At 43.9% G+C, this 144,179-nt stretch overlaps 5 protein-coding genes across 13 annotated transcripts; 3 read left to right on the top strand and 2 right to left on the bottom strand.

Annotated features, from left to right (window-relative positions):
- Positions 1-1,168: 1,168 nt before the first annotated feature.
- LOC109873083 (forkhead box protein B2-like) lies at positions 1,169-2,163 on the top strand. The gene has a single exon (XM_020464607.2). The coding sequence runs from the start codon at positions 1,190-1,192 to the stop codon at positions 2,129-2,131; it is 942 nt and encodes a 313-aa protein (XP_020320196.1). The 5' UTR covers positions 1,169-1,189; the 3' UTR covers positions 2,132-2,163.
- A 15,687-nt stretch (positions 2,164-17,850) lies between these two features.
- LOC109873065 (C2 calcium-dependent domain-containing protein 4C) lies at positions 17,851-19,128 on the top strand. The gene has a single exon (XM_020464585.1). The coding sequence runs from the start codon at positions 17,851-17,853 to the stop codon at positions 19,126-19,128; it is 1,278 nt and encodes a 425-aa protein (XP_020320174.1).
- Positions 19,129-27,748: 8,620 nt separating this feature from the next.
- On the top strand, positions 27,749-101,469 carry LOC109876601 (vacuolar protein sorting-associated protein 13A). 7 transcript variants are annotated; one of them, XM_031818317.1, is made up of 70 exons: positions 27,749-27,994; positions 31,057-31,100; positions 31,206-31,248; positions 31,402-31,497; positions 31,606-31,707; positions 31,948-32,057; positions 32,195-32,254; positions 32,569-32,628; positions 32,745-32,825; positions 32,941-32,998; positions 33,217-33,344; positions 33,660-33,766; positions 34,000-34,171; positions 34,704-34,766; positions 35,038-35,170; positions 37,775-37,869; positions 37,992-38,134; positions 38,600-38,801; positions 38,977-39,091; positions 39,402-39,538; positions 40,119-40,251; positions 40,417-40,534; positions 40,923-41,067; positions 41,801-41,885; positions 42,021-42,199; positions 42,332-42,488; positions 43,153-43,232; positions 43,399-43,458; positions 43,594-43,801; positions 44,164-44,280; positions 49,910-50,013; positions 50,321-50,488; positions 50,774-51,081; positions 52,948-53,095; positions 53,234-53,408; positions 53,495-53,619; positions 54,003-54,172; positions 54,707-54,951; positions 55,124-55,443; positions 55,594-55,956; positions 57,260-57,361; positions 58,540-58,692; positions 58,946-59,207; positions 59,447-59,607; positions 59,771-59,874; positions 64,459-64,753; positions 66,707-67,141; positions 67,302-67,406; positions 67,616-67,762; positions 68,024-68,155; positions 68,332-68,465; positions 69,089-69,166; positions 69,924-70,050; positions 79,141-79,370; positions 79,506-79,659; positions 79,834-79,980; positions 80,173-80,254; positions 80,425-80,494; positions 80,693-80,807; positions 84,981-85,094; positions 85,293-85,438; positions 88,160-88,241; positions 88,430-88,543; positions 88,707-88,782; positions 89,347-89,510; positions 90,164-90,448; positions 96,557-96,642; positions 96,736-96,859; positions 97,160-97,234; positions 97,368-98,610. In XM_031818317.1, the coding sequence occupies exons 1-70, from the start codon at positions 27,895-27,897 to the stop codon at positions 97,416-97,418; spliced, it is 9,807 nt and encodes a 3,268-aa protein (XP_031674177.1). In that variant the 5' UTR covers positions 27,749-27,894; the 3' UTR covers positions 97,419-98,610. The 7 variants fall into 7 exon arrangements, 3 of the variants coding, with proteins under 3 accessions (XP_031674177.1, XP_020324596.2, XP_031674184.1); XR_004208225.1 differs by having other exon boundaries at positions 53,234-53,384; positions 96,736-97,234; positions 97,368-101,469; XR_004208224.1 differs by having other exon boundaries at positions 54,009-54,172; positions 96,736-97,234; positions 97,368-101,469.
- LOC109876583 (guanine nucleotide-binding protein subunit alpha-14-like) lies at positions 101,360-118,402 on the bottom strand. 2 transcript variants are annotated; one of them, XM_020468990.2, is made up of 7 exons: positions 118,148-118,402; positions 106,066-106,250; positions 105,730-105,884; positions 105,128-105,256; positions 104,883-105,009; positions 104,315-104,468; positions 101,360-104,057 (listed from the first exon to the last, which is right to left on the bottom strand). In XM_020468990.2, the coding sequence occupies exons 1-7, from the start codon at positions 118,269-118,271 to the stop codon at positions 103,870-103,872; spliced, it is 1,062 nt and encodes a 353-aa protein (XP_020324579.1). In that variant the 5' UTR covers positions 118,272-118,402; the 3' UTR covers positions 101,360-103,869. The 2 variants fall into 2 exon arrangements, with proteins under 2 accessions (XP_020324579.1, XP_020324586.1); XM_020468997.2 differs by lacking the exon at positions 118,148-118,402 and adding an exon at positions 117,471-118,050 and having other exon boundaries at positions 101,464-104,057.
- A 4,660-nt stretch (positions 118,403-123,062) lies between these two features.
- On the bottom strand, positions 123,063-137,908 carry LOC109876572 (guanine nucleotide-binding protein G(q) subunit alpha). 2 transcript variants are annotated; one of them, XM_020468981.2, is made up of 7 exons: positions 136,987-137,908; positions 132,289-132,473; positions 130,933-131,087; positions 130,525-130,653; positions 129,260-129,389; positions 127,706-127,859; positions 123,063-127,566 (listed from the first exon to the last, which is right to left on the bottom strand). In XM_020468981.2, exons 1-7 carry the CDS (start codon positions 137,120-137,122, stop codon positions 127,376-127,378), a joined length of 1,080 nt encoding a protein of 359 aa, XP_020324570.1. In that variant the 5' UTR covers positions 137,123-137,908; the 3' UTR covers positions 123,063-127,375. The 2 variants fall into 2 exon arrangements, with proteins under 2 accessions (XP_020324570.1, XP_031674170.1); XM_031818310.1 differs by lacking the exon at positions 136,987-137,908 and adding an exon at positions 136,483-136,588 and having other exon boundaries at positions 126,270-127,566.
- Between the last annotated feature and the right edge of the window lie 6,271 nt (positions 137,909-144,179).

Genomic DNA, 144,179 nt, shown 5'->3' with positions numbered 1-144,179 from the left:
ATAGACAATAGCAACATAGAACAGGCAAGACATAGCAACATAGGACAAGCAAGACATAGCATACAGACAGAGCAACATAGGACAAGCAAGACGTATCATACAGACAGAGCAACATAGAACAAAAAGCAGCAAGACAAAATTCATAAAAGCAACAAAGTGTTTCCACACCTCACAAGCTACAGACAACAGACAACATGGAAAGCGGCAACACACAGCTAGGGACCATGTTCACAAATCTGATTAGGCCTATCGGGGACTAAAATGTACAAAAATGGTGAAAGATAAATTACATTACAACTTATTCTAATAAAGACGTAGGCTGTAGGGCTATTCAACAATTTTAAAAAGTGTAAGAACATTTTGGTCTGTTTTTTAATAATCTTTTAATAATCTCTTTATGGTAATCATAATATTAACTTTAGTATTATTAGATTATAGGCTACTATGATGGGCTTTTATTTGCCTCATCACTAATACTATTATATCCACCCTTTTCCTCTCAGAGCGCGCGAGTTTCCTGATTGGCACCAGCTAAGGGCGCGCGGATGTGTTTAGATTCTCCCTTCCCCTCTCCTGTAATCCTCATCATCCATCCCTCCCCTTCCCCCGCGACGGGTCCGTAAGTGCCTGAATGCCATGTGATAATAGAGCGAGACCTGCAGGGGTCTCTGCGCCGCTCCAGCCTTACAAAACCGGCAAGGGGTGGCCAGAAGAGCGCACACGAAGAGCATTAGGCCCAAAGCGAGGAGCATCACCAACCCCTTGCCCTGTACTGTCGCAGAGACTGCAAAAGAGACGGACTTTATTTGATGTGTTGTAGTTTTACGCGCGAGATAAACGTGTAGGCTAAATTAGTGTGCGCCTGTGGAAGAAAAAAAACACGATTCTTCAAGGAAACCTTTTGGTGCTTTTTGTGATCCGCATCTTTGGGGAATTCATCTGGAGAAAACATGACCAGAGTCTGTGTCTGTGTCTGCCTGACTGACTCACTTATGATCTTCCATGTACACCAATAAAAGAAGAACAACATGCCAGGAGATCAATGATTTTGGAGTCTCCAAACTGTGGAAAACTCTGACTCGCGCCAAGTCACTCATACTGACCAAAGACTTGCAACAACATTCAGGCGCCCTTAACAAACAATATACAGCATATGCTATTGATACATCATAAATAAGTAACCAAAAGCATGCCTCGTCCGGGGAAGAACTCGTACAGCGAGCAGAAGCCGCCTTACTCTTATATCTCTCTGACAGCCATGGCTATCCAGAACTCCACCGAGAAGATGCTCCCACTGAGCGACATCTACAAGTTCATCATGGACCGATTCCCTTACTACCGGGAGAACACACAGCGGTGGCAGAACTCTCTGCGACACAACTTGTCCTTTAACGACTGCTTCATCAAAATCCCCCGGCGGCCCGAACAGCCGGGGAAGGGCAGCTTTTGGGCCCTGCACCCAGATTGTGGAGACATGTTCGAAAACGGCAGCTTTCTACGCAGGAGGAAGCGCTTCAAACTGCTGCGCGCTGAGCACATGGCCTGCAAGAGCTCCCCAATGATGCACTATTTCCACCACCAGGGCAAGCTGAGTGGAGGGCATCATGAGCACCAAGGCCCCGCCGCGGCAGTGGGAAGGCTCCCCCACTTCCAGAGCTACGGCAGCATCAACAGCGGACAGTCCGGCGGCTTCAAGCACCCGTTCGCCATTGAGAACATCATAGGTCGGGACTACAAGGGCGTGATGACAAGCGGGCTGCCCATCACTTCGGTAATGCAGCACCTGGGCTACCCTGCGCCCGCGCAGCTCAGCAGTGTGGTCAACTCAATGTGGCCGCACGTCGGCATGCTGTCAGATTCCATGAGCGCCATGCCCCTACCAGTCTCATCAGAGTACGCTCCCTTTGGCGTGTTCATGAAGGATCTCTACCACCACGCGAGCGGACAGACGCTACCCACCATGCCCGTGCCCATCAAACCGACCCCGTCTATGGGTCCGATGCCCGGTCTTTCGGGCCTTCCGCCCGGCCCATCGCATCTCTGCTCCCCTTCATCCTTGCTGGAGAAGAATGGTTCCGATCCTTTGGAGGGCATGGGCAATCCGATACACCCGGTTCTCCTGCTGCCTTAACCGGATAAAACGTCAAAAACTCGATTCTGTATCGACGAGGGAACAAACAACATAAGGGGCAAGAGCAGTATCTAAAATGTTAATCATTTAGCCTATAGTTGCCTAAAAGTTGAGCAGGTATGGTGACCTGTGAAGGAATTCAGACTGTAGGCCTATCATTCTAGTGATGAGTTGGCTACCACGCATTTCAGCATAATTTGTTCTTAATCCATTAGCACATTGTGAAGGCATTTGCCACATTAAAAGTGGCACTGAAATACAATCAGGAATTGACCCAAAGAGAGTTTTGATTTAATAATCATAATTAATTCAATAAAAATATAGAGGAAGATCAAAACTTGCTGCCTCAGTTTTTACATGTTTGAGTGGATAATATAAATTGTTTTAAAGTTTTTGTTCATTAGATTTAATTGAATAATTAAATGTGTAGTTTAATAATAACACAATGTATATGAACTGTTGTTATTAGCACGTAAGATAAATGTTATAACTGTAAAATAACATTATTTATCTTAAGAGATTTATAAAGAACTTTAAACGAAATACATAATCTGTCATAAATTATTGTGTTAAGTTTTAATTGGAATGATTTCTTTGAATTATCGAGACGGTTTTTTTCTGATGTTGTTTGCTAGTTTTCATTTAGTGCGTGACACCTCGTACGAAAGTCATGAGAGCAAGTTCAATTATTTTGCACCTTATTAGGCCTATAGGCCTACACACGATATTTCAGGTTTCAATTTATGCGGTTACATTCAAGCTTATTCAAACTCATTCACACTCTTGAAAATGTTGTAATACAAACATGAAGGCAAATGTTTGCTTTGAGGGGGTTCGTGATATTCACAGAGCTCGTCACGGAGCTGAAAAGTAGTTTATGCCTTTTATGGTTATTGTTAGGTTTGAAACATCTACACATTATCACACACATGGGCGAGGCCAATAAAGCGCCAAAAAAACGTTCTGACTCGCGCGTAACCTAACCCAAATGAAACCGTTTATTAACGAGTGATTTCACAGTTTTTGTATACAAGCCAACGTCCCACATATTGAATTATATTGAAACATCCTGTTAGGCTATGCTAACATCAAGTATAATTTCCCGAATATTGTTGTAACATGTAGCATATAGGCCTATAATTGGAAGCTCTAAACGTTAATTATCAAATGAATAGGTTATTAAATCTGTCAATCAAATTCAGTTTTTGCAAGAACTCAAGAGGTAGCACTGTGTGTGCATGTGTGCCTATGAGTGTGTGTGCCACAAAAGATGGATGGGGGGTGGGGGGTATTATATATCTCCATAACTTCAAAAGCGGGCATTAGATGAAGTTTTCTTTTGTTTTTCTCTTTTCAACATAATCCCACCTTTGAAGTCCAGGGAGCAGGTCCCCTCCAGAACACAAAGGGCTTGGTACTGCCCACTGACAGTGACTTACTTTCAGGCTGTCTTCCTGTTTAGCATGCCAAAGGCAACCATAACCCATGCCATTGTCACACCAGCCTCTGAACAAATAATTGAGATGCACAAGTGGAGGAAAGACGTGGGAGCTAGGATTGAAATTGGTCTGTGTCATTATTAACGAGGTCTCTGTCACACAAACACACACGCATGCACACACACTCTTTTCTTTCAAATTATATTTTTTATAATGAATCTCTTTCTCTCTCAAGTCATATCAAATCAAGAGACAAAAGACACAGAGGTATGAATCTGAATAGGGCTGAAAGTGAGATTATGATCATTTGTTTCCAAAAGGCAAAAACTTTATTATATCTTATAAAAACTGTTAGCATGAATTAAATTGTATGACATGAATATGAATCTAACTTTTGTTCTGTGAAAATCTGTTAATCATGAATAATATGACTGTTAAGATGAATAAAATATGAGGTCAGGGGGTCGTTGCTGCGCGACCCTCCCAAGAATAATGCTCCAGTCTTGAATAGGAGATGAGACATTAACCATAATTACCCAGACTCCATCGGGCCAGGGTGACAAATTCTACATGCGTTTTTTTAATGACCAACAAGAACAGGCCATCATAATGAGCAGCTTAATTCATTAATGCTCTCATTCATCCACACACGCACACACACACGCACACACACACAAAGCAGAGCAGAGCAGAGATATGATATTCTCTGAAACGGATCGTACATTTTAGTATAATGGGTAACATTGCATGAGAGAAATTGAGTCAATTGGTAAAAACATATAATTGCATTGATAGATTAATTATTTAATCCGGTAGAATTTAGGGTGAACAATGATATTTCTCTGTGCCACTGCTGCAGTTATCTATAGTCAAGTTAAACCATCAGTGCGGACATAAACAAACAGGTCTACTCATCCACACAGGCTAAACTATAGAGAACAGGGGTGTGTTTGAGATTGACTACATTGCAGTTGGGGATTGCAGACTACCAAAAAAACACAATGAGCCGTCATCACTAATGGTGAGGTGATTTGTAGATCATCAGTTAGTCTCCCTTCGCCAACTGCAATGTAGTTATTCTCAAGCATGCACAAAGACCCTTGGACTGCAGCAGTGCATTTTTTCTCCCTCTCTGCACAAAGTCGTGGATTTAGAAGACGGGAGACAGTAGAGAACGAGACCCCACACAAGGGCACAAGGGCTTCACTATGTAGCAGTACTAATGAAATTATAATATTCTTAAGAGGTTTCTTTTTCAACTAGAATCTTCAGTGCCAGAAGAAGTGTGAGCTCGGAGATACATCTCAGGACCTTGAAAGAGCAACTCCACTGTGCAACTGAGAAACTTTACACACTCGATCCACAACATTAGAATATATCAAAATGCTGACATTTAACCATTGTAATTATATGTCACCTACAGTATGCTGACGTGCTACTTACTATACATGTCACTCCTGCAAGCCTGAGGGCTAGCACACTACCACCTGTGCCATAAAGGTCCACACATCTCTTGCCAGAGGCTGTAGAAGTACAACCACACACAAGGGGGCTACTCTTTTGTTGACCAGGTAGTAGTAGTACTATGCACTCCAATAGCCTACATCTGTACACAGCTGTCTTCAAAGCCAGCCTCACAGACTGCCTGAAAGAATTATCTTCATCGTGCTAACGTATGTGATTCACTGCTAGCGGATGCTGGGAGAATGGACCACAGCTGCTGCCACTCGGTAATGGCCGACTCACCGTCTGTACCACACCAGCCTCTTGACGGTGGGGATGGTTGGCACGTGTCTGCTGCCCGTGGAGCCAGCCAAGCCTGACCAATGAACAGCTCACCTAGGCAGCATTAACCATCGGCCCAGGCGACAGAGAGAAGCTGTCAGCGCTAGCGCTATAAATGGCAGGTCACCTAGAGAGGACCACAGATTACAATAACTCTCTCTATTCATTGTCTCTCACTCTTTGCCCCGCCTCTTCTCTTTCTCCAACCCTTTCATTCTCCCTCTCCGTTACATCCACCCCTCTTTCCTCTTGCTCTCAATCCCTTTCTCTCTTATGTTCTCTCTCACTCTCTATGATTGAGGGTGATTCAGTGCTCAGAGGGTCTAGCTGCCCTCCTGGCTGAAGTAAGCAATCTCCGTTGAACAAGGTCCTCTGATGCAGCTCATCCAATCTCCATTCTGCTGTCTGCTTTAATGGTTCACACTATTTTACCTGATTAGACATTATTACTCTTTATTATGGATTGCAAAAAGAGGTTAGGGGGCAGTCTTGTTGGCTTCTGTCCCAAACTTTCTCCTCTTTAAATCTTTTCTCCTCTTACATCTCTCATTTTCTCACATGGAGACACAGTCCAGTCGGAGAAGAGGTCCCAGAAACTTTCCAACCTTTTGAGGAGGTTAAGGTGGGAGGGGATAAGCGCTCATATTCTTATTTATGGCCTCAACAATAGAAACGGAGGGTAAAGTACTCAAAAAATACTGAAAGGACAAAGTCAATATTTGTATTTTCTCTGTATGAACGATTATAGTTTGAACAGTTACATTTAAATCTGCTGCTGCCTACTAGACTTTCACACATGGGTTGTATACATTAGACAAAACAGAAAAAAGAAGAAAAAAACAGCCTGAAAACGTGAGGGATATTCTGTGCTCGTTTTTGTTATCCTTTACAAAACATTTTGCTACGGTGTGCCCTAATGAATATGACCATGACCTGATTGGGCTCTACACTGTTCCAGCTATTTACCTTCCCATCCCCATGTCATTACCCACCTCAGGGGATATTAAGGATCTATAGTTGGATGTCTGACCATCGGACTGAACCACAGCCCTCTTTGTCCAGTAAGAGAGTAGAGGCAACAGGACTCTCCCTGCCTAAGGCCACAGATATGGAGTTACCTGGCCTGCGGGTAAGGAGGAAAGAGAGAAACAGAGAAGAATCAGTATGTATATTTCTATGATGTCGGTTTTAGATGTTTATATACAGGGGCGTCATGCACCCCAAAAATCTGAGGGGGCACAAATTAGGTGAGGATCGCTTTTTCTGCATTCTGCTTAATTCTATGTAAAAAAATAAGTATATTTTTACTGCATATCTATGTATCCCTCTGACTGGTGGTTATTTATTTATATACGTTTACCCCCTTTATACATGTTTACCCCATCTTGTCTCATCGCTGCAACTCCCCAACAAGCTCGGGAGGCAAAGGTCGAGAAATGCATCCTCCGAAACGTTACCCTCCAAGCTTCTTAACTCCCACCAGCACCAATGTATTGGAGGCAATACCATTCAACTGACGACCAAGGTCAGCCGGCAGGTGACCGGCCCGCCACAAGGAGTCATTAGATTGTGATGAGCCAAGTAAAGCCCCCCTGGCCAAACCCTCCCCTAACCCAGATGACGCTGTGCCAATTGTGCGCCGCCCTAATGGGACTCCCTATCACGGCCGGTTTTGATATAGCCTGGGACCGAACCCAGGTCTGTAGTGACGCCTCTAGCACTGTGATGCAGTGCCTTAGACCGCTGCACCACTTGGGAGGCCCTGGTGGGTATTTTTTTTAAAGAAACTAGATATGCTTCTCTGCAAAAATCTTGGTAAAAGATTGAAATGAATGTGAGTCTTATTCAGAAAATTTGGTAGTTGTTGCTTTTCTAATGTATACCAACCTTGCCAGCTGGCATGCCAGCAGAGATAGTTAGACAAGCTAGCTTCTTGGAAGATAGTTATGAGATTGGGAGCCTATCTGGGCTAGCTAAAGCCAACTTGCCAGGTGGCTAGTAGTAGGATAACAGAGAATAATAATAATAATAATATACAGAACCAGTCAAAAGTTTGGACACACCTGTCACGTCTCTCGTCAGAAGGCATGGACCAAAGTGCAGCGTGGTAAGGGTTCATGATACATTTATTACTCAAAACACTCAAACAAAATAACAAAGAGTGAAAACCGAAACAGTCCTTTCAGGTGCAGACACTAAACAGAAAATAACTACCCACAAAACCCAAACAGAAAAGGACAACTGATATATATATATATTTTACATTTATTTAACTAGGCAAATCAGTTAAGAATAAATTCTTATTTTCAATGACAGCCTAGGAACTATGCGTTAACTGCCTGTTCAGGGGCAGAACGACAGATTTGTACCCTGTCAGCACGGGGACTTGAACTTGCAACCTTTTGCTTACTAGTCAACGCTCTAACCACTAGGCTACCCTGCCTCCCCATATATGATCCCTAATAAGAGACAAAGATAGACAGCTGCCTCTGATTGGGAACCACACCAACATAGAATTAAAGAAAGTCGATTGCCCACCCTAGTCACACCTTGGCCTAACCAAGATAGAGAATAAAAGCCTCTCTATGGCCAGGGCGTGACAGTAAACCCCCCCCCAAAGGTGCGGACTCCGGCCGCAAAACCTGACTCTAAAGGGGAGGGTCCGGGTGGGCATATCTTCACGGCGGCGGCTCCGGTGCGGGATGTAGACCCCCTCCGCCCGCAGATCCCTCCGCTTTGGTGGCGGCCCTATTGCATGGACCTTCACTGGAGGAACCGGGCCGCAGATCATCACCGGAGAAAACAGACCACCGATCATCGCCGGAGGCTGTTCCGGACTGGGAACAGTCGCTGGAGACTCCGGACTGGGAACCGTCGCTGCAGGCTCCGGACTGGGGCCTGTCGCTGGAGGCTCCGGACTGGGGACCGTCTCTGGAGGCTCCGGACTGGGAACCGTCGCTGCAGGCTCCTTGCCATGGATCGTCACTACAGGCTCCATGCCATGGATCATCACTGGAGGCTCCGGAACCATGGATCATCACTGGAGGCTTCGTGCCATGGATTATCACTGGAGGCTTCGTGCCATGGATCATCACTACAGGCTCCGGGCCATGGATCATCACTGGAGGCTTTGTGACATGGATCATCACTACAGGCTCCGGGCCATGGATCATCACTGGAGGCTTCGTGCCATGGATCATCACTGGAGGCTCCGGGCCATGGATTATCACTGGAGGCTTCGTGCCATGGATCATCACTACAGGTTTCGTGCCATGGATCATCACTGGAGGCTTCGGACCATGGATCATCACTGGAAGCTTCTTATGTGGAGCCGGAACAGGTCTCACTGGACTGAGGAGACGTACTGGAAGCCTGGTGCGTGGAGCTGCCACAGGGTATACCAGGCTGGGGAGACATACTGGAGGCCTGGTACGTGGAACTGGAACAGGTCTCACTGGACTGGGAGATGCACTGGAAGCCTGGTGCGTGGAGCAGGCTCCGGATACACTGGGCCGTGGAGGCGCACTGGAGATCTCAAGCGCAGAGCTGGCACAACCCATCCTGGCTGGATGGTTACTTTCGCCCGGAAAATGCGGGGCGCTAGCACAGGACACACTGGGCTGTGCAGACGCACCGGTGACACAGTGCGCAGAGCCGGCGTAGGATATCCTGGGCCGAAGAGATGCACTGGAGGCCAGGAGTGCTGAGCCGGCACCATTCGTCCTGGCTGGATGCCCACTGTAGCCCGGACAATGCGAGCTGTGACTGCGCACTGGAGACATGGCGCATCACCGCATAACACGGTGCCCGACCAGTCACACGCATGGGGAGTTGGCTCAGGTCTAAACCCTGACTCCGCCAATCTCCCCGTGTGCCCCCGCCCCAATATTTTGGGTGTGCTGCCTCTCAGGCTTCCGTGCTAGCCGTGACCCTTTGTAAAATTGCTCCCTCCTTGTGGACACCCCTTCAAATGAGTGGATTTGGCAATTTCAGCCACACCTTTGCTGACAGGAGTATAACATTGAGCACACAGCCATGCAATCTTCATAGACAAACATTGGAAGTAGAATGGCCTTACTTAAGAGCTCAGTGACTTTCCACATGCCACAGTCATTTGTAAATGATGTCTAGGTGTTGGCGCGTGCCTCTGGCTATCTGGAAGAAGAAAAAAAACAAGTAAATGATTCCTGCTGATTTGTTTTATATAAGGATTTTGAAATGATTTAAACGTTTACTTTTGATCCTTAAGTATATTTAAAAACAAACAAGTTTTACTCAAATAGTATTTTACTGGGTGACTTTCAGATTTACTGAGTATGAAAATTGGGTACTTTTTCCATCCCTGCTTATATGTGTATTAAAGTACTAAAAAGTGAAGTATTTGGTCCCACATTCATAGCACACAATGACTACAATGACTACATCAAGCTTGTGACTCAACACATTTGTTGGATGCATTTGCTGTATGTTTAGAAGTGTTGAGAAACATATTCGATACGTATTCGTATTTACAATAAAAGTGATTCCAAAATGCTATGAATATGGGACCAAATTCTTCATTTTTGACTACTTTAATACATATATAAGTGAATTTGTCCCAATGAATTTGTCCCTTTCCTGTAATGTCTGAACGGTTCACCTGATATGAATGAAAATACCCTAAAATTAAAGCTGACAGTCTATACTTTAACATCATAGTCATTTGTTAATTTCAAAAGAAGATAAAATACTTTACTGTCCCAATAATTACGGAGGGCACTGTATATTAACAGGACAAATCTAAAGGGGGCACGTGCTCCTGTGCCCCCTATGGGCATGATGCCTCTGTTTATATAGTATGTTATGTGTGCCTGTGCGATATGAATGTGTGATGTGCATAGGAACATGTCTCTGTGTGTAGTTATGGGTATGGGAGAGAGACGCACAAAAGGAAAGAGAAAGAAGGAAGAATCTGCATGTGTTTGTACTGTAGGGCAGTAAAGGGCCGTGAGACCTGGGTTTGAACCACAATGGATAAGTATGACCTGGGTTTGAACCACAATGGATAAGTATGACCTGGGTTTGAACCACAATGGATAAGTATGGCATAACTTGAGCAGATATAATTCCGACGCTCACATCAATCACATGAGCCCTGAGGGTGTGTGTGTGTGTGTGTGTGTGTGTGCGTGCGTGTGTATGTTCGTATGTGAAGTATATGTGAATGTATGTTAGAAGATACAGGTACTCACATTACAGGTAGGTGTAGATTTCTTAATCACAAGGAGGACAATCTGTCTTCTGCAACCAACAGTTTGACATTGACATAGACATTAGGGTGCTTGCTTTCACATTACACTGTGAGTACACTTCCTATAACACAGGGCCCGTAATCATAAAGTGTCTTGGAGTAGGAGTGCTGTTCTAGGATCAGTTTTGTCTTCAAGAATATAATCAATCGACAGCAGGGACCTGGTCTTAGATCAACCCTCCTACTGTTGGAAGATTTATGAATATGGACCCAGGTTCTAGCTACTACACACTGTTCTCTCTCTCTCTCTCTCTCTCTCTCTCTCCTTAGTGTTAATTGAGGCTGTGGCAGTGGTGAAAGGAAAGGTCCTCCACTGACTCCCTGATCATTTATCTCTCCATTAGAGGAAGCACTTGGGTTTTTATTGGCACAATAAAATATATCTTAACTCCCACAAAAAGTCACCTGACCCCTGAGATCGTGGGGGCCCCGACTCCCTCTGCATATTCATCATCTCACTCGGAGCGCGAGGGGACACGGGCATGTTGTTCCTCCCAATCACTTAATTAATGTTGTCTTTAATTAGGCAAAAAAGGGGCAACTAATCGCACAGACAAAGACCCTGGCGCGTAGTGTGTGTGTGTGTGCATGCGGGTGCGTGCGTGCGTGTGTGTGTGCGTGTGTGTCAAGGCATGTTCTCTCTCCGAGCTCCCGAGTGAAGCAGCGGTCTAAGGCACTGCATCTCAATGCTAGAAGCGTCACAACAGACACCCTGGTTCGATTCCAGGCTGTATCACAACTGGCTGTGATTTGGAATCCTATAGGCTGGTGCACAATTGGCCCAGTGTTGTCTGGGTTTGGCCGGTGTAGGCCGTTATTGTAAATAAGAATGTGTTCTTAACTGACTTGCCTAGTTTTATATATATATATATATATGTGTGTGTATTTTAAACTCTGTAATTGTGTCACTTTGTTATTTATTGTCTGACTGTTAATTTTACAACATAATAAACGTGACAAATTGTTGCCGTGCTATAATAGACTCATGGAAAGAATCAAAAACCATCCATTGAAAGATACTTAAGATACGAGACACTGTGGATTTCTTCTTTGATATTTATCCATTGAAAAAATAAATGTTCAAAACCCCCAAATAAAGCCCTATACAAACATGTTGGAAGAAAAATCTTAGTAAAATCACCCTGGATCTAGCCATATTGGCATCCAAGGTTAAATTCAGTCTGCTTGCACCCTCTAGTGGCCATTAGGATTCATGTTTTCATAGACAAAACCTTTCAAATCAAATGCTGCATTTAAATTTTTTTTACCTTTATTTAACTAGACAAGTCAGTTAAGAACAAATTCTTATTTACAATGACAACATACCAGGGAACAGTGAGTTAACTACCTTGTTCAAGGGCAGAACAACAGAACAACAGATTTTTACCTTGTCAGCGTAGGGATTTGATCCAGCAACCTTACTCTCTTAATGTTCTAACCACTGGGCTCTACCTGCCACCCTAAATGTAGAACAGGTGTAGGCCTTACAGTGAAATGCTTACCTACAAGCCCATAACCAACAGGTGTAGGCCTTACAGTGAAATGCTTACCTACAAGCCCTTAACCAACAGGTGTAGGCCTTACAGTGAAATGCTTACCTACAAGCCCTTAACCAACAATACAGTTTTAAGAAAAAAAAGAAAAAAAAGAAAATAAATAAAAGTCACAAATAATTCAAGAGCAGGAGTAAAATAACAATGTGGAGGCTATATACAGGGGGAACCCGTACAGAGTCAATGTGGAGGCTATATACAGGGGGAACCCGTACAGAGTCAATGTGGAGGCTATATACAGGGGGAACCCGTACAGAGTCAATGTGGAGGCTATATACAGGGGGAACCCGTACAGAGTCAATGTGGAGGCTATATACAGGGGGAACCCGTACAGAGTCAATGTGGAGGCTATATACAGGGGGAACCCGTACAGAGTCAATGTGGAGGCTATATACAGGGGGAACCCGTACAGAGTCAATGTGGAGGCTATATACAGGGGGAACCCGTACAGAGTCAATGTGGAGGCTATATACAGGGGGAACCCGTACAGAGTCAATGTGGAGGCTATATACAGGGGGAACCCGTACAGAGTCAATGTGGAGGCTATATACAGGGGGAACCCGTACAGAGTCAATGTGGAGGCTATATACAGGGGGAACCCGTACAGAGTCAATGTGGAGGCTATATACAGGGGGAACCCGTACAGAGTCAATGTGGAGGCTATATACAGGGGGAACCCGTACAGAGTCAATGTGGAGGCTATATACAGGGGGAACCCGTACAGAGTCAATGTGGAGGCTATATACAGGGGGAACCCGTACAGAGTCAATGTGGAGGCTATATACAGGGGGAACCCGTACAGAGTCAATGTTGAGGCTATATACAGGGGGAACCCGTACAGAGTCAATGTGGAGGCTATATACAGGGGGAACCCGTACAGAGTCAATGTGCGGGGGCACCGGTTAGTCAAGGTAATTGAGGTAATATGTAGATGTAGGTAGAGTTATTAAAGTGACTATACATAGATAATTAACAGAGTAGCAGCAGTGTAAAGGGGGGGGGGCAATGCAAATAGTCTGGGTAGCCATTTGATTAGATGTTCAGGAGTCTTATGGCTTAGTTTTGCTTTGTTTATTAATTTGACCATTTAAAAAAACAAGCACACATACAACTTCAAAAAGCCAATACATGCACATGAATAAAATCATTGAGGATAACACACAATAAAGTCTGGGACTTATTTCCATTGTGGTCCTCTTGAGACAAGATGGCTAGACAAGATCCAACACAGTATGGCAGTGATATAATAAAACATAAACAGAGAAGAACATCTATCTCATCATTCCAGTTACATCATAGTCATATGGTCACAGAAGACAATAAACATATTTTACTTTATTGTTTAAAGCTGCCCAGAGAGGACATTGTTTTTATGGGCAGATGCAACACATTCCATTCTGAGGCTCCAGTATACAAGAAAGTACCTTTCCCAGTATTACTCCTGAACCTGTATAAGCATACATTAGCAACACCTGATCTGGTGCTGTGATTGTGTGCATCCCTAACACAAGAAAAATAATCAGTTAGATATCTGGGCGCAGGACCATAAATACTCCTGTCAACCAAACCTAGTCTAATCTGGGACACCCCAGCCTCAACAAGCAGCCAGTTTAGTTCCTGAAAGCAGCTCCTGCCTATGTAAGTACCTGGACTCACCTTCAATACTACCCTGATCAGCTTATTCTGGGCTATCTGGAGCTTCCCCTTCATAAATTTAGATAAGCCCCCAAACCAGGAAGTACTAGCATAGTCAAAATGGCATTGAATGAGGGCAGTAGCTAGCACTTTCATGGAGTCCTTTTCAAACAGCTTGGACTTTCTAGCCAGAAACTTAGTCCTGGCATTAACTTTCCCTTCCACTTTATTGGCCATGCTCACACCTCCCAAGCTTCCATCAAGGTTACATCCCAAGTAGCTAACAGAGGTTTTAGTAGTCAGCATCTCGCCCCCTAATTCCACACTGATTTCAGAGGACCTACTCAATTTAGGTCTGGATCCAAAAATAATTGCTTCAGTTTTCCCTAAGTGCAGAGATAGCTTATTATCTCCAAGCCATTTGCTAATGTTAGTTTTGTGCTAAGTATGCTCTCCAACAAAGTTTAACTTTTGTGAGACACCAGAAGTGGAGAGTCATCCGCATAAAGAAAAAGACGGTAAGAACAAGCATCTTTCATATCGTTAATATAAAATAAAAACAGGAGAGGCCCAAGCACGCTCCCCTGCGGAACGCCACAACTCATTGGTTTTGCCCGAGACAGTGAACCATTAACCTCTACTACTTTCTCACTTCCTGATATATAGGACTTTACCCAGCCTAGAGGGATACTGCTTAACCCTAGTGCCTCCAGTTTGGAGATGAGGAGATAGTGTTTAACTGTATCAAAGGCCTTCTGTAGGTCAAGCAGTACCATTCCACATAGATTTCCCTCATCAATCTCTTTCCTGATGAAGTCAGTCAAGTAAAGTCAACATGAATCAGTGGAGTATGTTTTTCTAAAACCCGACTGAAAATCATACATTAGACCCTGTTTGTTAACATATTCATAAATTTGCTCATGTACAATTCTCTCCAGGATCTTTGATATTACACAGAGGATAAATACAGGATTATAATTCCCAGGGTCAGACTTTATCCCTTTCTTATACAGAGGTATAATTTTAGCTTGTTTCATGTCCCTGGGAAAGGTACCTTGTTCAAGAGAGAGATTAACAATATGCGTAATACAAGGGCCAATTTGCTTTGTGGCTTTGGAGCATTTAAGCTCTGCCAGCATACTGACTATTTTGGCTGTTGCTAGCTTTGCAAAAGAAAAAGAGTAGAAGGTGTTTAGAAGCCTCTTGGACCTAGACTTGGCGCTCCGGTACCGCTTGTCGTGTGGTAGCAGAGAGAACAGTCTATGACTAGGGTGGCTGGAGTCTTTGACAATATTTAAGGCCTTCCTCTGACACCGCCTGGGATGGAGGTCCTGGATGGCAGGAAGCTTGGCCCCAGTGACGTACTAGCCTCTGTAGTGCCTTGTGGTCGGAGGCCGAGCAGTTACCATGCCATGCAGTGATACAACCAGTGAGGATGCTCTCAATGGTGCAGCTGTAGAACCTTTTGAGGATGTGAGGACCTATGCCAAATCTTGTCAGTCTCTTGAAGGGGAATAGGTTTTGTTTTGCCCTCTTCACGACTGTCTTGGTGTGCTTGGACCATGTTAGTTTGTTGGTGATGTGGACACCAAGGAACTTGAAACTCTTAATCTGCTCCACTACAGCCCCGTCGATGAGAATGGGGGCGTGCTTGGGCCTCCTTTTCCTGTAGTCCACAATCATCTCCTTTGTCTTGATCACATTGAGGGAGAGGTTGTTGTCCTGGCACCACACGGCCAGGTCTCTGACCTCCTCCCTATAGGCTGTCTCATCGTTGTCAATGATCACTGTTGTGTCATCGGCAAACTTAATGATGGTGTTGGAGTCGTGTCTGGCCATGCAGTCATGAGTGAACAGGGAGTACAGGAGGGGACTGAGCATGCACCCCTGAGGGGCCTCTGTGTTGAGTTTCAGCGTGGCAGATATGTTGTTACCTACCCTTACCACCTGGGGGCGGCCCATCAGGAAGTCCAGAATCCAGTTGCAGAGGGTGGTGTTTAGTCCCAGGGTCTTGGCTTCATAATGAGCTTTGAGGGCACTATGGTGTTGAACGCTGAGCTGTAGTTCCAATCCCAAAGCAACCTCTAAAACCCTACCTACCAGAGGGCTATCACTTTTGTACTGCTGTCATTAGGCTGCACTGTAAATAAAACCTATATTTGCACCACATATTTAATATCTGGTTTATTCTGTGTGCTCAAACACTCCTAATTAGACAGTGGGATCCTACTATATCTTAAAAGACTGGAAAGGAAGGCTATAACGAAGGCTATACAAGGAGTAAAGCCCACTAGGACTATTCATATACAGCCACAGTATACAAGGAGTAAAGCCCACTAGGACTATGCATATACAGCCACAGTATACAAGGAGTAAAGCCCACTAGGACTATGCATATAAAGCCACAGTATACAAGGAGTAAAGCCCACTAGGACTATGCATATACAGCCACAGTATACAAGGAGTAAAGCCCACTAGGACTATTCATATACAGCTGCAGTATACAAGGAGACAAGCCAACTAGGGCTATTCATATGCAGCCGCAGTATACAAGGAGACAAGCCCACTAGGACTATTCATATGCAGCTGCAGTATACAAGGAGTAAAGCCCACTAGGACTATGCATATACAGCCACAGTATACAAGGAGTAAAGCCCACTAGGACTATGCATATACAGCCACAGTATACAAGGAGACAAGCCCACTAGGACTATTCATATGCAGCTGCAGTATACAAGGAGTAAAGCCCACTAGGACTATTCATATGCAGCTGCAGTATACAAGGAGTAAAGCCCACTAGGACTATTCATATGTAGCCACAGTATACAAGACAAGCCCACTAGGACTATTCATATGTAGCCACAGTATACAAGAAGACAAGCCCACTAGGACTATACATATGCAGCCGCAGTATCAAGCCTGCCTGACACAGAGGACATGAGAGCTACTAGCCTATATATCACTAGGTGTCACTATTTGAACGACCTGATATTACAATGGGCCAGGGCTGCCTTTCTCCCTCTACAGGACAGTATGTACAGAGGCTACAGTGGGGGCAGAGGGGCGGAGGGTCAGCAGAGGGGCGGCAGAAGTCGGAGGGAGGTACGGGGTGTACTGAGTGTTAAGGTCAGTCTTTGAGGTGGTGTGTGTGTAGGCCAGGTTAGCTGCTGTCTTTGAAGGTCTTTGATGTAGACGTCAGTTAGAGAGAAGAGTACAGTGACAGTGATGCTACTTTTAGAGAGGTTTGAAACTATGTAATATGGCACACATTACACATTCCATTGCCTTGGTCAAATCAATCCCATAGCTATGGTCACATCCTGCAGTCCCCTCTTTATCTCACCACCACAGAAGTCTATTTGACCTTTTGGAGGTCTTTTCTGTTTTTTTCTTGATTGCTTGAATACTGTCAATACAACTGTGTGTGTGTGTCTATGTGTGTGTGCAAATCGTTTCCTGGCTGCGGGTGCAGCAGACTAGTGACGCAGAGAGTGACATTAGCCTTTAAAAACACCTCTCCTCTGCCTCTCTATCACTCATACACACACTCCCATTCATGGAACACAGCACGGAACACTCCCTCCTAGAATGCTTCTAACGGATTCCTACCCAAAATCTCACCCAATTAAAAAACAGTTAGCACTGTGTGGCCACTAACTTCCAGGAACTGTTGGCTTCAGTTGTGGCTGTTTCTTCCAGGTGTAGATCAGTTGTTTGTTGAAAAAGTGCATACCAGTCATTTACAAATCTTTGGACTACACAGGTGAGAAAACATTCATTGTACTGTAAACTCTCTTGATGTCAGAAGTGAATTCTTGCAATGAAACTTGTGTTATTATAGATAGGCTACACTACACATACCGTGCTATACATGATTTTAGCTTGAGTCGATACACTACATCATGACTTTAGATTTGAGAATGTTCATGAGAATAGTATTCCGATACCCATTTTGTTTTAACAGGGATAACTAACCAGGACAGCTTGGTCAAGAGTGAACACCTGCTAGCCAGCAGAATGTGGTTCCTGGGAAAGATCCGAGAGAGCATGGAGAACATTCCCCTAGAGCTTGGACGCTACGTGGGAAAGAGTGAGGAGGAGGATCTCTCAGCCAAGGCCAGTCTCTCCAACAAGTTGCACAGTAACATTCTGACTCCGGACAAAATCCCGGAGTTCTGCTTGCCCCCTCGGCTGTGCAGGAGCCTAGCGGCAGCTGAACCCCACACTGTGAGTCAGAGGCTCACCAGTCGAGACTGTGGTGCTGTTGATTTCTCTGTGACTCCGCAAATTAAACAGATTGAGGAAATGAAGTTGACAAAAGTCAGTGGGGTGGCCTGGAGGGGTAAGAAGCCACTGCCATTCTCCGCAGAGGGCTACGGTTTGGCAGGGTTGTATGAGAGTCCAAACACACGGAGGAAAGAGTCGCTGTTTCACTCCAAGAGCACTGGCTACACACTGGACAGGACCCTACCCAGGCCCACCACAAGGGTGGCGATAGAGCGAAACCAGTGTAAAGCACCCCCCATCCAATTGGGGCTTGAACTAGGGCTCTCCTATAAGAGCCTGTCGGAGTCAGGCAGCACAGAAAGTGATACGCCCTCCTCAAATGACTCCTCCCCTCTGGGCTCTCCCCTGCTCAGCCGCTCTTGCTCTGGCCTCTCACTCTCTATCATCGGGTTAACCGAGGGTCACCCAGGTCTGCAGTCTGCCTTCAGTGGTACTTTGGGACTGGAAGGAGCCCCCTCATGCTCTGCGGTTAACCCCAGAGGACGGAGGGGGGCGATCTCACCCATTCCCTCCACCTCCCTTATCGAGCCCTGTTTCAGTCCTCCCTTTGTTGTCAACTCCCTGGTGCCCCCTGTCCTGTTCCCGCTGGATGTGCTCCACTGCCAGGAGCGGATGCAGAGAGAACATGTCCTCCCACTGCCGGAGGGCCGCGGCAGAGTCCGCCTCTCGGCCGAGCACACATTGTCGCCCTCTCTTCTGTCCATGGTAGTGCGAGTGAGGGTGGTGTCCGTGGAGGGTCTGAGGGATGAAGGGGACCCCAGAGCCCTCCACTGCTGCCTCAGCCTGAGCTTAAGCCCGGGGAAGCTCCAGAGACAGGACAGCGCCACAATCAGGAACTGCAGGAGCCCCGTGTTCAATGAGGACTTTTTCTTCACTGAGCTGAGCCTGGACAGCCTGGGTGGCTTGCGGCTCCAACTGAAGGTGTTAGACAAGGCCTCCGGGCTCAGACGGGGCACGGTGCTCGGGATCATCATAACTGAACCCTTGGCCCAGCTACTGCCCCTGTGACCAGGGAGGAAATCTCTTCTGCTTCAGCCAACCTCTCTATGTGTTATTGTTATGCCCATGGCCAGGACTTTTTCCTGACCATGTCACCTGACCAGGGAAAACACCTAGTACTTGTTGTGGTTATATAGTGTACATAGCCTAATAATCTCCAACCCCTCTGCTCTAGCAGAATTAGCTTTAGCTACCAGGCCAGTAAGTCCTATCCAGGTCCCTAGCCATGCATAAATATTATTAATTGTGGGAAATGCGCTCTTCAAATGACATTTGATGATTATTATTATTATTATAATGCCTTCTGTCTTGTTGTTCCGGTATGCTTCACTTCTGTGAATAGTGAGAGCTATGTGAATCTTTAGAGACATAGTATTTGGATTTGCCAAGCAAATGTTGTCTGCAAAAGTGTGCAAAGCAAATCGTGACAGATCATAGAATGTTTTATGGAGCATTTGACTGTTGTTCTGTAGTTCACTGCACCATTAGGCTCCGAATCGCTCAAAGGCATCACTTTCCACATTCTTACAATGTGTACATTGTGTGTGCATTTAAAACTTTTCAAACTTGTTGGAAGGGCTTGACAGTCTGACAGATAGTCATTGACCAGGCAGACAGAGGGCTGGGATGTTATCTTCTACTTTGTGAACCAAACCGTTTATAAATAAATAAACATATAATAATACTGGAACTGTGCCATTCATTGACAGCAAAATAAGGCTGTCTCCCTTTTTTCACATTTTGTTACGTTTGGTCCAATGACATCAGTCTCTCCATCAATTTAGTGTTCTATTGGAGAAAAAATACAAAAGAAAAAGAGCATATCAGACTAGGAAAAGAATATGAAAATGTGAAAACAAAAGTGTGTTGTACTTTATAAGATGGCGCCGACAGAGATGGTCGCCTCGCTTCAGGTCCTTAGGAAACTATGCAGTAATTTGTTTTTTAAAATGTATTATTTCTTACATTGTTAGTCCAGAAATCTCAAGTGTTATTACATACAGCCGGGAAGAACTACTGGATATAAAAGCGATGTCAACATACCAACATTACGACCAGGAATACGTCTTTCTTGAAGCGGATCCTTGGTTTGGACCTCCACTGATCTAATCCCAGAGGCCGACCTAAAACAACGCGGTCGCCGCAGGAGAGGCAGACGGAGCAGCCTACTGGTCAGACTTAGAAGTCGAGCACACCATCCACAGCTTCAGAACATATTACTCGCCAATGTCCAATCTCTATCCAACGCTGGTCTGACCAATCGGATTCCACGCTTCAAGATTGCTTCGATCACATGGACTGGGATATGTTCCGGGTAGCCTCAGACAATAACATTGACGTACGTATACGCTGACTCGATGAGCGAGTTTATTAGCAAGTGCATCGGAGATGTTGTACCCAATGTGACTATTAAAACCTTCCGTAACCAGAAACCATGGATTGATGGCAGCATTTGCGCAAAACTTAAAGCACGAACCAATGCTTTTAATCATGGCAAGGTGACTGGAAACATGACCAAATACAAACAATGTAGTTATTCCCTCCGCAAGACAATTAAACAAGCGAAGCGTCAGTATAGAAATAAGAGTCGAGTCGTAATTCAACGGCTCAAACACGAGACATATGTGGCAGTCGATCATGGATTACAAAATGAAAAACAACCCCGTCGCGGACATCAACGTCTTACTCCCAGACAAATTAAACAACTTCTTAGCTCGCTTTGAGGACAATACAGTGCCACAGACACGGCCCGCTACCAGTGCCTGTGGGCTCTCCTTCTCTGTGACCAACGTGAGTAAAACATTTAAACGTGTTAACCCTCGCAAGGCTGCCGGCCCAGATGGCATCCCTAGCCGCTTCCTCAGAGCATGCGCAGACCAGCTGGCTGGTGTGTTTACGAACATATTCAATCAATCACCTATCCCAGTCTGCTGTCCCCACATGCTTCAAGATGGCCACCATTGTTCCTGTTCCCAAGAAACCTAAGGTAACTGAACTAAATGACTATCGCCCCTTAGCACTCACTTCTGTCATCATGAAGTGCTTTGTGAGACTAGTCAAGGATCATATCACGTCCACTCTACCTGATACCCTAGACCCACACCAATTTTGCAGTGTGATGACGCAATCGCCATCACACTGCACACTACTCTATCCCATCTGGACAAGAGGAATACCTATGTGAGAATGCTGTTCATTGACTACAGCTCAGCATTTAACACCATAATACCCTCCACCCTGCCCTATGCAACTGGTTCCTGGACATTCTGACAGACCGCCCCCAGGTGGTGAAGGTAGGAAACAACATCTCCACTGACCCTCAACACTGGGGTCCCACAAGGGTGCGTTCTCGGCCCTCTCATATACTCCCCGTTCACCCATGACTGCGTGGCCATGCATGCCTCCAACTCAATAATCAAGTATACAGACGACACTACAGTGGTAGGCTTGATTACCAACAATGACGAGACGGCCTACAGGGAGGAGGTGAGGGCCCTCGGAGTTTGGTGTCAGGAAAATAACATCTCACTCAACTTCAACAAAACAAAGAAGATGATCGTGACATGGGCACTGGGAAAGCCGGCTGGCGGTAAACTCCCCACGAACCGGCAGGGGCGTGGAGCCTGGTGTGCTGGCTGAGGCATGAATGCCTGTCGATCCCGCTGCGGCGTGAAAGCCCGATGATCCGGCGGAGCATGATGTGGGATGGGAACCTGCTGAGCCAACCGAGGCAAGGAATCCTCTCTAGCTAGCTAGGACGTGGAATCCCGACAAGCTGGCTTAGGCACGCCCGGTTCCATTGGCAGCAGTATCCAAGCCCGACGTCACCAACAAAACAAGAAAACTCATGGGCCGGCTGGGAGAACAAGACCTGACGATCCGGTTGAGGCCCAACGTGGGATGGGCGCCTTCTGAGCCAAGGAAACCTCTCGAGCCAGCTAGGGCGTGGAAGCCCGACGGTCTGGCTAGGCAGCCCCGGTTCTATTGGTGTCGACCCAAGACCGACGTCACCACCAACCGGAATGCCAGTACTCCCCGATGCTTCATGTGATGGCTGCTGCATTCTGTAAGGACCGACGCTGGACAGGAGAAGCAGGTACGGGGAGTCAGACATTTATTTGGGAACAGACATAGAACAAGACAGGAACAGCGTCAGCACACGGGTAACATGGACATATGACAAACAATGCAGCAGCGGGGAACAGAGCGGAGAACTGACAAATATAGGGGAGGTAATAAACAGGTGATTGAGTGAGTCCAGGTTAGTCCAAAATCGAGGAAGCGTGTGACGAAGGAAGGCAGGTGTGCGTAAATGATGGTGACAGGAGTACGTAATGCAGGGCAGCCTGGCGCCCTCGAACCCCAGGGGGGGAAGAGCGGGAGCAGGCGTGACAGGCCATCAGACTGTTAAACAGCCATTCACTAACAAAGAGAGGCTGCTGCCAACATACAGACACAAATCTCGGGCCACTTTAAGAAATTTATTTAATAAAGGTATCACTAGTCACTTTAAATAACGCCACTTTAATAATGTTTACATATCCGACATTACTCATCTCATATGCATATACTATATTCTATACCATCTACTGCATCTTGCCTATGCCGCACGGCCATTGCTCATCCATATATTTACAGTGGGACAAAAAAGTATTTAGTCAGCCACCAATTATGCAAGTTCTCCCAGTTAAAAAGATGAGAGAGGCCTGTAACTTACATCATAGGTACACTTCAACTATGACAGACAAAATGAGGAAAAAAAATCCAGAAAATTACATTGTAGGATTTTTTATGAATTTATTTGCAAATTATGGTGGAAAATAAGTATGCCATAGACCACTGCGCCACTCGGGAGGCCCCCGAGGCACATAAATAGGGAAAATGGTCAAATATAGAAATAACAAGCAATGCTTATTAAGGTTTAAAGGTTTAAATGTGCTTGTTTGAACCATGTTAACAGTAACAAAGAAACTTGAATATACAAACACTCATTCAGATAAACCAGAGAAGAAGAGGCTAAGCGAGAGGGATAACTGGGTCAAAAATCTGTCTTCTGCAGCAGATGGTGTTTTTCCACTCACCAAGTGAGGAGATTTGTATGCTTATTTTGGCGTATTTGCTATGTGTGGCTCATTTAGTATATATCGAATAGAAGTTTCGTAACGCCTTAGGTTGTTACAAGTGTACTGATATAAGTAGGACACTTGACATCCCCGGCAACTTTGAGAGAAAAAAAACCTTTCAATCAGATAAAAACCTTGTGACCCATTCAAAAGTGTCATACAAGCATGAAGATGTCATGCACCAGGGCAGGGTTGCCAGGATTTGCTAAAATTTCCAGACAATGACCACTCAAAACCCGCCCAAAAGAACTGAAACCTATGCCAAATTGATACAAATATCACAGCAAGAGGAGTTTCCATATTTATACAATAAACTATAATTTTATCGAGCCAATTAAAAAGGAATATCGTAGTAACTTCTTACGACGTTATAAGCAAAATGCGGTTTTCCTCAAAATAATAATTATTGCGAGCTATGACATGATGTAATAAAGGAATTTGAATATGTCGCAAGATAAAATATAATTTGCCCTTGATAAACTTGCCATATAATTTTCCATCAATGGATCTCATTTGACTGCTATGATTAAGCAATAAGGCACAAGGGGGTATGGTATATGGCCAATATACCACGGCTAAGGGCTGCTCTTAAGTATGACGCAACACGGAGTGCCTGGATACAGCTGTTATATTGGCTGTTTATTGGTATATTGGCCATATATCAAAAACACCCAGAGTGCCTTATTGCTTTTATAAACTGGTTACCAACGTAATTAGAACAGTAAAAAAATGTAATGTCATACCCATGGTATATGGTGTGATATACCACGGCTTTCAGCCAATCAGCATTCAGGGCTCGAACCTCGTTTATAATTGAGCAATAAGGCCCAAGGAGGTGTGGTATATGGCTAATATACCACGGCTAAGGGCTGTTCTTATGCACAATGCAACACAGAGTGCCTGGACATAGCCCTTAGCCATGGTATATTGGCCATATATCAGAAACCACCCGAGGTAACCTGGCTACAGGTTATCTACAGGTCTCTGCTAGGTAGAGCCCCGCCCTATCTCAGCTCCCTGGTCACCATAGCAGCACCCACTCGTAGCACACGCTCCAGCAGGTATATCTCACTGGTCACCCCCAAAGCCAACTCCATACTGTATTTATTTATTTATTTTGCTCCTTTTGCACCACAGTATCTCTACTTGCACATCCATCATTTGCACATCTACCATTCCAGTGTTTAATTGCCATATTGTAATTACTTCGCCACCATGGCCTATTTATTGCCTTAACTCCCTTATTTGCACTCACTGTATATAGACTTTGTTTTCTTTTTGTTCTACTGTATTATTGAATGTATGTTTTGTTCATTCCATGTGTAACTCTGTGTTGTTGTATGTGTCGAACTGCTATGCTTTATCTTGGCCAGGTCGCAGTTGCAAATGAGAACTTGTTCTCAACTAGCTCACCTGGTTAAATAAAGGTGAGAAAAAAATGCTATTATAAACAAAATCGTTAAGAATAATATAAAACCAGTCTGCACACCACCAAGGTGAATTGGTTTAGTCTTGACTCTTGGTTGACAGTATTGGGGGATGGGTAATGTATTGACGCTCGAGAGCCAAATCAACACAAATTTGTTTCTATTTGTCTTTGTTACTTCTTTTTGAGTCTTATTTTGGTATATATTTTTATATTTACATAGTTTTAAATGTTCTGATTATTTATTTGTGTTGTTCCAAATGTCTGAATATAGTTTTTATAGTTTTTTTTGTTGGCGGGGCACTGAAGGGAGCCATACAAGCTAGAACTGCTACTGCTTTGACTACATTATTTCTTGATGTGCATCCGTTCTAGGCTGCGTTTCAAACTAAAAGTAGACAGCCGTCGGCCATAAACTATCAGCCCTTGAATGTTTTACGTTGTCACATCCGAGTGTACGTTAAATCTCCGAGTGATGATTGGAGACGTCCTTGGTTGAAATCTTGAAGTTGAGCTTAAAAACAACCATCCTAAAGTTATTAATGTACCTAGTAAGCTAAAGTATTTAGCTAGCACTCCTGTAAGGTAGCTAGCTACAGTTACCCATAGCTGGCTAGCTAGTTTTATAGTTTGGTAATTTATTCCAATACATTTCAGAATTGCAAAAAATATATTTTTGAATCTAGCAACGTTTTATAGGCTCCTCACTACGAGACTAAGCCAATTTGCCAACGCTAAAATCAATGTATATATATATATGTTAGAAAAAAGTATGAAGCTATATTGCAAGCTAGCTTCATACTTTTTTCTAACATGCCGAAAATGCAGCCTTGTTTATTGAATTGGACACTTCGCGGCCACCAGAGTTTGACATGTGACTATAGTTTGCATTGAATTGTGGGTCATATTAACCCGTTGAGGGGGTAAAATAATGTGTTTGGAATGCAGCCCTAGTGTATTCATATGTTTTACGAAAATAAAATGGTTTGGAAATAGGTGTCTCCATAACGACCATCTAAATGTATTTATTATTATTTTTATTTATTGCAGAAAAAACAGTATACAAACGACAATCTAAATAGCCTATGTACAACTGGTAAAAAGTTGTCAGGACGTGCGCTGCTCCCTCTTCTCTCGCTCAAATGACTCAGCCAATAGCTGTAGTGCTCTCTCAACACACACCCCTCCGTCCCTCCCCAACACTCACTCCCTCAGCAACAACCTGCCTCTGCCAGACAGTAAGCAACAGGTCACAGTGAATATATATAAATATATATTTGGTAAGAGAAATGCCATGGCGGCCGTAGTGCAATTTACTAATAGCCCAAAAAACGTAACCAATACATTTTCACGAGCGACATCGTCTTCAAAGTAGCCCAATTCGCGAGAAAACAGCAAATGTGCAACACTGCTTGAGAGGAACCAATGGGATAATCGAGGTGGGGCACATGCAGGAATGCCCAAACACAGGAACGCCCCAAATTGCGGGCTGCAGTTGCACATTATTGGCCTTTTATTGTCTAATGCCATAGACTATGGCGACTCCTATTGTTGGAGTCGAAAGTAGTCAACTCCTGTGGTTAGAGTTGAAAGAGGCGACTCTTGCTCGACTCGAAAACACGCTGAAACGGATGCGGACACTCCACCTCATTACAGTCCTACTAGGAAGACTACATGTGCGTTCTAGAGGACTGACATGAGCATGCCCATTTAGTCATCAATTTAGCCTATAAAAGGCCTATTTTGTTTGAATATAGAAGGTAATGTGTAGGAACTAGAATATTGCAGTAATGTTTATGCTGAGTGCAGCCTTGACGGATCACATGGGATGATGCTGGTACTGTGTTGATACACCTATTATTTGCCATGTTATAGCGCTATTCGGACGGGTATTACTAGATAATTAATATTTTATATAATTGACAGATATTTCATGTTTGGCTGCCAAATGTATAGACGTCCCCGTATTATTTAAATTGATAAAGTGTGATCAAAATCGTTATTTTAGTGATCCATGGTAGACGTACTTCCTAATAACAATGCCCCCCCATCCTGCTGATTTGAGCTGCTGAACCATATTTGCACTTGAGATGCGTTTAAGTGAATTTACCATTTCCAAAAAGTTTAGCGGGGATGTCCTGCTTTGACAGAGCTCTCCAAACCCTGTTCACTACCTACCATCCATCACTCCAACCTTAATCTAGGGCATCTGATTCAATAATTAGCTGGTTGATCAAATTAATCTGGTTGGAGCGAAAACCTAGTTATATTACTGAATGCATTCAACTGAAATGTGTCTCCGCAATTAACCCACCCCCTCTGAATCAGAGAGGTGCGGGGCTGCCATAATCGAGATCCACGTCTACGGCACTCGGGCAACAGTGGGTTAACTGCCTTGCTAAGGGGCAGAACGACATATTTTTACCTTGTCAGCTCGGGGATTCGATCCAACAACCTTTCGGTTACTGGCCCAATGATCTAGGCTACCTGCCGCCCACAGGACATCAACAGCCAGCCAGGGTTTCGTTAAATAATCTATAAGCACAATACGTTTTATTGCACATTTAGGCCTAATTAAACATGCATTTGGCTATGTTTAATTTCAATTCACTGGCACTATGACGAATAGTTTAATCATACTCATTGGGAGCTTAATATATACTTTAAAATAATTTAGGTGAATTTACAACATACTGCGAGATACAGATGACCAAAATATAGTTTAAGCGCCTATTCCGACAGTCTGTCTGCTTGACCCCATCCTCTCTCTCCCTCGCCTGCTCTTCCATTTTAATATACACCATTGCGATAGCCAACGCTATACATTTTGATTACCGATGCACGGTTCTGACTTTCTGCCTGATGGTCGACATGTCTATGCCTGGCTGTGCCTCTGCCGTCTCTCCCTTCGATGTGTATTGCACCACCATAGCTGTGAAAGATGCGAGAGTTTGTTCTCGAAGTAGGCGACGTCAAATAGTTTCCTCCGTTGCAAAAATACTGAACCTTAGGAGTCTATTCATAGTGGAATCGAAGCTTGACAACTAGAAATCGGAGTCGACTGGCAAGGAATCGATTATTTTGGAATCGACTCCCCACCACTACTCTACTGACGCAACCAAATGCTTGAGAAACAGGACTAGGCGCGACAGGTAGCTAGCTAGTCAAGAGAAACTTAATGTAAACAACTTAACATGGTGACCGAGAGGTGAACGACATAGCAACATGGTATTCGAAAGCGTGGTGGTAGATGTCCTAAACAGGTTTCTGGGGGACTACGTTGTGAACCTTGACACCTCACAACTCAAGCTCGGGATTTGGGGAGGTAAAGTTACTTTGACGATTAAGTGTTATGGTTTGCAAGACAACGGGCACAATATTTTCACGGCACTTAAATACGAAGTGATTTTGGATAGCCCTGGTCCATTTCCTAACCTGCTACGAAAAAGTCACTTCGGTAACGTTACTAGTATCGAAGTGCCGTGAAAAGAGTGTTTCCCAGAGTAAGACATGGCTGGTTTGCTGAGGGAAAGTATTGCTACTATGCTTGCTTGTTAAGGTTTTGTTGGCAACTGGCTAGCTATTATGGAGTTTTATTTGCTAACTAGGTAGCTACGTTTGCTAGCCTACATCAGTCAACTAGCCCAGGTAGCCATCTTCACAGGTTTGCTCGCAAGCCCTACCCCCAAAAAGCCAACGTTTTTTGTTTGGCTGGAGTCCAAGTGTGGTCACGCCCGTTTCTTATTATTTGTCTTCTTCTATGGTATAATGGCGTTCGCAACAATTAGAAGTGCATTCCGCCATTTACTGTGCGGGTGGATTTTGTGGCATTTATAGCCACAGTGATTAATTGTACAGCACAAGTGTCTAAGATGTCCAAGAAGCTGGATATCATATCTGCAGCCGAGAAGTTTTGGGGCTCCAAAAAGGAAAACATTCGAGTAAAAATAAATAGACAAACTATAAACACATTTTTAATTTATTTTTAATTTTTTATATCTACCTGCTTTTCTGTAAAAACCTCATTCTAATCAGGTCCTAATACAGGCTCAGAAGCCTCCTGTAAGGGCTGGACATTTCCTAGGACCATAGTCCTTGTACTGCTTCTGCCGTGAAGTCTTGGAGCCCCAAAACTTCTCGGCTGCAGATATGATATCCAGCTTCTTGGACATCTTAGACACTTGTGCTGTACAATTAATCACTGTGGCTATAAATGCCACAAAATCCACCTTCACAGTGAGTGTAACCAGATCACTTGATTGACTTCAAACACAAGCAACTGGTTTCAATTCATCCACCACCATATTTTCAACACTGTTGCCTCTTTCCCCTTCAACTCTCTTCACGGGCCTCCACATAGGAGAATCGTTACGCAGCCCTGATCTTTGACACCTCGACCTCATTCACCCTAACAGGGCACTCAAGGCAGTTCAGAGTATGATCCCCACCACAGTTGCAACATTTTCCATTCACAGATTATTCAATATCATACTTCTCCCGTCTGCAAACATTTGACACGTGGCCAATTTTGCATATTTTTTTATATTGATTTTTATCAGCTCTTCAACCAAAACCTAATATTATCTGAGTTTTTTTTTTTTTACTAGGCAAGTCAGTTAAGAACAAATTCTTATTTTCAATGACGGCCTAGTGGGTTAACTGCCTGTTCAGGGGCAGAATGACAGATTTGTACCTTGTCAGCTCGGGGATTTGAACTTGCAACCTTTCGGTTACTAGTCCACTGCTCTAACCACTAGGCTACCCTGCTGCCCCAGTGAACAAGTAACACAACAATTACATACTTATTTAATTTATTTCATAAACAACGTTATGCAACACCCAATGATGCTCTGTAAAAAATGTATTGCCCCCCTAATGTATTGCCTAGTGGTTAGAGCGTTGGACTAGTAACCGGAAGGTAGCAAGTTCAAATCCCTGAGCTGACAAGGTACAAATCTGTCGTTCTGCCCCTGAGCAGGCAGTTAACCCACTGTTCCTAGGCCGTCATTGAAAATAAGAATTTGTTCTTAACTGACTTGCCTAGTAAAATAAAGGTTAAAAAATAATCATAAATAAATAACCGGTGCCACCTTTAGCTGCAATGACTCCAACCAAACACTTCCTGTAGTTGTTGGTCAGTCTCTATTGTCGCTGTGGAGGAATTTTGGCTCACTCTTCCATGCAGGACTGCTTTAACTCAGTGACATTTGTGGGTTTTCATGCATGAACTGCACATTTCAAGTCCTGCCACAACATATCAATTGGGATTAGATCTGGACTTTGACTAGGCCATTCCAAAATGTAAAATTTGTTGCTTTTAAGCCATTTTTATGTAGACTTGATTGTGTGTTTTGGATCATTGTCTTGCTGCATGACCCAGCTGTGCTTCAGCTGTGCTTCAACGGATGGCCTGACATTCTCCTGTAGAATTCTCTGATACAGAGAAGAATTCATGGTTCCTTCTTTTAAGGCAAGTGGTCCAGGTCCTAAGGCAGCAAAGCATCCCCAAACCATCACACTACCACCACCATGCTTTAGCATTGGTATGAGGTTCTTACTGTGGAAGGCAGCTTTTGGTTTTCGCCAGGCATGTCATCCAAAAGTTATACTTTTGAATCATCTGTCCATAGAACATTCTTCCAAGAGTCTTGATAATCATCCAGGTGCTTCCAGATGTTTTTGGCAAACTTGAGTCAACTTTTTGTACATCACATCATGGGTCCCATTATGCCTGGCGAAAACCAAACAAAGCATTCCACAGTAAGAGCCTCATACCAACGGTCAAGCATATCAGAGAATTCTACAGGAGATTGTCAGATCATCCGTCTGTGAGCTGAAGCTGAAGTGCAGCTGGGTCATGCAGCAAGACAATGATCCAAAACACGCAATCAAGTCAACATGAAAATGTCTAAAAAGCAAAACATTTGACATTTTGGAATGGCCTAGTCAATTTTGGAATGGTCTAATCCCAATTGAGATGATGTGGCAGGACTTGAAATGAGCAGTTCATGCTTGAAAACCCATAAATGTTGCATTTCTGCATGACGAGTGGGCCAAAATTCCTCCACTGCGATGTGAGAGACTGATCAACAACTACAGGAAGCATTTGGTTGCAGTCATTGCACCTAAAAGTTGCACAACCAGAAAGATATGATACTTGGAGTTGTAAGTCCAAAGCCTGACACCTTGCCAACAGACAGAGCACATGATAACATAAGGTGCCGCTTGCCAATATTTGTATAGTGAAATGAGGCAAACTTATTTGTCAGCTTAGGCTCAGCCCTATATGTTTCCAACCTCATGGTACTATGTATCTATTAGCGCTGTATATTCATGTAACAGTGCTTCTTGAGTCTTTTTAAACCAATATGCTTTTTTCCCCCCTAGGTGATGCTGTGCTCAGAAATCTTGAAATAAAGGAAAATGCCTTGGTAGGTTTAACATGAATGGCTAGGCCTACTGCTAAACGTATCAGTTGTTAATTATGTAGGTACATTGACATTATATTGTGCTGAATATTTTTGTTCTTGTTTCAGAGTCAACTTGACATTCCTTTTAAAGTAAGAGCCGGACATATAGGTAAGTTTTGTACGATGACTCTCAACCCAACACCTACCGTAACCCTATGACAATTACAATAGTGCCTCCCTCCTACTCCCTCTTTCTCACTCTTCAACCTCTTTCTATTTGTTCTCTCCCTCTGCTGTGTGTTTGTGTGTGTGGTTCTGTCAGGACGTTTGGAGCTGAAGATTCCATGGAAGAATCTGTACACCCAGTCAGTGGAAGCTACACTGGATGGAGTTTACCTGCTCATCGTGCCCACAGCCAGTGAGAACCTGACCGTATCACCGATATGCATGAACCCTAGCTGTAGTTTGTGTGTGGCATGTGTCTTTGCTTTTGTTAATGGGTAGCCTGTGTCTTTGCATGTTTCAGGTATAAAGTATGATGCAGAGAAGGAGGAGAAACAGCTCCAGGAGGCTCGTCAGAGGGAGCTGCAGAGGATCGAAGAGACCAAACAGAAAGCAGCGGAACAAGGTCAGAGTTCATGTGTCTGTCTGTTTTTGGCAGTTAGTTACAATATTATACGTTTTGAGTCTTTGTAAGTTATGTATAGCTTCAAAATGTTTAAAACCGTCATGTGCATCTCAGACTGTCAGTCAGTGTTTACATTTCCCCAGATGCACCCCTTGGCGGGGCTGCCTTTGGGTTAAAACACAGACTCAGGACTGTGACTTTAATGCATGTGTTCTTATATCATGTTCATTGGTGTCACAGAAAACCCAGCACTTGAGAAACAAGACACCTTTGTGGAGAAACTGGTGACACAGGTGATCAAGAACCTTCAGGTGAAGATCTCCAACATCCACATCCGCTATGAGGATGACGTGAGTATTCTGCCTAGTGTACTACAGTAGTACTACACTAGTTCTACAGTACTAGAACTATGTATATTACTACTGTGTTGCATTACTGTAAGTTTCTTTCTTTCTCCTCTCATCTCTTTCTCTCTTCTCTTTCTCAGGTCACCAATCCCAAATGCCCATTATCATTTGGAATGTCTCTACAGAACCTCAGCCTTCAGGTAATGTGTGTGTCGCCTTCTCATGAAATCTGTCATTCATTGTGGATGATGTACAATCTAAATTGCAGCGGTTCGATTTAGTTAACGTCTGGATGTGGGATATGTGATGTTGCCGTGGTTAAAGGGATAGTTCACCCAAATGACAATATGTGATATTGGTTTCCTTTACCCTGTAAGCAGTCTATGGACAAGGTATGACAGCAATCCATGCTTTGGTTTTGTTATGGTTGTGGTCAGAGTTATGGTCTATTTGTGGTCTGATGTTGAAACAGGATCACGTAACTTCTCAACCCCAAAACTGTGTTACCCCACAGACCGCAGATGAGAACTGGAAACCTTGTCTTCTGAATGAGAAAGCCAAGCTGTTTTTCAAGGTAGAGTATTCTTTACAGCAATGGTTATTCTGTAGATTAGTTTTACATACATTATGACACTATTATACTGTCAACAGCATTCTAAGCTGTTTTCTGTTGTGCTTTTTCCTCCTCAGCTTGTCCAGTTGGACAATCTCTTTGCCTACTGGAATGTGAACTCAATGCTGTACTCCAATCACATGCCAGACGAGGCCCTGGTGAGTGACCGTGTCATCATTCAGCACCGTTGCTGAGCGGTGAGTCTCTTAAGTGAGAGTGATGTCTATCTATGATGTCTAATTAAGTGTCTCTTCCTGCCTGTCGTTTCCACAGCGATGCCTCCAGAACAGCATGGATATCTACAGTTCCACCCCCATGAAACACGATTTCAGTGAGTGTTGCCTAGTCGATACAGGGGTGTAACATCATTCATCGTCTGGATCAGTCTTGGTATTCATGTTGCCATCCACCTGATACAGGGAATCAAATCAGTCATTTGAGTGTATTGTAATTGAATACGTTTTCTCATTATTTAAACCCACTGTTGAATTGTTGTTTAATTCGGTATCATATCCTTATTAACCTAATTTTCCTGTTCAATGCTGGCAGTTTTTCGTCCGATAACGGCCAATGCGAAGCTGAGCATGAACCCCCGGTCAGACGTAAACTTCTCTTCACCCAAGGTAGACTTGGTAGTCAACCTGAGAGAGGTAGCCGTGGAGCTGAACAGGCCACAGGTGAGACGGGAGAGAGGCCATGAAAGAGAGGGCGAGAAAGGGCTACAATTTTCTTCGAGCAAAAGAGCACATTTGCCCCCAAAAATACTGTAAAACTCATTAGAATCTGTATTGTGACTTCAACTATGTGCATAATAAGGAGGGTGGCTATTATTTAACCACAGAGAAGGACACTGATACATGCAATTTCCACAATTTTGCTATCCTGTCTATTTGAAATGTTACAGTATTTTTACCAATATAAAATCGGGTTTATTATTTCCCTCTCTGTCTTCTTTGTTAACCCCTGAACTCTGATCCTTTCCCTCTCTGCAGTATATCAGCATTCTGGAGCTCCTGGGCTCGGTGGATATGATGTCACGCAACCTGCCGTACAGGAAATACCGGCCGCAATTCCACGTGCACACCAACGCCTACATATGGTCAACACTCACTCTTTTGTTTCTTATACAAAAAAATACTTAAACCTCTTTCTCTTGATGTATTGATGACAATTGTGGTTATTGTTAATGTTTAGGCAGTGAATGATAATTGTGTCATGTTGCATGCCACCCAGTATAAGATTATTAGACACATTTTTCCAATCAATTGAGTTACAGTGATGTACACAGACTAGGCCCATTGTGACTGTCACTCTGCTTGTGTTTTCATCTAGGTGGCAGTATGTGATTATGGGCATCATGGAGGTGGACGTGAAGCCACGGCTGCACATGTGGTCGTGGCAGCGCATCCACCGCCACCGGCAGACAGTCAAGTGTTACAGAGCGCTCTACAAGTCCAAGATCACCAACAAGAAGCCCACTGAGAAGCTGCTCAGGGAAGTGGAGGTGTGTGGAGATCAGGGTCATGTTCATTAGGCACCAAATGGAGGAAAACTGACAAATAGGAAGGGACTAAATGGACTTGTCCAAAAAGAAGCACACATTAAAATGTTCTATTGCAGAAGGTTTTGAAACATTTTCCGTTGCGTTCCCTAAAGAGCGGAACCCAGACCTGCATTCAAATAGTATTTGTTTTGTTTCCAAAACCTGAGCAGTGCTTGATTGAGCTTGCCTGGCTGTAATTTGACCAATGGAATACTCCCCAAAGTTCAAGCCTTGCCCGCCTGGCACTTCGGGCTGACTCAATCAGGCACTCAAAGTATTTAAAAGAAAACAAAATGCTCTTTGAACCCAGGTGTGGTGGAGATTGAGAAGGGCCTACTCCTCCCTCGCTTTCAGAGTTGCAACCCCAGTCCTTTTCTCTACTGTGCTGCATTGATTGATGGACGTTAAGTAATTGATGAAGTAATAATTGATCGATTCCCATAACGGTCCGGGAACTGTTTTAATGGATCCATCTTTCCCTCCATGTGCCCAGGAGACTGAGCGGACTCTGGATATTTTTAACATCACGCTGGCCAGGCAGCAAGCTGAGATGGAGGTACGGATTGAGCTATCTGTTGAATTATTCCTAGCTAACTACCTCTCTTCTCTGCATCTACTGTAATGTGTTTAGCCTGTCTGTCCGTCAACTAACTCATTTGTTCAAAATGGCAGTAAAGCATGACTGAAGTAACCCTACTTAGTCACACAGCCATAGCGTAACCACCAGTGCAACACGTGGTCACAGTCTATCTAACAGTGGTTCGAGCTAGTGGTTGTGGCTGAGGCGTTATGTGTAGACTGTGACCAGCAATGGTTGGTTGTTCCAGGCGAGCAAGGCGGGTCTGCGTATCTTTCGTCCGGGGGTGAAGGTGGAGGAGGAATCTCAGGGCTGGTTGGGCTGGATGTGGTCCGGCTGGTCAGGAGATGACGGCGCCAAGTCCAAGGAGGTCAAGACCGGAGGTGAGACTGCCCACATACCCAATCACCATGCTCCATTTTGTACATACATTCTTATTAATTGAGACATTTCACGTTTGATACGGGGTCTCACTTTGACTAATAAATAAAGGTAGAATGTCTCTGTTAGTGCCAGCATCCTGCCACAGCTGCAATCTTTTTGGCTTGCAAGCTTGAAGTAGGCAGTGGCTAGCTAAATGGCATTGTAGGCCTACCAAGTACAAACCTAGCTACAAAAATTGACAATGGCGAAACAAGGCACTTGAAAAGACCCCATACTGATATTGAGGTGGAGAATTCCTGTCAATCCACTGTGCATGTTGTTCCTCGGCCTAGTCCTTTAGCCTTGGTTTCTCAAATGATTGCCTCGCCTGGTTCACCACCTACTTCTCTGATAGAGTTCAGTGTGTCAAATCGGAGGGCCTGTTGTCCGGGCCTCTGGCAGTCTCTATGGGGGTGCCACAGGGTTCAATTCTTGGAACGACTCTCTTCTTTGTATACATCAATGATGTCACTCTTGCTGCTGGTGAGTCTCTGATCCACCTCTACGCAGACGACACCATTCTTGTATACTTCTGGCCCTTCTTTGGACACTGTGTTAACAACCCTCCAGGCGAGCTTCAATGACATACAACTCTCTTTCCGTTGCCTCCATTTGCTCTTAAATACAAATAAAACTAAATGCATGCTCTTCAACCGATCGCTGCCTGCACCTGCCCGCCTTTCCAACATCACTACTCTGGACGGTTCTGACTTAGAATATGTGGACAACTACAAATACCTAGGTGTCTGGTTAGACTGTAAACTCTCCTTCCAGACTCACATCAAACATCTCTAATCGAAAGTTAAATCTAGAATTGGCTTCCTATTTCGCAACAAAGCATCCTTCACTCATGCTGCCAAACATACCCTCGTAAAACTGACTATCCTACCGATCTTTGACTTCGGCGATGTCATTTACTAAATAGCCTCCAATACCCTACTCAATACATGGATGCAGTCTATCACAGTGCCATCCGTTTTGTCACCAAAGCCACCACTGCGACCTCTACACTCTCGTTGGCTGGCCCTCGCTTCATACTCGTCGCCAAGGTCATCTACAAGACCCTGCTAGGTAAAGTCCCCCTTATCTCAGCTCTCTGGTCACCATAGCAGCACCCACCTGTAGCACGCGCTCCAGCATGTATATCTCTCTGGTCACCCCCAAAACCAATTCTTCCTTTGGCCGCCTCTCCTTCCAGTTCTCTGCTGCCAATGACTGGAACGAACTACAAAAATCTCTGAAACTGGAAACACTTATCTCACTAGCTTTAAGCACCAGCTGTCAGAGCAGCTCACAGATTACTGCACCTGCACATAGCCCATCTATAATTTAACCCAAACAACTACCTCTCCCCCTACTGTATTTATTTATTTATTTAGCTCCTTTGCACCTCATTATTTCTATTTCTACTTTGCACATTCTTCCACTGCAAATCTACCATTCCAGTGTTTTACTTGCTATATTGTATTTACTTTGCCACCATGGCCTTTTTCTTTTTTTTGTTGCCTTTACCTCCCTTATCTCACCTCATTTGCTCACATTGTATATATACTTATTTTTCTACTGTCTTATTGCTGTATGTTTGTTTTACTCCATGTGTAATTCTGTGTTGTTGTATGTTTCGAACTGCTTTAATTTATCTTGGCCAGGTCGCAATTGTAAATGAGAACGTGTTCTCAACTTGCCTACCTGGTTAAATAAAGGTGAAATAAAAAATAAAAACCGTCCATTGTCCAGGAGGCTGTCGCTCCTTTCCGCAGAATCTTCTGACACAGGTGAAGCACGGTTGGAGTTTAGAAGACCGCATCGGCACATGCGTTCTGAACCAACCAAACATTTATTTTATTGGGAGAAATTGGCAGCAAATCAAAGTTGTTACTTTGCAAAGAGATGCATGGGCACCGTGAGAGGAGAGTGTCCTTGGATTTAGACAGACATATCAGCAATAAATGAGATCAGACGAGTAGGCTACCAGGGCACCAATGCTTAGTCTTCTACAGGTCGCCTTGCCTCTTTTCTCATAAGGCCAACGTGCCAATCATTCAGCTGGTTTACTGTGTGTCATTCAGCTGGTTTCAAAATGATATCATCGGGGTGCATTGTGTGATTTTAACCAATTATGAGCTGGCATTGCCTATTAATTGTCTTGGTTGATGATGTCATTGGAAACACTTATCTTTTTTACTTCAAAACATAGAAATGTGTCATTTTCACATGTTGATGTCGGGGTGGTGCTGAAGATGATGAATATGAAGTAAAAAATGTTTGACATTTCCCTTTAACCCTGTCCTGTCCCACCCTATGAATTCTCAACTATTTAATCATGTTGATAACAAGGTGCTCATGATGATGATAATAATGGTTTTGGACCAGTTATGTCTTTGACTTGGATTTAATTGCGCACTTGGAATTGCATTTAGCATTTTCTTCCCTTTTGTAAAGTTGATTTGAAATAATCTTGATGATAAGGTGCTCCTGATGAGGATGATGTTTTAATGTTTGTTTTTGTGAAGCTAGACACATTTTATGGACAATATAAAAATACAAATCTTTATTCTCCTCAGCTTTTGGTGAGCTTATGACTCCTGCCGAGAAGGCCAAACTCTACACCGCCATTGGCTACAGTGAGGTAGCTGTCAATCACAACCTGCCAAAGAACGTGAGTGGCTACTGTATATTTCCTACACATCGTAGTGCAGTACAGCAATCCCAGGATATAGAAAGATAACCCAGGACACTATTCACAATCTCTCTTGTCCCTCTCTCATTTTGTTTTTTCAGTTTGAGGACATAAAGATACATTTTCACATGAAGAGGATGTCTTTCTCAATGAAAGACAACAAGGATCAGAATGAAATCCTCAAGGTCACAGTTGAAGACCTGAAATCCATGCTGACCCAGAGGCCCGGAGCACAAGCCATTAAGTATGCACAGTACACACCCTAGGGTGTGTTCAGTGAGGGGAAACATTCAGAACGTTGCACACAGAAATGAAGAGCTGACATGATGTCAAAATTTACATGACAGAATATCATATCTGTTCAACAAAATTATTTATAATCGGTAACTCTGTACACTTGTGAACAGACCCTGCGTTTAAATACTTCCCCTCCTTCCCTGTTGTAGCGCTTTATCAATGGGATATTGTTGCCAGGTTTTTGTTGTCGTGCCATAGGCCAAGAACAAACTTGAGAACAGCTGACGACACTATTTTGCGATGCTCGGTTTGTCGGTATCTCTCGTTCTCCCCCTTTGCTTTTCCCTCATCTATCTCCCCTTTCTCTCTCTCCCCCTTTCTCGCTCTCCAGACTTCTCTCTCTTCCACTGCTCCCTCCACTCTCTGCCCTTGGTTCTGATGCTGCTGGTGTTGTTGTTGTTGTTGCCCTCAGGCTGTCGGCCCAGCTTAGTCTGTTTGAGGTGAAAGGACTGGCCAATAATCGGCCGGCGCCCACGCTGCTGTCGTCGAGGAAGGCTGCCACGGTAACAGGGACCCCCCTGCTTGACATCCTGTTTGAGACCAACCCTCTGGATGAGAGTGCTGACCAGCGGCTCCACGTCGAGTCCCAGCCTCTGGAGATCATCTATGACGCTGTTAGTGTGTGTGTGTGTGTGTGTGTGTGTGTGTGTGTGTGTGGGTGTGTGGGTGTGTACCTGTTTACATTACTATATCAGTTGTTCCTCGGTTCAATCTGGCGTGGAGTTGTTAGAACAAAATGAGTGTGTTTGCATGTGTAACAACATGGGTACCTGTGTCTCCCTCCGGCAGGTGACGGTGAACAGCATGTCTGCGTTCTTCTTGCCGCCTGATGACCTCCAGCTAGACGAGCTGACCAACGCCACTCTCATGAAGCTGGAACAGTTCCGAGACCGCACCTCCACAGGTCAGAGCCCCGCCTCTAGCTCTGACTGACAGGCCACACTCACTTTCCTGGGCTGAAACACAGCACTGATGGATTTGTTTACATATGCTGCAGGCCCAAATATGGAGATCTATTCATTTATTTTCTATGGACATGGAGGTTGGTGAGGTAAACTTATGATTAATCAGCCAGGATATCCGCCTCATTGACCTCAATCTCCAATCCATACTTCTTATTTCCTATTGACAGACACCCCTCCCTCCCCTTTCATATCCTATATTATGTAAGAACGTGTTGAAGTATGCCATCCATTATATATTGTTGTCTGCAGGGCTGATGTACGTGATTGAGACCCAGAAGGTTCTGGATCTGAACGTCAACCTCATGGCCTCCTACGTGATCGTGCCCCAAACCGGCTTCTACGACTCCACTCAGAACCTCATGCTATTGGACCTGGGTCACTTCAAGGTAGGTCACTTCAATTGACACAGCACACATGTTTGTGTAGAGACAGCAGTTCGATCTGACTTGAGTGAGTGAGAGACGATGTACGGAAAATTTGCGAACTGTGATTGATCCTGTCATGTTGCTAAATTTCACTTGCCCAATAAGGCAACCACTGAGCAGACTCAACTTGCCTGACTGTTTAGTTTACTAGCCCCAGGCAGCCGAACCCTGCATAATAAACAGGACCTCATCCAGGTGTGCTATGACAGGGATTTTCAAACTGGGGTCCATATATTTTAGCTTTGTTTTGAAAAACTATTTGGGGTATTTTTGTACGTGAAAAATTATAAGTTCATGAATATCGCTAGCTGCAACAGAATACCGTCATGGAAACCATTTGAATGTCTCTATGTCCAGTATGAAGGAAGTTAGAGGGAGTTTCACGAGCCAATGCTAACTAGCGTTAGCACAATAACTGGAAGTCTACAGGAACATTTGGCATACTAGCTGTTCATCCGACTCTGAGGTAGCAGATGAAAAGGGCTTTATTGCCTGGGAAGAAAAGTTTGAAAATCCCTGTTCTATGCCATTGTGTTATCAGGTGTCTAGTCTGAGCAGAAAGGGGCTACCCCAGCTCTCTGTAGGGAGCAGGACTATACAGGACATCATGTCCCAAGCCTACGACAGCTTCAACATCAAGCTCAGCAGCCTACAGTTCCTCTACAGCAAACCAGGTACACACACACGCATACAATTATCTGCCCAAAATGTGTCATGTGACACAACTATGCAGGGAAGTTGTTTTCTGTAGCTTATTTCTGTAGCTTATTCTTGCGTTGCATACTTAGGTAGAATATAGTTAAACTAGGCTTAACGGTGGTTGTTGTCTTGTGTATTAGACGGGGACTGGAGGAAAGCCCGTAAGCTGAAGCAATCGGCCCTCCACATCCTGGAGCCTGTTGATGTCAAGGTGGTGTTCAGCAGAGCCATGGTGGTCACAGACTCACGCATGCCCAAGTAAGAGGGAGGGGAGAGGGGTGGGTTCTGGGGTAGAGAGAGTGGTGGAGGAGGAGGGGGTGGGTGGGTGGGCTCTGGGGTAGAGAGGGGCGGGGGTTGGTGGGTGGGTGGGTGGAGAGAGAGGGGTGGGAGGGTGGGCGGGCGGGTTCTGGGGTGGAGAGAGAGGGGTGGGTGGGTTCTGGGATGGAGAGAGGGGTGGGTTGGTTCTGGGGTGGAGAGAGAGGGGTTTGTGGGTTCTGGGGTGGAAAGAGAGGGGTGGGTTGGTTCTGGGGTGGAGAGAGGGGTGGGTGCGATGCCTTTTTTGGACTACCACTATGTATAATCGTGTTTGTCAAAAAGCTGGTCAGATGAATGATATGAATAAAGTGTGTGTGTGCGTGTGTGTCAGGTTTAAGATCTTCGGGGAGATGCCTCTCTTGTCTCTGAGGATCTCTGATGATAAGGTGCGGGCCGTGCTGGAGCTGATTAACAGCATCCCGCTGCCGGAGAGCAGGCCGGCCCCGCGCAGCACCAACACACACTCTACACCTAAGGTACTAACTACTGGGAGTCTCTCTGCCTGTCTGTGGGTTGACTTTCTCTGTCTGTCTGTGGGTTGACTGTCGGTCTGTGGGTTGACTCTGTCGGTCTGTGGGTTGACTCTCTCTCTCTCTGTTGGTCTGTGGGTTGACTCACTCTCTCTACCTGTCTGTGGGTTGACTCTCTCTCTCTATCTATCTCTGCCTGTCTGTGGGTTGACTCTCTCTCTCTCTGCCTGTCTGTGGGTTGACTTTCCCTCTCTCTCTGCCTGTCTGTGGGTTGACTCTCTCTCTCTCTCTCTCTCTCTGCCTGTCTGTAGGTTGACTCTCTCTCTCTCTCTCTCTCTCTCTCTCTCTCTGCCTGTCTGTAGGTTGACTCTCTCTCTCTCTCTCTCTCTCTCTCTCTCTCTCTCTCTCTCTCTCTCTCTCTCTCTCTCTCTCTGCCTGTCTGTAGGTTGACTCTCTCTCTCTCTCTCTCTCTCTGCCTGTGTAGGTTGACTCTCTCTCTCTCTCTCTCTCTCTCTCTCTCTCTGCCTCTCTCTCTCTCTGCCTGTCTGTGCGTTGACTCTCTCTCTCTCTTCCTGTCTGTGGGTTGACTCTCTCTCTCTCTGCCTGTCTGTGGGTTGACTCTCCCTCTCTGCCTGTCTGTGGGTTGACTGTAATGTTGGTTGTTGTTTTGTGTGTAAATAGATTTATATTGGGTTGTGTGTGTGTTCGTGTCTAATTTCTGCTTGTTTTTCTTCCGCAGGCTCCAAAGCAGTCTTACACCCCTCAGCTAACCCCCAGGCAACCAACCATGGCTGAACTGCGCAACTCCCTCATATGGGAATCAGGTGAGAGACATGCACGCACACATACAGCCCATACAGCCCATTACAAATGGATCTTTGTACTTTACGCATACACACAACTGTGATCATGACAGACGTTAGTGTGGCATTATCATTTAAGTGTGTGTGTGTGTGCAGGCTCAGAGGAGGACCTGTTCTACGATGCTCCCAGCTCTCCTATAGGCGACAGTCCGTTCTTCCCCGACAACATGCCCAGCCCCCTGCAACGCTCCGACTCGGTCAAGAGGAGAGGTCTGGTCAAGAAAGACCCCAAGAAGAACATGACAGAGTTCCTCATGACGTTTGAGATCAACAAGGTATGCTTAACATAATATACATCTGTGTGTGAGAGAGTCCTTAAACACTTAATTTAGATGTTTTCACTCTGATTGCTAATAAAGCTGTGCGTGTATATGTGTGTACTTGAACTCCCTCATTCTGCTGTCTAGCTGTCTGTTCAGCTGTGTCGTCTGTCTAGAGGCCAGGAGGTCACAGTGTTACACCTGGACGTCGAGCGTCTCGGCACCGAGCTAAAGATTCGCACCTTCGACATGACATCTAACACCTTTCTACGCGAGATCTGCCTAGAGTGCTCAGAGTATATGGGTAGGTGAGGGGGTGGGTGGGAATCGTTGTCTCTTAAAGGTAGGCCTGTCAACTAACTGATCCAGAAATTCACTATCGAAAATGTATCTTAAACATTTCAATATTCAAATAATAGTTTTAATATAATTAGCATAGATTTACATAAATACGTGAATGTACAAATCTGGGTCTTATGCGCCTTCGCTACAGCCTTCTCCATACCAGCTCTGACATTAGGGGAGACGCCAGAAAAGGTAGTCACACTTGAATGTGCCTGTATATGCCATTGAAACCAGCATTTCTCTCCTGTTCTATTTGTTTTTCAAATGAACTTTATTCCGTTGTCCACCACATTCAAACGTAGTAATCTAGTCATGTTTGATAGCAACCTATTCGAGTTGTTGCATCTTTACATCACCCCTCTTTCTACGCTTTTAACATATGTCACATGAAATGGCTTCTGGTGTGTTTTTTGAATGGTGTTTTTCCCTCGATTGCATTTTTGGAACATTAGCAAGACGGCTCTGCACCTTGCTGCGTTTGAAATGCAAAGAAATGATTGTCTAGATCATTATGAAATAAACGTGATATGCTGCTTCCTCGTTGGCGGTTGTGTGGCATGTCTGCAGACTTCTCTGTGTGGTTTTGGTGTGATATGATTTTCTGGTTTGATATACTTGTCCAGATTCAGAGGAGAAGAAAGTGCACCTGATCACAACTCTAGACAACACAGAGGAGGACCTCCTCACATTGGAGTACACTAAGGTGTACACACACACACACACACACACACACACACACACACACACACACACACACACACACACACACACACACACACACACACACACAGTCAACACTGTTTCATGCATTCTTCATCCAATGTAGATTAACAGTAGAGCAGGTCTAAAAGCTTCAATGTCTCTTTCAGGCTGATAAGAACGGGCCAGAATTCAATTCTCAGTACAAGAACACTGAACAAACAGTAAAGGTAAGATCTTACATTACAACTGTGTTAACCCACATTTGGAACTTCAACATGATGTTGATTTGAGCTCAGTACTCTGCTCAGTTGTGTTAGTGTGTTCATTGTGACGGTGGTGTGTGCGTGAAATCTCTGTCTCAGGTGAACTTCTCATCTCTGGATGTACACCTGCACACGGAGGCTTTGCTCAACGCCATGAACTTCCTGAACAGCCTCCTCCCCCCGACCAAGGAGGCGGTGCCTAGCAAGGAGGAGCTTCCCACAATCGCAGAGGAGGACGAGGGAGAGGGGGAGGAGGGAGAGGGGGAGGAGGGCGAGAAGGAGGAATCGGCCGTGGCAAAAAGAACATGTAATTATCAGTTTCATGGAATCCATTCCGGTTACTGGAACTAAGACTTTTCCACTGTTGAAATGTATTAGAATTTATTTCATGAATCAAAGTTAGTCGAAAGTGGAAGAGAATTTGGTTCGGTAATATACCTCCTGTATATTTGTTGCATGTAGAGATATTGAGTAGACACATGTCCTCCATGTATTCTCCTTCTAATACGTAGCTAGCTAAACCAAATGTAAATTCTCTGCCATTGTATGGACCACTTGACATTTGATGTATTGTGATGCAAACAAAATCATCTTCTCATCAAAGCGTCTTTTACGTTTGGACAAAGGAACTACTCTTTCATCAATGTCTCTCTACCCCACTCTCCTCAGCTTCTAAGAAGTCAAAGTTTGAGGACGTGGTGAATTTGCACATCAGAGCTGATCTCAACTGTCTGAAGGTTTTCATCCGAGGCCATAGCCACATGATAGCAGAGATCTGCATTGAGGGTAACACAAGTCACCGTCCGCAACACAAGTCATCGTCCGCAACACACGTCCGCAACACAAGTCACCGTCCGCAACACAAGTCACTGTCCGCTACACAAGTCACCGTCCGCTACACAAGTCACCGTCCACTACACCAGTCACCGTCCGCTACACAAGTCACCGTCCGCAACACAAGTCACCGTCCGCTACACAAGTCACCGTCCGCAACACAAGTCACCGTCCGCTACACAAGTCACCGTCCTCAACACAAGTCATCGTCCGCAACACACGTCCGCAACACAAGTCACCGTCCTCAACACAAGCCACCGTCCTCAACACAAGCCACCGTCCTCAACACAAGCCACCGTCCGCAACACAAGTCACCGTCCGCAACACAAGTCACCGTCCGCAACACAAGTCACCGTCCGCTACACAAGTCACCGTCCGCTACACCAGTCACCGTCCACTACACCAGTAGCAACACTACATCCGCAACACACGTCTGTAACACAAGTCACTGTCTGCAACACAAGTCACCGTCCGCAACACACGTCTGCAACACAAGTCACCGTCTGCAACACAAGTCACCGTCTGCAACACAAGTCACCGTCCACTACACCAGTCACCATCCGCAACACACGTCTGTAACACAAGTCACTGTCTGCAACACAAGTCACCGTCCGCAACACACGTCTGCAACACAAGTCACCGTCTGCAACACAAGTCACCGTCTGCAACACAAGTCACCGCCCGCAACACACGTCTGCAACACAAGTCACCGTCTGCAACACAAGTCACCGTCCGCTACACACGTCTGCAACAGAAGTCACCGTCTGCAACACAAGTCACCTTCCGCAACACACGTCCGCAACACAAGTCACCGTCTGCAACACAAGTCACCGTCCACAACACACGTCCGCAACACAAGTCACCCTCCTCAACACAAGTCACCGTCCGCAACACAAGTCACCGTCTGCAACACAAGTCACCGTCCGCTACACACGTCTGCAACACAAGTCACCGTCTGCAACACAAGTCACAGTCCGCAACACACGTCCGCAACACAAGTCACCGTCTGCAACACAAGTCACCGTCTACAACACACGTCCGCAACACAAGTCACCGTCCGCTACACAAGTCACCCTCCTCAACACAAGTCACCGTCCGCAACACAAGTCACCGTCCGCAACACACGTCCGCAACACAAGTCACCGTCCGCTACACAAGTCACCGTCCGCAACACAAGTCATCTTCCGCAACACACGTCCGCAACACAAGTCACCGTCTGCAACACATGTCCGTAACACAAGTCACCGTCCACAACACACGTCCGCAACACAAGTCACCGTCCGCAACACAAGTCACCGTCCGCTACACAAGTCACCGTCCGCAACACAAGTCTGCAACACAAGTCACCGTCCGCAACACAAGTCACCGTCCGCTACACAAGTCACCGTCCGCAACACAAGTCATCGGCCGCAACACACGTTCGCGACACAAGTCACCGTCCGCAACACACGTCCGCAACACAAGTCATCATCCACTACACAAGTCACCGTCCGCTACACAAGTCATCGTCCGCAACACACGTCTGCAATACAAGTCACCGTCCGCAACACAAGTCACCGTCCACAACACACGTCCGCAACACAAGTCACCGTCCGCTACACAAGTCACCCTCCTCAACACAAGTCACCGTCCGCAACACAAGTCACCGTCTACAACACAAGTCACCGTCCGCTACACACGTCTGCAACACAAGTCACCGTCTGCAACACAAGTCACAGTCCGCAACACACGTCCGCAACACAAGTCACCGTCTGCAACACAAGTCACCGTCCACAACACACGTCCGCAACACAAGTCACCGTCCGCTACACAAGTCACCCTCCTCAACACAAGTCACCGTCCGCAACACAAGTCACCGTCCGCAACACACGTCCGCAACACAAGTCACCGTCCGCTACACAAGTCACCGTCCGCAACACAAGTCATCTTCCGCAACACACGTCCGCAACACAAGTCACCGTCTGCAACACATGTCCGTAACACAAGTCATCGTCCACAACACACGTCCGCAACACAAGTCACCGTCCGCAACACAAGTCACCGTCCGCTACACAAGTCACCGTCCGCAACACAAGTCTGCAACACAAGTCACCGTCCGCAACACAAGTCACCGTCCGCTACACAAGTCACCGTCCGCAACACAAGTCATCGTCCGCAACACACGTCCGCGACACAAGTCACCGTCCGCAACACACGTCCGCAACACAAGTCATCATCCACTACACAAGTCACCGTCCGCTACACAAGTCACCGTCCGCTACACAAGTCATCGTCCGCAACACACGTCTGCAACACAAGTCACCGTCCGCAACACAAGTCACCTTCCGCAACACAAGCCACCGTCCGCAACACAAGTCACCGTCCGCTACACAAGTCACCGTCCGCTACACAAGTCACCGTCCGCTACACAAGTCACCGTCCACAACACACGTCCGCAACACAAGTCACCGTCCGCTACACAAGTCACCCTCCTCAACACAAGTCACCGTCCGCAACACAAGTCACCTTCCGCAACACACGTCCGCAACACAAGTCACCGTCCGCTACACAAGTCACCGTCCGCAACAGAAGTCATCTTCCGCAACACACGTCCGCAACACAAGTCACCGTCTGCAACACATGTCCGTAACACAAGTCATCGTCCACAACACACGTCCGCAACACAAGTCACCGTCCGCAACACAAGTCACCGTCCGCAACACAAGTCTGCAACACAAGTCACCGTCCGCAACACAAGTCACCGTCCGCTACACAAGTCACCGTCCGCAACACAAGTCATCGTCCGCAACACACGTCCGCGACACAAGTCACCGTCCGCAACACACGTCCGCAACACAAGTCATCATCCACTACACAAGTCACCGTCCGCTACACAAGTCACCGTCCACTACACAAGTCATCGTCCGCAACACACGTCTGCAACACAAGTCACCGTCCGCAACACAAGTCACCGTCCGCAACACAAGCCACCGTCCGCAACACAAGTCACCGTCCGCTACACAAGTCACCGTCCGCTACACAAGTCACCGTCCGCTACACAAGTCACCGTCCTCAACACAAGCCACCGTCCGCTACACAAGTCACCGTCCCCTACACAAGTCACCGTCCGCTACACAAGTCACCGTCCGCTACACAAGTCATCGTCCGCAACACACGTCCGCAACACAAGTCACCGTCCGCAACACAAGTCACCGTCCGCAACACAAGACACCGTCCGCAACACAAGTCACTGTCCGCAACACAAGTCACCGTCCGCAACACAAGTCACCGTCCGCAACACAAGTCACCGTCCGCTACACAAGTCACCGTCCGCAACACACGTCACCGTCCGCAACACAAGTCACCGTCCGCTACACAAGTCACCGTCCGCAACACACGTCTGCAACACAAGTCACCGTCTGCAACACAAGTCACCGTCCGCAACACACGTCTGCAACACAAGTCACCGTCCGCAACACACGTCTGCAACACAAGTCACCGTCTGCAACACAAGTCACCGTCCGCTACACACGTCTGCAACACAAGTCACCGTCTGCAACACAAGTCACCGTCTGCAACACAAGTCACCGTCTGCAACACAAGTCACCGTCTGCAACACAAGTCACCGTCTGCAACACAAGTCACCGTCCACAACACACGTCCGCAACACAAGTCACCGTCTGCAACACAAGTCACCGTCCACAACACACGTCCGCAACACAAGTCACCGTCCGCTACACAAGTCACCCTCCTCAACACAAGTCACCGTCCGCAACACACGTCCGCAACACAAGTCACCGTCCGCTACACAAGTCACCGTCCGCAACACAAGTCATCTTCCGCAACACACGTCCGCAACACAAGTCACCGTCCGCAACACATGTCCGCAACACAAGTCATCGTCCACAACACACGTCCGCAACACAAGTCACCGTCCGCAACACAAGTCACCGTCCGCAACACACGTCCGCAACACACGTCTGCAACACAAGTCACCGTCTGCAACACAAGTCACCGTCCGCAACACAAGTCACCGTCTGCAACACAAGTCACCGTCCGCTACACACGTCTGCAACACAAGTCACCGTCTGCAACACAAGTCACCGTCTGCAACACAAGTCACCGTCTGCAACACAAGTCACCGTCTGCAACACAAGTCACCGTCTGCAACACAAGTCACCGTCCGCAACACACGTCCGCAACACAAGTCACCGTCTGCAACACAAGTCACCGTCCACAACACACGTCCGCAACACAAGTCACCGTCCGCTACACAAGTCACCCTCCTCAACACAAGTCACCGTCCGCAACACACGTCCGCAACACAAGTCACCGTCCGCTACACAAGTCACCGTCCGCAACACAAGTCATCTTCCGCAACACACGTCCGCAACACAAGTCACCGTCCGCAACACATGTCCGCAACACAAGTCATCGTCCACAACACACGTCCGCAACACAAGTCACCGTCCGCAACACAAGTCACCGTCCGCTACACAAGTCACCGTCCGCAACACAAGTCATCGTCCGCAACACGCGTCCGCAACACAAGTCACTGTCCGCAACACACGTCCGCAACACAAGTCATCATCCTCAACACAAGCCACCGTCCGCTACACAAGTCACCGTCCGCTACACAAGTCACCGTCCGCAACACAAGTCACCTTCCTCAACACAAGCCACTGTCCTCAACACAAGTCACCGTCCTCAACACAAGCCACCGTCCTCAACACAAGTCACCGTCCACAACACAAGTCACCGTACGCAACACACGTCACCGTCCGCAACACACGTCTGCAACACAAGTCACCGTCTGCAACACAAGTCACCGTCTGCAACACAAGTCACCGTACGCAACACACGTCACCGTCCGCAACACACGTCTGCAACACAAGTCACCGTCTGCAACACAAGTCACCGTCTGCAACACAAGTCACCATCCGCAACACACGTCCGCAACACAAGTCATCGTCCGCAACACACGTCCGCAACACAAGTCATCATCCGCAACACACGTCCGCGACACACGTCGCCGTCCCCGACGCAAGTCTCCTTCCGCGACACACATCCACAACAGCTGCGTGCATGAATTATGATATTGCATACAATTATGTGTTTGTGTGATTAGTTTTGTGGACAGGACACGCACACACACACATTATAATGATGTTAGTGCCACCTTGTGGTAGACATGAAGAAATACTCAGGCCACTGATGATCTTTTCCTATTGGCTCTGGAACTGATATGAACACACCTTTGTGGTGCCCCACCATGATATCGGGGGGGAGGGGACTAACTATGGATCTGTCGCCGTCCGCTAGTACGTATGTTAGTTAATCACTTGATATCTCAGACACCGCTGGCCCGATTTTGACAAAACTTTGGTGAATGATGTGCCATACCACAGAGATATGGCATTTACAAAATTACACTGATTGGCCAAAGGGGCCGCTATAGTAATCAACTGAAGTTCCAAACTTTGAACAAGCTTGCATCATTTGTTATTTGTGGGGGACGACATGTTTACTGTTGCCTAGTTTTAGACTTGTTCTAGACCTAGACCTGCTCCTCAGTGTTCTGCCTCTTTGTTCTATGTTCCAGGCCTGGTGTCGGAGGTGCTGATGAGGAGAAAGGCGGTGGAGGTTCTGGCCAACCTGAAGAACATAGTCATCCTGGACTGTGATAAGGAGGCACTGTACAAGCAGGTAACTTTTGCTCAATGTTTTCCTTTGCGTTCCCTAATGAACACGACCCAGCAGTCATTGACTACCATACTCACAAGGCTCACTCATGGCCTCCAGTATCCAAAAAGGATCAAATGAAAAGTTGACATATTAAAATTTGAAATAACGCCAAATCTAATCTTTGCCATTTGAACAAACATCACCTAATCTTTGCCATTTGTTTTACTTTAGAGATGTTATTTTCCCAGTCAAGGGGCCACATTCACGAGAAATTATTATTGTTGTTTTTGCTTTCTGCTGCTATATTTGTATGGCGTCTGCATCCTAGTGTGTGTCCATAGCTGATAAGGAGGTGTTTGCTTTCCGCATGGTGAACCACACGGACGCCACTGAGGGCGATGCCTATCTAGACATGGGTAAAGTGGACACCAGCATCACCCTGACAGTGGGCTGCATCCAGGTCATCTTCCTCAACAAGTTTGTCTCCTCCATCCTGGTAAGAGACACCATCTCTCTTAACTCCACTTAACTATCACCTATCCTTTTATGTGTTTCATAAATTCAGCTGCCAACAACACTTTTCCAGGGTGTTGAAAACCATGGCCTTACTTATAGTACCGGTACCAAAATGCCCCAGAACTTACCAAGCCTAATCACATTCGGTGCACTTTTTCGGTTCTGGATTGTCCTACGTCATATGACCATCGATGAGAACTCTGTAACGCGACTGCTCTTTGTCCCACCCCTTCTCTTCCTCTTCATTCACCTCCCTCTCCCCCAGGCTTTCATCAACAATTTCCAGGCGGCCAAGGAGGCCCTGGCTGAGGTGACGGTGCAGGCAGCGGAAAAGGCAGCCACAGGGGTGATGGAGCTGGCTGAGCGCAGCGTGCGCATCTCTCTGGATGTAGACTTCAAAGCTCCTCTTGTCTTCCTGCCGCAGTCGTCCTCCTCCACCAACGTCACTGTGGCTGACCTCGGTATGGTCACGGTCAAGAACTGCTTTGCCTTGGTCGACTCCCAGACGCATGTCAAGATCCCTCCCATCATCGACACCATGACCGTGGTCCTCAGTGACCTGAAGATGTACAGGTGAGACAGAACAGGGTTGCTAGTAAAGCACACCAGTAGTCAGCCAGTTCTGTATACGGAACCAGAATTAAACCTCATGGATTCGCAGTTGTTTAAAGTGAACGGATGACTTCATTTTTTGACAGGGATGTGAGGTGTTTCTTGACAAAAGACAGATTTCTGTGTGTTTCAGTTACTTTTGTATATCTGGTCCATCCCTGGATGTACAGTGCCTTGCGAAAGTATTCGGCCCCCTTGAACTTTGCGACCTTTTGCCACATTTCAGGCTTCAAACATAAAGATATAAAACTGTATTTTTTTGTGAAGAATCAACAACAAGTGGGACACAATCATGAAGTGGAACGACATTTATTGGATATTTCAAACTTTTTTAACAAATCAAAAACTGAAAAATTGGGCGTGCAAAATTATTCAGCCCCCTTAAGTTAATACTTTGTAGCGCCACCTTTTGCTGCGATTACAGCTGTAAGTCGCTTGGGGTATGTCTCTATCAGTTTTGCACATCGAGAGACTGACATTTTTTCCCATTCCTCCTTGCAAAACAGCTCGAGCTCAGTGAGGTTGGATGGAGAGCATTTGTGAACAGCAGTTTTCAGTTCTTTCCACAGATTCTCGATTGGATTCAGGTCTGGACTTTGACTTGGCCATTCTAACACCTGGATATGTTTATTTTTGAACCATTCCATTGTAGATTTTGCTTTATGTTTTGGATCATTGTCTTGTTGGAAGACAAATCTCCGTCCCAGTCTCAGGTCTTTTGCAGACTCCATCAGGTTTTCTTCCAGAATGGTCCTGTATTTGGCTTCATCCATCTTCCCATCAATTTGAACCATCTTCCCTGTCCCTGCTGAAGAAAAGCAGGCCCAAACCATGATGCTGCCACCACCATGTTTGACAGTGGGGATGGTGTGTTCAGGGTGATGAGCTGTGTTGCTTTTATGCCAAACATAACGTTTTGCATTGTTGCCAAAAAGTTCAATTTTGGTTTCATCTGACCAGAGCAGCTTCTTCCACATGTTTGGTGTGTCTCCCAGGTGGCTTGTGGCAAACTTTAAACAACACTTTTTATGGATATCTTTAAGAAATGGCTTTCTTCTTGCCACTCTTCCATAAAGGCCAGATTTGTGCAATATACGACTGATTGTTGTCCTATGGACAGAGTCTCCCACCTCAGCTGTAGATCTCTGCAGTTCATCCAGAGTGATCATGGGCCTCTTGGCTGCATCTCTGATCAGTCTTCTCCTTGTTTGAGCTGAAAGTTTAGAGGGACGGCCAGGTCTTGGTAGATTTGCAGTGGTCTGATACTCCTTCCATTTCAATATTATCGCTTGCACAATGCTCCTTGGGATGTTTAAAGCTTGGGAAATCTTTTTGTATCCAAATCCGGCTTTAAACTTCTTCACAACAGTATCTCGGACCTGCCTGGTGTGTTCCTTGTTCTTCATGATGCTCTCTGCGCTTTTAACGGACCTCTGAGACTATCACAGTGCAGGTGCATTTATACGGAGACTTGATTACACACAGGTGGATTGTATTTATCATCATTAGTCATTTAGGTCAACATTGGATCATTCAGAGATCCTCACTGAACTTCTGGAGAGAGTTTGCTGCACTGAAAGTAAAGGGGCTGAATAATTTTGCACGCCCAATTTTTCAGTTTTTGATTTGTTAAAAAAGTTTGAAATATCCAATAAATGTCGTTCCACTTCATGATTGTGTCCCACTTGTTGTTGATTCTTCACAAAAAAATACAGTTTTATATCTTTATGTTTGAAGCCTGAAATGTGGCAAAAGGTCGCAAAGTACAAGGGGGCCGAATACTTTCGCAAGGCACTGTATGTTTGTTTGTTGTGTTTGATTGTGCAGAACCACCTTTGAGAAGGGGAGATTTCAGGGGGAGATCCAGGTTCTGAAGCCGGTCAATCTGGACCTGTCCATCCAGAGGAACCTGTCAGCCTCCTGGTACCACAGCATCCCTGACATAAAGATCACTGCCCACCTCAAACCTATGAATGTGAGTATGTGTGTATGTGTCAGTGTGTGTGTTAGTTAAAGCCAACTCTCAATGAACAAGAAATGTTAGTATGAAATGATGGTTGTTGATACATTTGTGTAACGGGGTGGATGTGTGTGTGTGTTTTTGTCTTACTAGCTGATCCTGAGTCAGGATGACATGACGGTGGTGTTGAGGACTCTGGGTGAGAACATGTCAGAGACGTCAGACGCTGCTTCCTCTCGTCCTCCTCCATCTACAGTGGATCACTCCGACACTGCCACTACCAAAGGCTCGCAGGGCACAGGAGGTACTGGTACTATCTCCACCAGCGGTGAGAACAGTTGGGTTGAATGTGTGTGTGAGTCTTAATATTTGGATGATTGTGATATTGATAATCATGTTGAACCCTGTCTGTAGGCAACATAGTGGTAACTGCTGCAGTGGTCGAGACCCAGAAGAGCACTAAGCTGAAGAACATACTCAAAGTAGACTTCAAGTTTGACTCCATGACTCTGGTCCTGTACAGCCCCAATGGGACTGAGGTGACTACTGCATCACTGCACACCTTCACAAGCACTAATTGACCACAGAAAACTCCATCCACTTAGATATTCTTACCAGAAAGTGTGTGTATGTGTCTGCCTGTCTCTGTGGGCGTGCGTCTCTGCCTATGTGTCTGTGCCTGTCTCTGTGGGCGTGCGTCTCTGCCTATGTGTCTGTGCCTGTCTCTGTGGGCGTGCGTCTCTGCTATGTGTCTGTGCCTGTCTATGTGGGTGTGCATCTCTGCCTATGTGTCTGTGCCTGTCTCTGTGGGCGTGCATCTCTGCCTATGTGTCTGTGCCTGTCTCTGTGGGCGTGCATCTCTGCCTATGTGTCTGTGCCTGTCTCTGTGGGCATGCGTCTCTGCCTATGTGTCTGTATTCAGGTGCAGGTGTTGGACTCCAGGGATGATCAGCTGATGCTGGCTGAGTTCACCTTGGGAACAATCTCTACATCTGTCCACATGTTCTCAGACGGATCCATGAAGGCCTCCGTCAAACTCACAGACTGCCTGCTAGACGACAAGAGACGCAGAGTCAAGAATATCACTGCCAGGTAAAACACACACACAGTTACCTTGGTACTGAGCCTACGTACACATTCACAGACACTGGGAGAGATACCGCAGAGTGGTGTGTGTACTGTGAACATATGAGCGCGTGGCTCAGTGCTGGCGTTGATGTACGAGGCTCAGTGTGTGTTCTCCAGCGTGGCATAATGTTCATCACTGCTTCACCATCTGTCTGTCACACAGGACTGTCACACAGCTAAGATGAATGGCTTTGGTTTAGCAACTCCATGATAGTCAAAGCAGCTTTAATTTAATCTCGCACTCCCAGTTCATCAAAACCCATGAGTATTTCCATCTGGTATGTCAATTGTTTTGAGAGAATGGAATCTTTGAATCTGTAGAGTAGAATAAAAAGTTACTCACTCTTCTATGTAACATTATATGACAAACAGATTACAAGGTATTTAGTGCACTTATGATAGGGTGTGTTATTAGGACCCTTGCTGTAGGGATTGTTATTATTGCTCTTTCTGTAGGAATCATCATGTACACCTGTCCCTCTGGCCTCTGTCTGTCAGGATGATGGCGATTCGTCCGAGCGCTGAGAGGAACGTGATGGTGGAGGTGAACTACAATCAGGGGCGTGAAGGCACCTCTCTGGAGACGGTGGTGCAGGATGTCTACCTCTGTGCCAGCATGGAGTTCCTGCTCACCGTGGCCGACATCTTCCTCAAGGCCAGCCAACAAGGTTTCTCCTCAGCCGCCCCCAAGAACAGCAGCACTAAACCCACAGTTACAGCCACCACAGCTTCCAAGGAACCTGGTACGACATGTTCACATTTCACACTACACAATATTCACCACAAATGTCATGTTTGTACGACGTCCAATTAGTGCAAAGTGAAATGTCCGATAGTTTCACTCCGTTTCTGACAGTTTTCTTCCATTTGATGCCTAATGAACACACCCTGCTTTCCTCTCTGTCTGTGCTCCAGCTCCAGTGGCAGTCAAGTCGGAGATGAATGTTCTGGTGAAGAACCCAGAGATTGTCTTTGTGGCTGACCTGACGCGTGCCGACGCCCCAGCCCTGGTCATGACCATGGAGTGCGAGCTGGTGATGAAGAGCAACCCGGATGGTCAGCTGATGACGGCAGTGGTCAAGGAACTGAAGGTAGTGGCCTGCCCCTTCCTGAGGGAGAAGAGGAGGAACAAGGAGACCACTGTGCTGCAGCCCTGCCAGGTGTTCTTCAAGAGCGCACAGTCCTCCACCTCCCCGCAGGCCATGGAGGTCTCCATCAAGGCACTGACACTCAAGGTAGGCCACGGCCAAAAAACGGAACGGGAAGAAGCATCTCACTAATAAAATACCTTGTCACTTTTTCTTATGTTTTTATTTCTGGCATAGCTGCCAAAACCAGAGTAATGTGTCTTACATTCCATTCTCCTCTGTGCCCCCTTCCCACAGGTGTCGCCCATCATCATCAACACAGTGATCACCATCCAGTCGGTGCTGAGCCCGGCCGGTGCAGACATTCCCCAGTCGGAGCTGGAGAGCCCCGTGCCCCCAGACCTGTGGGAGCGCCGGTCCTGGCGGGATCTCAAGTTGTGGTTCCTGGAGGAGGAGGGTAAAGACGAGGATGCCCAGTCCCTGGTCCGGCTGATTCCCCAGGGTGAGTCCCTGCAGGTGGCCATTTCCTCCATCTGCCTGACCCTGGAGGCAGGGGTGGGCCACCGTACCGTCCCCATGCTGCTGGCCAAGTCCTCCTTCCACGGGGATGTCAAGAACTGGAGCACCCTCATCAACCTGCACAGCCAGCTCAACCTGGAGGTCAGGCACCGCACATCTCTGCATGCGACCTCTACACTACCTCTAAACAACATCTACAAAACATTTACACAACCTTTACACATCTACACAACATTTTCACAACTTCTACACAACCTCAATTCAACTAAAATATACAGTTGAAGTTGGAAGTTTACATGCACCTTAGCCAAATACATTTAAACTCAGTTTTTCATAATTCCTGACATTTAATCCTTGTAAACATTCCCATTTGCGACCTGAGATGTTGCTTCAATATATCCACATAATTTTCCTCCCTCATGATGCCATCTATTTTGTGACGTGCACCAGTCCTTCCTGCAGCAAAGCACCCCCACAACATGATGCTGACACGATGGTGTTCTTCGGCTTGCAAGCCTCCCCCTTTTTCCTCCAAACATAACGATGGTCTTTATGGCCAAACAGATCTATTTTTGTTTCATCAGACCATAGGAAATTTCTCCAAAAAGTACGATCTTTGTCCCCATGTGCAGTTGCAAACCGTAGTTCTTCCTTGCTGAGCGGCCTTTCAGGTTATGTCAATATAGGACTCGTTTTTACTGTGGATATAGATACTTTTGTGCCTGTTTCCTCCAGCATCTTCACAAGGTCCTTTGCTGTTGTTCTGGGATTGATTTGCACTTTTCGCACCAAAGTACTTTCATCTCTAGGAGACAGAATGCGTCTCTTTCCTGAGCTGTATGATGGCTGCGTGGTTCCATGGTGTTTATACTTGCGTACTACTGTTTGTACAGATGAATGTGGTGCCTTCAGGCTTTTCGAAATTGCTCCCAAGGATGAACCAGACTTGTGGAGGTCTACAATTTCTTTTCTGAGGTCTTGGCTGATTTCTTTTGATTTTTCCCATGATGTCAAGAAAAGAGGCACTGAGTTTGAAGGTAGGCCTTGAAATACATCCATAGGTACACCTCCAATTGACTCAAATTATGTCAATTAGCCTATCAGATGCTTCTAAAGCCATGACATCATTTTCTGGAATTTTCCAAGCTGTTTAAAGGCACAGTCAACTTAGTGTATGTAAACGTCTGACCCACTGGAATTGTGATACAGTGAATAAGTGAAATAATCTGTCTGTAAACAATTGTTGAAAAATTGACTTGTGTCATTCACAAAGTAGATGTCCTAACCGACTTGCCAAAACTATAGTTTGTTTACAAGAAATTCGTGGAGTGGTTGAAAAACAAGTTTTAATGACTCCAACCTAAGTGTATGTAACCTTCCAACTTCAACTGTGGGTTTAGTCAGACTGCATTTGGTGTACTGTAACATAGTGTTGTGTGTTTAGGTTCACTACTTCAACGAGGTGATGGGGGTGTGGGAGCCTCTGCTGGAGCCCCTAGAGGACGATATCAGAGACGGCTTCAGATCCTGGACTCTGGGATTAAAGGTGACCCTTAAAGGTCGACTTTGGGCACGAAAAACGGTCCAACTCCGCCTCTTACTCAATTTTCTAACAGAAATGGGGTGTGCCTTTGGTGGTTCATCGATGTGTCATTCTGGTCATGCACGCCGCAACAAACGTTGCTAGTTCGTTAGCTAAGCTAGCTACTGTAGCAAATCAAATTGTATTGCTCACATACACATGGTTAGCAGATGTTGTTGTGAGTGCAGCAGAATGCTTGTGCTTCTAGTTCCAACAGTGCAGCAATATCTAACAAGTAATCTAACAATTCCACAAAACTACCTAATACACACAAATCTAAGTAAGGAATGGAATAAGAATATAAATATATGGATGAGCAATGTCAGAGGCATAGGAAAGATGCAATAGATGGTATAAAATACAGTATATACATATGAGATGAGTAATGCAAGACATGTAAACATTATTAAAGTGGCATTGTTAAAGTGGCTAGTGATCCATTTATTAAAGTAGCCAATGATTTTAAGTCTGTATGTAGGCAGCAGCCTCTCTGTGTTAGTGATGGCTGTTTAACAGTCTGATGGCTTTGAGATAGAAGCTGTTTTTCAGTCTCGGTCCCAGCTTTGATGCATCAGTACTGACCTCGTCTTCTGGATGGTAGCGGGGTGAACAGGCAGTGGCTCGGGTGGTTGTTGTCCTTGATGATCTTTTTGGCCTTCCTGTGACATCGGGTGCTGTAGGTGTCCTGGAGGGCAGTTCGTTTGCCCCCGGTGATGCGTTCTGCAGACCTCACCATCCTCTGGAGAGCCTTGCGGTTGTGGGCGGTGCAGTTGCCGTACCAGGTGGTGATACAGCCCGACAGGATGCTCTCAATTGTGCATCTGTAGAAGTTTGTGAGGGTTTTAGGTGACAAAAAAGCTAGCCAGTAACTCTTCCAGTATGTGTTGACGTCATTTCACAGGATTTATTTTTGGACGGAAGCTGTAGAGATATGGTATGATAGTGCATTGATCAGTTATACAGCAGAAAACTTTAAAAAAAAGATTTTCTGCCCAATGTCAACCTTTAAATAATTTCTCATTCACACCACACACACACAAACTCACAAACACTGTCCCATGTTCCACACACATCGCTCATCCAGATAGTGTAAACACACTGTCCACCACACACTTAACGGCCATGACTTCCCCCAACTGCAGATGAAGAAGAAGCCAGTAAAATACTCAGGTATATCAGATGAAGTAGACTACAGCATCCCAGACTACAAGACTATCATCAGCATCAGCAGCAAGGACCAGCTCAACATCACCCTCTCCAAGTGTGGACTGGGCATGCTCAGTAACCTGGGAACGGTAAGTCAATGACGTCACACACCAGCACTCTTGTATGTGCTATTCAATTGACTAGCTGAAAATATACATTTTTTGTGAACAATAAAAAATAAAAAAAATGGAATCACGTAATCTGTACTGTCAATAATAATCACAATAAAACATTTTAAAGAATAACTTTTAATGTCTAAGTGGGTTGTTTTTAATGTGTTGGGATAGCTTGGTGTAGTCCTTATTTCTTGTACATCCCAACGTGCTTGTGAATGCATGGTAGGCCTTTGCGGAGGCGGCCAAGCAGACATCAGAGAGTTTCCAGGAGGACGAGGCGCCGTTCGTGGTGAAGAACCGTCTGGGTCTGACTGTGTCAGTGGTGTACAGTGAGATGTTCTGCCCCCTGGGCTGTGAGGCCACAGAAAACCGTGTAGAGCTGCAGAACGGAGAGAGTGTCAACATGGACTATCGTCGCACCACCACCCACTCAGACCAGTTCTCTGCCATGACCTCGCTGGTGGCCAAGGACTACTACATACAGCCCAGTAAGCAACACAGTTACAACAGTTACACCAGTGCAGACCAGTACCCATATTCAGAGTAGGACTTCTAATCTAGGGATCAGTCTTGCTTTTTATATCATAATGAATAAGATTATATGGACACGGGACCTGATCCTAGATCAGCGCTCCTACTCTGAGTTGCTTTATGAATACGATCCTTGATATTTAGACCCTGGGTCAAAGACAGTGTTAGCGTTCTGACCTAATGTTCTTGCCCTCAGCTCCGGCGGGCCACACTTCAGCCAGCATGATTCCGTTGATTAAAGTGGGGCGTGGTATGTACAGTGTCATGCACAAAGTCTCTGGGGTCACCCGCTTCCTGGTCTGTCAGATCTACTCTGTGCAGGGAAGCAAGCACATCAAGATCCGCTCTCCCTTCCAGGCAAGTTACAGTCACCGGGGGGGGGGGGGGGATTGCTTCCCTACCCCTCTTCCTTCTCTCTCTCCACTGTACTTAACTCGAACCCCAGAAGGTACTAAACGTGACCCCAGAGAATATAATTTATATCTGAACAACGTGTCTCTTTCTCATGTCTCCCTTACAGATCATAAACCACTTTTCCATCCCGTTCAGAGTGATGGAGGGCTCCATGTGTCTGGGGATGTCATTACCTACAGAGGAGTTCTGCGTGCCTCTCGACTCCTACAGGTAGCACACATACATTTAAATACTTTGAGTCCACCAATCAAATTTTTCAGTAAAAAAGGATCCAAACATTTCATAGGTCCCTGTATGCATGAGGCTGTCCAAGCGTGCCACGAGGAGCTGGTATTTCAGCAGCTTATCGGCAAAGGCCTGCCCCATGTAGCCGTCAAATGAGTACCCCCCCCACAACAACATCCACATCTGGCGTATTTGGTACACAGGAAAACACATTCATAATTTAGATCAAACCAGCTTCCTGGATGTGTGCTGTTATTGAGACTACCGGTCTCACCTCGCTGGCTATCAGGTCGACAAAGAGGTCATGACTAGCAATAGTACAAATCCTTGTATGAACAGCAACCATTCACAACATGGACTCCATTACATTTGACACATGTATAATACACAATGAGTTATGGCTTGCAGGGTACCAGAGTACTAGTTTATATTTTGTTGGTAGAACTTGCAGCCTCGCCTTAACAGTAAAGGTGAGAATGTCCTTGCCAATGGCAGCATTCTGGTACATGGAATTTTATTTTATTTTACCTTTATTTAACTAGGCAAGTCAGTTAAGAACACATTCTTATTTTCAATGATGGCCTAGGAACAGTGGGTTAACTGCCTTGTTCAGGGCAGAATGACAGCTTGTCAGCTCAGGGATTCGATCTTGCAACCTTTTGGTTACTAGTCCAACGCTCTAACCACTAGGCTACCTGCCTCCAATGGGCAATAGTGGTCAGCACAGTCCAGGGTAGTGAGTTTCCCCTGTTGCCTCAGGCCAGTCCAGTGTTGCAGTAGCTGCATCCGTCTGATACCAAGGAGTGTTGTCCTGGATGTAGGATGAGATGTTCCATCATGGGTGACAGAAGCCTCCACAAAAACACTGCAATCTGCCACAACTGCATCAGAGGCAGTCACTGGCTCAGTTTGCATATCAGTCCATGTTCATCAGAGCTCCACTCTATTCCGGTTGCACATCAAATCAAATCAAATCAAATGTATTTACATAGCCCTTCGTACATCAGCTGATATCTCAAAGTGCTGTACAGAAACCCAGCCTAAAACCCCAAACAGCAAGCAATGCAGGTGTAGAAGCACGGTGGCTAGGAAAAACTCCCTAGAAAGGCCAAAACCTAGGAAAAAACCTAGAGAGGAACCAGGCTATGTGGGGTGGCCAGTCCTCTTCTGGCTGTGCCGGGTGGAGATTATAACAGAACATGGCCAAGATGTTCAAATGTTCATAAATGACCAGCATGGTCGAATAATAATAAGGCAGAACAGTTGAAACTGGAGCAGCAGCACGGCCAGGTGGACTGGGGACAGCAAGGAGTCATCATGTCAGGTAGTCCTGGGGCATGGTCCTAGGGCTCAGGTCCTCCGAGAGAGAGAAAGAAAGAGAGAAGGAGAGAATTAGAGAACGCACACTTAGATTCACACAGGACACCGAATAGGACAGGAGAAGTACTCCAGATATAACAAACTGACCCTAGCCCCCCGACACATAAACTACTGCAGCATAAATACTGGAGGCTGAGACAGGAGGGGTCAGGAGACACTGTGGCCCCATCCGAACAGGAAGGATATAACCCCACCCACTTTGCCAAAGCACAGCCCCCAGACCACTAGAGGGATATCTTCAACCACCAACTTACCATCCTGAGACAAGGCTGAGTATAGCCCACAAAGATCTCCGCCACGGCACAACCCAAGGGGGGGGCGCCAACCCAGACAGGATGACCACATCAGTGAATCAACCCACTCAGGTGACGCAGCCCTTCCAGGGACGGCATGAGAGAGCCCCAGTAAGCCAGTGACTCAGCCCCTGTAATAGGGTTAGAGGCAGAGAATCCCAGTGGAAAGAGGGGAACCGGCCAGGCAGAGACAGCAAGGGCGGTTCGTTGCTCCAGAGCCTTTCCGTTCACCTTCCCACTCCTGGGCCAGACTACACTCAATCATATGACCCACTGAAGAGATGAGTCTTCAGTAAAGACTTAAAGGTTGAGACCGAGTTTGCGTCTCTGACATGGGTAGGCAGACCGTTCCATAGAAATGGAGCTCTATAGGAGAAAGCCCTGCCTCCAGCTGTTTGCTTAGAAATTCTAGGGTCAATTAGGAGGCCTGCGTCTTTTGACCGTAGCGTACGTGTAGGTATGTACGGCAGGACCAAATCAGAGAGATAGGTAGGAGCAAGCCCATGTAATGCTTTGTAGGTTAGCAGTAAAACCTTGAAATCAGCCCTTGCTTTGACAGGAAGCCAGTGTAGAGAGGCTAGCACTGGAGTAATATGATCACATTTTTTGGTTCTAGTCAGGATTCTAGCAGCCGTATTTAGCACTAACTGAAGTTTATTTAATTTTGGGGCTTCACCATGTTTCATTGAAATGTACAGCTGTGTGTCATCCGCATAGCAGTGAAAGTTAACATTATGTTTTCGAATAACATCCCCAAGAGGTAAAATATATAGTGAAAACAATAGTGGTCCTAAAACGGAACCTTGAGGAACACCGAAATTTACAGTTGATTTGTCAGAGGACAAACCATTCGCAGAGACAAACTGATATCTTTCCGACAGATAAGATCTAAACCAGGCCAGAACTTGTCCGTGTAGACCAATTTGGGTTTCCAATCTCTCCAAAAGAATGTGGTGATCGATGGTATCAAAAGCAGCACTAAGGTCTAGGAGCACGAGGACAGATGCAGAGCCTTGGTCCGATGCCATTAAAATGTAATTTACCACCTTCACAAGTGCCGTCTCAGTGCTATGATGGGGTCTAAAACCAGACTGAAGCATTTCGTATACATTGTTTGTCTTCAGGAAGGCAGTGAGTTGCTGCGCAACAGCCTTCTCTAAAAATTTTGAGAGGAATGGAAGATTCGATATAGGCCGATAGTTTTTTATATTTTCTGGGTCAAGGTTTGGCTTTTTCAAGAGAGGCTTTATTACTGCCACTTTTAGTGAGTTTGGTACACATCCGGTGGATAGAGAGCCGTTTATTATGTTCAACATAGGAGGGCCAAGCACAGGAAGCAGCTCTTTCAGTAGTTTAGTTGGAATAGGGTCCAGTATGCAGCTTGAAGGTTTAGAGGCCATGATTATTTTCATCATTGTGTCAAGAGATATAGTACTAAAACACTTGAGCATCTCTCTTGATCCTAGGTCCTGGCAGAGTTGTGCAGACTCAGGACAACTGAGCTTTGAAGGAATACGCAGATTTAAAGAGGAGTCCGTAATTTGCTTTCTAATAATCATAATCTTTTCCTCAAAGAAGTTCATGAATTTATCACTGCTAAAGTGAAAGTCATCCTCTCTTGGGGAATGCTGCTTTTTAGTTAGCTTTGCGACAGTATCAAAAAGGAATTTCAGATTGTTCTTATTTTCCTCAATTAAGTTAGAAAAATAGGATGATCGAGCAGCAGTAAGGGCTCTTCAGTACTGCACGGTACTGTCTTTCCAAGCTAGTCGGAAGACTTCCAGTTTGGTGTGGCGCCATTTTCTGGAAGCTTGCTTCAGAGCTCGGGTATTTTCTGTGTACCCAGGGAGCTAGTTTCTTATGAGAAATGTTTTTAGTTTTTAGGAGTGCAACTGCATCTAGGGTATTGCGCAAGGTTAAATTGAGTTCCTCAGTTAGGTGGTTAACTGATTTTTGTCCTCTGGCGTCCTTGGGTAGACAGAGGGAATCTGGAAGGACATCAAGGAATCGTTGTGTTGTCTGTGAATTTATAGCACGACTTTTGATGTTCCTTGGTTGGGGTCTGAGCAGATTATTTGTTGCAATTGCAAACGTAATAAAATGGTGGTCCGATAGTCCAGGATTATGAGGAAAAACATTAAGATCCACAACATTTATTCCATGGGACAAAACTAGGTCCAGCGTATGACTGTGACAGTGAGTGGGTCCAGAGACATGTTGGACAAAACCCACTGAGTCGATGATGGCTCCGAAAGCCTTTTGGAGTGGGTCTGTGGACTTTTCCATGTGAATATTAAAGTCACCAAAGATTAGAATATTATTTGCTATGACTACAAGGTCCGATAGGAATTCAGGGAACTCAGTGAGAAACGCTGTATATGGCCCAGGAGGCCTGTAAACAGTAGCTATAAAAAGTGATTGAGTAGGCTGCATAGATTTCATGACTAGAAGCTCAAAAGACAAAAACGTCATTTTTTTTTTTGTAAATTGAAATTTGCTATCGTAAATGTTAGCAACACCTCCGCCTTTGCGGGATGCACAGGGAATATGGTCACTAGTGTAGCCAGGAGGTGAGGCCTCATTTAACAGAGTAAATTCATCAGGCTTAAGCCATGTTTCAGTCAGACCAATCACATCAAGATTATGATCAGTGATTAGTTAATTGACTATAATTGCCTTTGAAGTAAGGGATCTAACATTAAGTAGCCCTATTTTGAGATGTGAGGTATTATGATCTCTTTCAATAATGACAGGAATGGAGGTGGTCTGACCAGACTCCAAACCCTGCAGCACCAGTGTCCAATTTTCCATTGGCCTTCCTCCTGAAGCCCAGGAAGTTGTCCTCAACACACACACACCACACACACACTGACTGCTGTGTGTCCACCCCCCTTAGGTCAAAGTTGAGCCTGCAGCCGGTAACCGAAGGAGACAATCAATATGATTCTTCCGAGGGCTTCAGCTACGAGTCAGTGAGTCAGCAGCCTGGCGCACGTGTACAGCAGACCTGTCATCGACATGGCAACAGCGCCAGCGTGCTAATGGTCAACATCGTACCTCTGAAAGACACAGTGACATCACAACACACGGGAGTGGCCGGGGAGCACTTTGATGAGCCCTACATCCTGCACCTGTGGCCCTCCGTCCTGCTCCGGAACCTTCTACCCTACCCCATCACCTATCGCCTACAGGTACACACACACACACACTTGTTTTTTTTATCCTTGTGGGGACCAAACAATCAATGAACAATCATCGTCATTGAAAACAATTGATAAGCCTAAAATAGCCTTTTCCTTGTGCGGACCGGCGAAATCTCCCCACTTGTCCAAATTTGACTTCTTTCACTATTGTTGTGAAGAAAACCAAAACACACACACATAGACAGATCAGTGGCTACTACCCACATTACTCCTGAGTCCCTACCCACCAGCAGAGAAATGGACCTACAGTATGTTACAACTGCTCCTCTATCACCTTCATACTGCACATAGATATACAGTTGAAGTCGGAAGTTTACAAACACCTTAGCCAAATACATTTAAACTCCGTTTTGAACAATTCCTGACATAAAAATGCCCTGTCTTAGGTCAGTTAGGGTCATCACTTTATTTTAAGAATGTGAAATGTCAGAATAATAGTTGATAGAGGGATTTATTTCAGCTTTTATTTCTTTCATCACATTCCCAGTGGGTCAGAAGTTCACATACACTCAATTAGTATTTGGTAGCATTGCCTTTAAATTATTTAACTTGGGTCAAACGTTTCGTGCAGCCTTCCACAAGCTTCCCACAATAAGTTGGGTGAATTTTGTCCCAATCCTCCTGACAGAGCTGGTGTAACTGAGTCAGGTTTGTAGGCCTCCTTGCTCGCACAAGCTTTTTCAGTTCTGCCCACAAATTTCCTATAGGATTGAGGTCAGGGCTTTGTGATGGCCACTCCAATATCTTGACTTTGTTGTCCTTAAGCTATTTTGCCACAATTTGGAAGTATGCTTGGGGCCATTGTCCATTTGGAAGACCCATTTGCGACCAAGTTTTAACTTCCTGACTGATGTCTTGAGATGTTGCTTCAATATATCCACATAATTGTCCATCCTCATGATGTCATCTATTTTGTGAAGTGCATCAGTCCCTCCTGCAGCAAAGCACCCCCACAACATGATGCTGCCACCACCGTGCTTCACGGTTGGGATGGTGTTCTTCGGCTTGCAAGCATCCCCATTTTTTCCTCCAAATATAACGATGGTCATTATGGCCAAACAGTTATATTTTTGTTTTTACGTCTTAGTGTTGGAGTGTGTCCCTGGCTATCCGGAAATGTAAAAAAAAAAAAAGAAAATGGTGCCATCTGGTTTGCTTAATATAAGGAATTTGAAAGGATTTATACTTTTACTTTTGATACTTAAGTATATTTTAGCAATAACATTTACTTTTGATACTTAATTTAAAATGAAATACTTTTATACTTATACTCAAGTAGTATTTTACTGGGTGACTTTCACTTGAGTCATTTTCTATTAACGTATCTGTGTTTTTACTCAAGTATGACAATTGGGTATTTTTCCACCACTGCAATTGAATGCAGGAAATGCAGAAATGATAAAAGTGCTGTAATTTGTTTTGGTTGTAGTTGAATTGAACAGTATATAACAATCAGAATGGAGAAAGACTCATTGATATCACTTAGAATGTATGTGTCGCCACCCTAGGATCACTCACTACTCATAAAGCAAATGTTCAACTTTTATTATTCAAAATCTAAAAATACCATCATTACCGTCCATTTCTTTTTTTAAATACCGTGATATAATATTTTGGCCATATTGCCCAGCCCTACCGTCTGCTTTGCTTTATTCAAGGAATTTGAAATCATTTCTACTTTTACTTATATTTTAGCAATTACGTTTACTTTTGATACTTAAGTATATTTGAAACCAAATACTTTTACTCAAGTAGTATTTTACTGGGTGACTTTTACTTGAGTCATTTTCTTTTAAGGTATCTTTACTTTTACTCAAGTATGACTACTGGGTACTTTTTCTACCACTGGATATATATGTATGTCATATATCCTCAGACCTTCACCTTCACATGACTATTATTGGTCACTGATTGATATTGTGTGTGTTGATTGGCTGACAGGATAGTGAAGAGCCCGCCCCCATCACATTGATGGACGGCCACTCAGCAGAGCTTCACACCGCCGTCATGGACCTGTCAAGCCTGGAACTCCGCCTCCTCAACTACCTGGGGCAGGATTGGAAGGCCCACTATGGTCTCCGTGGCGACCAGGACGAGATCACCTTCATTGTGTTCCACTCCCTGCGCGATGAAGATGAGGAGGTTAGGTTAGGGGAGGGTGGAGAAAGGAAGCGGGCAGAGCTGGACATTGCGGTGCATGTGAAGTACGATGCGGGCCTGACTGAGGTGGCCATCCATTCTCCCTACTGGATGGTGAATAAGACTGGTCGCCTGCTACAATACAAGGCCGACGACATCCACCGCAAACACGCCATGGACTATGACATGCCCCTGCTCTTCTCCTTCAAGCCACGCAACTTTCTGCACAACAACAAGGTAGTGGGTGGGGATTGACTTTGGTCAAAGCGCACACCAAATGGCGGGCCTGCTATTTTTTTATTTAAACAAGGACTGGGCATTTAAATGATAATGCCTAATCTTAAAGACCTAATCCTTACTGCTTGTCTCGCCGAACCTTTCTCTCTCCCCGTGGCAGGTGCGGCTGATGATCTCGGACAGCGAGCTGTCTGATGATTTCTCCCTGGATACCGTGGGTAGCTATGGTGAAGTGAAGTGCAAAGGGAGGCTCAAAGATTACCTGGTGAGTGGTGGTGAATCAAGACTACTAGCAGAGAACCTGCTGGGAGTTTATTTCAAGTGACACCAGCAGAATTATAGTGTTGGTTGATGTTTACCCTTTCAACAACTTTCAGAATGGTCATGGAGTGTGATTTGCTGAACATTGAACAATCCTCAGATGATGAGTGGATTGATTCAGGTTGATTGTGGCTTTCTATGGTTTGATTGAAGATTGGGGTGAAGATTGACCCCAGCAGTTTCAGCCTGACCCGTATCGTGAGCTTTGTGCCATACTTCCTGTTGGTGAACAGGACCAAGCATGTGATCTGGGTGGGAGAGGAGGGCCAGGAACACTGGACCAAGGCCAAACCACACCAGGTACCACAACTAGAGCTACCTACAACCCCCAATGCAATGCAATTCAATCCATTCAGGAAGTGCAATGAAAAGTGCTAATAGTAAAAATATGTTCAAATCAGGGCTTGAATATCAGTTATTTTCAGAATTTTTAAATGGAATAATGGAGCCCTACCCTGCATAGCATATCCATGTAGTGAAACTGACCTCTGTTTTTGTCTCTCTCTCACTCACTCTCTTCTCTCTCTCACTTGCTTCTCTCGTTCTCTCTGTGCTACTCAGGCAGCCATCCCATTCTGGCCCGAGAAGGACTCCAAGAAGCTCAAAATCAAGGTAGAAGGCTGTCAGTCAACCCCTCAAACCATGGACTTCACCAAACCAGAAAACTGCCTGTTGCTGCACCTAGACAACACTGTGAGTAATGCCTGAAATTGCACTACACACACACAAACTTAAGGACTGTACTGGAGTGTTTGTGGGTAACTACTGTATAAGCTGATGATGTGGCGATAAATACATTTTCCCAAGTTGGGTTCCTTAATGTACTAGTACTACCACTTTTAATTTGGCTTTCCTCCTGTATTTTCCAGCTGGGCGGAGTCATTGTGGACGTGAACCTATCAGACCACTCGATCATTATCCGTTTTTCGGACTACCACGATGGAGCCGCCCCCTTCCTCATCATCAACCACACCCTGGAGCAGACGCTGGAGTTCTACCAGAGGTAAAGTAAAGACTTGAGGGAGGAGGTGGATGGGGGAGGAGGGGAAGGATGGGGAGGGAGGAAGGTAGGTAAACAGGGCAATAAGCAGAAATATGTTAAATGGGTGACATTTTATTCTTAAAACAGGTGCAATGCACTGAAACAACCTATATTCCTCATAAATCTTAGTCTATCTTGAAGTGGGAAGTCTCAACTTTCCATTTAGCAGTGTCCTTGAGATAGTGGCGATTATTTATGGGGACATAAGTTAACAGTACAAAATAAGTGTTGAGGCTGTCCTCATTGGTTTCTGAATGAAACCTGCATGTTTACAGCCTCAGGTTCAGCAAACTTCCCAGTGTGCTGCGTGCAGGATACACCCCTATCTTTTGTTTTTACTTGTTGTTCCTCGGTTTTCTTTGTTGTTTGCACTTTAATACAGGGTTTTGGTTTATCTGTATTTGCCCTGTTTGCATGGATGAACTTCCTTTGGTTAGTGACTTGTGATTGACACTTATTTTGCTTTAAGTCAGAATTCTTTGCTAGTGACACATTGTTTGTCTGAAATGTGAATGTGTGCTCTTTCTTCTTGACAGAGTTTGTGTGTGTTTATGGATTTGTTTGGTTTTTGTTTGGACGGGCAGATTGCGGAGAGACTCGTCAAAATGCTTGGCAGACGAGCTGCTCGAACTCTCCTTCTCACTAGAGGAGACCCAGCGCAGGTAGCAGGACCCAGCCCCACGGGTACTCTGGCTCTCACCCACTCAGACCTTGGGGGGAGGGAGGGAGGGAGGGAGAGGGATATGGGGTAGGAACAGACTGAATGAGTAACTTGCTTCAGATGGTGTGGACATATTGGGGAACTTTAAATTCTCTCCCTAGCATACAATTACTAATGCAGAAGGCATAGGCCATAGAGCGAACGTACACATATACGGTGGTGTTTGCAGTCTGTGTGTTCCCATTTCATGGTTCAGGAGTGGTCAGAGTGTGGTCAGAGCTGGACCCCCAGGTAACCGCAGGTGAAGGGAAAGAGCCTTTGTTCGGTTTTGGTGCTTACATGCCACTCCACAAGAAAATACATTATGTGCATTATATAAATGCTTAAAAATGAATATCACTGTATGGTTCAACAACCACGAGTCAACTGATTGTTAGTGACTAAACTACAGAGTGTGGAGTGATCAAGGAGGAACTCCGGCTTCACAATGTTATGACTGTTTGCCCTTTGACCTCCCCCTATATTCCAGGTTAATTTGCTTCATAGTGGGACTCTGCTGCTGCTTGGATGGGACTATGGCAATGGGATCTGACCTCTGCTTACTAGTGCCTTCCATTTTCCCCAACCCATTTCCATAACCCATGTTTTTTTCTGACTGTCAGCCATCTTCCTAGTGGTGGGGTTTGCGTGGTCTTGTGTGTGTGCTTTCTAACTCTTTCCCGTTACGTGTGTGTGTGCGTGCGTGTGTGCACAAGTAGCAGTCAGAAGGAGAAGGACAAGCTGAGCCCGGGGAAGGCGGTGTACTATACCTGGGCTGAGCCCACCGGGTCACGCTCCCTGGCCTGGCAGTGTGGTAGCTACAGTGGCGAGCTGAAGAGTGAAGAGGTACCGTAACACAGCTTTCTATTCACTTCTACTAGGGTTGGGTATATTACCATATCACGGTCTATCGGGGATGATTAGCAGCCATCGTCGATGGTGATGACATCATGATGTGACAGAGGATGGGCAACTGACGGCCACTTTTGAAAGCCCTCGGATCAACATAGAATATTAGAATACACAAGGTGCAATTTTGAAATTTGGTTGTGCATCAGCAGATTTTCTCTTACAGTGTGTCAGTCATTGATGGTCACTCAAATTACTGTCCGGGGAGCCCCCATTGATTTTGTTAGTCAGTCTCACTCAGATATCATATTAAAAACTTCTCTCCACCCCAAAGCAAAATGTGTAGAATTGCAACATTGCTTTAAAACTGCAACATGTTCTCTACGCCCCATTATCAAAATGTGTAGAATTGCATGAAATATACTCTCTGTCAAGAGGGGAGCTGCTAAAAGGTTTTGCTTGCAATACGGTGTTGGGGTGGTATGAACATGTGGGTACACAATCCCGCAAGCTATTTTTTTCTCTCTCTTTGGATATGACTTGACCTATTAAGCTTCTCAGTTTTATGCATCCTGGATTTCTCCCACTGCGCTATTTCATGACTAAACAATAAATGAATTGAACAGTTCTAGTAGGCTCAGAAAGTTTTTAATTGTATTTGAATAAGCTAAAAACATGGTACGGTAATAATGACATTGATAGAACAAACAAACAATACCCTAAGAAAAGGGTTCCTACATTTGAGCAAAGCTTGTAGGCTAGTATAAGAATGAAATGAAGCATGCATGACAGAAATAAAATGCCTCATTGCCATTGTGAACCAAATGGCCAAAAGCCTAGACTAATCCAACTAACTGAAATATCATAAATGACAAGTTATGAAGTGTGTTTCCCAAATATTATAATAATGTGTTTGTCCTGAAGTTGCAGCTTTCAAATGGGAATGAAAGTCGTAGTCTATAGCTTGGCTATTCTCAATCATAGTTTTATTTTGAATGACAAATATTTCAGGCCACAGTAAGTGAAATTGACCGAACAATACCAAAATGGAAACAACTGAGAAGTCAAACAATACCCAAATGGAAACGACTGAGAAGTCAAACAATACCCAAATGGAAACGAATGAGAAGTCAAACAATACCCAAATGGAAACGACTGAGAAGTCAAGCAATACCCAAATGGAAACGAATGAGAAGTCAAACAATACCCAAATGGAAACGAATAAGAAGTCAAACAATACCCAAATGGAAACGACTGAGAAGTCAAACAATACCCAAATGGAAACGAATGAGAAGTCAAACAATACCCAAATGGAAACGAATGAGAAGTCAAACAATACCCAAATGGAAACGAATGAGAAGTCAAACAATACCCAAATGGAAACGACTGAGAAGTCAAACAATACCCAAATGGAAACGACTGAGAAGTCAAACAATACCCAAATGGAAACGACTGAGAAGTCAAACAATACCCAAATGGAAACGACTGAGAAGTCAAACAATACCCAAATGGAAACGACTGAGAAGTCAAACAATACCCAAATGGAAACGACTGAGAAGTCAAACAATACCCAAATGGAAACGACTGAGAAGTCAAACAATACCCAAATGGAAACGACTGAGAAGTCAAACAATACCCAAATGGAAACGACTGAGAAGTCAAAAGAAAACTTTAGAGCTGAGCAAAATAAAATAATTGATGGTTGGCCTAGGCCTATTTCCATATTATTCGAGCAATGTGCAACCTACCTACAACGCATAGTAGCTTAGGTCTTGCGCTCCGTTCAGACCGACAGCATCACTGCTGAGTAATACATTCTGAAGTCAAACTTTTGTCATTATGTAATCCCAACATTTTTGTCTATGTGTGCAACGAAAGTAAAACTTCACCTTTTGCTACTATTTCTTTCAATCTAGACATACAATTTAATGCGTGGTGTAGTACAATTGTGTTAGGGGAGGGAGCTCTTTAAAAAATATATATGACAACATAATTTCTCAATCAAAGTTTGTACTGAATATCATTATGGAATATGCATAAAATGGTTCCTCCAATTGCATCGTCTGCCCACACATATTGTCTCAAAAACTAAATATATATATATATATATATATATATATATATATATATATATATATATATATATATATATATATATATATATATATATATATATACATACAGTTGAAGTCAGAAGTTTACATACACTTAGGTTGGAGTCATTAAAACTTGTTTTTCAACCACTCCACAAATCTCTTCTTAACAAAATATAGTTTTGGCAAGTCAGTTAAGACATCTACTTTGTGCATGACAAGTTATTTTTCCAGCAATTGTTTTCAGACAGATTATTTCACTTATAATTCACTGTATCACAATTCCAGTGGGTCTGAAGTTTACATACACTAAGTTGACTGTGCCTTTAAACTGCATGGAAGACTCCAGAAAATTATGTCTTGGCTTTAGAAGCTTCTGATAGGCTAATTGACATAATTTGAGTTAATTGGAGGTGGATGTATTTCAAGGCCTACCTTCAAACTTTGCTTGACACCATGGGAAAATCAAAAGAAGTCAGCCAAGACCTCAGAAAAAAAAGTGTAGACCTCCACAAGTCTGGTTCATCCTTGGGAGCAATTTCCAAACACCTGAAGGTACCACGTTCATCTTTACAAACAATAGTACGCAAGTATAAACACCATGGGACCACGCAGCCGTCATACCGCTCAGGAAGGAGACGCAATCTTTTTCCTAGAGATTAATGTACTTTGGTGCGCAAAGTGCAAATCAATCCCAGAACAACAGCAAAATACCTTGAGTAGAGGCTGGAGGAAACAGGTACAAAAGTATCTATATCCACAGTAAAAACGAGTCCTATATCGACTTACCTGAAAGGCCGCTCAGCAAGGAAGAAGCCACTGCTCCAAAACTGCCATAAAAAAGCCAGACTACTGTTTGCAACTGCACATGGGGACAAATATTGTACTTTTTGGAGAAATGTCCTCTGGTCTGATGAAACAAAAACAGAACCGTTTGGCCATAATGACCATCGTCAAGCAGAAGAACACCATCCCAACCGTGAAGCACAGGGGTGGCAGCAAGTTGTGGGGGGGCTTTGCTGCAGGAGGGACTGGTGCACTTCACAAAATAGATGGCATCATGAGGGAAGAAAATTATGTGAATATATTGAAGCAACATCAAGACATCAGTCAGGAAGTGAAAGCTTGGTCGCAAATGGGTCTTCCAAATGGACAATGACCCCAAGCATACTTCCAAAGTTGTGGCAAAATGGCTTGAGGACAACAAAGTCAAGGTATTGGAGTGGCCATCACAAAGCCCTGACCTCAATTCTATAGAAAATTTGTTGGCAGAATTGAAAAAGCTTGTGCGAGCAAGGAGGCCTACAAACCTGACACAGTTACACCAGCTCTGTCAGGAGGAATGGGCCAAAATTTACCCAACTTATTGTGGAAGGCTACCCGAAACGTTTGACCAAAGTTAAACAATTTAAAGGCAATGCTACCAAATACTAATTGAGTGTATGTAAACTTCTGACCCACTGGGAATGTGATGAAAGAAATAAAAGCTGAAATAAATCGCTCTCTCTACTATTAGGAAGACATTTCACATTCTTAAAATAAAGTGGTGATCCTAACTGACCAAAGACAGGGAATTTCTACTAGGATTAAATGTCAGGAATTGTGAAAAACTGAGTAGAAATGTATATGACTATGGTGTATGTAAACTTCCGACTCCAACTGTATATATATACTAACGTTCAAAAGTTTGGGGTCACTTAGAAATGTCCTCGTTTTTTAAAGAAAATCACATTTTTTGTCCATTAAAATAACATCAAATTGATCAGAAATACAGTGTAGACATTGTTAATGTTGTAAATGACTATTGAAATGACTATAGCTGGAAACGGCTGATATTTTATGGAATATCTACATAGGCGTACAGAGGCCCATTATCAGCAACCATCAGTCCTGTGTTCCAATGGGACGTTGTGTCAGCTAATCCAAGTTTATTATTTTAAAAGGCTAATTGATCATTAGAAAACCATTTTGCAATTATGTTAGGACAGCTGAAAACTGTTGTCCTGATTAAAGAAGCAATAAAACTCGAATCAAATCAAAGTTTTTGTCACGTGCGCCGAATACAACAGGTGTAGGTAGACCTTACAGTGAAATGCTTACTTACAGGCTCTAACTAATGGTGTGTAAAAAAAGAAAATAAAAAAAAGAGTAGCAAGGCTATATACAGACACCTGTTAGTCAGGCTTATTGAGGTAGTATATACATGTAGGTATCGTTAAAGTGACAATGCATATATGATGAACAGAGAGTAGCAGAAGCGTAAAAAGAAGGGTTCTGGCCTTCTTTAGACTAGTTGAGTATCTGGAGCATCAGCATTTGTGTGTTCGATTACAGGCTCAAAATGTCCAGAAACAAATAACCTCCTTCTGAAACTCATCTTGTTCTTGGAATTCTCTCAACCTCCTTCATAAGGAATGCTTTTCCAACAGTCTTGAAGGACTTCCCACATAAGCTGAGCACTTGTTGGCTGCGTTTCCTTCACTCTGCGGTCTAACTCATCCCAAACCATCTCAATTGGGTTGAGGTCGGGTGATTGTGGAGGCCAGGCCATCTGATGCAGCACTCCACCACTCTCCTTCTTGGTCAAATAGCCCTTACACAGCCTGGAGGAGTGTTTTGGGTCATTGTCCTGTGGAAAAACAAATGATAGTCCCACTAAGTGCAAACCAGATGGGATGGCGTACCGCTGCAGAATGCTGTGGTAGCCGTGCTGGTTAAGTGTGCCTTGAATACTAAATCAATCATAGACCGTGTCACCAGCAAAGCAGCCACACACCATCACACCTCCTCCTTCATGCTTCACGGTGGGAACCACAAACGCAGAGATCATTCGTTCACCTATTCTGCGTCTTACAGAGACATGGTGGTTGGAACCAAAAATCTCAAATTTGGACTAATCAGACCAATGGACAGATTTCCACCGGCAAGTCTCATCTTATTGGTGTCCTTTTGTCGTGGTTTCTTTGTAGCAAATCGACCATGAAGGCCTGATTTGACGCTTGCTTGCTAACCCGGCCTGCTAACTGCTAGCTTGCCCTGGTCTACTAGCTGCTAGCTTGTTTAGCTCCGGCCTACTAACTGTTAGCTTGTTAGCCTGCTAACTGTCTGAATCGCCGTGTCCCCAGCCAGCCCAACCACTCACTGGACCCATATGTTCACTTGGCTACGCATGCCTCTCTAATATCAATACGCCTTGTCCATTACTGTCCTGGTTAGTGATTACTGTCTTATTTCACTGTAGAGCCTCTAGCCCTGCTCAATATGCCTTAACCAACCATGTTGTTCCACCTCCTACTTTTCAGGGAAGTTAGGAACAAATATACACAGGCAGTTAGAAAAGCTAAGGCAAGCTTTTTCAAACAGAAATCTGCATCCTGTAGTACTAACTCAAAAAAGTTCTGGGACACTGTAAAGTCCATGGAGAATAAGAGCACCTCCTCCCAGCTGCCCACTGCTCTTTTCAATAAGCATTTCTCTACGGCTGGCCATGCTTTCCACATGGCTACCCCTACCCCGGTCAACTGCCCGGCACCCTCCACAGCAACGCGCCAAAGCCCCCACCATTTCTCCTTTACCCAAATCCAGATAGCCGATGTTCTGAAAGAGTTGCAAAATCTGGACCCCTACAAATCAGCCTGGCTAAGACAATCTGGACCCTCTCTTTCTAAAATGATCTGCCGAAATTGTTGCAACCCCTATTACTAGCCTGTTCAACCTCTCTTTCGTATTGTCTGAGATTCCCAAAGATTGGAAAGCTGCCGCGGTCATCCCCCTCTTCAAAGGGGATGACACTCTAGACCCAAACTGCTACAGACCTATATCTATCCTACTCTGTCTTTCTAAGGTCTTTGAAAGCCAAGTTAACAAACATACTGACCAATTCGAATCCCACCATACCTTCTCCGCTATGCAATCTGATTTCAGAGCTGGTCATGGGGTGCACCTCAGCCACGTTCGAGGTTCTAAACGACATCATAACCGCCATCGATAAGAGACATTACTGTGCAGCCGTATTCATCGACCTGGCCAAGGCTTTCGACTCTGTCAATCACAACATTCTTATTGGCAGACTCGACAGCCTTGGTTTCTCAACTGATTGCCTCGCCTGGTTTACCAACTACTTCTCTGATAGAGTTCAGTGTGTCAAATCAGAGGGCCTGTTGTCCGGACCTCTGACAGTCTCTATGGGTGTGCCACAGGGTTCAATTCTCGGGCCGACTCTCTTTTCTGTATACATCAATGCTGTTGCTCTTGTTGCTGGTGATCCTCTGATCCACCTCTACTCAGACGACACCATTCTGTATACTTCTGGCCCCTCCTTGGACACTGTGTTAACTAACCTCCAGACGAGCTTCAATGCCATACAACTCTCCTTCCGTGGCCTCCAACTGCTCTTAAACGCAAGTAAAACTAAATGCATGCTTTTCTATCGATCGCTGCCCGCACCTGCTCGCCCGTCCAGCATCACTACTCTGGACGGCTCTGACTTAGAATACGTGGACAACTACAAATACCTGGGTGTCTGGTTAGACTGTAAACTCTCCTTCCAGACTCACATTAAGAATCTCCAATCCAAAATTAAATCTAGAATCGGCTTCCTATATCGCAACAAAGCATACTTCACTCATGCTGCCAAACATACCCTCGTAAAACTGACCATCCTACTGATCCTCGACTTCGGTGATGTCATCTATAAAATAGCCTCCAACACTCTACTCAACAAACTGGATGCAGTCTATCACAGTGCCATCTGTTTTGTCACCAAAGCACCATACGCTACCTACCATTGCGACCTGTACGCTCTCGTTGGATAGCCCTCGCTTCATACTCGTCGCCAAACCCACTGGCTACAGGTTATCTACAAGTCTCTGCTAGGTAAAGCCCCGCCTTATCTCAGCTCACTGGTCACTATAGCAGCACCCACTCGTAGCACGCACTCCAGCAGGTATATCTCACTGGTCACCCCCAAAGCCAATTCCTCCTTTGGTTGTCTTTCCTTCCAGTTCTCTGCTGCCATTGACTGGAACGAATTGCAAAAATCTCTGAAGCTGGAGACTCACATCTCCCTCACTAGTTTTAAGCACCAGCTGTCAGAGCAGTTTACAGATCACTGCACCTGTACTTAGCCTATCTGTTAACAGCCCATCTATCTACCTACCTCATCCCCATACTGGTATTTATTGATTTATTTTGCTCCTTTGCACCCCAGTATCTCTCTACCTGCACATTCATCTTCTGCCGATCTACCATTCCAGTGTTTATTTGCTATATTGTAATTACTTCGCCACCATGGCCTATTTATTTCCTTTACTTACCTAATTTGCACTCACTGTATATAGACTTTTTGTTTTCTTTTGTTCTACTGTATTATTGACTTTGTTTTGTTTATTCCATGTGTAAATCTGTGTCGTTCTATGTGTCGAATTGCTACGCTTTATCTTGGTCAGGTCGCAGTTGTAAATGAGAACATGTTCAAAACTAGCCTAACTGGTTAAATAAAGGTGAAATGAAATACATTTTTAAAATTGCGCAGTCTCCTCTGAACAGTTGATGGACTTGGTCTTTTACCAAATAGGGCCATCTTCTGTATACCACCCCTACCTTGTCACAACACAACTGATTGGCTCAAACACATTAAGAAGGAAAGAAATTCCACAAATATACTTTTAACAAGGCACACCTGTTAATTGAAATGCATTCCATTTTAGAACAAGGCTGTAACATAACAAAATGTGGAAAAAGTCCAGGCGTCTGAATACACTCTGAATAGACTGTATATCCGGCCTAGTGGCTTGCTGTGTTGAGGATTTTTTTAACTATTCAGCTTCAGATAAATTACTAAGGAGGTGTTTTTGGTGTATTATAAAATATTAATGAATCATTGTGATCTTGTGAGATATTGATTCAGCTTTGATCTAACTATACTAAACAAGCACCATTGTGATAAGTGATAATCTTCTATTTGTAATAATAATAATAATAAATGATAAGTAGGATTTGGGACGAGAGGAATCGGTATTCATGACCACATATTTAGGGGTGCTGAATGGGCCAAATCCGATGTAACAAGAACACCTAAAAATCCTACTTATCATTTATTATTATTATTATTACAAATAGAAGATTATCACTTATCACAATGGTGCTTGTTTAGTATAGTTAGATCAAAGCTGAATCAATATCTCACAAGATCACAATGATTCATTAGTATTTTATAATACACCAAAAACACCTCCTTAGTAATTTATCTGAAGCTGAATAGCATGCGAGCTTCCACTAGTGATCTATTCAGATTTTTTCTGTTTGTTTCTTAATTATACCATTTTTTTAAATACAAAAATGTCTGACCTCTAGAGTGGCGATAACATTGTCTATCGGGTGATTTTATATGTACAGAATCACGATTGAACAAAAGTTGATTGCCCAACCCTAACCACCATTCACCATTTGCGCTAGCGGTGTTGATATGTTACATTCTCACACGGTTTGATTGATAATATGGTTCATTCTTATTTATACCAGTGTTTCATATTCGTGTGATACACATTTTGTATTGAGTACATCAGACCAATATGACACACAGGCGTGAGGCTCAACCATAGTATCTCCTCAGACTAATATGTAGGCTATACGTATACATATTACATATCACACAAAAAATGAACTGATATGAAACAGACTAGGATCTCCTGCTTAGTGTTTAACAGAGCTGCTTAATAAGGTGTAGTAATCACACAACTTTAATCGGATCATTATTCAGGCTCCGATCCTAAAAAGGCTTAGTAAAGGATTTAGGTAAGTCCACCAGAAACGTTGAAAGTGTTACTGCATTTTTATCCCCTTTTATACTGGTCTGATGACTTGAGGGAAGAAACATGATGATAACCAGTTTAAAATTCTACAAGACAGACAAAATACGTACAGTAGTATAAGCATAGTGTAAAAAGTTGTTGAGGCTTTCTTTGCATCTGATGTGCACTTGATCCGTGTGTAGGACCTGCGGTTGGACGTGAATGAGGAGGGTAAGCTGTACCTCATCTCATTCTACGAGGGCCTCCAGCGGGTGGCGCTGTTCACCGAGGACAGGCGGATCTACAAGCTGCTGTGTGAGAGTGAGAAGGCCGAGCTGGCTGAACAGGAGATCATCCTCTCCCTGCAAGACGTGGGTGTCTCCCTAGTCAACAACAGCAACCACCAGGAGGTGTCCTTCATTGGCATTACCAGGTATACACACACTCACATAGTATATACACTCACTCACTATGGTATGATAGTACTACAGTTGATTGTACTGTGAGTGGAAAGGTGGTTCCAGTTTCAGAACAGCAGCATGTTCAGTGTGCTTTCCTGTGTGTGTAGTTCAGACGTGGTGTGGGAGTTCAAGCCAAAGAAGAAGTCTCGCTGGAAACCCCTGAGTTTTAAATATGCAGCGCTGCTGGAGACCCACTTCAGAGAGTACACCGAGAGTGGATCAGTGGACAACGCCATCTTAGACCTGGAGAGCAACTTCCAGGTCAGACAGCAACTGGATATGCCACTGTACAGTATCCATGTGTCTGATACCATGTACCATCCACTTGATATCCTGCCCCTTGAAAATGATACAATTTGTAAAGGTAGATGTGGTTCTCAATTTGTGCACAGCTCCAGTATAACCTGTGTGTGTGTGGGCTAACTCCGTTATCAGGTGTCTCTGACGCCAAATAGGCAAGACATGAGGATGATGAAGCCATGTGATGCTCCAATCAGGAGGAACTTCCTTCCGGGGGTGAAGGTGGAGTACAGCGTATCGGCCCGCCAGAGTGCCTACCGTGTCCAGATCAACCGCATACAGGTGGGTTCCAGAGAGTTGGAAAGTGCGCACTCTATCCAACTGTATGGTGGGTCCCCACCCGACCTGACTATCATACCATAGATTTTTACATTGACCATTTAGTAATTTGGCCAACAATTCAGTTAAATGCCATTCCTTTCATGCTGACCTTTTTTTTTGGTTCCATTGTTTGAGTCCTTTATTTTTCCACAGATCCAGAATCAGCTGCCTGGAGCAATCTTTCCCTATGTCTTCTACCCAATAAAACTACCAAAGTCTGTCACCATGGACTCAGGTCAGTACCAAACTCTGTCCAAGTCCTTTGGTGGTGTGCAGTCACACTTACCTGGGCCTAAGTGGGTCTCTAAAGGGGGCCATTGCGAACGCAACCATACACATTTGTAGAGTGGAGTACTCTGGATAAACACATATCTATGGGTGTTTCTGCTCCACACTGTCCTTTAGAACCCAAACCTCTGACCGACATCAGCATTGTTACCAGGGCAGCCGGACACTCAGATATCTCCCGCATCAAGTGAGTCCATCACTATAGTTCATTTTCTCCCACCTATCTTCCATCTCTCTCTCTCTCCTTCTGTTCCATCTCTTTTCTGTTCCATCTCTCTCTCTGTGTCTTCTCTATCTTCTGTTCTCTCTCTTCTGTTCTCTCTGTGTCTTTCTGACAACTTTCTCATTGCATGTCTCTATATCTTCCACCCCCTGACTTCATCAGGTATTTCATGGTGCTGATCCAGGAGATGGACTTGAAGTTGGACCTGGGTTTCCTCTACGCCATCTTGGATCTGTTCACCCTGGAGAATGCCAGCGTGATGACATCAGAGCAGATGGTAAGACCCTGACCTTCCCCTCAGTTGACCTCCACACATTATCCCCACTACATACTCGAGGACTGGAGTTTGGAACCAATGATCTAGCATGTGCAAAGAGCCTACAGATCAGGGGTTGGCAACCAAAGGCATGCGTGCCAGCCTTGGCATGCGAGGGTATTTGCCTTGGCACGCTAAGGCTTGGCAAGCCACCCACCCAAAAAAAGACTAATTTAAAAAATGTATATATATTTTTTTCTTATTATTTTTCTTTTTTATTCTTGGAGTGCTAAGCCTTGCCTTGACGTTTATTATCTCACTTATTTTGGTCAGTAATTCTTTATATAAACTGGAGAAAATGATTGAAATTGCATGCACTGGTTTCGAAATTGCATTGATATTCACTGCAATGTTGTAGTTCCCAAGGTATGTCAATCCTGATTAGCCAGTGGGCTTTCATGATTTTGCAGGAGTTTCATATTATTAGTTCAGTGCAAGAGGACCTGCCTCGCCTCTCCTGACAAATTCAAAACCAAGACCGCACTGAAGATGAGAGCTAACTTGTTATTTAAAGAAGTTCAGGGCGCAAAATGACATCAGCAAAGAAAAGTTTGGCAGATGTCCACCCATTTATTCCCTCTTGGACAAAGGAATATGGAAGGGCCGGGCTCTTTGAGCTCTCTGTTGTAAAACTGTTGTTTGTCGGACATCAAGTGTACGCCATCATTTTGAAACGAGATGGGAGAAAAACTTGAAGGATGAGGCGGAAAAGGCTGAAGGAATCAAAAGGGCTGTGTCCAGGTATGATAAGCAAGCAGTTATGTTTACAAATCTACATGCAGTCAATAATCAAGCTACAGAGGGGAGCTACAAAGTTGCGCTGTACATTGCTAAACATGGAAAAACATTTACTAATGGGGAATATATCAAGGAGGCTTTCCTCAGTAGTTTGCAGGCTTTATTTGATGGATTGCCTAACAAAGACACAATCATTTCAAAGATAAAAGCCATGCCTGTGTCTGCCAGAACTGTTGAAAGGCGCGTTACTGAGATGGTTGAAAATGTAAAGGAGCAGCAAGCTGTAGCGTTGAAAGATGCACCTGTGTGGCTCTTGATGGAGTGTGGATGTGAATGGCATTCCACGTCTGGCAGTTGTTGCAAGATACTGTGACTCAGAGCCGGTACATGTGGAGCTGCTTTGTCTATAGGATACTGTGACTCAGATCCGGTACATGTGGAGCTGCTTTGTCTATAGGATACTGTGCCTCAGAGCCGGGACGTGTAGAGCTGCTTTGTCTATAACCCATGCATGCTACTACTAAAGGGGAAGATGAAGCAAAAGCCTTCACAGATAATTTTGAGGAGAGAGGTGTCTATTAAAAACATTTTCGCTATTACAACTGACGGTGCCTCCGCTATGGTGGGAAACATAAAGGATCCACAAAGCTGATTGAAGATAAGATTGGCCACCGTGTGGTTAAATGTCACTGTATCATTCACCAAGAGAATCTGTGTTCAAAGATTAAGCCCGTAGTGCTTAATTTTGGACAGTGCCTCTGTTTAGCGAGCTATGGAATTCTTCAGTTTGTGAGCAAGTAGATATTCAACAGACACAGTTAGTTGTAATGTACATATGAAAATCATAACAGGCACGCAGATCGTTAAAAATCTTAGGATAAATTGTAAATTGGCACTCTACACAAAAAAGGTTGCCGACACCTGCTATAGAACACTTTCTGCACTGAACAAAAATATAAACGCAACATGTAAAGTGTTTGCTCCCATGTTTCTTGAGCTGAAATAAAAGATCCCAGACATTTTCCATATGCACAAAAAGTATTTCTCTCAAATGTTTTGCACAAATTTGTTTGCATCACTTTTAGTGAGCATTTCTGCTTTGCCAAGATAATCCATCCACCTGACAGGTGTGGCATATCAAGAAGCTGATTAAACAGCATGATCATTACACATTATCATTACTCAGGTGCACCTTGTGCTGGGGACAATAAAAGGCAACTCTAAAAGGTGCAGTTTTGTCACAGAACACAATGCTACAGATGTCTCAAGTTTTGAGGGAGCGTGCATTTGGCATGCTAACTGTAGGGATGTCCACCAGAGCTGTTGCCAGAGAACTTAATGTTAATTTCTCTACCCTAAGTTGCCTCCAACGTCCTTTTTAGAGAATTTGGCAGTATGGCCAACCAGCCTCAGAAATGCAGACCAACGTGTAACTACGCCAGCCCAGGACCTCAACATCTGGGTTCTTCACCTGCGGGATCGTCTGAGACCAGCCACCCGGACAGCTGGTGAAACTGTGGGTTTGCACAACCAAATAATTTTTGCACAAACCGTCTAGTGGAAGCTCATCTGCGTGCTCGTTGTCCTCACCAGGGTCTTTACCTGACTGCAGTTCAGCGTTGTAACTGACTTCAATGGGAAAATGCTCACCTTCAATGGGCACTGGCACGCTGGAGAAGTGTGCTCTTCACAGATGAATCCCTGTTTCAACTGTACCGGGCAGATGGCAGACAGCATGTATGGCGGCGTGTGGGCGAACGATTTGCTGATGCCAACGTTATGAACAGAGTCCCCCATGGTGGCGGTGGGGTTATGGTATGGGCAGGCATCAGCTACAGACAACAAACACAAGTACATTTTATCAATGGCAATTTGAATTCACAGAGATACTGTGATGAGATCCTGAAGCACATTGTCGTGCCATTCATCCGCCGACATCACCTAATGTTTAATCGTGATAATGCACGGCCCCATGTCGCAAGAATCTGTACACAATTCCTGGAAGCTGAAAATGTCCCAGTTCTTCCATGGCCTGCATACTCACCAGACATGTCATCCATTGAGCATGTTTGGGAGGCTCTGGATTGATGTGTACGGCAGCTTGTTCCAGTTCCCGCCAGTATCCAGCAACTTTGCACAGCCATTGAAGAGGAGTGTGACAACATTCCACAGGCCAAAATCAACAGCCTGATCAACGAAATGTGAAGTAGATGTCGTGCTGCATCAGGCAAATGGGGTTCACCAGATACTGACTGGTTTTCTGATCCACACCACTACCTCCACGCCATCATCTGGTGCTGTCACCCACCCTGAGACCTAAAGTACTGTTATCCTAGCCTAACCAAGATCATGGGTTTGGTAGGATAATGGATGCTGCTTTGTGGGTACGAAGTGCTGTTGTAGAGAGGGGTTGCATCTTAGGTCAGCCATATACAGGGATTGTTACACCTACACCAATGATCAAGGACATCAGCTACAAATCTTTGTAATATCATCAAACAAAATGAGAGTGAGTGACAACCAAATAAAAGAGACAAACAGGGAATGTTCACTGACCAAAAAATATGCTATACTTAAATTCAGGAATCAACACTGTATTTCCTATCATTCAAAGAACGCCTATGTAAACAGTTAATGGGTTTAGATATTCATCTTACTCCAAAACAAGAGATGATTGAATAGTTATTAATAGTGTCTAATACAAATAATAAGCAGAATGGCTGGGCTGGAACAGAAACCTGCACACCCAGTAGCTAGATCTCTAGGAGCAAGAGAAACTACGAATGTATATAACCCGTTGGAGATATACCCTTCAGTCTCTCCAGGACTTGAGACTCTCTTTGTGACCTTCATCTGCAGAGTTTGCAGGTCTCTGTATCGGAGGTTAGAAAACATAGAAATTAGACTAGGACTTGCGTCATTATTCTCAGGTAATATAACATTTGTTTAATTTTTCTATAATTCGTCATAGTTCATGGTAGCTAACATTGTTTTTAGAAGATCAAGCTAACGTTTGTTTCATTAAAATAACAAATATTAGATGTCTGTCTATCCTATTTATATGTACTTAGCTGACATTACCTAGAATATATAGTTAACTTGATAAACAATTGACCCTTGTACCCACATCCTGCTGCTAACATTACTATCCATGCAGGCAATGCAGCCCGCTGCGATGCTTCTTTGGGAAATCTATCAACTTTAATATTCTAAAATAGATTTGTCCCTGGACGTAAGACCCATCCTACCTGCGAATACTATGAAAACAACTAGACTAAGTTTAGAACTGTGACGAAACAGCTGTTGTTTACAAAAGCAATTTAAGTTCTTTTTGAGTTCCTGGGTTCACTTCCGCTCCTCGTCAATATCTCTCTCCTCTCCCTCGGTGGTGTTCAGGTGGAGTTGTTTGAGAAGGACATTAAGTATCTGAAGACTGAGCTGAACAACATCTCAGCCGCTGACACGTCCCCTATCAGTCTCTATGAGTACTTCCACATCTCTCCCATCAAGGTGAGCTTCAGTGTCATTACAGTGCATTTACTACCTGTATGCTATATTACGTTAGGGCCAGGAGATTTTCCAGACAGCATGGCTTGACCAGTAGGCCATCTAGTCATGAATTGTTATTGGCCAGTTATGCACCATAGCAAGGGATTCTATCATGGGATGATGTAGCTATAGCAAGGTGTGTTTGTGTTTGTTTGATAGTTGCACCTGAGTTTGTCTTTGAGTTCTGGAGGAGAGGATGGTAATAAGGAGAAGAGGGAGACTGAGGTCATCCCTGTCCAATCCCTCAATCTGCTGCTGAAGAGCATCGGAGCAACCCTCACTGACGTGCAGGACGTCGTCTTCAAGTATGGACACATACAATGGCACACGCGCACACACACACACACATATATACATGTACAGTACCAGTCAAAAGTTTGGACACACCTACTCATTCCAGGGTTTTTCTATATTTGTACTTTTTTCTACATTGTAGAATAATAGTGAAGACATCAAAACTACGAAATAACACATGGAATCATGTAGTAACGAAAAAAGTGTTAAACAAATCAAAATATATTTGAGATTCTTCAAAGTAGCCACCCTTGCCTTGATGACAGCTTTGCACACTTGGCATTCTCTCAACCAGCTTCATGAGGTAGTCACCTGGAATGCATTTCAATTAACAGGTGTGCCTTGTTATAAGTTAATTTGTGGAATTTCTTTCCTTCTTAATGCATTTGAGCCAATCAGTTGTGTTGTGACATGGTAGGGGTGGTATACAGAAGATAGTCCTATTTGGTAAAATACCAAGTCCATATAACAGCTCAAATAAGCAAAACAAAACACAGTCCATCATTACTTTAAGACATTTCAATAACTTTGAAAGTTTCTTCAAGTGCAGTTGCAAAAACCATCCAGCGTTATGATGAAACTGGCTCTCATGAGGACCGCCACAGGAATGGAAGACCCAGAGTTACCTCTGCTGCAGAGGATAAGTTCATTTGAGTTACTGTACCAGCCTCAGAAATTACAGCCCAAATAAATGCTTCACAGAGTTCAAGTAGAAGACACATCTCAACATCAACTGTTCAGAGGCGACGGTGTGAATCAGTCCTTCATGGTCGAGTTGCTGCAAAGAAACCAATACTGAAGGACACCAATAAGAAGAAGAGACTTGCTTGGGCCAAGAAACACATGCAATGGGCATTAGACCGGTGGAAATCTGTCCTTTGGTCTGATGAGTCAAAATGTGAGATTTTTGGTTCCAACTGCCTTGTCTTTGTGAGACACAGAGTAGGTGAACGGATGATCTCTGCATGTGTGGTTCCCACTGTGAAGCACGTAGGAGGAGGTGTGATGGTGTGGGGATGCTTTGCTGTTGACACTGTCTGTGATTTATTTAGAATTCAAGGCACACTTAACCAGCATAGCTACCAATGCATTCTGCTGTGTGGGAACTCCTTCAAGACTGTTGGAAAAGCATTCCAGGTGAAGCTGGTTGATGAAATGCCAAGAGTGTGCAAAGCTGTCATCAAGGCAAGGGGGGCTACTTTGAAGAATCTCAAATATATTTTGATTTGTTTAACACTTTTTTCGTTACTACATGATTCCATATGTGTTATTCATAGTTTTGATGTCTTCATCTATTATTCTACAATGTAGAAAGTAGTAGAAATAAAGAAAAACCCTTGAATGAGTAGGTGTGTCCAAACTTTTAACTGGTACTAATATATATATCAGTTGAAGTCGGAAGTTTACAAGAAATTTGTTGAGTGGTTGAAAAACACGTTTTAATGACTCCAACCTAAGTGGCACACTTAACTAGCCTTAGGTTGAAGTAATTAAAACTTGTTTTTCAACCACTCAACAAATTTCTTGTTAACAAACTATAGTTTTGGCAAGTCGGTTAGGACATCTACTTTGTGCATGACACAAGTAATTTTTCCAACAATTGCTTACAGACAGATTATTTTACTTATAATTCACTATATCACAATTCCAGTGGGTCAGAAATTTGCATAAACTAAATTCACTGTGTCTTAAAACAGCTTGGAAAATTCCAGAAAATTATGTCATGGCTTTAGAAGCTTCTGATTGGCAAATTGACATCATTTGATTCAATTGGAGGTGTACCTGTGGATGTATTTCAAGGTCTACCTTCAAACTCAGTGCCTCTTTGCTTGACATCATGGTAAAATCAAAAGAAATCACCTCCACAAGAGCAATTTCCAAACACCTGAAGGTACCACGTTCATCTTTACAAACAATAGTACGCAAGTATAAACACCATGGGACCATGCAGCCGTCATATCGCTCAGGAAGGAGAAGCATTCTGTCTCCTACAGATTACATACTTTGGTGCGAAAAGTGCAAATCAATCCCAGAACAACAGCAAAAGACCTTGAGAAGATACTGGAGGAAACCGGTACAAAAGTATCTATATCCACAGTAAAATTAGTCCTATTTTGACATAACCTGAAAGGCCGCTCAGCAAGGAAGAAGCCACTGCTCCAGAACCGCCATAAAAAAGCCAGACTACAGTTTGCAACTGCACATGGGGACAAAGATCGTACTTTTTGGAGAAATGTCCTCTGGTCTGATGAAACAAAAATAGAACCGTTTGGCCATAATGACCATCATTATGTTTGGAAGAAAAAGGTAGAGGCTTGCAAGCCGAAGAACACCATCCCAACCGTGAAGCACGGGGGTGGCAGCATCATGTTGCGGGGGTGCTTTGCTGCAGGAGGGACTGATGCACTTCACAACATAGATGGCATCTGGATTTTTTTTCTCATTTTGTCTGTCATAGTTGACGTGTACCTATGATAAAAATTACAGGCCTCTCATCTTTTTAAGTGGGAGAACTTGCACAATCGGTGGCTGACTAAATACTTTTTTGCCCCACTGTATATATATATATATATACACACACACACACACACACACACACACCAAACAGAGACTCTACAAAAGCACTTCATGCCATTTATTTGCTTTTGGCAAAGCTTTATTTCACCATGTCCCCTTTTTGTAAACATTTACACTAGCGTCTGACCCACTGTCATTTTCTGTAACTTCCCTAGATTGGCCTATTTCGAGCTGACATTCCAGTTTCGCACTCGCCAGCAACTACAATGGGAGGTCATCAGACACTACTCGAAGCAGGTAACATCTCACACACACTCTACTCCAATTGGGAACTAATGGCCAAATACTAGCAAGTCACTCATTCACTTCAACTAATGGTTTATGTGAAAACTTTTAGTTCCTCTAGTTAGGATCCCCCCCCCAACAAGTAATGTAATTACTATGATACACAAGACAACTGAGCCATGTACCCATCCATGTCTCAGGCGATAAAGCAGATGTATGTGCTGGTATTGGGCTTGGACGTGCTGGGAAACCCCTTTGGACTGATCCGAGGTCTGTCTGAGGGAGTGGAGGCTTTCTTCTATGAGCCCTATCAGGTAAGACCCCAGTGCAACCAGTATGAACCACGCCAGATCAAACTACGCATGAACTAAATCACTTATAGTGCCAAACACTATAAATGTGTAATACTTGACACAGTGCGGTAGTTATCTGTATAGATGGTATGTATCCGAGTAACTCTGTTTTGGGGTTCTCAAGGGAGCTATCCAGGGACCAGAGGAGTTTGTGGAGGGTATGGCACTGGGGGTGAAGGCACTGGTTGGAGGAGCAGTGGGTAAGTGCTGTTCTTGTTCATCTCTTTTCTGCTCACCTTGATTCTCCTTAATTCCCTCATTGCCATCCTTCCACTTCAGACTTACTTAACTATATTTACCCCCTGACATTTCTCTCTCGCGCTCTCTCTCTCTTCTGTTCTCTCTTCTTTGTCCTTCTCTTATGGGTATCTCTTTCTCTCTCCCTTGTCTTCTCTCTCCCCTGTCTTCTCTCCCCCCTGTCTTCTCTCCCCCCTGTCTTCTCTCTTCCCTGTCTTCTCTCTCCCCTGTCTTCTCTCTCCCCTGTCTTCTCTCTCCCCTGTCTTCTCTCTCCCCTGTCTTCTCTCTCCCCTGTCTTCTCTCTCCCCTGTCTTCTCTCCCCCCTGTCTTCTCTCTCCCCTGTCTTCTCTCTCCCCTGTCTTCTCTCTCCCCTATCTTCTCTCTCCCCTGTCTTCTCTCTCCCCTGTCTTCTCTCTCCCCTGTCTTCTCTCCTCCCTGTCTTCTCTACCCCTGTCCTCTCTCTCCCCTGTCTTTTCTCTCCCTTGTCTTCTAACTCCCCTCTTCTCTCTTCTCTTCCCTTCTCCCAGGAGGCATTGCGGGCGCTGCCTCCAGGATAACAGGTGCCATGGCGAAGGGTGTGGCTGCCATGACGATGGATGAGGAATACCAGCAGAAGAGACGAGAGGCTATGAACAAGCAGCCCAGCGGCCTGAGAGAGGGCCTGACTCGTGGAGGCAAAGGACTGGTTTCTGTGAGTCTGACCCACTATAGAACACTAACACCAGTACGGTCTAACTGGTGTCCGATAATCAAACCCAGAAACATCATCACAACAGAACCGGGATGTGTGCAGTAGTACAACGTAACCTACTACGTTGTAGGGGAAGTTGAAGATAAGGTTGCTTTTACACAGGTAGCCTAATTCTGATCTTTTTCCACTAAATGTTATTTTGACCAATCAGATCAGCACTTTTGCCAATAATTGGGCAAAATATTAGAATTGTGCTGCCTTTGTAAACACAGCCTAAGAGACATATTATTGTATAAATATTTTTAAAGAAGGTTTATGAATAGTTTTTATTTTTAACTATAAGAGTAGGACTAAAATGGCCCCATTCTCAGAACTTACAAACAATTTTCTAACTTGATATGCTTTGCGGACATGTCCCCAAAACTGTTGCCAATAATTGGACAAAATATCAGAATTGGTATGCCTGTGTAAACACAGCCTAGGTGTTTCCTAATGACCAAGTTCAGATAGTCTCCATTTCAACAGTCTTCACCCATCGGGTGCCTACAGAACACAATCCAGCTGTCTGTGAGTCTTACCAGTATAGCTGAGCAGTAGAAACAGTCTCTCAGACCTGTTCTCCCTGTCTGTAACACTCCCATTCTCCATCTCAGGGCTTCGTCAGTGGGATCACAGGGATTGTCACCATGCCCATTAGAGGTGCTCAGAAGGAGGGTGCGGCAGGCTTCTTTAAGGGTGTCGGGAAGGGGCTGGTGGGGGCTGTGGCCAGACCCACAGGAGGTATCATCGACATGGCCAGCAGCACTTTCCAGGGCATCAAGAGGGCAGCTGAGACGTCCCAGGATGTGGAGAGTCTGCGTCCGCCTCGCTTCATTCACGAGGACGGGGTCATCCGACCATATAAGGAGAGAGAAGGCATTGGCAGCCAGATGCTACAGGTAACAGGAATTATCTTTAAAACATAAACTAACCCTTATATCCTCTGTAAACAGAGGACTTCTCTGATATTAGCCACCAAATAGAAGAACACTAACTAAAATTGGGGGATTATGTGAACTCCAATAAGAGACGCTAATCTTCCTTCATGTTCCAAATTGTTTTTCCATTCGTGTCCTAATGAACACAATGCCACAAGGTCAGGTGTCAGGGTTCATGTTAATGTGTGGCCTCGCATAAAAACATCCCCTTTCTCTCCCTCTCCCACTCCACTTCTCAGCCCCTTATTGCATCTTAAAGTCCAGATAGATTTTCATCTTCATTGTCTCTTTCATCCTAAATCTCAGATTTATTTGCATTAACCCAACTGGTCTATAGTTCTCCTATAGAGCATGGCTGTTGTAGCTCTCTGTGTGTGGAGTTCGACATAGGCTGTGTTTACACCCGAAGAACCCAATTCATTTTTTTATTTTTATATCCAATCTTTTTTTCCATCTGTCAACACGCAAGTTGTGACCCATATCTGATTTGCGCATTCACACTGATGTAGCCTCTGAAGCAGTGCACAGATGCAATGCTCTTTTCATTTCACTGTTCCTTTCAATTTGGCCAGTCAGCCTGGACCACCACCGCCAGTCAGCCTACACCACCAACACCAGTCAGCCTGCACCACCAACACCAGTCAGCCTGCACCACCAACACCAGTCAGCCTGCGCCACCACCGCCAGTCAGCCTGCACCACCACCGCCAGTCAGCCTACACCACTCCCGCCAGTCAGCCTACACCACCACCGCCAGTCAGCCTACACCACCACCGCCAGTCAGCCTACACCACTCCCGCCAGTCAGCCTACACCACCACCGCCAGTCAGCCTACACCACTCCCGCCAGTCTGATTTGTTCACAAGTAACTTGCTGTTTGAACAGTCAGTATTCCAAAACTAATTTCAGTATTAAGGCCTGCAGTAAGAACAAAGCATGGCAGAGCTCGAGTTCCTCCTGCCTGACTAGATACATAGGTGTTGCATCATTTCACTGTTCCTTTCAATTTTGGTAGGTCATGTGCAAAAAAAAAACATCTCAGAGCAAAACAATATCTGATTTGAGAGTCACATATGGAGCATCAGAATTATATCAGCATTGAGATCCACATAAAGAATTGATATAAATCGGAAGTCAGAAGATCATATTCCATGTGTTTTTGTTGCTGTTTACGTATTAGGGAAAATATCAGATATGGAAATAATTGGCAAAAGATCTGAATGGGCTACCTGTGTAAAACCAGCCTTAATGATGTTAGGCCTTGTTCTCACTGGCAGTTTGAAGTGACTCAAATCTTATTTTTTGGCATATCCTACTCTAATCCGATCTTTTCCTGCAGTCTGAACAGACAAAAAGCACATGGAATCAGATTCAAACCACATTCATAGGTGGTTTGAAATCAGATACAAATCTGATTCCTGGCCATGTGACTTGTCTGAATGTTCAGTTCAGATTTATTTGCCCTCAAGTGGTTTTTTGACTGTTATTTGGCATATCTTGTTGCTTGCTAGATACTCTGTTGACAGTTTGACAAAAACATGGTGTAGCTTTGTTAGCTTGTTAATTGTTTACAAACAAATTAGTGAGTGCGCTAACAAGCGAAATATCTTGTTGACGGTTGAATTTTAGAAAATTCAAAGCAATTGGGAAACTTCCAAGACAGGCGATGTTGGCACCTTAACTTGCTACACAAAAACTTGTGTGCATGAGAGGAAGCACGAGCACCACCACCAGTCAGCCTGCACCACCACCACCAGTCAGCCTGCACCACCAACACCAGTCAGCCTGCACCACCACCGCCAGTCAGCCTGCACCACCATCGCCAGTCAGCCTGCACCACCATCGCCAGTCAGCCTGCACCACCACCGCCAGTCAGCCTGCACCACCAACACCAGTCAGCCTGCACCACCAACACCAGTCAGCCTGCACCACCAACACCAGTCAGCCTGCACCACCACCGCCAGTCAGCCTGCACTACCACCGCCAGTCAGCCTGGACCACCAACGCCAGTCAGCCTGCACCACCACCGCCAGTCAGCCTGCACCACCACCGCCAGTCAGCCTGCACCACCACCGCCAGTCAGCCTGCACCACCACCGCCAGTCAGCCTGCACCACCACCGCCAGTCAGCCTGCACCACCACCGCCAGTCAGCCTACACCACTCCCGCCAGTCAGCCTGCACCACCAACACCAGTCAGCCTGCACCACCAACACCAGTCAGCCTGCACCACCAACACCAGTCAGCCTGCACCACCACCGCCAGTCAGCCTACACCACCAACACCAGTCAGCCTGCACCACCAACACCAGTCACCCTGCACCACCACCGCCAGTCAGCCTACACCACCAACACCAGTCAGCCTGCACCACCAACACCAGTCAGCCAGCCTGCACCACCACCGCCAGTCAGCCTACACCACCACCGCCAGTCAGCCTACACCACCACCGCCAGTCAGCCTACACCACTCCCGCCAGTCTGATTTGTTCACAAGTAACTTGCTGTTTGAACAGTCAGTATTCCAAAACTAATTTCAGTATTAAGGCCTGCAGTAAGAACAAAGCATGGCAGAGCTCGAGTTCCTCCTGCCTGACTAGATACGCAGGTGTTGCATTGCATCAACCAATTGTTACATTCCAAGTCATCGACAGGCATCAGATTGGTATAACGTGTGATTTTGGTTACCTGGTATGTTAAATGCCTATCCAGGCTTTGTAACATCTGGCATGTGTCAGCAATGTAGATGGCCAGAGTTTGGGTTGATTTCAATTCAATCAATTCAATTTGGCCTGCAGGGCTGGAATGGAATGGGACCGTTATGAACTGTAGATGTCGTGAGCTAAGGCATTGAGATAATAATGTTGTGTTGTTTTGTAATAATGTTGTGTTGTTTTGATGTTTATGGACCCAAAAAGTGGGCAGGCAAAGACAGGTCAAAGGCAGGCAGAGGTCTGTAATCCAGGGCAGAGTCAATAAGGTACAGAATAGCAGGCAGGCTTGGGGTCAGGACAGGCCGAAAGGTCAGAACCGGGGAGACTAGGAAACAGAACTTGAGAAAGCAGGAAGACAGGAAAACACGCTGGTAAGATCTGACAAGACGAACTGGCAACAGACAAACAGAGAACATAGGTATAAATACACCGGGGATAATGAAGAAGATGGGCGACACCTGGAGGGGGTGGAGACGAGTACAAAGACAGGTGAAACAGATCAGGGTGTGACAGGTAATGCTTTGGTCTTTCATAGTTGTTCTTGAAGCTGCGCTGTACTGATGTTTTGAGTGGTGAAATTATGTGATAATTTGCTTCAATGGAAACAAAATGTTTTTGTAGAGCTGGATATTATTAGCGACGGGCTTGTCTGTCTGCCCTGACATTGGCTTGGTCTGCTCTCTTGTCATGTCTACAGAAAAGGGTGGCCTTCACTGATTGGAGTAGGACTGGCAGTGATGATGATGATGATGATCACTAGAGTGTAATTGCTAAGTCCTAGTTAACGCTTTGGTCTTCCATAGCTTTTAATGTGTACTGTATGTTTGTTTGTGTCGGTCACTGGGGTGTAGCCTGCTCCAGCAGGACATTTTAACACTAGGCCTCCTGAATAACCAGCTGCCAGGCTGTTTGTCATTCTCGTCTGTTTTTAATTTTTTGTTAACTCTGTGCCCAGCATTGCAAGGGCAGGACCCCCTTGCATTTTGTCATGTAAAAGCATCATTTTATTTATTTTACCCTTCATCTGTCATCCAACCTTCTGCCCTATCATGTAAGGGGGCGGAGTCAGAAATCTTTAATCATAATAATTTAATTGATTAAAAAAAATATGAATGTTATGCTGTCGTAGAGCCAGGATTTTTGGGGGGAAAGTAGATATTATTCATTAAGTTAATATGAAATACAGTGGGTTCCAAAATTACTGGCACCCCTGACTGGCAATGCACAAACAATACTTAAAACCATATAATTATAGAGAAACTCAAAAATACCAACGTGAGAAATACTGTACTTTATTAATGTTTCAATGGAACCAACCAAAATCATACAATTATATAATACAAAATAAATTTAACCAAAATCAAGGTACCATAATTATTGGCACTCCTCATTTAGTACTTAGTGCAACTACCTCTGGTAAGGATAACAGCATGGAGTCTTTTTCTGTAATGTTTGACAAGGTTAAGGAACACATTTGGAGGGATTTTGGACCATTCCTCTATGCAGATCCTTTCAAGATCTTTCACATTCTTGGGTTTACATTTATCAACTGCCCTCAAAATTGCATGATACTTGGTGGAATTCATTATGCCATCAACCTTAACCAGTGCCCCTGGACCTCTGGAATTAAAACAGCCCCAAAACATTACTGACCCACCACCATATTTCACTGTGGGTATGAGGTACCTCTCCTTGTATGCATCTCTGTTTTGACGCCAAATATGCCGATGCTGTATCTGACCAAAACGTTCCATTTTGATCTCATCTGAACAGAGCACCTTCTTCCAGTCATAATTTAAATGGCGTTTGGCAAACTCCAAGCGCTTGCGTCTGTGTCTTGGGTCAGAAAGGGCTTTCTTCTGGCAACCCTTCCAAAGAGCCTGTGGAGGTGGCGTGTGATGGTGCTTTTTGAAACCTGGTGACCCCAAGACACTACCAAGGCCTGCAATTCTTTCACAGTGATTCTTGGGGATTTTGTTGCTTCTCTCACCGTCCTCCTCCCAATCCTGGGGGGCAAAATGCATTTGCGTCCTCTACCTGTGAGGTTTCAACTGTTCCATATATTTAGAATGTTATTATAATTGCCCTGACAGTGCTCAGTAGTAGTATATTCAATCGTTTGTGGATCTTCTTGTAGCCATTACCAGATTAATGAAGGTTTACCACCATCGGTCTCTTTTAAACTGCCAGTTCTTTTGTTTTCTTCATGGTGTTGGATGTCAAAGGGATATTGCATGCGTGTTACCTCATTTTTATACCCTAGTGAAACAGAAAGGGATGTAATGGCTCAATATAGTTTCTTAAGACTTAGATAAACTTAAATAAGTGGAATGTAATTCCTGGTTTAATTTTGGTAGATATTATTTCCAATCATCTTTAAGGATGCCATTAATTGTGAAACCTGGATTTGGAGGACATTGGTTTTGAATTAAATCAATAAATTATTTGGGTGTCTTCCAATGAAACATTAATAAAGTACAGTATTTCTTATATGTTGGTATTTTGAGTTTCTCTATAATTATATTGTTTATGCATTGCCAGTCAGTAATTTGAGCCCACTGTATATTGTATTGGTCTGGAGTGATGTAATGGTCAGTCAGCAGTCCTCCGTCATGGCATTTTGGCCCTCCCTCTTTCAGAGTCATTGCTATGCACTCAGTCATTCACTCATATCCGTCACTGCTGCTCTTCCTACTGAATAAAGTGCATTTTAAAACATCTATTTCATCGTCTTCTCATCCAAACCTTTTCTTATCACTTCATCAACATTCATTACCATGCAATTATGAAAGGTTTAAACGGTTTATAACAGGTATGCGTTAGACTCAATAAAGAAGTATCAGTGTACCACAGGGGAGTATGTAGATGGTCACATGACAGATGGTCCACAAGTCAAGTGGAAAGATGATGGCCCTGTTTGAATACTTCAAAAATACACCCGTCTTCCTTCCTTCTTCCCTTGAAGTTATCACTGATCTAACACACATTTATGTGTGGAAGCAACTGTTGTAGCACAACTTTCTCCAATCCAGCCATGTTAGATCAGGGATTTCTTCAAGAAATGGAGAAAGGAAGGATGCATCCATCAAGTATTCAAACAGAGCCTAGGATGTGTCCTGCATGCAAGCCATTGTCAGATCCGTAGGGGAAGTATGTAGATCAGTAACATGTGAATGGTGAACATCCCAAAGCCATTTTAATCGAAGTGTGAAAAGGGTACCAAATTTCTCTTATCATATCAGCAGTAGAGTTAGCATTTAGTGTAGCATATCGTATGTTTAAATGTCCAATTTGATAAAGACATGTGCCTATTTTCTAGAATTGTGTTGAAATAACCTGATAAGCTAATTCCTCTCTTTTAGAAAATTGAGAATGGACAGTTCGCCAAGTACAGATACTTTGCTCACGCCAAAGTAAACGAGTCAGATTTCTTGATGATCACCAAAAGGTAAGAGGCTGGCTAAAGTTTGTAGTATTAAATGTAGACTGTAATGGCTGTCTGTGAATGTTCTGAGGCTCTATCTATCTCTTGTCTTGCTAGTGGAATCTTTTTCGTGACCAAAGGCACATTTGGGCAGCTTACCTGTGAGTGGCAGTATCTGTTTGACGAGTTCACCAAGAAGCCCATGATCGTGGAGGGGAGGAGGCTTCGGATAGAGGCAAAGGTATCCTCATCTGCCCATTGTAGTGATACACACACACAAAGTAATACCCGATACTACGTGAATGAAACTCATCTTAACCAAACTGCTTATTATAACCATCTGAATAAACCGCTCCCCATTTGCAAAGGAGTATCTCCCTCTAGCTGGAAATGCCTGCGTATGGAATACCCCTTCACTCATTTGCATCCAAACAGTTTGTTCCTCTACATTATATCATAGTACGGCCCCCTATTTCTCAGAAATCATGTGTTATCTAAAAAAAAAACGAATAAAAAAAAGACTTTCCTGTATGTGTTTCAGGAGAGAGTAAAGTCTGTGTTTCATGCCAAAGAGTGTGGGAAGATTATAAACTTCAAAAGTCCAGAAATAGCCGAGGTGGGTTAGCATAACATAAACCGCTGCCATTTTTTGCTGTCATTGCACACACCAAACAATATTTTTCAGCAAATAACACCAAACTGTAATTCTATGGTTTAGTGTTGAAATGTGTGGTTTTGTTTATCTACAGTGGGTTCTTACCAAGCTGGAGGATGCCAGGGAGAGTCTACACAAGTACTGACTGGTTACTCCAATAGGGCCACCAACCAGCACTGAGACATGGCAAAAGTACAACGTTGACTGATAGTGTGTGTGTGTGTGCGCGCAAGGGTAGGGTGTGCCTCTGTCAGTATACTACCTACTCACCCCCAGGTTAGACTTGCTCTTTCATTCACACAGACACTCATACACAGACACAGACACACACACACACACGGACTGTCTGGACATCTTGCAGACACACAGGCTGCACTAGCTAACACTATCACTGCTCCGGTTGTACACAGCCATGTGGCAGAAATATCTCCTTGCACTTCCTTAAGCCAGTTTGGTCTGCCAGCGGTTGTAGAAGAGGCTGCGGGTGGGAGTATTCGAAGGCAGTAAACTACTCGCTGATGTTCTCTGTGTCGTTGGCACAGGTGAAGTGGGAGTAAACAGTCTCTCTGTCTAGGTTCTGCTCCTGGTACATATTCAGGATGAACTCCCTGGTTGCTTTAGGGTCATTCTGTGTGCGTTTCTCTATCAGAAGGCAAGTCATGTCAGGTTGCAGTCCGTGTGTCTGTAAAACAATGTGTTTGTATGTGTGTCAATGTCACTGCTATGATTGTACACAATTATGTGCCAGAAATGTCTCCCTTTCCTAAATATGTTTGTTTTTTAGATTTTCTTTGAAGAAGTAGGTGCCTGAGGGACTTTCCTAATGGAGCTCTGTCATCACACTACAATTTGTTTGACAGTTACTGAATGACGTGCTTGTAAAGATATTGTGGCCAAATCATTGTGGAACTCAGAGCACTGTTTTTAACTGCCTTGATGTGTCTATGTTAAACAATTATCTTACTGTTGACATAGGAGGGGGAAAAGCATTTAAACTTTTTGTAAAATCAGCTTGTTAGCAGAGTCCAGTCCAAGATGCTAATGATTCTGTTCCAAGACTCACCCTATTCCATTCCACCTCTTCCTAAATCACTGTTGTTTTTCTACACAATTCTGCATGCATTTTTTTATGTTAATCTGCTCTACATTAATTTCAGTGGAGTGTGTGGATGTGTATACTGAGTGTACAAAACATTAAGAACACCTGCTCTTTCCATGACATAGACTGACCAGGTGAATCCAGGTGAAATGTATGATCCCTTATTGATGTAACTTGTTAAATCCACTTCAATCAGTGTAGATGAAGGGGAGGAGACAGATTAAATAAGGATTTTTAAGCCTTGAGACATTGATTGTGTATGTGTGCCATTCAGAGGGTGAAATGGCGTGACAAAAGATTTAAGTGCCTTTGAACAGGGTATGGTAGTCGGTGCCATGCCAGGGTCAAGTGCAAGTGCTGGTAAAATGTTCTGCGCATGTTGGATTTTTTTACGTAGCTGCTGTCCATGCCGCATGTTCCAACTACTGCATTCCAACCCTCAGTAGGCTATTAAGCATGATTTCTTGTTATTTTATCAGGAGGGGGGGTTAGGCTACATGTAGCTATTTACATGTTATAGCCTACACAAAAGACATGATCAACATGGTCATACAAAGTTGTTTTCTATTTTTTCTTTACTGTGAGCGGACCAAGTAATTGGGCGTCACTCTAAAGCGGGAAGGTGGAATAAACGAGTCAGGAGTAGGTTTTCTTGATTGAACACAGTTCTCTATTGAGGGCATTTGGTCAACACAAACACTCCAACATAATCAATGAAAATCTTCCAAGGAAAAACATACATCTTCTCCAGATGAAACAGGAACACAATAGGCTTATCTTTAAACTACAACAAAAAGTCACGGGATTGTCACCGTCTTAGTGGTTCTTCCTGGATAGCTCTCTCTCTCGGTGGCCATCTTCCAGAGATAGTTTTCCCCCCTCCCTCTCTGCTGGTTCCATTCTCTCTCTTATAGGGGAAGGAGAGTATGTCATTAGTACCGTCAGCTGTGCTTAATTGCCTCTGGTTACCTTGTCTCCCATGCCTTGTTGGGCTACTATCTATGAGCCCAGCCTGCCCTCTGGTGGTCCTTCCACATTACTTTTCACTCCCTTTTCTCCCCAATCGGTAGTTAGTCTCGTCCCATCGCTGCAACTCCCCTACAGACTCGGGAGAGGCGAAGGTCGAGAGCCATGTGTCCTCCGAAACACGACCCTGCCAAGCCACACTGCTCGCTTAACCATGAAGCCAGCCGCACCAATGTGTCGGAGTAAACACGGCCAAGTGGCAACCATGTCAGCGTGCAGGCACCCGGCCCGCCACAGGAGTTGCTAGAGCGCGATGGGACAAAGACATCCCAGCCGGCCAGACCCTTCCCTAACCCGGACAATTGTGTGCCGCCTCATGGTTCTCCAGGTCGGCTGCGACACAGCCCGGGATCAAACCCAAATCTGTAGTGACGCCTCTAGCACTGCGATGCAGGGCTTTACACGGAGCCCAAACCGGCTGCGCGTGTGCGCCATCGTGCATAATTGTATTTTGTCCCCCTACACCAAACGCGATCATGACACAGGTTAAAATATCAAAACAAACTCTGAACCAATGACACTTATATGGTGATTGGCATCTACACGTTCATAGTATTACCATGACAACCGGCAAAACATTTAGTCTTTCAATCACCCACGTGGGTATAACCAATGAGGAGATGGCACAGTTGTCGAGCTGCCGTGTCTATCGGCGCCATATCAAGCACAAGCAAGACACGCAGTCTTATTGGCGATTTAATGTTATTTTTTAAATCAGAATTGCAAACCTTGGCTAAGCAGGAGTCAGACAGGCAGTCTAAGTAGTAGTTATTTTTCAGCAACTGGGTTTGCTGTGCAGGGTTTTCCAAACTCTGTGCACGTTTTGGTTTTTGCCCTAACACTACACAGCTGATTCAAATAATCAACTAATCATCAAGCTTTGATCATTTCAATCAGCTGTGTAGTCCTGAGGACCAAGTTTGGAAGGTGCTGGCGCTAGTGGCAACGATATGGCAGCAACCACATCACCAAAACGCAGATCGTTTTTGCCCCAAGTCAATGTGTAGGGACTGCGTCCTGCTTGTGTGACTGCATTATCCATTACAACAGATGGAGAAGCTTGTAGCCTTCATAATGGCCTTGAATGTTTGTTCAAATCGCTGAAGGGTTTTAGTTGCAGCTGTTCAGGAATATCCGGCTACATCATGGTTCAGAAGACGGTGTGTAAAGTGAGGGAGGTGGAGTGAGCAGCAGCTACGTAGAAAACATGTGTGCGTAAAATAACACATGCACAGAATGTGATCTGGAGCTTTTGAGAAATAGGTTTCCAGAGGGGTGGGGGCAGAAACTCTGGATTCGCAGCCAGGTCCTTTAAAATCTATGGGTGGGCTTGTGTCTCCTCATTGGCAATTTTCATGTTTTTTATGCAGCAGGTATGCAGTGCCATTAACGACAAGAGAGATTTTAAAATATAAATACAGTACCAGTCAAAAGTTTGGACACAACTTTTTTTTACTATTTTCTACATTGTAGAATAATAGTGAAGACATCAAAACTATGAAATAATACATACGGAATCATGTAGTAAACACTAAATTGTTAAACAAATCAAAATATATTTTATATTTCATATTCTTCAAAGTAGCCAATCCTTGCCTTGACAGCTTTGCTTGTTGTAGAAACATCCCAAGGATGATCAATGGAAATAGGATGCACCGGAGCTCAATTTTGAGTCTCATTGCAAAGGGTCTGAATAGTTATGTAAATATGGTATCTGTTTTTTCTTTTTAATACATTTGCAAACATTTGTAAAAACATGTTTTTTTGTGGGGGTTTTTCATTATGGGGTATTGTGTGTAGATCAATAACTTTTTTTTTTTACAAATAAATCTATATCTGTCACACTTCAACTCAACAAAATGTGAAAAAAAAATTCAAGGTGGTGTAGATCTATAGGCACTGTATATGTCTATCCCCCAGTTCTGCTTGACATTTTTTTTACTGACACGCACCAATAAAGATTTTACATCAAATACAATTTTATTTGGCACAGTTTAAGGCAGGTATGAAATGTTTATGTGCTAGCTCCCTCAAGAATGCAGTACATTAATAAATAAAAGTCTACATTTAACTACTGTAACAATTTATTGAAATGTAACAAATGTATCTTGAATTTATTTTTGAAAGAAACAATGTAGAAAATAACATGCACATAATGAATAAGAAAATAGTCACAACAATTTATGAACAGAATTCTTTCATGACCAAAAATCTGTTATTGTTAGAATACATATACACTTAGGGGTGAATCCTCACTGCTAAAAATTTTAATTAAGTGGAAGGATTTGCCCCTAAATGAATTAAAGTCTCAGGTAAATGTCCCTATGTTATTCCTCTCGCAAGGCACTTTTGACAGATTACTTGGCTAAAACATGCACGCTTGCTTCACTGTTTAGATATATGGTGATGTATTGAAATAATATATAAATACAGTATCTGTATGAAAACCAAAACAATTTGCATTTTATTCAGCCAAGTGTTGCTTTTCTCACATTTAAACAAGTAAAAGACTTGGCCAAATAATGAATTCACAATTCCACTTGCACTCTCATCACACTAGTGCTCACTGAGGAGTGTTAGACAGGGTTAGGTAGGTTGCTTTCTAAATGTTATCCATTACAGTTATTAGTTACCTGTCCAAAATTGTAATCCGTTTTTTAAGTTATGGACTACCCAAACTCAGTAACATAATCTGATTACTTTCAGATACTTTTGAATTATTGTCCCCTTAAAAGTCATTAGAAGAAGACAAAAAGTATCCATCAAATGCATTTGGTGTGTCATAGTGGTCTCTGACTTGTGGTAAGGCTCGCTCAGGTGGAACAAACTTAATCTTGCACCTCTTACATTTTTAGGTAATCCAAGAAGTAGTCTTAGTTTTTCAAAAGTATCTAATCTGATTACATTATTTTAGCTGTTAACGTAACTGATTACAGTTCGTTTTTGTAGTTACCTGTCCAAAATTGTAATCAGTTACTCCCCAAACCTGTAGATAGATCATAGTTTTACTGTTATTTTTTTTTGTAAATCAAAAGGTGCTATACTTAACTCCTTCCTCTATACAAGATAAATCAATTCAAGTCATCCATTTCAAAGAACGACAAAGACGATACAAGAAAAATATATTTTACGTTAAAAAAATACTTTGGCATCCTCGTCACAGTGAGTAGACTTTTCTTTGTTTCAAAAATATATGTACAGGAGATTCTCTCTTTAGTGATCTGATGGTTTTTATTCAGATACCATTTCCAAATGGTATAGATGCTCAACCTAACAAAAGCACTCTGGACAGAAAAACAGCATTACAAATCATGTTGGAACCAAAATTATTTCCCAATCGTTTCGTTCTGAACAGAACAACACTTTTTTTTGTTCCATTCTACTGTTCCGAACAGCAAAATAAAGTTCTGAACTAGTTCGAATCACAAAAAAGTACCGGTTTATATCATTCCTTTCTGTTCCTTTTTTAAATCTGTGAAATCAACAGTTTTGTATGTACAAGTCTAATTAAATTACTTCAACAAACAGTGCAGATAGAGCAGGCAAGCTAGTTGTTTACATGCGCGATTGACAGATAAGTGTAGCCTATGGACCAAGATGCAACTGAGGGTCTCTGGGAAGAGAGAGTGTTGAGGAGGAGGTTTGAAGCACTGGGCATCTTGTTATGACATGCATTATCTGAATTAGGTCCACAGAATTATACCTAGGAGGAGCGGCTTCTATGGAGGAACTTTGAATGTCTTTTGAGCTAGCTAACAAGCTTGAGTGTGCAGAATGAAACACTTTTTATAGTTAATAAATCCTACGTGAAACGTTACAACAATGCACATGGCATCCTTAACTAGCATATAAAAAGTTAATCCATTCTTCTCTAGCTAATTAAAAATGTCTCTCCACATCTTCTGAATCATGTTTGTAACATCAGTACAGAATCCTATGCTTCTGATGGGGGAGGGGCAGGTAGCCTAAGCACGCACCCACACTGGCAAAGATTCTCAGCTTGCAGGCAAACACTGGAAAACGTTTCTGAGTGACAGAGTGAGGGCTTTGCATAGGCGCATTGTTGTGTTTTGTGAGACTAGAACAAAAATGCCTGGAACGTAAAATAACGTTATTAACTGATTCCCATGCTTTTCAAATAACGGTTCTGTTCCGGAACAGTATGGATCACTTTCATTCCCAGTTCTGTTTCTGTTCCTTGAAAAATTTTATTGTCCGGTTTTCGGTTCTGTTCCCTGAACCGGTTCCAACCCATGCTACAAATCTAGCAGTCAAAGCATTTTCTTCTACCGCATCAATCTAACGTTCCAACCTTATACATATACTCTCAAGTCTCTTAGCCTGATCCTAGATCTGTATGTGCTTTAACCAACTCATGTCAATGACAGTTAGAGGAGTTGTCTAGAGCACATGCTACAGATCTGGGACCAGGCTAGATGTCTCTTAACCTCACAGGAGCCTTGGCTCTCCTCTAAATAATGGCGAAGTCCTTGAGGTGATTTTTGACGATGGTCTCTCTGATAGCAGCAAAGACAAAGCGGATGTTCTCTGTATCAGTGGCACAGGTGAAGTGGGAGTAAACAGTCTGTCTGTCTAGGTTCTGCTCCTGGTACATCTTCAGGATGAACTCCCTGGCTGCTTTAGGGTCATTCTGCGGCCCTGGAAACAACAGCTTTAGTTATTGCGTGTGCATGCGTAGCGGAGGTTTTTCGGTGAACTGCCCTCTTGTGATGAGTAACCTTGCTTGAGACCTGAAAACCTGTGTTAGCTCCCACCACGAATGCCTAGGCTTTAGCTCAGTGGGCTAACATGGCATTGAGTCATGTGGCCATCTGGGTTTGATACCTGGTTGGTCGTGTGTGTTCTCTTACTATACTGATAAGAATAGCGGTCACACAAACACTACTAGAGCTTACCAGTGTATTCTGGGAAGTAGTTGACAAGGTGGGAGCGCGTGATCTTCTCCTCTAGGATGTCGGTCTTGTTAAGGAATAGGATGACAGAACATTGATGGAACCAGGGGTATGTGATGATGGTCTTAAAGAGTGCTTTGCTCTCCTCCATACAGTTCTAGGGGAGAGACAATGCATGTATAGTAAGCGGATATGAAAGCCCATACTTAAGCCATAAGGCCAGAGGAGGCGTGGTATATGGCCAATATACCCTCAGCCATGGTGTGTATCACAAACCCCCGAGGAGCCTTATTGCTATTTTAAACTGTTTTAAACTTTTCAACTTCGAGCAGTATAACTACATGTTTTGTCATTCCTGTGGTATTCGGTCTGATATACCATGGCTTTCAGCCAATCAGAACCCAAGACTCAAACCACCCAGTTTATAATCTCACATAATGTGTGAGATACAATTGACTTTTACTTACCAATTTTACACAACAGCATGTTTGCCCATGGATGTGGCCCACAGGTGTATCAGTAAAATATGTCCAGTGCCTGAACACTGTGCTCTGACTGACGGGGAGCTCACCTGGTCACATTCAGCCAGCACCTGGTCGTATTCACTGAGCGCGGCCAAGAAGATGATGGACGTGATGTTCTCAAAGCAGTGGATCCACTTCCTCCTCTCTGATCTCTGACCCCCCACATCCACCATCCTGTCACATCAAGCCAATGTTAGGAGCGTTGCTTGTTGGTAATAGTGTTTCCTCAAAACATGTGCTCAGTTGAGATTGGAGAAGGAGCATCATTAACAGAACCAAAGTTTCCCCTCACCTGAAGATGACTTCTTCCATGTCAAAGTGGTACTCGATGATTCCCGTGGTCGGCACTCGGACCCTCAGGATGTCCTGCTCAGTGGGAAGGTAGGAGGCCTTTGCGATCCGGTCCAGGTCACTCAGATAACTGAACAACATAGCATAAAGAGAATATGTTTATGGGAATTGTGTGATCACCAAAAGAAGAAAAAAATGAACAACAATACTACAAACAATGAATTAAAAACTTCAGACTGGTACAGTATATGCCCCCAAAAGAGTGTCATTTGAAAGACTCAGCTAGAGTCTTAACATTGTCCATGTAATAACAGCATGCTGGCAGCAAATTTACATTCCAGTGTGAAGATTGATTTAGTTCTCTACCAGGACATGCAGGGGGAAACATTTGCAGCAGCACAGATTTAATCTTTAATTAAGGTTTGAATGGCTTTGCAGTCTTACGTTATAGTGTAATTACTTTTGTCAATAGAGATGTGGTCTTTGTTACCTGACCAGGAAAACTCCAGGCCCTAGTTATAGCCCATAACCAGGGCCTGTGTTTTTTTCCTGATCATTATCAGGTTAAGAGCAACTCCTGCCCTATGACTTATGTCTACTCACTATTTGGCGGCGTCAGATAGCTGGTACTCCCTGCGGCGGGCATAACACTCCTGTACTCCACCGTCCCTCCACAGGCTCCTGATGGCATCCACATGGCCTCTCTCCAGATCATTCACCATGTCCACCTCCACCTCACTCAACATGCTGGCATAGCCCTGGGAGGGAGGGAGCAAACAACAAGATGGTTGGGGTGTTCATTAGGGCACGCAACGCAAAATGCTTTAAACCTCTTCACAAATTAAAACTAAAATAGAGTTTATTTTTGGAAAAGTCCTTGGCTCCGTGATCAGCTGGTGCGGAAGCAGACCTGAGGTGTGATGTGGCTGGGATTCTTGCCTTATTCTGGGCCTCCAAGAAGGGGATGTTGAGGGTCTCCATGGCGTGAATCATGGACTGCATGGCAGTAAAGATGTTGTGGTACACCAGCTTGGTGAAGCCTCGCTTGTCCTCCTCTGAGTAGCCGGCGCCATGGATGATTCTCATCTGTTTAATGAAGGTGCTCTTCCCACTCTCTCCAGCACCTGGTAAAAGGGGAGAGGGGTGAGTTGAGGATGGGGAAGGAAGGAATACATGGGTAATTGAAGAAGTGCGAGGCACTATATCCAGACAAGGATAGCATCTGGACCAACAAACCAAAATCACCTATTACAGCCCTATTCACATTTAGACACACACACATTCTCAATCTCCTTTCCCAGCTGCTCCTGCCAGCTCCTTAGATTTCTTGGCCTGGTCAGTGACCAAGAACAACATCTCTATGGATACAATAACTATTGTGATGTGAGCTCTAGATAATGATCCTGGAGAGATCCTTGACAAGGTTCCTCAACAGAACCTAAATGTACCTCTACCACCATAACAGGACCTGTCTGTTATGGGCACAATTTATTTAAATTTTTTACTGAAACAGGGAGTGACTACCAGAATATATCTATATATTTTTTAACTAGACAAGTCAGTTAAGAACAAATTCTTATTTACAATGACGGCCTACACCGGCCAAACCCGGACAACACTGGGCCAATTGTGCTCCGTCCTATGGGACTCCCAATCACTGCTGGTTGTGATACAGCCTGGATTCAAACCAGGGGGTCTGTAGTGACACCCCTAGCACTGAGATGCAGTGCCTTAGACTGCTGCGCCACTCGGGAGCCAAATATAAGCAAATATAGGACCCAACATCTGATTTGGACCAAACGTCTTCGTTCCATTGAGTAAGACATGAGGAATCCAATAAATTAGTTAAAAGCCACCCACGGACCCCCCACATCCCACCCAACAAACCAGTATCAGTTCTCTATGTCTGACAAGTAGTATGGAGGTGCGGTTTGGAGTTTTGCTTCTTCATCCTTTGTAATGTATTATCTGTGAATTTGGTCATGTTGTTTTCCCCTGTTTAGAAAAATGTGCAATTGAAGTGGTTAGCATTATTTAGCATAAATTAGTGTGGAAATACTAGGTTTTGTCCACTAGATGCCACTGTTCCTGCTACTGCCACACCCTTTCATACATTTATTAAATTGATCACAACATTTTCTTTGCAGCTTTGGGTACAAAACCAATAGCTTTTGCTCATGATGAAAGTAAATTGGGTTGTCAAGCCAGTCCTCCATGAAAGCAATTACATTTGTCCTTCTCTTAGAAGCCTAATACGTCAACCCAACTCTTTGAATAGTCCAGCAACTGGCAGCTCTATGGTGCAATTCTTTTTTTATATATTTTTCATTTAGCAGATGTTCTTATCCAGAGCGATTTACAACTAAGTGGGACAACCACATATCACAGTGTACATTTTTACTCAAAATAGTAGCAATCAGCAAACGTGGAAAGAAAGTGTGAGTTAGATCACAAAAAGGGTTTTATGGGGGGGGGGGGGGGGGGTATTATTTAAGATACTGTATGAAGGGTTTCAGAATAAATACATTTTAAAAATTACCCCCTTTTTCGTGGTATCCAATCCAGCTACTATCTTGTCTCATCGCAACAACTCCCGTACGGGCTCGGGAGAGACGAAGGTTGAAAGTCATGCGTTCTCCGATACACAACCCAACCAAGCCGCGCTGCTTCTTAACACAGCACGCATCCAACCCGGAAGCCAGCCGCACCAATGTGTCGAAGGAAACACCGTGCACCTGGCAACCTTGGTTAGCGCGCCCGCCACAGGAGTTGCTGGTGCGCGATGAGACAAGGATATCCCTACCGGTAAGGCCCTCCCTAACCCAGACGACGCTAGGCCAATTGTGCGTCGCCCCACGGACTTCCACGGTCACGGCAGAGCCTGGGTGCAAACCCAGAGTCACTGGCAGCACAGCTGGCGTTGCGGTACAGCACCCTTAACCACTGCGCCACCCGGGAGGCCCCGGGTTACAGATATTTTAGGAAGATGGGCAGGGACTCTGCTGACCTAGCTTCAGGGGGAAGCTGGTTCCACCATTGGGGTCCCAGGACAGAGAAGAACTTGGACTGGGCTGAGCGGGAGCTTTTTCCTGGACACATATTAAGCCTAAGTGGACAAACTGAATTGCTTTCATGGAGGACTGGCTTGAATTGTGTGACCACACTATTTATTTTATCATGAGAAAAAGCTATTGGTTTTCTACCCAAAGTTGCAAAGGAAACATTGTGATTCCTTTAATAAACACAAGAGACCATCACAATGGATAAAAAGGTGTGGCAGTAGCAGGAACAGCAGCAAGTAGGGGGGGGGGGGGGTACATGGGTGGCTTTTGATCATTTTATTAGATTCCTCGTCTTACTCATTGTTAGGAAGAATTATGGTCTAAATCGGATGTTGGGTACTATATTTATTGAAGATTATATGAATCCTATTAATTAAAATGGCCAATTTGGGTGCAATTAATTTGCCAAATTTCTCAGAGATCAAATTACATTTCAACAAAATAATGTTTCAGGAATGATAATCTAATTTGTTTATAACTACAGAAACAATTTCAGCACAATTTGAGATGGTGGGTGTCAATCCTGTTTCTTGTGATTTTTGAGGTGGGGCGCAGCGGGGCGCAGCGGTCTAAGGCACTGCATCTCAGTGCTAGAGCTGTCAGTCCCGGGCTGTATCTCAACCGGCCGTGATCTGGAGTCCCATACTGCCCTACCAAGCAAAAAGGCAGTAACTGCTAATTTGGTTGAAAATGAGTTAATGGCATTTTTTTATACATTAAATACATGCTTAATTATGTGGACAAGTATCCTGCCTCTTATTGTGTTTTGGAGAAAATGGGGGTCATGTTAGCAGTAACTGCATAAAGTTACTGTGAAACCAAGGTAAATAAAAGCCATTTCTCTCAGTTCCACGCTATGTGCAGTCACTGCCTTTTTGCTTGGTAGGGTAGCATAGGGCGGCGCACTATTGGCCCAGAGTTGTTAGGGGAGGGTTTGGCCGGGGTAGGCCGTCATTGTAAATAAGAATTTATTAACTGACTTGCCTAGTTAAATAAAGGTTAAATACATTTTAAAAATCAAATGACCCACCAGATTGTTAGTTCAGAGGAAATCACCGGGATAGGCGAGGTGAAAAATAGATGAAGAGTGAGGCTGTTCCTAAGAAGTGTGCTGTTTTAAAGAGGGGGTCAGCTCAGCCTGGTCTCATATACTACACGTAATATAGTAACATATCAAACTAAATGGACTGTCTCGGATTTACGTACATGATACGAAATGCTCCGATACCAGGTTGGTCAGCAATCTTTTTTGCGTTGTTTCTGAGAGGAAGACAGACAGGCTCATTCCTGGCCACCATTTATTCACAATTCCTGGAGCCACTCAGGATTTAAACATGTCAGCATGGATAATTGTTGCCAACAAACACCAGACCCCAACAGGTACAGAACACAGTTTCTCTGTTGCTGGGTCTCCTCTGTCTTTAGTCTGCTATGAAGACTTAAATAAACTCCAATGCACCTCACTGAAACACACACCCTCCTTCCAGCCATTCATTTTCAGCTACCCTTGGAAGACAATGGAAGTGGACTTCGAAAATGCTTCTTCAAGTTAATTGGACAGTGTGCTTTATGTGTTGAGCTCTAGGGGGTTTCCAAGAGACTAAAACCAAATAAATGAGTTGTTGCTAAGGAAACTATATTTGCAGACATATGTACATAGGCTTTAAAACATATTGAATGAATGTTACTTTCAAAAACTAGCCAGTCAATATTCTAATGAGAAAAACATGAAAGTGTGTACTCAAATAGCCACCACCCCACACAGATCCATCCAGAAGACATAATGGGCAGGGACTTGTGCCTGACAATGACCAATCAGAGGCCATAGGCACTTGTGAATATTAAGTTGACCAATCAAAGAGAGAGTTAGCATGTATAACTGACCAAAGCAGTCAGAGAGGGACCTGGAGTTTGCACTTACCCTCATGACCTAATAAGCCATAGAGATACAATATAAATGTTCTATTTATTTATGTTTTAAACGCTTTACTGAAGATTGGTTGATCCATCCATTTGCAATTGAGATTAGAATGTGCATGTAGTTTTCCAAATAAATACAATGAGTTCTATACATGTTTTGTAATATACAAACTTAAATCCATTCATTAGGACCTTCACACCTGAAAGATAATATGAATGACCTATTTATATACACACACACACACACACTGAACAAAAAGTATAAACACAACATGCAACAATTTCAAATATTTTACTGAGTTGCAGTTCATATAAGGAAATCAGTCAATTTAAATTCATTAATTAGGCCCTAATCTGTAGATTTCACAACTGGGAATACAGATATGCATATGATGGTCACAAATGCCTTAAAAATGGGCTTCACAAGAGGAATAACTGTGTAAGAATGCTGTTCATTGACTATAGCTCAGCATTCAACACCATAGTACCCTCCAAGCTCATCATCAAGCTCGAGGCCCTGGGTCTGAACCCTGCCCTGTGCAACTGGGTCCTGGACTTCCTGACGGGCCGCCCCCAGGTGGTGTAGGTAGGAAACAGCACATCCACTTCGCTGATCCTCAACACTGGGGCCCCACAAGGATGCATGCTCAGCCCCCTCCTGTACTCCCTGTTCACCCATGACTGCGTAGTCACGCACGGCTCCAACTCCATTATCAAGGCCTGATCTTGGGCACAGGCATTAAAACATGTTGGTATTACAGACTTGGACAGGGAGAGGTTGAAAATGTCAGTAATCCGTCTGGCAATGCGGCCTTGTGAATGGACCTGTTTAAAGGCCTTACTCACATCGGCTGCGGAGAGCGTGATCACACAGTCTTCAGGAACAGCTGATGCTCTCATGCAGGTTTCATGGGCCTTTTGCCTCAAAACAAGCATAGAAGTAGTTTAGCTCGTCTGGTAGGCTCGTGTCAATGGGCAGCTCTCGGTTGTGCTTCCCTTTGTAGTCTGTAATGGTTTGCAAGTCCTGCCACATCCGACGAGCGCCAGAGCCAGTGTAGTATGATTCAATCTTAGTCCTGTATTGACACTTTGCTGTGGGGACCACGTCATCGATGCACTTATTGATGAAGCCAATGACTGATGTGGTGTACTCCTCAATGCCATCGGAAGAATCCCAGAACATACTCCAGTCTGTGATAGAAAAACAGTCCTTAGTATCTGCTTCATCTGAGCACTTTTTTATTGATCACTTTACTGGTGTTTCCTGCTTTAATTTATGCTTGTAAGCAGGAATCAGGAGGATAGGATTATGGTCAGATTTGCCAAATGGAGGGCGAGGGAGAGCTTTGTATGCATCTCTGTGTGTGGAGTAAAGGTGGTCCAGAGTATTTTTTCCTCTGGTTGCACATTTAACATGCTGATAGAAATTTGGTAAAACGGATTTAAGTTTCACTGAACACTCCCCGGCTACTTGGATAGCCGCCTCTGGGTGAGCATTTTCTTGTTTGCTTATGGCGGAATACAGCTATACTATCGATGCTGTCTTAGTGCCAGCCTCTGACTGTGGTGGTATGTAAACATCTACGAAAAATAAATACAGATGAAAACTCTATAGGTAGATAGTGTGGTCTACAGCTTATCATGAGATACTCTACCTAAGATGTCCTTAGATGTCATGCACCAGCTGTTATTTACAAAAATACATAGCCCGCCCACCCTTTGTCTTACCAGACGCTGTTGTTCTATCCTGCCGGTACAGCGTATAACCAGCCAGCTGTTCAGCCACGATTCGGTGAAGCATAAGATATTACAGTTTTGAATGTCCTGTTGGTAGTTTAATCATGCTCGTAGGTCATCTATTTTATTCTCTAAAGATTGCACGTTTGCTCGCAAAATGGATGGAAGTGGGGGTTTATTAGATCACCTACAAATTCTCAGCCCGCCCTTTGGCCCCTTTTTATCCACCTCCTCTTCACGCAAATCACTGGGATCTGGGCCTGTTCCCGAGAAAGCAGTATATCGTTCGCGTCGGGCTCGTCAGACTCGTTAAATGAAAAAAAAGATTCTGCCAGTCCGTGGTGAGTAATCGCAGTCCTGATGTCCAGAAGTTATTTTCGGTCAGAAGAGAGGGTAGGGGCAACATTATGTACAAAATAAGTAAACATAATATGTAAAAAAAATATTTTTAAAACACATTTAAACGAACAAAAAAACACAATTTGTTGGGGACACATAAAACATCTGCCTTCTTCTCCAGCGCCATTATGTGACATAGAAATGTTGCCTGTAATCCATGGCTTCTGGTTGGGGTATGTGAAATTGTTATATTACTGCACTGTAGGAGCTAGACACACAAGCATTTCACTACACCCACAATAACATCTGCTAAACATGTGTATGTGACCAATACAATTTGATTTACCATACCATTACCCATGTGGTTACCACCACCAGTCAGTTTCTCTGTCTGTCTGTCTCTCTGAATGTCTGCCCAGCTGGCCTCTCTCCCACTCAGAGGAGTATTTTGCTGTAGGCATTAGACATTACCATAACCACCCAGCCTGCCACATTGACCACAGGAACAGACACACACACCTACACTTCCTCTTTCTTGGGAGGTGTGAGGACAGTAGCCTACACAAAGCCCTGCCACAGAGTCTGTATAGTCTCTCACTGAAGTATGAGGAGGCTGTAGCTGATGTTGGTGTAAAACAGTGATGGTTCACTTACCTTGGGGAATTTCCATCGAGCACCAACAAGTTCATAGGAAAATATTACATTTGGTGTCAAATGACAGCTAAGGCATAGACACATTTTCCAACCATTTCCCCAAAAAGTAAAGGTTTTGATTTCTAGATAAAACAGATAGAAAAGGGCTCTTAGAAAACATCATACCAGAAATAGTCTTAAATGGGTCAGAAATACACAATAATGTTGACGTAAAGACCCCTGCCAACTAATATCAACACATATATTTTGTTTTGGAGAAAATCTTTACCTTCTGTAAGTTTAAGAAATATTACCTTGTGCCTTGTATTTCCATTACCAGAAACCCACAGATCTTTAAGATATACTATATATACAAAAGTACGGTAAATTTCCGGACATTTTCCATGGTTTTAGGAATTGTGCTTAAATTCATCAAAAAAAAGTTAGCTTATAACAGTGAACCTTTTTTGTGGGATACACATAAGGCAATGCTAGGTCTTGGGAATAGTTTAACCAAAATATGTCACAATTCAATGGAATTGCAACCCAGTGTGTTCTTCCATCACATGTACAGCTGATTTTCAAGATCTTACACACTAATGAGATGCTATTGAGTCCACACTACTACACTGTCTGAGCCAAGGACTACATGCTTTCTGATACATTTTGATTACAATACTGGGTGGGGTGAATATATTTCATATGACATACATCATTTTTTTGTTAACTAGTAAATAGTAGCCTACAGCAAAGTGTGTTTAAATCATTTCTAACTTGTTAACAATTTCTGCTAGTTAGTTTTTGCTACCATTTGGGTTTTAGCTTGCTTGAGTCTGCTAACTTAGGAGTGTTAATTCACCTGTTTCCATAAATTGCATTTTAAAAATGTATCTTACAAAGGAGTTAATCTAGCTGCTTCACTATTTATCTGTATATGCAATTGTATGTTGTTGTTTTTTTACAAAAAAAATTCTAACCTTTACAGGATAATGCCACGGGCACTATCTGATGTGTGGAGACATTTCACTGCAGCTAATGTAGAAGGAAAAGTTGTGTACATTTGCAAGTACTGTGCCAAATCATATGTGAAGAATGCAACAAAGATGCAAAATCATCTGGCCAAGTGCATAAAGTTCCCTCAGGACAACAAGCAACGTCTGACAAAAGTCCCTCTAGTTCTATTCGAGGTGAAAATGATGAATCAGACACCTTATTGATAGCAAGAGCTCATTGTCCTCCTGGAATCCAAAGTTTGTTTGACTCAATGGAGGAACGTAGTCAGAGAAAGGCTGATGAATGTCTTGCTCGAGCTGTGTATACAACTGGTTCACCTCTGATGCTCACAGGCAATGTGTATTGGAAGAGATTTCCGAATGTTCTTCACCCAGCATACACCCCTCCAACCAGACATGCTTTATCTACTCATTTGCTGGATGCAGAGTTCAGGTGGTTAAGAAAATCATAGAGAAAGCAGACTGTATTGCAATCATCTCTGATGGGTGGTCGAATGTTCGTGGGCAAGGAATAATTAACTACATCATCTCCACCCCTCAAACAGTATTCTACAAGAGCACAGACACAAGGGACAACAGACACACCGTTCTCTACATTGCAGATGAGCTGAAGGCAGTCATCAATGACCTTGGACCACAGAAGGTATTTGCACTGGTGGCAGACAATGCTGCGAACATGAAGGCTGCTTGGTCTAAAGTGGAGGAGTCCTACCTTCACATCACACCCATTGGCTGTGCTGCTCATGCATTGAATCTGCTCCTCAAGGACACACTCCACAAGAGAGCCAAGGAAATAGTTAAGTATGTGAAGGGTCATCAAGTTATAGCAGCAATCTACCTCACCAAGCAAAGTGAGAAAAATAAGAGCACCACATTGAAGCTGCCCAGCAACACCTGTTGGGGTGGTGTTGTCATCATGTTTGACGGTCTCCTGGAGGGGAAGGAGTCTCCAAGAAATGGCCTTATCACAGTCTGCCGATATGGACAGCCCCATCAAGAGGATCCTCCTGGATGATATATTTTGGGAGAAAGTGCTAAGCAGCCTGAAACCTATAGCAGTAGCCGTTGCACAGATTGAGGGAGACAATGCCATTCTGTCTGATGTTCAGACTCTGCTTGCAAATGTAAGACAAATCCGTACTGCCCTGCCCACTTCACTGTTGCTTCAAGCAGAGGAAACTGCAGTTCTGAAATACATCAAAAAGCGTGAAGACTTCTGCTTGAAGACCATACACGCCGCAGCGTACATGTTTGACCCCAAGTATGCTGGCAAGAGCATCCTGTCTGATGCAGAGATCAACAAGGCGTATGGTGTCATCACTACCGTGTCTCGCCACTTTGGCCTGGATGAGGGCAAGGTTCTTGACAGTCTGGCGAAGTACACTTCCAAGCAAGGGCTTTGGGATGGAGATGCAATATGGCAGTCGTGCCATCGTATCTCATCAGCCATCTGGTGGAAGGGACTTTGTGGATCTGAGGCTCTTTCCTCTGTTGCCTCCATCATCCTCCAAATCCCACCAACATCAGACCGGTGTGTCTGTTGTCGCCTCAGAGCACAACTGGTTCTTGTTTGGGAACACACACAAAAGCACGCAACAGGTTGACCAATACAAGGGTTGAAAAATTGTGACAGACTGGACAGAGACAGACTGGACAGGACTAAATCTGAACCAATCAAGTTTAGATAGTACAGTGAGTAGGGCACAGTAAAGTACAAGTACACCACAGTATTGTACCGTAAGTAGAGCACAGAAGAGTACAGTCCAATATGATACAGTAGTACAGTGAATAGAATGTAGTGTATTGTGCTGAACTATACTCTACTCCACTGTACAAGGTGACATGTCATAGCTGACACCCCATTCTTTCTGCAGACATCTTTGACCCTTAATTCGGAGCAGGTATTGGAAAAGGTGGTCGTATAAAAACCTGAGGGAGATTTTACCGTAATTTCGTTACGAAAGTTTGCATCTGCGCAGTTCTTCCAATAAATTAGTTTTTGTACATTTTTCTGTGGAAATTGTAAAACATTGTCCTTGTGCATAGAGTTGTATGGTTTGTTACACTTTGAAATCAATGGTTTTTGTTTGGCATACATTTCAAAGTGAAAGAACTGAGTCAAAGCTTAATTATGTTACTGTAGAATAGCCCCTTGACTGTGCAATATGAAAGTGTTACAATACGCATGGTGATCATATGTAGATCTGGACCAGAAACCCTTTTCAATATGTGCTGAATGTCTCCCACGAGTTTTACTGTGGCCAGTCACGGGTCTAATGATACCTTTAGAGACATGTACAGTTGAAATCGGAAGTTTACATACACTTAGGTTGGAGTCATTAAAACTTGTTTTTCAACCACTCCACAAATTTTTTGTTAACAAACTATAGTTTTGGCAAGTCGGTTAGGACATCTACTTTGTTCATGACAAGTAATATATCCAACAATTGTTTACAGACAGATTATTTCACTTATAATTCACTGTATCACAATTCCAGTGGGTCAGACGTTTACATACACTAAGTTGACTGTGCCTTTAAACAGCTTGGAAAATTCCAGAAAATTATGTCATGGCTTTAGAAGCTTCTGATAGGCTAATTGACATCATCAGTCAATTAAATTTGTACCTGTGGATGTATTTCAAGGCCTACCTTCAAACTCAGTGCCTCTTGATATCATGAGAAAATCAAAAGAAATCTACCAAGACCTCAGAAAAAAAATTGTAGACCTCCACAAGTCTGGTTCATCCTTGGGAGCAATTTACAAATGCCTGAAGGTACTACGTTTATCTGTACAAACAATAGTACGCAAGTATAAACACCAATGACCCACGCAGCTGCTCCAGAACCGCCATAAAAAAGCCAGACTATGGTTTGCAACTGCACATGGGGACAAAGAATGTACTTTTTGGAGAAATGTCCTCTGGTCTGATGAAACAAAAATAGAACTGTTTGGCCATAATGACCATTGTTCTGTTTGGAGGGAAAAGGGGGAGGCTTGCAAGCTGAAGAACACGATCCCAACCGTGAAGCACGGGGGTGGCAGCATCACGTTGTAGCGGTGCTTTGCTGCAGGAGGGACTGGTGCACTTCACAAAATAGATGGCATCATGAGGAAAGAAAATTATGTGAATATATTGAAGCTACATCTCAAGACATCTGTCAGGAAGTTAAAGCTTGGTCGCAAATGGGTCTTCCAAATGAACAATGACACCAAGCAGGCTTGTAAAGTTGTGGCCAAATGGCTTAAGGACAACAAAGTCAAGGTATTTGAGTGACCACCACAAAGCCCTGACCTCAATCCTATAGAAAATTTGTGGGCAGAAGCTGAAATAATTCTCTACTATTATTCTGACTTCACATTCTTAAAATAAAGTGGTGATCCTAACTGACTAATGACAGGGAATTTTTACTAGGACTAAATGTCAGGAATTGTTAACTGATTTCAACTGTAGTGGCTCACACACTTCGCTGCCTCTCACGCACACACAGGACAGGAGAGCACAGAACAAGGTATTCACTTAAAGCATAACTATGCTTGTTGGCTATATGGCAAACAAATATATTCAAGTTATAAACATGATCAATTCGGATGTATTCTTAACGATAATATATGGCTTTATAACGTGTTTTGTGTTTACCTGGTGAAGACGTAGGAATCCCCTTATGGGAGTAGAAACATAAAATATCCAGTGTTTGACATTTTAATACGAGTTATCATGGGCATGTGCATTCCAAGCTTTCCTTTTTCATGCTAGCCTTTTGTGTTTGAGTTTAGAGCACACTTTCGAGGAGAGTTGATCAGGCAAAACTGATATGAAACTCGCGGCTGTATTTGCATGGCTTTGCATGAGAGCATAACTCCGGTACACCAGTTACCTGCGACTACAAACACTTCGTTGTGGCCAAGGCCCAACGCAAGCCACTAGAATCTCGTAATTAAAAGCTTCCCAGATAGTTTTTGTCGACATTGAAAGTGAGGCCATCCATTTCTTTCAACTCAACATTGAAAAAAGGCGCAAATTTGTTGCACCTGAACTAATCTGAGCATAAATCATAGACCGCTATGACGACACACCAAATGAAAGTAAAATAATATTAAAACTAATGCGCTCCCAGTCTGCACAGTATTGTCATTTTACTACATATATTACTATTATTCTAACTTTAAATTGGTACGTCTACAACACTCTGATACCCTACTGCTCCCTTCTTCACCTGATTTTACACGTGTGGTCCAGGATTGACCTAAGTAGCCTAGGACCCTAGGCTATGCACTAAGCAGTGTGCACTTCTTGACAGATGTGACAGCTCTCACCTAATAGCAGCAGTTTGAGTTCACTGCCCGAGTCTTTCTTGTCCTGTCTCAGCTGCCTGTCAATCTCCTGATTGATTCTGTGATTATCCTTCTCCTCGGCCGACATACAACATCCAGCCATCATTAACCAAACTTTGCAGGCGTAAAATTAACGAGCAATGATTATCATTGAAGCAGTCACTATTACATGGGGCTCTGGTACATCTGAACTCCACGGTCGTAGGAGGACGCATCTCCACGGGGGCGTGGCGGGGACGGGCGCGCCTTACACCCAGTAGATCCCCTGCGGGATGGTTACATACAGGTAACACACTTTGTATCCCTCATTTACTCAAGTATCAGCCTGGTCTCATAGACTCGACCTAATATAGTAAAGGTAAATCCAGGACACTCAAATTAGTATGTTATGTTATTTTTGGTATGGTTACATAAGACAGAAGGTTACTTATGGCAAAAGTGAAAGTGGGGTGGATGGTTGGGCGTATACTGCTAACATCCGGCAACCCGAAGGTTGCATGTTCAAATCCTATCATGGACCATTTTAGCTACTTAGCAACTTTGTAACTACTTAGCATGTTAGCTAACCCTAACCTTAACCCTTTAACCTAACTCCTAACCTTAACCCCTTACCCTAACTCCTAGTGAACATCTAGTAACCCAAAGGTTGTGTTTTCGAATCGCATCAAGGAAAACTTTAGCATTTTAGCTAATTAGCAACTTTGCAGCTACTTAGTAACCTAACTACTAACCCTAACCTTACCCCTAACTCCAAGCCTTGCTAATGTTAGCCACCTAGCTAATGTTAGCCACAACAAATTGGAATTTGTCAAATAACATGTGTTCTGAAAATTGCAATTCTGAACATAACATACGAATTGTAATTCGTAACATATCATACGATATGGATGATGGAAATCCACAAATTAATACATACCATATGAAACATAACATATCATACTAATTGGAGTGTCCAGGATTTACATTTTCTACAGTATTGTAATGAAACAGCAGGGAGTAGGTCTCAAACCCTCGACCTTCGAGGGTTCGGCAAGGGTGTGTCGCAAAAGCATGCTCAAGCGGCAGAGTCGATTTCCGCGCTTATAAACCCAGGGTCGTTACAGTATGTTATGTCTATCCCTAAGACCAGGTTGAGTAAATTGAGAGCAGGTGCTTTCACACAGGTGTGGTTCCTGAGTTATTTAAGCAATTAAAACATCCCATCATGCTTAGGATCATGTATAAAAATGCCCAGTTGCCCATTATTTTGGCTACCATGGCTAGAAGAGATCTCAGAGGAGCATAGGGGGTTTAAAGGGTGTGGGTGTGTGTCACCAGATGTTAACCCAATTTAACAGATTCTGGAGCTGCGCCTCAGACACTGTTTTCCACCACCATTAAAAAAATATATGGAATTTGTCATGGAGGAATGGTGTCACATCCCTCCAGTAGAGTTCCAGACACGTGTAGAATCTATGCCAAGGCGCATTGAAGCTGTTTCGGCGGCTCATGGTTGCCCAATACCCTATTAAGACACTTTATGTTGGTGTTTCCAATATTTTGGCAGTTACCTGTAGTTACAAGGAGACTAAGGCACTGTTATGTTTCTATAATACCTAGCCTCATATGACAAATATAACACTAAATCAAGACTTCCAATTTAGTCTTCCTGCTTTAGAAATAGATTCGTTTAATTATCTATTTTGGCTAATAATACTGAACAAAAAATATAAACGCAACATGCAACAATTTAACTGATTTTACTGAGTTACAGGAGGAAATCAGTCAACTGAAATAAATTCATTAGGCCCTAATCAATGGATTTCATGACTGGGAAGGGCATGGCCATGGGTGTGCCTGGGAGGGAATAGGCCCACCCACTTGGGAGCCAGGCCCAGCCAATCAGAATCAGTTTTTCCCCACAAAAGGGCTTTATTAAAGACAGAATTACTCCTCAATTTCATCAGCTGTCCAGGTGGCCGTTCTCAGATGATCTCACAGATGAAGAAGCCAGATGTGGAGATCCTGGGATGGCGTGGGTACACGTGGTCTGCGGTTGTGAGTAGGGCTGTGATGGTCATGAAATTTTGTCAGCCGGTGATTGTAAAGCAAATAACTGCCAGTCTCATGGTAATTGACCGTGAATTAACATTTAAAAAAACATTTAGCTTCTGCCTTCCAGGCATAGCCTGCAAGCCACTGAGGCAGACCTTTGGAACATCTATATTTAATAAATGTACCATCACAATAATTCCAATATTATTTTAGACAGGTTTAAAGAAACATGATATTAAGAAAATGTAGTCTATTTCTTAAGAACAGAATAGCATACTTTGAGTTGTCATTATGTGAGGCTGTGATCTGGCCATGCCATATGGCTGTGGGTTACATTAGTTCATTTAGCAGACAAGATTTGCTTAGAATTCTGTGGCATTAATTTATAGTATAAAGAATTCAATTGAACAAAGCTGAATAAAATAGAAACAATATTTTCTCAAAACAATTTGAGGTAGTACGCACATGCGGCTATTCTGTGTTGAGCAGTTAACTAAGAAACATACTCCGATATGCTTAATTTAGAGTTATTAATGTAACTTAAGTTATGATACGAACGTTGGGCTATATGGTTTGATTTTTAATACATTCTAAGTCTGCATGATGTGACTCTAATGATGATTTGAAAAAAGTCGCTTGAAAGGCAAGAGCTCTGCTTTTTTTTTTGCGCAGGCTATATGCACTTTATCAGTCTCTCAGTCACAATTCGACAAGCACTTGATAATGCCTCGAGTTTCCCGGTGGCATCCCCTTTGTGTGGTCTGAATGCCTCCTAAAAAAATCCATGCATTTTACGGACAGTGGTCCGTTGTGTCCTTGGACTGAATATAATAATTATAATTCCCTTCTACCGTCTGCATGCTCGGAATGCCCTCTCACTCACATGGCTCTCGGTCATGTGACCAGTGAAGACAGATACATTCGGGACGCAACTGCGCGTGTTCTTATCCAAACCGAGGCGCATATTGAAGATATTGGAAGAACTGTCCACATTTACTTTTCGTCAACCAACAAGATGAGTTGACCTAACAAACAGCAAAAGCTCTAGCCTATGTCAATCTACTATCCCCTATGGTGCAAAAGTTTACCTATTCTGTGATAGAAGGAAATATTCCAAACCTAGTCTGGGACAGATGTGGGATGCGATAGATCCCAAATTAATACAACCACTAGCATCACAAAAAAATAATTTAAGCAATGAGGCTGACGCAACAGATCAAAACGTTAAAATGTTGATAAACTATTAGGCTATTTCTTCACATTATAAGCGCAGACATGCTCACATGGCAGTAGCCTATAAGCTCAAATGTTGCATTAATGGGAAAGTCACCACAAATGCGATTATGCATGTAATGCTTTTTTTTAAATAAAGGTGCATTTTTATGTTGAAATGATCTTCCCCAGATCTGAAACTCACACACTGCATATGTATGCCAGTTAGGCTCTACGCCAGTTGTAAAGCAGATTCATGTGATTAATTTTAAGAAGTTATTTGGCCACTTTAGTTGTGATTCTAACCTTTTCAAAACATATAGGCCTATGAGCTAGGCTATGATTTGAAAACGTTGCAAAAAAAAGCCATGCACTGTTTCTTGCCTTACTTACTGCCCACAAGCTGGTCAACATTTACAAGTGATAGGCTAATATTGTCACCTATCAGACTATTCTTGATTTAATTTTGTCTTTACATATACTAAATAATGTGTTACATTTGTTTTGATTTAGAATGTACCATTATCATGCACCTGTCTCGAAACAGGAGCAAGGAGGAAAAAACAACATTTCATCTATGCACTTAAATAGCAAATGGAGGACACTTTTCCCATGGTTCATTTTCATGCCAGCCAGGTAGGCTATACTCCTGTTGTAAAGAGAAGCAATGTGCTTAATATTAGGACAAGTTGAGAAATAACATAGTAGGCCTAGCCTATAGAAAACTGTTGGAATCCTCCTCTTTTTAATAGAGGCCATCACTCTGTTTTGTCACGCAATTCCATAGCCTAGTTGCACAAGTTGTTCCTTGTCATGGTCTCTATTGCACCAAAGCCAGTGACCTCACAAGGTAAATATCTGTCAAGCACCTCTAGGAAAGGAATTCATTATTTTAATTGAACTCTTATCCAGAGTGCCTTTGAGAAGTAATTATGCTTAAGTTCCTTGCTCAAGGGCAAATTTCACCTAGAGTGAAATTTGAACCAGCAACCTTTTGGTTACTGGCCCTACACTCTTAGCCTAGCGGTTATCTGCCACCCTTTATGGCATCTATCTACACTCACTTGGTTTGTGTGTGTGTGTGCGTGTACGCTTCAAATATACATTTAGCTGTCTTTCCTGTTACTTTCTGGCTGGCTTCGTGACATAGCCTTCTGGTCTCGATGTGAATACTGAAACATGTTCATACAGGTGTCATACATACTCATTTAGAGAGCGGAAACATGATGAAGTGTTCCTTAATTAAATAAGAGCAGGAGGCACATGCACATGTGAACTTTTTTCTATCACTTCTATGTAGTTCATAAATACATTTGAAAGAATGTACATTCTGATGATTGGCCATCAAAAGAAATGCAAAAGCTTCTGTTAATGTACATTCCTCAACTGGATTTGAAATCTATTCAAACAAATGTGTGTGCCTAGCATGTTGTGAGCGTGGTGCACGTGCCATTATGGAGAGTGCCACATTTGATCCCCTACCTGCATTCTAACCCATGACCCACTCTGGTAATCAAGTGCTGGTAAAAATACACCCCCACGTCCCATTCCCTAGCCCCTGCCCCCTACTCCTTCAATGTTACAGATCTGAAGGAATCTGATCTGGGTCATGCTCATTAGGCACCAAATAGAATAAAACTGACAAACCTGGCCTTGTCCAATAACAAACTCTTTATTTTTCGAAAACATTTGCCGTTGCATGCCTAATGAACACAATCCAGGATAGGTTCAAGCATGTTGGAACTCGGAATGGTTCTAATCTAGGGTTGTTTTCGTGGACCCTCGACAGCAAAAAGACACTGGAAGGTATTTTTGAGAGGCTATAACAGCTTACTCTTTCTTACTGGGCATTGGAACCGTTGCTTGGTCAGAGCTCAGTCTTAAACATGAACATAAGAAACTTCAGGGGGTGCAGCATTACGACAAATGGCCCCTGAACAATAAGCCCCAACGGAACACAGTAGTCCCAGTGTGGGGAGGACTAGGGGAAACCAAAGCCCTGTTTGAATACTTTCATACATCCTTCCTGCCTCCCTTCCTTGGAGAAATCACTCATTTGGCAGTGGGATCCCAGTGGACAAAAACTGATTAAATCAATGTTGTTTTAGTAATTTCAACTCAAACTTGGAAAATCTACTTGGAAAACTGATTGGTTTCGGGGGGGGAAAAAAACATTGTAAGAGAATGTTTTATTCACATAACTTTTAACCTAAATCCAATGACATGGTGTTTTTTGTTGATTTCACATTGAATTCACATTAGTTGACAACTCAAACAAATGAAAAATCTAAACTAGGCGTTCAACTCACATCTGTGACCAGTGGGATTCTTGCTTTAACATATCCAATCATGCTAGATCAGTGACTACTCCAATGAGGAAAGGAAGAAATTAAGTGTTTTCAAAACACTCATCTAGTAATACTTAGGACAAGTGCTCATTTCCTGAAGCCAGTATTTCGGTCTAAACCAATGGAATTAGCCCTGTAATTGGAGTCTGCATTCTTTCATACAAAAGTGAATGAACAAAAGATATTGCAGCTTCTGGCAAACCGTTCCGTTAGATCATATTGATTGCTCATTATGCAGATCTAAAACTGCACTTGGTTTCTTGTTGAAAAATGGCAAAAAAATATATACATTCTCCTCTTAAAAACATGTTTTTTCACAAATTAATTAGCCATATATTAGACATACATATTTTCAATATTGCACATTCAATCTGGCAAAAAAAGTAATGATTACAAAGCCAACATGGATGCTGCCATACAGTTGAAGTAAGAAGTTTACATACACGTTAGCCAAATACATTTAAACTCAGTTTTTCACAATTCCTGACATTTAATCACAGTAAAAATTCCCTGTCTTAGGTCGGTTAGGATCACCACTTTATTTTAAGAATGTGAAATGTCAGAATAATAGAGAGTGATTTATTTCATCACATTCCCAGTGGGTCAGAAGTTTACATACACTCAATTAGTATTTGGTAGCATTGCTTTTAAATTGTTTAACTTGGGTAAAACGTTTTGGATAGCCTTCCACAAGCTTCCCACAATAAAATGAGTGAATTTTGGCCCATTCCTCCTGACAGAGCAGGTGTAACTGAGTCAGGTTTATAGGCCTCCTTGCTTGCAAACGCATTTTCTGTTCAGCCCAGAAATGTTCTATAGGGTTGAGGTCAGGGATTTCTGATGGCCACTCCAATACCCTGACTTTGTTGTCCTTAAGCCATTTTGCCACTTTGGAAGTATGCTTGGGGTCATTGTCCATTTGGAAGACCCATTTGCAACCAAGCTTTAACTTCCCGACTGATGTCTTGAAATGTTGCTTCAATATATCCACATAATTTTCTTCCCTCATGATGTCATCTATTTTGTGAAGTGCACCAGTCCCTCCTGCAGCAAAGCACCCCCACAACATGATGCTGCCACCCCTGTTCTTCACGGTTGGGATGGTGTTCTTCAGCTTGCAAGCCTCCCCCATTTTCCTCCAAACATAACGATGGTCATTATGGCCATACAGTTCTATTTTTGTTTCATCAGACCAGAGGACATTTCTCCAAAAAGTACAATCTTGGTCCCCATGTGCAGTTGCAAACAGTAGTCTGGCTTTTTTAAGGCAGTTCAGGAGCAGTGGCTTCTTCCTTGCAGAGCGACCTTTCAGGTTATGTCGATATAGGACTTGTTTTACTGTGGATATAGATACTTTTGTACCCGTTTCCTCCAGCATCTTCACAAGGTCCTTTGCTGTTGTTCTGGGATTGATTTGCACTTTTCACACCAAAGTATGTTCATCTCTAGGAGACAGAACGTGTGTCCTTTCTGAGAGGTATGATAGATGCGTGGTCCCATGGTGTTTGTACAGATGAACGTGGTACCTTCAGGCGTTTAGAAATTGCTCCCACAGATGAACCAGACTTGTGGAGTTCTACAATTGTTTTTCTGAAGTCTTGGCTGATTTTCCTTTGATTTTCCCATGATGTCAAGCAAAAAGGACCAGAGTTAAGGTAGGCCTTGAAATACATCCACAGGTACACCTTCAATTGACTCAAATTATGTCAATTAGGCTATCAGAAGCTTCTAAAGCCATGACATCATTTTCTGGAATTTTCCAAGCTGTTTAAAGGCACAGTCAGCTTAGTGTATGTAAACTTCTGACCCACTGGAATTGTGATAGTGAATTATAAGGGAAATAATCTGTCTGTAAGCAATTGTTGGAGAAATTTCTTGTGTCATGCACAAAGTAGATGTCCTAACCGACTTGCTAAAACCATAGTTCGTTAACAAGAAGTTTGGAGTGGTTGAAAAACGAGTTTTATTGACTCCAATCTAAGTGTATGTAAACTTCCAACTTCAACTGTATATATAAATGAGAGAGATGTACAATGATTATAGCATTCATAATTGCACTATGCTTCAATGTCAATTACCGGCTTAGGGCATTGTTACAAGAAGATATACTCAGAAATAACTGGGGGTCAGAGCCACTGAGAAGTGAGGGATTACTTAGGTACAAATCAATGCTCCGCCCCCTTTAACGTGGGAAACAACTAATCATCTCCACTGCTAACAAACTAAAACAGTCGGACAGCCGTGCTGTGATCGTACAACAAAAGGACACAGCTGCATTGTGGTTGCTCAGTGTACGTGAGACCTCGGAGCTATGACTGGCTGCCATAGCTGCATTTGCGGTGGCCCAGCTCAGTCCAGGCAGTGAGAGAAGACTAGCAGCCCCTCTACAAGAGAATAACCTCCTTTCAAAGGCAGATTCTCACATCTGACTGTCACCCATCAGCAGAGCAAGGTCCTCCATCCGCCAGTCCCTGCCTCTGTCTGGGCAAAATAAAATAACCATTTCATACTTTAAGGATTTCCAAACTCAAGCCTTTAATAAAAAGGGGCTTATGGTTACAACCGTCCACACTCACAACCGGTCACTAGCGGAGTTCAGCTTCTACTGTCAATAGTATTATCATATCCTCAATGGCCACTACGATTGCCATTAACAACAACGACCCTATGGACTCCAGTGAATGAGTGTTTTGTCAGGCTTGGCTTACTGACTCAAACAAGTGGTTTTTGGCATTCAACAATTAATACAAGATGGGGGAGAAAAGTCTAACCAAAAACGTGGTGAAACACGTGCACATGGTAAACTCTTGGATCCTTCAAAAGGCTGTGTCCTGTCTTGCCTCCAACACTCTTTCTAGTTAACAGCGTGAAAGGGAGCCTCGAGTTGACGCTACATCCTTTTGGCATCGGCAATAAATAGGACCTTAAAAAGCCTGGTACAGCACAACTTGATTCCAAAATAACTGACTCCTGACCCTAGGGACTGCGATGGGTGATGAGCATCATGATGCCCCCTCACTATACAGCCCAGTTAAATGACTGCCCTAACCTCCTGCCCTACTGTGTGGCTGATTGTACACGTCAAACGGTACTAAAGTGGATGCAATAATCAAAACAATCATTTTAAGAAATCACAGTGTCAACACTTTTCACCCTGTCAGGGGAAGAAATGTGTTCATTCATGAATTCGAACTCCAGAGGTCTTAGTTGACAAGCAGGAGAGAGTGGGGCCACAGACTGGCGCTGGAATGGACCGACTAGATCGAATCAAAAACTAAATGGCGGGAGCACCTTGGAATCAAGTTCAGAGGCATTGGACAGAACCCAGCAGTCACATTGAGTGTCTTAAAAAATAAAGCTAAAAACAATTAGAATAATTGGAGGAACTGTGCTTTACACATCCAACAGTGACCATCAAACCCCCTAAATCCTTCAATCATGTTCTTTGAAATAGAAAAAAAGAAAAAAGGGTCAACAATGGCAATAAATTAATATTATGCAACCATTCTTTTTTTTTCTTCACAGATTTGACAGAGTAAGTTGGAGAAAGGTCTCTGGGGCCCCAGCCTTGCTGTGCTCATGCTGAAGTCCCTTCTAATATTCGAACTCTATGGTTTCACACCAGGTTGTACTCCTTCAGGTTGAGCTGCAGGATGGTGTCTTTGACAGCGGCGAACACAAAGCGGATGTTCTCAGTGTCTGTGGCGCAGGTAAAGTGGGAGTAGATGATCTTGTCGCTGTCTGGGTTCAGGTCCACAAACATCTTCAGGATGAATTCGCGGCCAGCCTGGGCATCTCTCTGGGGACCTATTAGAGACAAACATATTATAAGCCTTGTTATTAAAAGCATTCATGAGCCTTTTTATAATGTGTAATAAGTTATAAACCATTATACTCATGGGCTTTAAGTAAAAAGGAACTATATTTCTCCCCAGAGGCCACTCACCGTCAAACTCTGGGAAGTAGTCGACCAGGTGGGAGTACATGATCTTCTCCTCCAAGAGGTCCTTCTTGTTGAGGAAGAGGATGACGGAAGAGTTCTGGAACCAGGGATATGTGATGATGGTCCTGAACAAGGCTTTACTTTCCTCCATTCGGTTCTGAGAGAGAAACGAGAGTAGAAGAGCACAGTTTAAGTCCAGCTGCTTTCATTAAAAAGGGATAGTTCAGCTACACTATCCCATTAAGTACAGGCTTTAAATCAGAAAGAGAGAGAGAGATGGTCTCCAGATGCCTTTTCATTTCACCACTGGCCTGCTATGTACTTTCTTTTAACCTTTACATTCACTGATAGATACACACCGCACCTAAAGTGATCCACAAAGTCCATTTTATGATGCCATATCCATTTAGACAAGAGTATTGTCACAAATCTCTGCTCATTTGTGTGCGGTGCTCCACAAGCAATCTTTCAGGTCTCACAATTCTCAGATTTGCATGGAGGTCTGAAGTACAGGTGACAAAACGATCAAATTTCACAGCTTTACATCCAACCAACTGGTCCTATGCTGTTTCTATTGTATCGTCACCATGATGTTTTAATGGTCTCAGTTATTTCCCCCAAGGACACAGGCAGTGAAAAAACCAAGAGCATGCTGGAAACTGCTGGGAACAAACAGATGGTGTGCCTTTGAGGAAGTTCTGTCGCCCCGAGGCTGTATTCGAAACAGCTGCAGGAGTAATTTACAACTGCTTTCCAAGTGGAAGGGAAGTCTAGCTGGAAAAATAACTCTTCATTATTTTAAATAAGGAAAAGCCTTTCACCTTCAAAAGCGCAGAAGTGTGCCTCTAATACACGTGTCTATTGTACACCATAGTTGAGAGAGAAGACCATAGCCACAGATACACATTATGTTGTCCATTGTAATAATGTAATTTGAGTGACAGAATTGTACAACATTTCAGAGACCTGTATTTAACTTGCTTTTTTGGATATTATTGGGAGTCCTATTGTCAAATGATGTAACTTTATGCAAAGTGCTGCTGTTAACTTTGTGTCAGGGCCAGCGCCAGAACGAATCATTTGGATGGGCATTTTTGATTTAATAGGTGGGTAAGGTTTTTTATTTTTCTTCACGGAACCGCCTGTTTGTTTTTATGGGTTTAATAGTAAAAGACATGTCAATTAACTGTAAAAATGTATTACCTTTTTAATGTGGCATTAACACAGTCTATTTTTTCATCTGATTGTCAAACAAATCCCTTCAAAAAGTAGGTTACTTTCGCACGTTCGTCCAAAATCATTCCAGCATCTGAACAGCATCCTGTGCACCCGCCAACATTCCTTTAATTCGCAAGTAGCTGAAACTCACTAGAGAAAGCATCTGAGCTCACTAGAGAAACTCACTAGAGAAAGCATCTGAGCAAGCGATACAGCGCCCCTCTGTCTTACTATATATTAAGGAAGTACGGTAGGGCAGACCCCCTAAGGCCCACCCATAACGCCGGCCCTGTTGTGTGTGTTAAATAGACATACAGTACAGTTAATAACAACGCTCACCTCGTTATCAGATTCTACGAGCACCTGGTCATACTCGCTTAGTGCCACCAGAAACATGATGGATGTGACATTCTCAAAGCAGTGTATCCACTTCCTCCTCTCTGACCTCTGACCCCCCACGTCCACCATCCTGTCATAGGAACAGAGGAGCAACGTTAGGTGCAGATGACTAGAGTACCACTCGAGTTGGCATGGAAATATACTGTAGGTCCTATTCGTGTTCGCTACATGATCATTGTTTTAGTGAACTTTCAAGCTGGTACTTCACACTATTTATTAGGTACACCACCCCATTGCCAAAATGGTTCACTCCTACAGACAGTGCTCATGTGGTCTTGGGATGCTATATAAAAGCAGACCGACTGGCATCGAGGCATTCACTTACTGTTCAATTGAACATTAGAATGGGCAAAACGAGTGACCTGAGCGTGGTATGTTCGTCAGTGCTAGTTGGTTCCAGTATCTCAGAAACGCTCTGCCGTCTGGGCTTTTCATGCACAAGTGTCTAGACTTTACAGAGAATGCTGCGAAAAAAGAGAAAAAAACTTCCAGTCAGCGGCAGTCCTGTGGTCGAAAATATCTCGTTAATGAGAGGTTGAAGGAGAATGGCGAGAATTGTGAAAATAACAGCACACTACAACAGTGGTGTCAAGAACTGCATCTCGGAATGCCCAACTGGCCAGTCCTTGTCACGGATGGGCTATTGCAGCAGATGACCACACCGACTTCCACTCCTATTAGCTAGAAACAAGAAGCGGCTCCAGTGGGCATGTAATCACCAACACTGGACAATGGAGGAGTGGAGAAACATCACCTGTTCTGACGAATCCCGGTTCCTGTTGCATCATGCTGATGGCAGAGTCAGGATTTGGCGTAAGCAGCAGGAGTCCATAGCCCCATCCTGCCTGGTGTAATGGTGAAGGGAATGTTTTCCTGGCACACATTAGGTCGCTTGATACCAATTGAGCAACGTTTCCATCCCCTGAAGAACTCTAGCTGTTCTGGAGGAAAAGGTAGGGTCCACCCCGGTACTAGATGGGTGTACCTAATTAACTGGCCACTGAGGGTAGATACCCCAAGAATATAACATCAATTGATAGAGCTCTACCCACTGGTCTGTTCTCCCCACTACATCATTATGGAAGTGGAATAGTACACAGTGGCTAGTGTGAGAAATGAGACAATCCTTCATCTCAGGGTGTCATTCTATTCCATTGTTCCTTTGTTAGAATAGAATAGCCCAGTGAGCTTGATGGTTGGCTTACCTGAAGATGACACTCTGGAGGTCAAAGGGGTACTCAATGATGCCCGTAGTGGGGACCCTAACTCTCAGCACATCCTGCTGGGTGGGAAGGTAAGAGGCCTCTGCGATCCGGTCCAGCGCATTCATGTAACTACGGAGACCAAAAAAATATTGTGCCCACTGACAGGTGATGATAATATATGAAAGTATAGAAGAAAAAAAATGACCAAAGACATGGTCGGACATTTTAAGTTGGCAGCCTAGGGAACAGTCAGTCGATCATGAAATCTTGTATTTACTAACTATTTGACCATAGATAAAAGCACAGTATTTATAACATCGTGACCATTGAAGTTGTCTGTCTGGGATTCAAGTTAGCAACTCGCAGGAATGGCCTTCATAAGTAGAGTTAGAGATCTCATTTACTCACTATTTGGTAGAATCCGACAGCTGGTACTCCCGTCTCCTATCGTAAGCTTCCTGGATGCCTGGATCGTTCCATAAACACTTGATGGCGTCTATGTAGGGGTTTGCCAACGTGCTGACTTTCTCCACATCCACCTCTCGGACCACGTTAGCGTTGCCCTGAGAGAGGAAAAAAACTGATTAAGGTTTAACCTCCAGGTTAGACTTTCAGTCGACAGAAACAAACATATCAATTAAATAGCATCAATTCAAGGTTCTATGTGTCTGAAATGGGACTAAAGCATAACCCAGGCAGAGGCAGGCAATCTTGACGGTTGATGAGTATGGCCGCGTTCCAGGTGGTCTATTTTGCAATTGTAGTGCACAGATGATCAGATCCCATGACTCCGGGAGAGGTGTTTAATTAACGTCTCAGGAAGTCCAATAATATCATATCTTCTGAGATGCACAGCTGCAAAAAAATAACCTAAAACGCAGCCTTTTTCTTTCACTATGCCGTTCCACAGATGACTCTTAGGGCCTAATATGAAGCTACCACATAGCCCAACTCCAGAAGTATCACATTCTAATGTTACTTACAAAAAGGAAAATGAATTCCCCTATGTCACATGACTGTCTTCACTTCCTTATCTGGCCTCACCTCATGACTTATTTCTACTGTACCTTGTTACCAAAACCCAAAAAGGAAGTGATTGTTTTTTCCTAGTGACAACCTGGGAATGACATGCTACTGCCCCCTGTTGAAAGTATCCAATCGTTAAGCCAGCACAACAGGAAAATACCACAGGCTTCATATACAATACAGGCCACTTGTGATTTAATCAATAAGACTATATGAACACTAACGAACAACAGATAAACCACTGAACATACATAATGGAACCATCGGATCCTCAAATAACAACATGAGACTACATGGTCAGATGTCACACCAGGCCTAGGGATTCAAATGAGACCTGGCCAGTCGATAACAGATAGGTCTCAGTTCCTCTATTGGCCAGTTTCATGTGGAATTACCTGCAGTTCTAGATGTGACTTGAGAACTTTCTTTTCTGCAGACCCAACTTTTTGTAACCGAAAGGGGATAGCACCACTATTTGGTCAAACGAATAGGCAGAATTAGGTTTAGTCCACCAGATGACTTTCCTCTCACTCACACACAAACCCTTGTCTGGATGACATGGAAGGGGGTTGGATGAGCGTGACAGGAAGACACAGGAAGTGCCAAAACAGACAGGATGTGATTGTGGATGACTGTTCCATGAAAGATAGCATAAAGGAGGAGATTACTCTCAGTAACACATCTCTCATTCTCACTGTCACACACACACACACTTCCATTCCCTCTTTCCCTCCTTACCTTGTTGTGCTCATATTTGTAAGGGATCCTTAGGGTCTCTGTGGCACGGATCATGGACTGCATGGCAGTAAAGATGTTCTGGTACACCAGCTTGGTGAAGCCTCGCTTGTCCTCCTCTGAGTAGCCGGCGCCATGAATGATTCTCATCTGTTTAATGAAGGTGCTCTTCCCACTCTCTCCAGTACCTGGTAAAAGGGGAGAGGGGTGAGTTGAGGATGGGGAAGGAAGGAATACATGTTTTTTTTTTTTTTACCTTTATTTAACCAGATAGGCTAGTTGAGAACAAGTTCTCATTTACAACTGTGACCTGGCCAAGATAAAGCAAACAGTGAGACACAAACAACAAGACAGAGTTACAAATGGAATAAACAAACACACAGTCAATAATACAATAGATATATATACAGATAAAAGATAAACACACGGGACACAAGACGAAGACAAAGATGTCTGACTGCTACGCCATCTTGGAAATGGAATGGGTAATTGAAGAAGTGCGAGGCACTATATCCAGACAAGGATAGCATCTGACCCAGACTCAAGACAAACAAACCATAATCACCTATTACAGCCCTATTCACATTTAGACACACACACACATTCTCAATCTCCTTTCCCAGCTGCTCCTGCCAGCTCCTTAGATTTCTTGGCCTGGTCAGTGACCAAGAACAACATCTCCATGGATACAATAACTATTGTGATGTGAGTTCTAGATCTGGATCCTGGAGAGATCCTTTACAAGGGTCCTCAACAGAACCTAAATGTACCTCTACCACCCTAGTCATAGACTGTTCTCACTGCTACCGCACAGCAAGCGGTAGCAGTGACTCTAAAGTAGAGTACAGATACCCCAAAAAACAACTTAAGTAGTAAAGTATTTTGACTTAAGTACTTTACACCAATGTCTATAGAGCATTGATGTGATTGTCACAAACAGAGCAGCAGGTAAATCAGGCCTAAACCATAGAGACCAGTACTGTGTTCTAATGCTCCATTTGTAAACAAGTGAGAGGTGGGATTTACCAGTTGTGAAGTTGTAAATACCAGTTGGATGCATTCACGTGCTTTGAAGTCGTTGATAAATGCTGATTGACTAACGGCCAACAAGATGCGTAAACCATAACCTAAATGTACAGCTATCAAGCTTGTAAGCAATTTAAAGAGTAAAAAAAAAACACATTTATAGTTAGCTTTTTATAAATACTGTTTTGTTACATTTAACTGCCAAAAATGCTGTTTGAGGTCATTTCCTTAGTAGGTGACATTTGAGTTCCGCACGTGGTAGAAATCGGAGCTCAGGGATGATCGACGAGTTTCCCACTAGTAATTACCAGTTGGAGGGTCGTTCAAGTGGATTTTTCCTAGTCCTATGTGGTAAATTCCCACTTGGTTACGAACACAGAATAAGGCTGGCCTGTATCCAGGCAGCAGTCTTCCCCCATCACTCTACCAGCTTCTCTCACACGGATTACATCATAACATTGACACAAGTAATTTTTTAGGGAACTAACGCAACTTTGGAAATATTACATCATAGACAGACTGCTTGCATTTCTTTTTACTGTGAATTGTGCATCTACTTTCTATGAGGACGTGTAGCTGTAGACAACACAAATGATGGTCAAGGATAAATAAAATAATAATGAAGTAGCCTAACATAATACATTTAATTTATAGTGCTTTCTATTATAATATTGATGTTCTTATATTATGCATCTGAAGTATCCTATACACTTGTACCAGACATTCCAATGGTATGTGATAGAATACATGTTACCCAGGATCCCACCTGAATTCACAAACAGACTGCTTTAGGGGTGGTCACATTAAGATACTTTAGGTAAGGCGTCAGCATTCTTCAGTTCGGCTGGCGGTTAGTCAAAGTCGTCTAGGTGAACCTAACGAGTGTGCTGGCATACTCTCTTAAAAGACCTTCGCTTGAAAAACTGGAAAAATTGCAATAGTATTGTTTGTCCATTTTGAGATGCCGTAGCCAGTATACAGTTCCTCAAAATAGTCTGAATTAATCTAAGATAATTTAAGAATCGGTCATTAATCTGTCATCATTTTGCAGAGGAGATCTTAGTCATGCAATTTTTCATCTAACTAAGATGTTTGGTGCAGTATTTCCCAATGAAAACGTGCATAAAAAGTCTCTCGTTGAATGACCACAAAGAATTTACTGAAGAATCACTACGGTTGACCAATCACCAACGAATGGGCGTAGACTTCAGCTCCGAACTTCGGCTGGCCTCTAGAAAAAAAATGGTGTGCCTGTACAGCCGAAAAAACCATCACTAAAGTCCAAAACATCCTCATAATATATGCACAAACTCTTCTGAACTGTTTTGGCTGGGAAGCATGTGGACGCTTTTAAGGCAAGGTTGGGCTCAATTTCAATTAAAGGCAGTCAATTCAGAAAGTGAACACAAATTACGTTTTTACATTTCTGAATTTTAAATTCAAATGGAATAAAATTATTCTGTGATGACAAAGAGCCAATGAGTAGACTGAGACCCCACCTGTTTGCACTCAATGTAGAGTGTCAGAACTCTATAGGGTTTGCCTGGTTCTAGAGACCCCCTGTATTCTGAGTGGTGTATGAGGGGTTGCATTTAAGTAAGGAAACTGACACATGGCCAATGCTCTAGTATAGTTACAATATAATAATAATACAACTACGCCATTTAGCAGAAGTGTTTATCCAAAGTGACTTACAGCGACTTAGGAACCTATTATTCTGGAGAAGGCTACAATTATGTTCCGCAATTCAGGGCGTTCCTGCATGTGGGCATTCCTGCATCTGCAGGAACCCCTTTTTATACTTCTATTGGTACATGTTAAGTTTGGACAGGCGGAAGCTCTCCAGTACGGTAGGTGGTGTTAATGCACAATAATGTTGGATGCAAGAAGAAGGGGCGGAACCGACAAAGGTAGCTAGCTAGCAGTACATGGGTAGCCAGTGTCCTTTGCCCCAAGGCTGTTAGGCACCGTTTTCACGCAGTTCTGTTATCGACTGCGAAGGCAAGTTTTCGGCAGGCGGGAGTGAAGGACACTGTGTGCTAGCTTAGCCAGCTAGTCCTAAGGAGGACTCTGGCAAACAGCAAGCGGGAGGCGAGGGCAACACCGTGTGCTAGTTAACTAGCAAGCACACGGTGTCGCTAACTATCAAGCTAGCTAACACACCGTGTTACCCCAGCCTCCCCCTGCTGTGCTAGTGGGAGGCGACCGATAGTCAGTGTCCTTCGCTCCCGCCAATCAGGCACGGTTTTCCTGCAATTCTGTTAACGACGGTGAGGGCAGGCGTTTGGCAGGTAGGAGCAAAGGACACTGTTTACCGGTGTCGCTCCCGCTAGCTAGCAAGGAATGCCCACATGCAGGAACACACTGAATTGTGAGCTGCAATTGCACACTATTGCTATCCTGGCTAACTGAGCTACATTCTTCTTAAAGAACGTCAATGATGCAAAAATGTCAACAATGCGAAAGTTCACTGTATATGCACTCCACAAACTCATTTGGGGACAGAGTCGTTTAACAACTGTTGGACTTCTTCGATACACCCATAAAACTAAAGTGAACGATCACTGTTAGTGTGTTAGTAATGACCCCTCACAATGACCTGTTTCTTCTGTGAATTACCAATACTGCATTTCAAAGAATTGTTGCGGCTGCTGCCGTGCAGAAAGTGTGAGGAAAATGCAGTTTACTGACCCAGAGCTGGCTTTCAGTTCAGGCAGCTAGGAGTTGATTTGATGACATCTGACCCTTTCAAACCAAGTCCATTTACAACCCAGCTTTTTACATAAGTAACTTTCATCATACAGTATGCCAGGCCTATATCCAAAACGGATCAAAACAGACAGACTTGAATAGTAACTTAGTAAAAGATTAAACCTGCCACTTTTCCTGATATAGGCCTATACAGAAGCTGAGGGATGGAGCTGGGGAAATGTAACCCCTCTCAAATTCATAGACATAGCTCTAGATGCAAGGACTGACAATCCATGACATCTACATGATAGATTTAAACATATTTTGAAGGTATTAGCCTATTTCTTGCTTCATGTTTGTAAACACGAATAAACCTTTATATTTTGGGGGTGTGATAGAAAAAGGCAGCTGTGCTAAGCATTCATAAATTATATTATTCATGAGTCAATGGTTAGGTTAAATGTCAGGAATTGAAATTACCATTGAACAGAAAGCTGTATCCCAGAGTGTGCCTTTAAAAAAGGCTGTCTTATTCAGAGACGTGGGAGAGTCGCGTGCACAGATTGTTGGGCCAAACGTTCCGACTGGAAACAGTCAAGAACGTCTACATGTGTTATATGTAGTGCCCCGCGCAGGTAAACGCATGTTTAGCGCAGGATTTCTCGACCCTGTAATTGCTACCAATAAAACGCCTAGACTTTGGCCTCGTCCGTAAACAGACAGACACCACAAGTCTATCATCCTAGTTACTACGTAATGAAATGAATAGTTGGATGGTTCGTGCGATTTTTTTTTGTATTCTAAATGGTAGCAATATTCAAATACAATTGCTTTGGAATACTTGAGATTGATAGAACTGCTACAATTTGGCATGTGTGGCTGGCTACAAAGTTAGTCTGGTTTTAAGGAGTAGCTTGCGCAGCACCACCCAAAATGAATTTTCGCCTTTATTTTCATCACTCATCATCACCACCACTAGCTTACCGAGAAGCAACAGCTTCAATTCCCGGCGAGCATCCCTCTTATCCCGGCGGAGCTGTCTTTCGATCTCGTCGTTGATCCGCCTGCATTCTTTCGCCTCCTCGCTTAGGCAACACGCCATTATGGCGTCTAGGGTCATTCTTTTAAAAATCACCTTTCCTCCTTCTTTATGCACTACGCAGATTCCAGTTGCGATAAAAAAAATATATATATTACGGATATCAAATCACGCCATTACAGCTGCAAAAAAAACATGGACGCGTTATAAAGTGGCATAGCCTGGGGGGAGAGTAAAATGTATAGGCTATTTGAGAAATTGTTGCCCCCCCGTTTCGCTTCGCTTTCTGACGGACTGTCAGGCAGCAAACAGTGGCTCGGGGAGTTAACTAAATGTCAGAAATTCTAATTGGGTAGTCTGATTTTCCTTCTAAATATGATCATCAGCACCGTTTAAAACAATCATACGTAATGTTCTATGTGATAAGCATTCTCATTCTTGCCCAGTCATCCTCTTCACATATATTTTTTAAAGCATGTCTTCGTATCCTAATAGTCCCATAATCCATTCGATGAGAAAATACATGAATAAACGTGTTCGCTTTATTTCCAATTGCTCGACTCCCGGACGTGGTAAAGCCGAATATGGCGGATTTACACTCCAATCCGCAAGGCAGGAATACTGTTATTTCTCTCTGACGAAAGAAAAACACAAGAAAAAACGCACCAATCTCACATTAGCCTACTTCCCAAAACGGAAAAACGCGTCATCCGTGTGCTTTCAAAAACAGGGAAACTTAAATTATTCTGCTATACGTTTGCTTAAAATAAAGTTGGAAAAAATACGTTTTTCGTTCAGCCTTCCCCTGTCCTTAATTCTCCATGTGTTTTTATAACAGAGACATCCACTCCTAGCCGGTGACGTCGGACAGTGGTAGCAGGGAGTGTCCTCAGAAGAAAAGCGACTCCAAAGTATCCCACCAACCGAATAGACAAGCGGTTGGTGGGCTACCGCTACCTGCTCTTATTACCCAAAAGCTATTAAATGTATGATACATACACTACATGACCAAAAGTATGTGGACACCTGCTCGTCAAACATCTCATTCCAACATCATGGGCATTAATATGGAGTTTGTCTCCCCTTTGCTGCTATATCAGCCTCCACTCTTCTGGGAAGGCTTTCCCCTAGATGTTAGAACATTGCTGTGGGGACTTGCTTCCATTCAGCCACAAGAGCATTAGTGAGGTTGGACACTGATGTTGGGCGATTAGGCCTGGCTCGCAGTCGGCGTTCCAATTCATCCCAATGGAGTTGAGGTCAGGGCTCTGTGCAGGTCAATCAAGTTCTTCCACACAGATCTCGACAAACCATTAATTTATGGACCTCGCTTTGTGCACTGGGGTAATTGTCATGCTGAAACAGGAAAGGGCCTTTCGCAAACTGTTGTCACAAAGTTGGAAACTCAGAATCGTCTAGAATGTAATTGTATGCTATAGCGTTAAGATTTCCCTTCACTGGAACTAATGGGCCTAGCCCGAACAATGAAAAGCAGCCCCAAACCATTATTCCTCCTCCACCAAACTTTACAGTTGGCACTATGCATTTGGGCAGGTAGTGGTCTCCTGGCATCCGCCAAATATAGATTAGTCTGTCAGCCAAGCTTCTAGCCCCAAGGCAAAATGGCGCCGATAGAGAGGGCAGCCGAGTTTCTAGCCCCTAGGCAATTTGCAGTATTTCGTTTTTCTAATGTGTTATTTCTTACATTATTAGGGCAGAATTGTTTTGTTGTTATTACACACAGTCGGCATTACCAGCATTATGACCAGAAATACGACTTTCCCGATTCTGAACCTTTGTTCGTACCCCCCAGGGCAATTTAACTGATTTCAGAGGCTGACACAAAGCATCGCCGGCTTAAAAGAGGTACAAGGAGTGGACTTCTAGTCTGACTCAGGATCATGGCTCTCTCAGGATATACTGTTTGAGTCAGTACAGCCAGTTGGGTTCTTAATTCAGACAGGAATAAATATCTCCCCGGGAAGAAGAAGGGCCGGGGTGTATGTTTCATGGTTACTACTCATGGTGTGATTGTGATAACATACAGGAAATCAAGTCCTTTTGTTCACCCAACCTAGAATACCTCACAATCACATGCCGACCGTATTACCTCCCAAGATAATTATCTTTGGTTATAGTTACAGCCGTGTATATTCCCCATCAAGCCGATACCACAACGGCCCTCAAAGAACTTCACTGGACTTTATGCAAATTGGAAACCACATATCCTGAGGCCGCATTTATTGTAGGTGGGGATTTTAACAAAGCAAATTTGAGGAAAACGCTACCAAAGTTCTATCAACATATGAAATCAAATCAAATTTTATTGGTCACATACACATTGTTAGCAGATGTTATTGCGAGTGTAGTGAAATGCTTGTGCTTCTAGTTCCGACAGTGCAGCAATATCTAACATGTAATCTAACAATTCCACAACAACTACCTAATACACACAAATCTAAGTAAAGGAATGGAATAAGAATATATACATATACATATATGGACGAGCAATGACAGAGCGGCATAGGCAAGATGCAATAGATAGAATAAAATACAGTATATACATATGAGATGAGTAATGCAAATATGTAAACATTATTAAAGTGACTAGTGATCCATTTATTAAAGTGGCCAATGATTTCAAGTCTGTATGTAGGCAGCAGCCTCTGTGTTAGTGGTGGCTGTTTGACAGTGATGGCCTTGAGAAATAACTGTTTTTCAGTCTCTCGGTCCCAGCTTTGAAACACCTGTACTGACCTCGCCTTTTGTATGGTAGTGGGGTGAACAGGCAGTGGCTCGGGTGGTTGTTGTCCTTGATGATCTTTTTGGCCTTCCTGTGACATCGGGTGTTGTAGGTGTCCTGGAGGGCAGGTAGTTTCCCTCCGGTAATACATTGTGCAGATCGCACCATCCTCTGGAGAGCCTTGCAGTTGTGGGTGGTGCAGTTGCTGTACCAGCAACTGTGACAAGCAACTAGCAGCCCGACAGGATGCTCTCAATTGTACATTTGTAAAAGTCTGTGAGCGTTTTAGGTGCCAAGCCAAATTTCTTCAGTCTTCTGAGGTTGAAGAGGCGTTGTTGCGCCTTCTTCACCACACTGTCTATGTGGGTGGACCATTTCAGTTTGTCCGTGATGTGAATGCTGAGGAACTTAAAACTTACCACCTTCTCCATATTGACTGCAGTACTCGCTCTGCTAAAACACTCAACCACTGCTTCTCCAACTTCCGGGATGCCTACAAGGCCCTCCCCCGCCCTCCCTTTGGTAAATCTGATCACGACTCCATTTTGCTCCTCCCTTCCTATAGGCAGAAACTCAAACAGGAAGTACCTGCGCTAAGGACTATTCAACACCGGTTTGGATTGGATTTCATGCTTCAAGGTTGTTTTGATCATGCTAGGATATGTTCCATGTGGCCTCTGAGAATAACGTTAACAAATATACTGATACGGTGACTGAGTTTATCAGGAATAGGAGATGTTGTACCCACTGTGACTGTTATAACCTACGATCACCAGAAACCGTGGATAGATGGCAGCATTCGTGCAAAACTGAAAGCCCAAACCATCGCATTTAACCCGAGGCGAGGTGACTGGGAATATGTCATAATACAAATAGTGTAGTTATTCCCTCCGTAAGGCAATCAAACAGGCAAAACGTCAGTATAGAGACAAAGTGGAGTCGCAATTCAACGAGACGTATGTGGCAGACTAAACTAAACACCTTCTTCGCCCGCTTTGAGGATAACACAGTGCCACCGATGAGGCCTGCTACCAAGGACTGTGGGCTCTCCTTCTCCGTAGCTGACGTGAGTAAGACATTTAAGTGTGTTAACCCTCGCAAGGCTGACGGGCCAGATGGCATCCCTAGCCTCGTCCTCAGAGCATGCGCAGACCAGCTGGCTGGTGTGTTTACGGACATATTCAATCTCTCCCTATCCCAGTCTGCTGTCACCACATGTCCACCATTGTTCCTGTACCCAAAAAGCAAAGGTAACTGAACTAAATGACTATCGCCAAGTAGCACTCACATCTGTCATGTTGAAGTGCTTTGAGAGACTAGTCAAGGATCATATCACCACTACCTTACCTGACACCCTAGACCCACTTAAATTTGCTTACCGCCCCAATAGATCCACAGACGATGCAATCGCGATCGCACTGCACACTGCCCTATCCCATCTAGACAAGAGGAATATCTATGTAAGAATGCTGTTCATTGACGATAACTCAGCATTCAACACCATAGTACCCTCCAAGCTCATCATTAAGCTTGAGGCCCTGAGTCTGAACCCCGCCCTGTGCAACTGGGTCCTGGACTTCCTGACGGGCCGCTCCCAGGTGGTGAAGGTAGGAAACAACACCTCCACTTTGCTGATCCTCAACACAGGGGCCCCACAAGGGTGCATGCTCAGCCCCCTCCTGTACTCCCTGTTCACCCATGACTGTGTGGCCATGCACGCCTCCAACTCAATCATCAAGTTTGCAGACAACGCAACAGTAGTAGGCTTGATTACCAAACAGGACGAGACAGCCTACAGGGAGGAGGTGAGGGCTCTGTGAGTGTGGTGCCAGGAAAATAACCTTTCACTCAACGTCAACAAAACAAAGGAGATGATCGGGGACTTCACTGACAAACTGAAATGGTCCACCCACACAGACAGTGTGGTGAAGAAGGCTGATTTGAAGCGTGATTCATCTTTCCCGAGAACTTGTTTCCACTGCTCCAGAATCCAATAGCAGCTTGTGTGCAGCTACTCTGCCATGGAAACCCATTTCATGAAGCTCCCAACAAACAGTTCTTGTGCTGACGTTGCTTCCAGAGGCAGTTTGGAATTTGGTAGAGAGTGTTGCAACCGAGGACAGACGACTTTAACGTGCTGAACACTTCGCGGCTGAGCCGTTGTTGCTGCTGGACGTTTCCACTTCACAATAACAGCAGTTACAGTTGACCGGGGTAGCTCTAGCAGGGCAGAAATTTGACGAACTTACTTATTGGAATGGTGGCACCATATGATGTTGACACATTGAAAGTAACTGAGCTCTTCAATAAGGCCATTCTACTGTCAATGTTTGTCTATAGAGATTCAATGGCTGTGTGCTCGATATTATACACCTGTCAGCAATGGGTGTGGCTGAAATAGCCGAATCCACTAACTTGAAGGGATTTGGAAAGAATTCAGAGACCTTGACTTTTTCCACGTTTTGTTAATTTACAGCCTTATTCTAAAATGGATTAAAAACGTTATTTCCTCGTCAATCTACACACAGTAATCCATGATGACAAAGCGAAAACAGGTTTTCTGAAATTTTTGCATATGTATTGGTAATAAAACACAGAAAAACATTATTTACATACAATACCAGTCAAAAGTTTGGACAACGTACTAATTCAAGGGTTTTTCTTTATTTTACTATTTTCTATATTGTAGAATAATTATGTAGTATCCAAAAAAGTATTAAACAATTCAAAATATATTTTATATTTGAGATTCTTCAAAGTAGCCACGCTTTGTCTTGATGACAGCTTTGCACAATCTTGGCATTCTCTCAACCAGCTTCATGAGGTAGTTACCTGGAATGCATTTCAATTAGTAGGTGTGCCTTGTTAAAAGTTCATTTGAGGCCATCAGTTATGTTATGACAACGTCGGGGTGGTATACAGAAGATAGCCCTATTTGGTAAAATACCAAGTCATATTATGGCAAGAACAGCTCAAATAAGCAAAGAGAAATAACAATCCATAATTACTTTAAGACATGGCGGTCAGTCAATCTGGAACATTTAAAAAACTTAGAACATTTCTTCAAGAGCAGTCGCAAGCACTATGATGAAACTGGCTCTCATGAGGACCACCACAGGAAAGGAAGACCCAGAGTTACCTCTGCTGCAGAGGATAAGTTCATTAGAGTTTACCACCCTCAGAAATTGCAGCCCAAATAAATGCTTCACAGAGTTCAAGTAACAGACACATCTTAACATCAACTGTTCAGAGGAGACTGCATGAATCAGGCCTGAATCAGGCCTTCATGGTCTGATTGCTGCAACAAAAAAGCAAAGTATGTAAATAGATTATGTCTGCATGTGTAGTTCCAACTGTGAAGCATAGAGGAGGTGTGATGGTGTGGGGGTGCTTTTCTTGTGACAATGCCTGTAATTTATTTAAAATTCAAGGAACATTTATCCAGCATGGCTACCGCAGCATTCTGCAGCGATATGCCATTCCATCTGGTTTGCGCTTAGTGGGACTATCATTTGTTTTTCAATGACCCAAAAATACACCTTCAGGCTGTGTAAAGGCTATTTGACCAAGAAGGAGAGTGATGGATGCTGCATCAGATGACCTGGCCACAATCACCCGACCTCAACCCAATTGAGATGGTTTGGGGTGAGTTGGACTGCAGAGTGAAAGAAAAGCAGCCAGCAAGTGCTCAGCATATGTGGGAGCACTTGTTGGGAAAGCATTCCAGGTGAAGCTGGTTGAGAGAATGCAAAGAGTGTGCAAATGTGTCATCAAGGCAAAGGATGGCTACTTTGAAGAATCTAAAATATTTGTTGAAGACGTTTTTGGTTACTACATGATTCCATATGAGTTATTTCATAGATATGATGTCTTCACTATTTTTCTACAGTGTAGAAAATTGTAAAAATAAAGAAAAACCCTTGAATGAGTAGGTGTGTCCAAACTTTTGACTGGTACTGCATGTATTCAGACCCTTTGCTATGAGACTTGAAATTGAGCTCAGGTTCATCCTGTTTCCATTGATCATCCTTGAGATGTTTCTACAACTTGATTGGAGTCTACCTGTTGTAAATTCATTTGATTTGACATGATTTGGAAAGCACACACCTGTCTATATTAGGTCCCACAGTTGACAGTGCATGTCAGAGCAAAAACTAAGCCATGAGGTTGAAGGAATTGTCTATAGAGCGCCGAGGTAGGATTGTGTCGTGGCACAGATCTGGGGAACGGTAGAAAAACATTTCTGCCTCATTGAAGGTCCCAAGTATACTGTGGCCTTCATCATTTTTAAGTAGAAGAAGTTTGGAATCACCAAGACTCTTCCTTGAGCTGGCTGCCCCGTCAGACTGAGCAATTGGGGGAGAAGGGGCTTGGCCAGAAGAGGACTGGCCACCC

The sequence above is a fragment of the Oncorhynchus kisutch genome, linkage group LG3 (genome assembly GCF_002021735.2).
Source record: "Oncorhynchus kisutch isolate 150728-3 linkage group LG3, Okis_V2, whole genome shotgun sequence".
NCBI classification, from domain to species: Eukaryota; Metazoa; Chordata; class Actinopteri; order Salmoniformes; family Salmonidae; genus Oncorhynchus; species Oncorhynchus kisutch.
The sequence above is the reverse complement of the archived record's forward strand: the minus strand, read 5'-3'. Positions and strand labels throughout refer to the sequence as shown.

Coding starts and splice junctions, on each gene's coding strand:
- LOC109873083 (XM_020464607.2), top strand. CDS start 1,190: ATGCCTCGTCCGGGGAAGAACTCGTACAGCGAGCAGAAGCCGCCTTAC.
- LOC109873065 (XM_020464585.1), top strand. CDS start 17,851: ATGTGGTTCCTGGGAAAGATCCGAGAGAGCATGGAGAACATTCCCCTA.
- LOC109876601 (XM_031818317.1), top strand. CDS start 27,895: ATGGTATTCGAAAGCGTGGTGGTAGATGTCCTAAACAGGTTTCTGGGG. Junction 31,708..31,947: donor ACAGAAAGCAGCGGAACAAG/GTCAGAGTTCAT, acceptor TTGGTGTCACAG/AAAACCCAGCACTTGAGAAA. Junction 32,999..33,216: donor CCCCATGAAACACGATTTCA/GTGAGTGTTGCC, acceptor CAATGCTGGCAG/TTTTTCGTCCGATAACGGCC.
- LOC109876583 (XM_020468990.2), bottom strand. CDS start 118,271: ATGATGGCTGGATGTTGTATGTCGGCCGAGGAGAAGGATAATCACAGA. Junction 105,885..106,065: donor TCTTGGAGGCCCAGAATAAG/GCAAGAATCCCA, acceptor CCTCCCTCCCAG/GGCTATGCCAGCATGTTGAG. Junction 105,257..105,729: donor CTATCTGACGCCGCCAAATA/GTGAGTAGACAT, acceptor TATGTTGTTCAG/TTATCTGAGTGACCTGGACC.
- LOC109876572 (XM_020468981.2), bottom strand. CDS start 137,122: ATGACCCTAGACGCCATAATGGCGTGTTGCCTAAGCGAGGAGGCGAAA. Junction 132,474..136,986: donor ATTGAAGCTGTTGCTTCTCG/GTAAGCTAGTGG, acceptor CCCTTTTACCAG/GTACTGGAGAGAGTGGGAAG. Junction 129,390..130,524: donor CTCCAGAGTGTCATCTTCAG/GTAAGCCAACCA, acceptor TTCCTATGACAG/GATGGTGGACGTGGGGGGTC.